Source organism: Trachypithecus francoisi, unplaced genomic scaffold, assembly GCF_009764315.1.
Source record: "Trachypithecus francoisi isolate TF-2019V2 unplaced genomic scaffold, Tfra_2.0 Lachesis_group6, whole genome shotgun sequence".
In the NCBI taxonomy this organism is placed as follows: Eukaryota; Metazoa; Chordata; class Mammalia; order Primates; family Cercopithecidae; genus Trachypithecus; species Trachypithecus francoisi.
This window is the reverse complement of record NW_022681471.1, coordinates 63,577,734-63,721,912: the sequence shown is the minus strand read 5'-3', so window position 1 is coordinate 63,721,912 and position 144,179 is coordinate 63,577,734.

The following is a 144,179-nucleotide window of genomic DNA, read 5'->3' as shown; positions in this document are numbered from 1 at the left end:
AAAAGTTCTTTAGTATAATTGGGTCTTATTTGTCAATTTTTGTTTCTGTTGCAATTACTTTTGAGGATTTAGTCATAGATTATTTGCCAAGGCTAGTGCCTAGAATGGTATTTCTTAGATTTTCTTCTAGGATTTTTATAGTTTTAGGTCTTACATTTAAGACTTAAATCTGTCCTGAGTCAATTTTTGTACATGGTGAGGAGTAGTGATCCAGTTTTGTTCTTCTTCATATGATTAACCAGCTATCTCAGCACTATTTATGGAATATGTAGGTAGCCCTTTTCTTATTGCCTTGTTGTAGGTGTGCAGTTTTATTCCTGGGCTCTGTATTTTGTTCCATTGGTCTATGTTTCTTTTTTGTACAAGGACCATGCTCTTTTGGTTACTGTAGTCTTACGATATAGTTTGAGTTAGAGTAATGCGATGTCTCTGGTTTTGTTCTTTTTCGCTTAGTATTGTTTTGGCCATTTGGGCTCTTTTTGTTTCCATATTAGTTTTAAAATGCTCTTTCTTTTTTTGTCAGAAATGACCTTAGTAGCTTGGTAGGAAGAATGTTAAATCTGTATACTACTTTGGGCAGTATGATCATTTTAACAAGATTAAGTCTTCCAATCCATGGGCATGGAATGTTTTTTGACTTTTTTTGTGTCATCTATGATACGTTTCAGCAGTATTTTGAAGTTCTTGCAGAGATCTTTTACCTCCCTGGTTAGATGTATTTCTAGCTATTTTGATTTTTGTGCCTAATGAAAATGGAGACTCATTCTTTATTGAGCTGTCAGCTAGATAGTAGCTAGTACATAGAACTGCTACTGATTTTCATACATTGATTTTATATCCTTAAGTTTTATTTAAGTGGTTTATCAATTTGAGGAGCCTTTTTGCATAGCCTTTAGGATTTTCTAAGTATAGAATCATATCAACAGTCAAGAGAGATAGTTTAAAATCTTCGATTTAGTTGCCTTTTATTTCTTTCTCTTTCCTGATTTCTCTTGCTAGGACTTGCAGTACTATGTAGAATAAGAGTAGTGACAGTGAGCATACTTTTCTTGTTCCATTTATTAAGGGGTATACTTCCAACATTTGCCCATTCAATCTGAGAGTGCATGTAGGTTGTGATAAACAACTCATGATTTTGTGGCATATTTCTTTGATGGCTAGTTCATTGAGGGGGTTTCATCATGGATAAATGTTGTATTTTTCAAGAGTTTTTTGGGTCCATTGAAATGATTATATTTTTTAAAAAGTCTGTTTATGTGGTGAATTGAATTTATTGATTTGAATATTTTGAAGCAACCCCACATCTCAGGAATAAAATCTGCTCAATCATGATGAATTAACTTTTTAATGTGCTGCTGGATTTAGTTTGCTAGTATTTTATTCAAGAATTTTGTGTCTATGTTCATCAGAGATACTGTCCTGAAGTTTCTTTTTTTCTTGTGTCCTTGCCAGAGATTGGTATCAAAATGAGACTAGCTTTGTAGAATGAGAGAATAATTCCTCCTTTTTAGTTTTTTTGGAATAATTTTAGTAGAATGGTACTAGTTCTTTGCATGTCTGGTAGGATTTGACTGTGAATCCTTGTGGTCCAGAGGTCCTTTTAGTTTATAGGTTTTGTATGACATATTCATTTTGGATTTCCTTAATAGCCTGTACAAGGTTTCTATTTATTCCTGATTCTGTCTTCAGCGGTTTTATTTGTCCCAAGAACTTATGCATCTCTCTATATTTTCAAGTTTGTGTGCACAGAGGTGTTAATAATAGTCTCTGAAGGTCTTTTTTATTTCTGTGGGGTTGATTGCAGTGTCACCTTTTTCATAGCTAATTGCATTTATTTTTATCTTCTTTTTGTTGTTAATCTAGCTATTGTTAATGGTATTTCAATCTTGTTTATCCTTTCAGAGAGTCAGCTTTTTGTTTAGTTGATCTTTTGCATGGATTTTCTGTATTTCATTCAGTTCTTCTCTGATTTTAGTTATTTATTTTCTTCTGTTAGCTTTGAGATTAGTTTGTTCTTGTTTTTGTATTTCCTTTAGGTGCAATGTCAGATTATTAATTTCAGATCTTTCTAATTTTTTTGTGTTGTTGCTTAGTGCTATGAACTTTCATCCTACTGCTGTTTTTGGTACATTGTTTCTCTCTTTTCTTTTATTTCAATTTTTTTTTACATTTCTGCCTTAATTTTGTTGTTTACACAAAAGTCATTCAAAAGTGAATTGTTTTATTTCCATGTAACTGTGTGGTTTTGAGTTATCTTCTTGGTATTGACTTGTATTTTATTCCACTGTAGTTCAAAAGTATGGTTGCTTTGATTCAACATTTTTGAGCTTATTGAGACATGCTTTATGGCAGAATATGTTCTGTGTGCAGATAAGAAGAATGTGTATACTCTAATGGATGGAATTTTCTGTAGGTGTCTATTAGTTCCAATTGTTCACATGTAAAATATAAGTTGATAATTTGTTCATTAGTTTTCTGCCTTGATGATCTATCTAATACTGTCACTGGGATATTAAAGTTCTCCATTATTATTGTATGACTGCCTAAGTATTTTTGTAGATTTAGAAGTACTTGTTTGATTAATCTGGATGCTTGAATGTTGGGTATGAATATATTTAGTAGAATTAAATCATCCCATAAATTGGACCCTTTATCATTCTGTAACATCCTTCTTTGAACAATTTTACTGTTGGTTTAAAAATCAGTTTTGGAAGTGGCTGGCAAGATGGCTGAATAGGAACAGCTCCGGTATGCAGCTCCCAGCTCAATGCAGAAGACAGATGATTTCTGCATTTCCAACTGTGGTACCAGGCTCATCTCACTGGAACTGGTTAAACAGTGGGTGTAGCCCACAGAAGGTAAGCCAAAGCAGGATGGGGCATCGCCTCAGCCCAGAAGTGCAAGGGTTTGGGGAACTCCCTACCTTAGTCAAAGAAAACCATGAGGGACTGTGTAGTGAGGAACAGTGCACTCCTGCCCAAATACTAAGCTTTTCCCATGGTCTTGGCAACATGCAGACCAGGAGATTCCCTCAGGTGCCTACAACACCAGGGCCCTGGGTTTCAAGCACAAAACTGGGTGACCATTTGGGCAGACAACGAGCTAGCTGCAGTTTTCCTTTTTTTTTTTTTTTTTTTCTTTTTTCATACCCCAGTGGCACCTGGAACGCCAGCTAGACAGAACTGTTTACTACCCTGGAAAGGAGGCTGAAGCCAGGGAGCCAAGTGGTATAGCTCAGCAGATCCCACACACCTTGGAACCCAGCAAATTAAGATCCACTGGCTTGTAATTCTTGCCGCCAGCACAGCAGTCTGAAGTCAACCTGGGACGCTTGAGCTTGGTGTGAGAAGGGGCATACACCATTTTTGAGACTTGAGTAGGCGGTTTTCCCCTTACAGTGTAAATAAAGCCACCAGGAAGTCTGAACTGGGTGCAACCCACCACAGCTCTGCAAAGCCACTTTAGACAGACTGGCTCTCTAGATTCCTCCTCTCTGGGCAGGGCATCTCTGAAAGAAAGGCAGCAGCCCCAGTCAGGTGCTATAGATAAAACTCCCATCTACCTGGGACAGAACACCTAAGGGAAGGGGTGGCTGTGGGTGCAGTTTCAGCAGACTTAAATATTGCTGCCTGTTGGCTCTGAAGAGAACCACCTTCTGAAGCTTACTACTGTCAATTCGTCGAACTCTTTCTCCATCCAGTTTTGTTCCCTTGCTGGTGATAAGTTGTGATCCTTGTATCCCTTAGTGCTGGACCTCTACTAAGGGACAGACTGTCTCTTTAACTGGGTCCCTGATGCCCATACCTCCTGACTGGGAGACACCTCCCAGCAAGGGTCGACAGACACCTCATACAGGAGAGCACTGGCTGGCATCTGGCAGATGCTCCTCTGGGACAAAGCTTCTAGAGGAAGGTACAGGCAGCAATCTTTGCTGTTCTGCAGACTCCACTGGTGATACAAACAGGGTCTGGAGTAGACCACCAGAAAATTCCAGCAGATCTCCAGCAGAGAGGATCTGGTTGTCAGAAGAAAAACTAATGAACAGAAAGGAATAGCATCAATATCCACAAAAAGTATGTCCAGACAGAAACCCCATCTGAGGGTCACCAGTATCAAAGATCAAAGGTAGATAAATCCACAAACATGAGGGAAAACTTGAGAAAAAAGGCTGAAAATTCCAAAAACCAGAATGCTTCCTCTCCTGCGAAGGATCACAACTCCTCACCAGCAAGGGAACAAAAGTGGATGGAGAAAGAGTTTGACAAATTGACAGAAGTTGGCTTCAGAAAGTGGGTAATAACAAACTCCTCCAAGCTAAAGGAGCATGTTCTAACCCAATGAAAGGAAGTTAAGAACCTTGAAAAACAGTTAAAGGAATTGCTAACTAGAATAACCAGCTTAGGGAAGAACATAAGTGACTTGATGGAACTAAAAAATCATCACAAGAACTTCGTGAAGTATACACAAGTATCAATAGATGAGTTGATCAAGCAGAAGAAAGGATGTCAGAGATTGAATAGCAACTAATGAAATAAAGTGTGAAGACAAGATTAGAGAAAAAAGAATGGAAAACAAACAAAGTCTCCAAGAAATATGGGATTATGTGAAAAGACCAAACCTATGTTTGATTGGTGTACCTGAAAGTGACAGGGAGAATGGAATCAAGTTGGAAAACACTCTTCAGGATATTATCCAGGAGATCTCCCCCAACCTATCAAGAGAGGCCAATATTCAAATTCAGGAAATACAGAGAAAACCACAAAGATACTCCTTGAGAAGAGCAACCCCAAGACAAATAATCACCAGATTCACCAAGGTTGAAATGAAGGAAAAAATGTTAAGGGCAGTTAGAGAGAAGGGTCGGGTTACCCACAAAGGGAGCCCATCCGACTAACAGTGGATCTGTCTGCAGAAACCCTGCAAGCCAGGACAGAGTGGAGGACAATATTCAACATTTTTAAAGAAAATAATTTTCAACATACAATTTTATAATACAGCCAAACTAAGCTTCATAAGCTAAGGAGAAATAAAATCCTTGACAGACAAGCAAACGCTGAGAGATTTTGTAACCACCAGATCTGCCTTTCAATAGTTCCTGAAGGAAACACTAAATATGGAAAGAAGAAACCAGAATGAGCAACTGCAAAAACATACCAAATTGTGAAGACCATCAACACTATGAAGAAATTGCACCAACTAATCAGAAAAATAAACAGCTAGCATCATAACAGGATCAAATTCACACATAACAATGTTAACCTTAAATTTAAATGGGCTAAATGCCCCAATTAAAAGAGACAGAATGGCAAATTGGATAAAGAGTCATCCTTTGGTGTGCTGTATTCAGAGGATCCATATCACGTGCAAAGACACACATAGGCTCAAAATAATAAGATGGAGGAAGATTTATCAAGCAAGTGGAAAGCAAAAAAAAAAAAAAAAAAAAAAAGCAGGGGTTGCAATCCTATTCTCTGATAAAACAGGCTTTAAACCAACAAAGATCAAAAAAGACAAAGAAGGGCGCTATATAATGGTAAAGGGATCATTGCATCAAGAAGAGCTAACTATCCTAAACATATATGCACCCAACACAGGAGCACCCAGATTCATAAAGCAAGATCTTAGAGACCTACAAAGAGACTAAGACTCCCACAAAATAATAATGGAGGACGTTAACACCCCATTGTCAATATTAGACAGATCAATGTGACAGAAAATTAACAAGGATATTCAGGATTTGAACTAAGCTATAGACTAAGCAGACCTAATAGACAGCTACAGAAGTCTCCACCTAAAATCAACAAAGTATGCATTTTTCTCAGCACCACATTGTACTTTTTCTAAAATTGACCACATGATTGTAAGTAAAACATTCCTCAGCAAATGGAATAGAACAGAAACCATAACAAACAGTCTCTCAGACTACAATGCAATCAAATTAGAACTCAGGATTAAGAAACTCACTCAAAACTGCACAACTACGTGGAAACTGAACAGCTTGCTCCTGAATGACTACTGGGTAAATAACGAAATTAAAGCACAAATAAATAAGTTCTTTGACACAAAAGAGAACAAAGACAAAATGTACCAGAATCTTTGGGATGCAGCTAAAGCAGTGTTTAGAGGGAAATTTATAGCACTAAATGTCCACAAGAGAAAGCGGGAAAGATCTAAAATCGACACCCTAACATCACAATTAAAAGAACCAGAGAAGCAAGAGTAAACAAATTCAAAAGCTTTCATAAGACAAGAAATAAGTAAGATCAGAGCATAACTGAAGGAGAGAGACATGAATAACCATTCAAAACATCCATGAATCCAGGAGCTGCTTTAAAAAAAAAAAAAAAAAAAAATAACAAACTACATAGACTGCTAGCCAGACTAATACAGAGGTAAATAGAGAAGAATCACATAGACACAATAAAATTGATAAAAGAGATATCACCACTGATCCTACAGAAATACAAACTACCATCAGAGAATACTATAAATGCCTCTACGTAAATAAACTAGAAAATCAAGAAGAAATGGATAAATTCCTGGAAACATACACACTCTGAAAACTAAACCAGGAAGAAGTTGAATCCTTGAATAGATCAACAAGTTCTGAAATTGAGGTAGTAATTAATAGCCTACCAACAAAATCAACCCCAGGACCAGACAGATTCACAACTGAGTTCTACCAGAGGTACAAAGAGGAGCTGCTACCATTCGTTCTGAAACTATTCCCAACAATAGAAAAAGAGGGAATCCTCCCTAACTCATTTTATGAGGCCAGCATCATCCTGATACCAAAACCTGGCAGAGACACAACTAAAAAACAAAATTTCAGGCCAATATCCCTGAGCAACATCAAAGCTAAAATCCTCAATAAAATACTGGTAAACCGAATCTAGCAGTATATCAAAAAGCTTGAGTCAAGCAGTACATAAAAAGAGGTTATCTATCAGGAATAACTCAGCTTCTCTCTAGCATGCAACGCTGATTAAACATACACAAATCAATAAATGCAATCCATCACAAAAAGAGAACCGATGACAAGAACCATATGATTATCTCAATAGAGGCAGAAAAGACCTTTGATAAAATTCAACACCCTTCATGCTAAAAACTCTCAATAAACTAGCTATTGAAGGAACGTATGTCAAAATAATAAGAGCTACTTATGACAAAACAACAGCCAATATCATACTGAATGGGCAAAAACTGGAAGCATTCCCTGTGAACACCGGCACAAGACAGGGATGCCCTCTCTCACCACTCCCATTCAACATGGTATTGGAAATTATGGCCAGGGTAATCAGACAAGATAAAGAAATAAAGGGTATTCAGATAGGAAAAGAGGAAATCAAATTGTCCGTGTTTACAGATGACATGATCGTATATTTAGAAAACCCCATTGTCCCAGCCCCAAATTCCTTAAACTGATAAGGAACTTCAGAAAAGTCTCAAGATACAAAATCAATATGTAAAATTCACACGCATTCTTATACGCCAAAAATAGACAAACAGAGAGCCAAATCATGACTGAACTCCCATTCCCAACTGCTCAAAAGAGAATAAAATACCTAGGAATACAACTTACAAGGGATGTGAAGGACCTCTTCAAGGAGAATTACAAACCACTGCTCAAGGAAACAAGAGAGGACACAAACAAATGGACAAACATTCCATGCTTCCATGCTAGTGGATAGGAAGAATCAATATCATGCAAATGGCCATTCTGCCCAAGGTAATTTATAGATTCAATGCTATCCTCATAAAGCTACCATTGACTTTTTTCAGAGTTAGAAAAAAGTACTTTAAATTTCATATAGAGCCACAAAAGAGCCCATACAGCCAAGACAATCCTAAGCAAAAAGAACAAATCTGGAGGCATCATGCTACCTGACTTCAAAATATACTACAAGGCTACAGTAACCAAAATAGCATGGTACTAGCATGAAATCAGATATATGGACCAATGGAACAGAAGAGAGGCCTCAGAAATATTGTCACACATCTACAAACATCTGATCTTTGACAAACCTGACAAAAACAAGCAATGGGGAAAGGATTTCCTATTTAATAAATAGTGTTGGGAAAATGGCTAGCCATATTCTGAAAACTGAATATGGACTCCTTCCTTATACCTTATACAAAAATTAACTCAAGATGGATTTAAGAATTAAACATAAGAACTAAAACCATAAAAACCCTAGAAGAAAACCTAGGCAATACCATTCAGGACATAGGCACGGACAAAGACTTCATAACTAAAACACCAAAAGCAATGGCAACAAAAGTCAAAATTGACAAAAAGGGTCTAAATAAACTAAAGAGATTCTGCACAGCAAAAGGAAACTATCGTCAGAGTGAACAGGCAACCTAGGAAGGGAGAAAAGTTTTGCAATCTTTCCATTTGACAAAGGGCTAATATCCAGAATCTACAAAGAACGTAAACAAATTTACAAGAAAAAAACAGACAACTCCATCAAAAAGTGGGCAAAGGATATGAACAGACACTTCTCAAAAGAAGACATTTATATGGCAAACAAACATATGAAAAAAGCTTATCATCACTGGTCATTAGAGTAATGAAAATCAAAACCACAAGGAGATAGCATCTCACACCAGTTAGAATGGCAATCACTAAAAAGTCAGGAAAGAATACATGCTGGAGAGGATAGGAACACTTTTACACTGTTGGTGGGAGTGTAAATTACTTCAACTATTGTGGAAGACAGTGTGGCAATTCCTCAAGGATCTAGAAATAGAAATACCATTTGACCCAGCAATTCCATTACTGAGTATATACTCAAGGGATTATAAATCATTCTACTGTAAAGACACATGCATATGTACGTTTATTGCAGCACTGTTCACAACAGCAAAGGCTTGGAACCCACCCAAATGCCCATCAATGATAGATTGGGTTAAAACAATGTGGCTCATATACACAATTAAGTACTATGCAGCCATAAAAAAGGATGAGTTCATGTCCTTTGCAAGGACATGGATGAAGCTGGAAACCATCATTCTTAGCAAACTAACACAGGAACAGAAAACCAAATACTGCATGTTCTCACTCATAAGTGTGAGTTAAACAATGATAACCCATGAACACGGAAGGAAATATCACACACTGGGGCCTGTCAGCTGGTGGAGGGTTAGGGGAGGGATAGCTTTAGGAGAAATACCTAGTGTAGATGATGGGTTGATGTGTGCAGCAAACCACCATGACACGTGTATACCTATGTAACTAACCTGCACATTCTGCACATGTATCCCACAACTTAAAGTATTTTTTTAATCAGTTTTATCTGATGTCAGAATAGTGATCATTCCTCTTTTATATTTTCCATTTTTGCGATAGACTTTTCTCCATCCCTTTATTTTTAGCTGATGGGTGTTACTACATTTTAGATGAGTCTCTTGAAGTGAGCAGACAGATGTGTTTTCTTTTTTTAAAATTCAACTTGCCACAATGTGCTTTATCAAGGGAGCATCTATACAATTTACATTACTGTAGGTTAATATTGATATGGGAGGTTTTGATTCTATTGTGAAGTTGTTAGCTGGTTTTTTAGTTTCATTTGTGTATTTGCTTTATAGGTTCTGTGAGCTATGTACCTAAGTGTGATTTTGTGTTATCAGGTATGGTTCATTTGTTTACCTGCTTAGAACTTCTTTAATGACCTTTTGTAGAGATGATCTATCGGTAATGAATTTCTTTAACAATTGTTTGTCAGGAAAATATTTTATTTCTCTTTCATTTATAAATCTTTGTGTGGTGGGACATAAAATTATTGGTTGGAATTTATTTTTAAAATTTTAGTATTTTAACTGTTATTTTAGGTTAAGGGCTACATGTGCAGATTTGTTGCATAGGTAACTTCATGACTCAGGTTTTGTGTATAGATAATTTTATCACCCAGGTACTAAAGCGTAGTACCAGTTCTTTTTTTCTGAACCTCTCCATCCTCTCATCCTTCTCTCTCAAGTTGGCCCCAGTATCTGTTGTCACCCTCTTTCTGTCATTGTGTTCTCAGTATTTAGCTCTGACTTACAAGTGAGAATATGCAATATTTGGTTTTCTGTCCTGCGTTAATTTGCTGAAGATAATGGCCCCCAGTTCCATCCATCCATGTTCCTGCAAAGGACATGATCTTGTTCTTTTTTATGGCTACATAGTATTCCACAGTGTATTCCATGGTGTATACGTATTATACTTTCTTTATCCAGTCTACCATTGATAGGCATTTAAGTTGATTCAATATTGTATTAGTCCGTTTCATGTTGCTGATACAGACATACCAAGACTGGGAAATTTACAAAAGAAAGAGGTTTAATGGAGAACTCACAGTTCCCCGTGGCTGGGGAAGCCTCACAATCATGGCGGAAGGCAAGGAGGAGCAAGTCACATTTTATGTGGATGGTGGCAGGCAAAGAGGGGACTTGTGCAGGCAAACTCTTGTTTTTTGTTTTGTTTTGTTTTGTTTTGTTTTTGCAATATGATCTCGTGAGCCTTATTCACTATCTTGAGAACAGCATGGGAAAGACCCGTTCCCATAATTCAATCATCTCCCACCAGGTTACTCCCGACATTTGGGAATTGCGGGAGTTGCAATTCAAGGTGAGATTTGGATAGGAACATAGGCAAACCAGATCAAATACAGTTGCTACTGTGAATGGTGCTGTAATAAACATATGTGCGCCTGTGTCTTTATGGTATAATGGTTTACATTCCTTTGTGTATATACCCAATAACAAATATTGGGTTGAATGGTAGTTCTTTGAAGAATTGCCAGACTAATTTTCACAATGGTTGAAATAATTCAAACTTCCCCCTGCACTGTATAAGCATTCTCTTTTTTTCTGCAACATTGCCAGCATCTGTTATGTTTTGACATTTTAAATAATAACCATTCTGACTGGTGTGTGATGGTATCTCATTGTGGTTTTTATTTGCATTTCCTTAATAATTAGTGATATGAGTATTTTCTTATATGCTTGCTGGGCATGTGTGTGTTATTGGAAAAGTGTCTCATTGGTTTTTGCTTGATAAGTTTGTTTAAGTTCATTGTAGTTTCTGAATATTAGACTTGTGTCAGATGTATAGTTTGCAAATATTTTCTCCTGTTCTGTAGGTTGCCTGATTACTCTTTTGATAGCTTGTTTTTGTTTTTTTTTTTTTTTTCTATGCAGAAGTTCTTTGGATCCCATATGTCAATGTTTGCTTTTGTCACAATTGCTTTTGGCATTTTCCTTATAAAATTTTTGCCAGTACTTATGTCCAAAATGATATTTTTAAGATTATTTTGCAGGATTTTTATAGTTTTAGGTTTTACATTTTGGTCTTTAATTTACATTGAATTAATTCTTGAATATGGTATAAGAACTGGGTACAGCTTCAATCTTTTGAATATAGCTAGCCAGTTATCCCAGCACTATTTATTGAATAGGTAGTCCTTTCCCTATTGCTTATTATTGTCAAACTTTGTCAAAGATCGGATCATTGTAGGAGCATAACTTTACTTCTGAGCTCTATATTCTGTTAGACTGGTCTATGTGTCTGTTTTTGGTATCAGTACCATGTTGTTTTGGCTACTGTAGCCTCGTAATACATTTTGAAATCCAGCACTGTAATTCCTCCAGCTTTGTTCTTTATGAATGCTGAAAACAGGCTTCCAGATTCTTCTGATTTTTAAGATTTCTTCTGAGGACTCTACTGTTAGCCTGATGAAGTTGCTTTTTGATTTGTTTGTTTGTGTTTTTTTGTCTAGCCTACATTCAATACTGCAAAAAACCCACAAAATTTTTTATATAGTTACTCTCTTAGAATGATAAAGTTTCTTTAGAGTCTGACTTGTACCCCCTTTTTATTTACACTGTTTGTTATTTTTTGGTTTTTAAGTATTATATTTGATTTATTTGTATACTTTTTCCTAAAAATTTACAGAAGTGCCTTGTGTTCACTGTAAAATTGCAAATAAATATATATAAGAAAAAAATTATCTTTTAACATCCTTTCCAATGCTTCTGGCTCCAGTATTCGAAACTGACAGTATTGTCTGTATATCCTATAATGATATTCTCCATGTCTATCTAAGCACATACTTGTATAGGGGCTTTTTAAAAATCTGCTTTTATTATTTAGAGTTCTAAAGAGAAACAGAACCAAAAGTGTGTGTGTGTGTGGGGGGGGTGTGTGTGTGTGTGTATAAAAAGAGACAGAAACAGACAGAGGCATAAATGAAAGGTGAGAGAGAGAGGGTGAAATAAATTTTAAAGAATTGGCTGGTTGGAGGGGTGCAGAGCAAGAGGCTGAATAGGAACAGCTCCAGTCTCCAGCTCCCAGTGCGAGCAACACAGAAGACCGGTGATTTCTGCATTTTCAACTGAGGTACTGGGTTTATCTCACTAGGGAGGGCTGGACAATGGGTGCTGGTCAGCTGTTGCAGCCCAACCAGTGAGAGCTGAAGCAGGGCGAGGCATCACCTCACCTGGGAAGCACAAGGGGAAAGGGAATCCCTTTTCCTAGCCAGGGGAACTGAAACACACAACACCTGGAAAATTGGGTAATTCCCACCCAAATACTGTGCTTTAAGCAAAAGAGCACACCAGGAGATTATATCCCACACCTGGCCAGGAGGGTCTCAAGCCCACGGAGCCTTCCTCATTGCTAGCACAGCAGTCTGCGATCTAACTGCAAGGCAGCAGCAAGGCTGGGGGAGGGGTGCCCACCATTGCTGAGGCTTAAGTAGGTAAACAAAGCCCTGGGAAGATCGAACTGAGTGGAGCCACAGCAGATCAAGGAGGCCTGCCTGTCTCTGTAGACTCCACCTCTGGGGACAGGGCACAGCTCAACAACAACAACAACAACAACAACAAAAAGCAGCAGAAACCTCTGCAGACACAAACGACTCTGTCTGACAGCTTTGAAGAGAGCAGTGGATCTCCCAACATGGAGGGTGAGATCTGAGAACTGACAGACTGCCTGTTCAAGTGGGTCACTGACCCCGGAGTAGCCTAACTGGGAAACATCCTCCACTAGGGGCACACTGACACCCCACACATCATACGGTGGAGTACACCCCTGAGAGAAAGCTTCCAAAGCAAGAATCAGACAGGCACACTCACTGTTCAGCAGTACTCTATCTTCTGCAGTCTCTGCTGTTGACACACAGCAAATAGGGTCTGGAGTGGACCTCAAGCAATCTCCAACAGGCCTACAGCTGAGGGTCCTGACTGTTAGAAGGAAAACTAACAAACAGGAAGGACACCCACAGCAAAACTCCATCAGTACGTCACCATCATCAAAGACCAGAGGCAGATAAAACCACAAAGATGGGGAAAAAGTAGGGCAGAAAAGCTGGAAATTCAAAAAATAAGAGCGCCTCTCCCCATCCAAAGGAACGCAGCTCATGGCCAGCAACGGATCAAAGCTGGACAGAGAATGACTTTGACGAGATGAGACAAGAAGGCTTCAGACCATCACATTTCTCAGAGCTAAAGGAGGAATTACGTACCCAGTGTAAAGAAACTAAAAATCTTGAAAAAGAGTGGAAGAATTGATAACAAGAATAATTAATGCAGAGAAGGCCATAAATGAAATGACAGAGATGAAAACCATGACACGAGAAATACGTGACAAATGCATAAACTTCAGTAACCAACTCGATCTACTGAAAGAAAGAGTGTCAGTGATTGAGGATCAAATGAATGAAATGAAGCCAGAAGAGAAGACAAAAGAAAAAAGAAGAAAAAGAAATGAACAAAGCCTGCAAAAGTATGGGATTATGTAAAAAGACCAAATCTACGTCTGATTGGGGTGCCTGAAAGTGAGGGAGAAAATGGAACAAAGTTGGAAAACACTCTTCAGGATATAATCCAGGAGAACTTCCCCAACCTAGTAGGGCAGGCCAACATTCAAATTCAGGAAATACAGAGAACACCACAAAGGTACTCCTCGAGAAGAGCAATTCCAAGACACATAATTGCCAGATTCACCAAAGTTGAAATGAAGGAAAAAATCTTAAGGGCAGCCAGAGAGAAAGGTCGGGTTACCCACAAAGGGAAGCCCATCAGACTAACAGCAGATCTCTTGGCAGAAACTCTACAAGCCAGAAGAGAGTGAGGGCCAATATTCAACATTCTTAAAGAAAAATTTTCAACCCAGAATTTCATATCCAGCCAAACTAAGTTTCATCAGTGAAGGAGAAATAAAATCCTTTACAGATAAGCAAAGGCTTAGAGATTTTGTCACCACCAGGCCTGCCTTACAAGAGACCCTGAAGGAAGCACTAAACATGGAAAGGAAGAAGCGGTACCAGCTATTGCAAAACATGCCAAAATGTAAAGACTATCGAAGCTAGGAAGAAACTGCATCAACTAACGAGCAAAATAACCAGTTAAAATCATAATGGCAGGATCAAGTTCACACATAACAATATTAACCATAAATGTAAGTGGATTAAATGGTCCAATTAAAAGAAACAGACAGGCAAATTGGATAAAGAGTCAAGACCCATCAGTCTGCTGTATTCAGGAGACCCATCTCACATGCAGAGACATACATAGGCTCAAAATAAAGGGATGGAGGAAGATCTACCAAGCAAATGGAGAACAAAAAAAAGCAGGGGTTGCAATACTGGTCTCTGATAAAACAGATTTTAAGGGATCAATTCAACGGGAGGAACTAACGATCCTAAATATATATGCAACCAGTATAGGAGCACCCAGCTTCATAAAGCAAGTCCTTACAGACTTACAAAGAGACTTAGACTTTGATACAATAATAATGGGAGAGTTCAACACCACACTGTCAACAATAGACAAATGAACGAGACAATAAGTTAACAAGGATATCCAGGAATTGAACTCAACTCTGCAGCAAGCAGACCTAATAGACATCTACAGAACTCTCCACCCCAAATCAAGAGAATATACATTCTTCTCAGCAACACGTCACACTTATTCCAAAATTGACCACGTAATTGGAAGTAAAGCATTCCTCAGCAAATGGAAAAGAACAGAAATTATAACAAACTGTCTCTCAGACCACAGTGCAATCAAACTAGAACTCAGGACTAAGAAACTCAATCAAAACTGTACAACTACATGGAAACTGAATACCTGCTCCTGAATGACTACTGGGTACATAACGAAATGAAGGCAAAAATAAAGAAGTTCTTTGATACCAATGAGAACAAAGATATCACATACCAGAATCTCTGGAACACATTTAAAGCAGTGTGTAGAGGGAAATTTATAGCACTAAATGCCCACAAGAGAAAGCTGGAAAGATTTAAAATTGACACTCTAACATCACAATTAAAAGAACTAGAGAAGCAAGAGCAAACACATTCAAAAGCTAGCAGAAGGCAAGAAATAACTAAGATCAGAGCAGAACTGAAGGAGATAGAGACACAAAAACCTCCAAAAAATCAATGAATCCAGGAGCTGGTTTTTTGAAAAGATCAACAAAATTGACAGACCGCTAGCAAGACTAATAAAGAAGAAAAGAGAGAAGAATCAAATAGACGCAATAAAAAATGATAAAGGGGATATCACCACTGACCCCACAGAAATACAAACTGCCATCAGAGAATACTATAAACACATCTACGCAGATAAACTAGAAAATCTAGAAGAAATGGATAATTTCCTGGACATTTACACTCTCCCAAGGCTCTACCAGGAAGAAGCTGAATTCCTGAATAGACCAATAGCAGGCTCTGAAATTGAGACAATAATAAATAGCCTACCAACCAAAACCAGTCCAGGACCAGATGGATTCACAGCTGAATTCTACCAGAAGTACAAGGAGAGGTGGTACCATTCCTTCTGAAACTATTCCAATCAATAGAAAAAGAAGGAATCCTCCCTAACTCATTTTTTGAGGCCAACATCATCCTGATACGAAAGCCTAGCAGAGACACAACAAAAGAAGAGAATTTTAGACCAATATCCCTGATGAACATCGGTGCAAAAATCCTCAATAAAATACTGGCAAACCAGATCCAGCAGCACATCAAAAAGCTTATCCAACATTATCAAGTGGGCTTCATCCCTGGGATGCAAGGCTGGTTCAACATACGCAAATCAATAAACGTAATCCAGCATAACAACAGAACCAAAGACAAAAAGCACATGATTATCTCCATAGATGCAGAAAAGGATTTTGACAAAATGCAACAGCCCTTCATGCTAAAAACGCTCAATAATTCGGTATTGTTGGAACGTATCTCAAAATAATAAGAGCTATTTTTGACAAACCCACTGCCAATATCATACTGAATGGGCAAAAACTGGAAAAATTCCCTTGAAAACTGGCACAAGACAGGGATGCCTCTCTCACCACTCCTATTCAACATAATGTTGGAAGTTCTGGCTAGGGCAATCAGGCAAGAGAAAGAATCAAGGGTATCGAGTTAGGAAAAGAAGAAGTCAAATGTCCCTGTTTGCACATGACATGATTGTATATTTAGAAAACCCCATTGTCTCAGCCCAAAATCTCCTTAAGGTGATAAGCAACTTCAGGAAAGTCTCAGGATACAAAATTAATGTGCAAAAATCATAAGCATTCTTATACACCAGTAACAGACAAACAGAAAGCCAAATCATGAATGAACTTCCATTCACAATTGCTTCAAAGAGAATAAAATACCTAGGAATCCAACTTACAAGGGATGTAAAGGACCTCTTCAAAGAGAACTACAAACCACTGCTCAGTGAAATAAAAGAGGACAGAAACAAATGGAAGAACATACCATGCTCATGGATAGGAAGAATCAATATCATGAAAATGGCCATATTGCCCAAGGTAATTTATAGATTCAATGCCATCCCCATCAAGCTACCAATAAATTTCTTCACAGAATAGGAAAAAACAGCTTTAAAGTTCATATGGAACCAAAAAAGAGCCCGCATTGCCAAGACAATCCTAAGTCAAAAGAACAAAGCTTGAGGCATCATGATACCTGACTTCAAACTATACTACAAGGCTACAGTAACCAAAACAGCTTGGTACTGGTACCAAAACAGAGATATAGACCAATGGAATAGAACAGAGTCCTCAGAGATAATACCACACATCTACAGCCATCTATATATTTCTCAGATCTTTGATAAACCTGAGAAAAAGAAGAAATGGGAAAGGATTTCCTATTTAATTAATGTTGCTGGGAAAACTGGATAGCCATAAGTAGAAAGCTGAAACTGGATCCTTTCCTTACTCCTTATACAAAAATTAACTCAATATGGTTTAGAGACTTAAATGTTAGACCTAATACCATAGAAACCCTAGAAGAAAACCTAGGTAATACCATTCAGGACATAGGCATGGGCAAGGACTTCATGTCTAAAACACCAAAAGCAATGACAACAAAAGCCAAAATTGACAAATGGGATCTAATTAAACTAAAGAGCTTCTGCACAGACAAAGAAACTACCATCAGAGTGAACAGGCAACCTACAGAATGGGAGAAAATTTTGCAATCTACTCATCTGACAAAGGGCTAATATCCAGAACCTACAAAGAACTCAAACAAATTTACAAGAAAAAAACAAACAACCCCATCAAAAGTGGGCAAAGGATATGAACAGACATTTCTCAAAAGAAGAGATTCATACAACCAACAGACACATGAAACAATGCTCATCATCACTGCCCATCAGAGAAATACAAATCAAAACCACAATGAGATGCCATCTCACACCAGTTAAAATGGCAATCATTAAAAAGTCAGGAAACAACAGGTGCTGGAGAGGATGTGGAGAAATAGGAACACTTTTACACTGTTGGTGGGATTGTAAACTAGCTCAACCATTATGGAAAACAGTATGGCGATTCCTCAAGGATCTAGAACTAGAAGTACCATATGACCCAGCCATCCCATTACTGGGTATATACCCAAAGGACTATAAATCATGTTGCTATAAAGACACATGCACACATATGTTATTGCGACACTATTCACAATAGCAAAGACTTGGAATCAACCCAAATGTCCATCAGTGACAGACTGGATTAAGAAAATGTGACACATATACACCATGGAATACTATGCAGCCATAAAAAAGGATGAGTTTGTGTCCTTTGTAGGGACATAGATGCATCTGGAAACCATCATTCTCAGCAAACTCTCGCAAGAACAAAAAGCCAAACACCGCATGTTCTCACTCATAGGTAAGAACTGAACAATGAGATCACTTGGACTCGGGAAGGGGAACATCACACACTGGGACCTATCACGGAGCGGAGGGGGAGGGATTGCATTGGGAGTTATACCTGATGTAAATGACAAGTTGATGGATGCTGACGAGTTGATGGTTGCAGCACACCAACATGGCACAAGTATACATATGTAACAAACCTGCACGTTATGCACATGTACCTAGAACTTAAAGTATAATAAAACAAATAAAAAAATTAAAAATTAAAAAAAAAAAATAGACTGTCTGGTTTAACAGGACCTACTATAGCCATGGGCAACCTGGCTGTTCTCTCTGAGCTGCCATTTTGTCCTATATATTGAAGGAGACTTTATTTCTAACTCTCTGGAGCCCTTTCAAGCCATACAAAATCATGGGAGAGAGATAAATGGATAAAGAGAACCATTATATCACTGAACGACTACAAGCTCCTCACAGGACAACTGAGACAAAGATGGAAGCTGATGAGCATGATGCATAGGTCTGCATAAATCATGTCACCATTACAAGGTGCTAACACGGATCACACTGCATGCCTCCGAGGGTCAATGAGCAGTTACTGTCAACACCATCCACCCCCATTTTACAGATGATACCCTGAGATTCTGATGCTCTCCAAGGTCACAGGTATTTATCACACTTGGTCACACTCCAGCCCTAGACTCACTCTGCTTCACTATAATTGTGAAATATGCAAATATGGAGACCATTATTTTTTTACAGCATCCTTTGCTTCCTACTTGTCTTTAGGGGAAAAATCATAGCAGAAAAGGTTTAATAAACATTTATAAGAATTTCTAAGTGAATAATCTGAACAACAACAACAAAAAAGAATTGGCTCACATAATCTTCAAAAGCAAGATGGTGAAATTGGAGCCTCCTGACTCGTGCTTCTTCCATTGACAAGCCGAATAAACATCTACACATAGATAAATTTCTTCTGAGCGATATTAGAAACTAGTTAAGAGGCTCCTACAAAACAGGCAACTGAGAAAATATCCACATCAAAATGAGTAAAAGAGTTGAAACACACTCTTACCACAAATCCCATCTCAGGCCCAATAACTTACAATCTGGGGAGAATCCCCAACTCACTGTTTCTCTCTAAGAAACAATCCCCAACTCACTGTTTCTCTCTAAGGGTTTGAACCATACATGTAGCTTTCCAACTTTTATAGTCTCTACCCAAAGTTTAGTTACTAAAAATCACCTAGCTATGAAAGCAGAAAAGATTCATCGTTTATGAGTCTCCTGAAACCACACACACAAAAAAAGAAGTGATTTTTGACAGATGCATAAAAATTTTCAGTGGCTATTCCCCCAAGCTCAGTGTGGAGCAAATATAAAATTGCACCCTGCTCCTATTTCTCCCTGGAAGGGATTTGTCTACACACTTTCCCAGCTGCTGCCTCAGAATCAAACTTTTAATAAAGCTGTGTATGGAAGTCAACAAGACCTACAAACAAGTGACCTGAATGAACATAAATGGCTATGTGGACACTTCCCAAGTCTTCTATCCCTGACTCAGTGCAGAGATAAAACAAGATCTTCAACTTTTGTCTGAAAGACCTTTTTGCACATTTATTCAATGCCAAAACATGTATGGTTCCCAGCCAAAAGACTGGATGTTAAATTGCCTAGTTCTGGGAGCTGAAGATGCTCTGCATTTGTGAGTCACCTTGGATCACAGAAAACAAAGAGCTGGTTTCAAATAGGCACAGAGAGAAGACAAAGCAATATGGTAGAATAGAAAGCTCCAGTGATTGTCCCCATGCCCCTGGCAAGGAACCCCAGTTAACAACTATCTACATAGGGGGGAAAAAAACACCTTTATAAGAAGCAAAAATCAGGAGAGATATTATATCTTACTGAAGAAGGCACTGAAGAGGTAGAAAAAACAGTTTTGTATCCCCAACACTACCCCAACGCAACTTTGGTAGCTATGGTGTGGTGCAGAGAGTGACTCTGGGAGGTAGGGGAGGGAGAACACAGCCAATGTGAGGCATTAAACTCAATGCTGTCCTTTTAGAGCAGAAAGGAAAACTGGGCCAAACTCAGCTGATGCCCATACACAAGACAGTATTTAAAGCTGCCTTTATGGAAATCACCTAGTCCTGGTGACATTCATCACCTGCTAACTGAAGAGCCCATGAGTCCAGAATAATCAGCAGCAATACCCAGGTGTTACAGAGAAGGTCTTAGGAGAGCCTCTGAGACTTGTTGGTTTCAGGTGAGACTCAGTACCTTACCAACTGTGGTGGCTATAATGCAAAATTCCTCCTGCTTGAGAAAAGCACAGAGGAAAGTAAAAGGGACTTTGTCTTGCACCTTCAGTGCCAGCCTGGCCAAAATGGGGTAGGCTCTTGAAGATCCCAATTCCAGGACTTGACTCTGGATAAAATTACTGAACTTGCCCTGGGACAGAGGAGAGCACACTGCCCTAGAAGGTGAATCTAAGACCAGGTAGCATTCACAACAAGTTGACTTCAGAGACACTGGGCCATAAGGGAACATCAGTGGTAGTCTGGCAGTACTACTCATGTCCTCAGATGTCGGTGGCTAAAATGTGAGGCTCCTCTGCCTTTGAAAAAAGAAAGGAACAGTGGGAAGGACTGTATTTGCGATCTGAGTGCCAGCCCAGCCACAATAAAATAGAACATCAGGTCGACTTCTAAGGTTTTTGACCTATCCAGGAGCTTGGGAACCTTGCCGCCGTGAAGGTAAAGACACAAGCGTGACTGTCTTTGTCACTTGCTGATTGTAGAGCCTCAGGGCCTTGCGTGAATGTAGAAAGTAGCCAGGGACTATTTAAAGCAGGTCTTGGGCAAGACCATTGATGTGCTGGCTTCAGGTCCGACCCACTGTAGTCTTAGTGGTGGTGTCCACAAGGATAATTCCTATGTTCATGAACGCAGGTATAGTTTATATCAAAACACTAAAATTCTTTCAAATATCTGGAAAGCCTTCCCAGAAAATAATGGCTACAAACAAGCCCGGACAGTGAAAACTATAATAAATACCTAACTCTTCAATGCATACAGACCGAAGAACATCTACTAGTATTCAAAGAAAACATGACTTCATTAGAAGAACTAAATAAGGCACCAGGAACCAATCCTGGAGAACGGAGATATGTGACCTTGCAGAGAATTCAAAATAACTGTTGAGAAAATGCAAGGAAATGTAAAATAATAGAGAGAATAAATTCAGAATACTATCAGGTACATTTAACAAAGACATTAAAATAATTTAAAAGAATCAAACAGATTCTGGAGCTGAAAAAATGCAATTGGCATACTAAAGAATGCACTAGAGAATTGTAATACCAGAATTAAGAAAGCAGAAGAATTAGTGAATTTCAAAGCAAGCTATTTCAAATTACACAGTCAGAGGAGACAAAAGAAAAGAGAATAAAAACAATAAAGCACACTTATAGGATCTATAAAAATATCCTCCAAAGGCAAATTTAAGAGTTGCTGTCCTTATAGTGGAAGTAAAATAATAGATAGGAGTAGAGAGTTTTTTCAAAGGGATAGGATCAGAGAACTTCTAAAACTTAAAGAAAGGTATCAATATCCAACTACAAGAAGGTTATAGAACACCAAGGAGATTTAACCCAAAGAAGACTACCTCAAGACATTTAATAATCCAACTCCCAAAGCTTAAGGATAAAGAAAGTATCTTAAAAGCAACCTGAAAAAAAAGAAACAATGTACAATGGAGCTCCAATATATCTGGCAGCAGAATTTTCAGTGGAAACCTTAAAGGTGAGGAGAAAGTGGCATGACATATTTAAAGTGCTGAAGCAAACAAATATTTTATCCTAGAATAGTATATCCAATTAAGTTATCCTTCAAACATGAAGGATTAATAAAGACTTTTCCAGAGAAACAAAAGCTGAAAGACTGCATCAATACCAGATTCATCCTACAAGAAATGCTAAAGGGAGTACTTCAACCAGAAAGAAAATGACATTAATGAGTAATAAATAATCATCTGAAGGTATAAAACTCACTGGCAACAGTAACTACACAGAAAAAATCACAGAATATTATAACACTGTAATGGTGGTGTGTAAACTACTCTTATCCTAAGTAGAAAGACTAAATGACAAACCAATAAAAATAATAGCTACAATAACTTTTGAAGATATAGTCAGTACAAAAAGATATCTAAGTAGAAATAAAAAATAGTTAAAAAGTGGAGTGGGAGAAGCAAAGAGAAGGACAGAATTTTTATTAGTTTTTTTGTTTCTTTGTTTGCTTATGTAAATAGTGTGTTATCAGATTAAAATAATGAGTTAAAATATCCACGAGCCTCGTGGTAACCTCAAACGAAAGAAGCATGCAATAGAGACACAAAAAGTAAAAATTAAAAAGAAAAAACTAAATTATATTACCAGAGAAAATCAACCTTACTAGAGGAAGACAGGAAGGGAGAAAAAAAAAATAGAAGACCATAGAACAACCAGAAAAAATAACAAAATTGCAGGAGTAAGTTCTTATTTATGAATAATAATACTGAATGTAAATGAACTAAACTCTCCAATCAAAAGACAATAAATGGCTGAATATACAAAAGAACAAGACCCATTGATCTGTTCCCTGAAAGAAATGCACTTCACTTATAAAGATACACATAGATTTAAAATGAAGAGATGAAAAAAACAGATTTCATGCTAATGGAAACCAAAAAGCAGGAGTAGCCACACTTATATCAGACAAAATAAGTTTCAAGAAAAAAATTTGAGAAAAAAAAAAAAAAAACAAGGAATGACACCATATAATGAAAGAAGTGCCAATTCAGTCAGAAAAACAACAATTTTAAGTATAAATGCACCCAGTACTGGAGCAAAGATACACAAAAAGGAAATACTATTAGAGCTAAAGAGAGATATAGCCTTCAATACAATATAGCTGAAAACTTCAACACTTCAATTTCAGCATTGGGCGTATCTTCCAGACAGAAAATCAACAACAACAACAGAAAAAATCAGGCTTAGTTTGCATAATAAACCAAACAGATCTAACAGATGTTTACAGAACATTTCATTCAAGACCTCTAAAATACACATTGCTTTTCTCAGCACATGGATTATTCTCAAGGATAGACTATATGTTCAGTCACAGAAAAGTCATACAACATACAGAAAGTTGAAATAACATCAAACATCTCCTCTGATCAAAATGGAATAAATTAGAAATTCAAAACAAGAGAATTTTGAAACTATACGAATGCACGGAAATTAAACAATATGCTCCCGAATGGTCAGTGGGTCAATAAAGAAATTAAGAAGGAAATTAAAAAGTTCTTGAAACAAGTGATAATGGAAACACAACATACAAAAACCTACGGGATATAGCAAAAGCAATACTAAGAGGGAAGTTTATACCTATTAGTGCCTAGATCAAGAAATAGGAAAAACCTCAAAAAAAAAAAAAAAAAAAAAAAAAGAAAAATCTAACAGTTAATTTTAAAGAACTAGAAAAGCAAAAGGGAACCAAACCCAACATTCATAGAAAAAAGAAATAATAAATATCAGACAAGAAATAAATGAATTGAAATGAAAATAGTACAAAAGATCAACAAAACAAAAAAGTGTGTTTTGAAGAGTTAAACAAATTTGACAAGTCATTAGTGAGACTAAGACAAAAAGGAAAGAAGATCCAAATAAATAAAATCAGAAATGAAAATGGAGGCATTGATAGTGAAGAAATTCAAAGGATCATTAGTGGCTACTGTGAGAAACTATATTCCAGTAAGTTGGAACATCTAGAATCAATGAACAAATTCCTAGATACATACAACCTACAAAGATTGAACCAGGAAGAAATCCAAAACCTGAATAGACCAATAACGAGTAATGAGATCAAAGGTGTAATAAAATGTCTCCAAGTAAATAAAACCTTGGAACCTGATCACTTCGTTGCTGAATTCTACCAAACGTTGCAAGAAGAATGAATAGTAATCCTACTCAAACAATTCAAAAAACTATAGGAAGAGAAAATACTTGCAGACTCATTTTATGAGGCTAGTATTACCCCAATACCAAACCCAGGTGAGGATATATCTGAAAAAGAGAACCAGAGGACAATATTTGTGATGAATATTGATGCAGCAATTCTCAACAAAATAATAGCAAACAGAATCCAATAATACATTTTAGATATCATTTATCATTACCAAGTGAAATTTATTCTTGGGAAGCAAATATCAATCAAATTATACATATAAATCAAACTGATACAACATATCAAAAGAATGAAGGATAAAATCCATATCTTCATTTAAATTGATGCTGAAAAAGAATTTTATGAAATTAATTATTGATTAATAAAAACCCTAAAAAAAACCGATAGTAAAAGGAACATATCTAAACACAATAAATGCCAAATATGACAAACCCACAACAAGTGTCATACTAAATGGGGAAAATTGAAAGCTTTTTCTCTAAGATCTGAAACATGACAAGGATGCTCACTGCCACCACTGTTATTTAACATAGTACTGGAAGTCCCAGGTAGAGCAATCAGACAAGAGAAAGATATAAAGGGGATCAAAATTAGAAAGAAATAAGTCAAATTATCTTTGTATGCAGATGATATGAACTTATATTTGAAAAAATATACAAAGATTTCACCACAAGCTATTCCAACTGATAAACAAATACAAAGTTGCATGATACAAATTAACATGCAAATTCTGTAGCATTTCTATATGCCAGCAGTAATCAATGTAAAATAGAAATAAAAAAGTAATAGTCACACATAGAATAACAAAAGAAGTAAAAGAGCTCTATAATGAAAACTATAAAACACTGATGAAGGAAATTGAATACGACACATACAAAAAGAAAAATATGAGGGGCGGAGAAAGATAGCTGAATAGGAACAGCTCCAGTCTCCAAATCCCAGCACAAGTGACACAGAAGACCAGTGATTTCTGCATTTTCAACTGAGGTACTGGGGTCATCTCACTAGGGAGTGCTGGACAATCGGTGCTGGTCAGCAGCTGCAGACCGATCAGGGAGATCTGAAGCAGGGCGAGGCATCGCCTCACCTGGGAAGTGAAAGGGGGAAGGGAATCCCTTTTCCTAGACAGGGGAACTGAGACACACAAAACCTGGAAAATCGGGTAACTCCCACCCCAATACTGTGCTTTAAGCAAATGGGCACACCAGGAGATTATATCCCAAAACTGGCCAGGAAGGTCCCACGGCCACGGAGCCTCCCTCATTGCAAGCACAGCAGTCTGCGATCTAAATGCAAGGCAGCAGTGAGGCTGGGGGAGGGGTGCCCGCCATTGCTGGGGCTTAAGTAGGTAAACAAAGCCACTGGGAAGCTCGAACTGGGTGGAGCTCACAGCAGCTCAAGGAAACCTTCCTGTCTCTGTAGACTCCACCTCTGGGGAGAGGGCACAGCTAAACAACAGTCACAAAAAAAGCAGAAGAAACCTCTGCAGACGAAAGGACTCTGTCTGACAGCTTTGAAGAGAGCAGTGGATCTCCCCACACGGAGGCTGAGATCTGAGAAGGGACAGACTGCCTGCTCAAGTGGGTCCCTGACCCCTGAGTAGCCTAAATGGGAGACATCCCCCACTAGGGGCAGTCTGACACCCCACACCTCACAGGGTGGAGTACACCCCTGAGAGGAAGCTTCCAAAGAAAGAATCAGACAAGTACACTCGCTGTTCAGCAATATTCTATCTTCTGCAGCCTCTGCTGCTGACACACAGGCAAACAGGGTCTGGAGTGGACCTCAAGCAATCTCCAACAGACCTGCAGCTGAGGGTCCTCACTGCTAGAAGGAAAACTATCAAACAGGAAGGACACCTATACCAAAACCCCATCAGTACGTCACCATGATCAAAGACCAGAGGCAGATAAAACCACAAAGATGGGGAAAAAGCAGGGCAGAAAAGCTGGAAATTCAAAAAATAAGAGCACATCTATCCCTGCAAAGGAGCGCAGCTCATGGCCAGCAACGGGTCGAAGCTGGTCAGAAAATGACTTTGACGAGATGAGAGAAGAAGGCTTCAGTGCATCAAACTTCTCAGAACTAAAGGAGGAATTACATACCCAGCGAAAAGAAACAAAAAATCTTGAAAAAGAGTGGAAGAATTGGACAACTAGAATAACTAATGCAGAGAAGGTCATAACGAAATGACAGAGATGAAAATCATGACACGAGAAATACGTCACAAACGCACAAGCTTCAGTAACTGACTCAATCAACTGGAAGAAAGAGTGTCAGCGATTGAGGATCAAGGAATGAATGAAGCGAGAAGAGAAACCAAAAGAAAAAAGAAGAAAAAAAATGAACAAAGCCTGCAAGAAGTACGGGATTATGTAAAAAGACCAAATCTACGTCTGATTGGGGTGCCTGAAAGTGAGGGGGAAAATGGAACCAAGTTGGAAAACACTCTTCAGGTATCATTCAGGAGAATTTCCCCAACCTAGTAGGGCAGGCCAACATTCAAATTCAGGAAATACAGAGAATGCCACAAAGATACTCCTCCAGAAGAGCAACTCCAAGACACATAATTGTCAGATTCAGCAAAAGTTGAAATGAAGGAAAAAATCTTAAGGGCAGCCAGAGAGAAAGGTCGGGTTGCCCACAAAGGGAAGCCCATCACTAACAGCAGATCTCTTGGCAGAAACTCTACAAGCCAGAAGAGAGTGGGGGCCAATATTCAACATTCTTAAAGAAAAGAATTTTAAACCCAGAATTTCATATCCAGCCAAACTAAGTTTCATCAGTGAAGGAAAAATATAATTCTTTACAGATAAGCAAATGCTTAGAGATTTTGTCACCACCAGGCCTGCCTTACAAGAGACCCTGAAGGAAGCCGTACACATGGAAAGAAAAAACCAGTACCAGCCATTGCAAAAACATGCCAAAATGTAAAGACCATCGAGGCTAGGAAGAAACTGCATCAACTAACGAGCAAAATAAGCAGTTAATATCATAATGGCAGGATTAAGTTCACACATAACAATATTAACCTTAAATGTAAATGGACTAAATGCTCCAATTAAAAGACAGAGCTGTCAAATTGGATAAAGAGTCAAGACCCATCAGTGTGCTGTATTCAGGAGACCCATCTCACATGCAGAGACATACATAGGCTCAAAATAAAGGGATGGAGGAAGATCTACCAAGCAAATGAAGAACAAAAAAATGCAAGGGTCGCAATACCAGCCTCTGATAAAACAGACTTTAAACCATTAAAGATCAAAAGAGACAAAGAAGGCCATTACATAATGGTAAAGGGATCAATTCAACAGGAAGAGCTAACTATCCTAAATATATATGCACCTAAAACAGGAGCACCCATATTCATAAAGCAAGTCCTTAGAGACTTACAAAGAGACTTCTACTTCCATGTAATAATAATGGAGACTTCAACACTACACTGTCAACATTAGACAGATCAAGGATTCAGAAAGTTAACAAGGATATCCAGGAATTGAACTCATCTCTTCACCAAACAGACCTAATAGACATCTATAGAACTCTCCACCCCAATCAACAGAATATACATTCTTCTCAGCACCACATTGCACTTATTCCAAAATTGACACATAATTGGAAGTAAAGCAGTCCTCAGCAAATGTACAGGAACAGAAATTATAACAAACTGTCTCTCAGACCACGGTGCAATCAAACTAGAAGTCAGGAATAAGAAATTCAATCCAAACCGCTCAACTACATGGAAACTGAACAACCTGCTCCTGAATGACTACTGGGTACATAACAAAATGAAGGCATAAATAAAGATGTTCTTTGAAACCAATGAGAACAAAGATACAACTTACCAGAATCTCTGGGACACATTTAAAGCAGTGTGTAGAGGGAAATTTATAGCACTAAATGCCCACAAGAGAAAGCAGGAAAGATCTAAAATTGACACTCTAACATCACAGTTAAAAGAACAAGAGAGGCAAGAGCAAACACATTCCAAACCTAGCAGAAGGCAAGAAATAACTAAGATGAGAGCAGAACTGAAGAAGATAGAGACACAAAAAACTCCAAAAAATCAATTAATCCAGGAGTTGGTTTTTTTGAAAAGATCAACAAAATTGACAGACTGCTAGCAAGACTAATAAAGAAGAAAAGAGAGAGGAATCAAATAGATGCAATAAAAAAAGATAAAGGGGATATCACCACGACCCCACAGAAATACAAACTACCATCAGAGAATACTATAAACACCTCTACACAAATCAACTAGAAAATCTAGAAGAAATGGATAATTCCTGGACACTTACACTCTCCCAAGACTAAACCAGGAGAAGTTGAATCCCTGAATAGACCAATAGCAGGCTCTGAAATTGAGGCAACAATTATAGCCTACCCATCAAAAAAGTCCGGGACCAGACGGATTGACAGCTGAATTCTACCAGGGTACAAGGAGGAGCTGGTACCATTCCTTCTGAAACTATTCCAATCAGTAGAAAAAAAGGGAATCCTCCCTAAATCATTTTATGAGGCCAACATCATCCTGATACCAAAGCCTGGCAGAGACACAACAAAAAAAGAGAATTTTAGACCAATATCCCTGATGAACATCGATGCAAAAATTCTCAATAAAATACTGGCAAACGGATTCAGCAGCACATCAAAAAGCTTATCCACCATGATCAAGTGGGCTTCATCCCTGGGATGCAAGGCTGGTTCAACATTCGCAAATCAATAAACGTAATCCAGCATATAAACAGAACAAAGACAAGAACCACATGATTATCTCAATAGATGCAGAAAAGGCTTTTGACAAAATTCAACAGCCCTTTATGCTAAAAACGCTCAATTAGTTTGGTATTGATGGAACGTACCTCAAAATAATAAGAGCTATTTATGACAAACCCACAGCTAATAACATATGAATGGGCAAAAACCTGGAAACATTCCCTTTGAAAACTGGCACAAGACAGGGATGCCTCTCTCACCACTCCTATTCAACATAGTGTTGGAAGTTCTGGCTAGGGCAATCAGGCAAGAGAAAGAAATCAAGGGTATTGAGTTAGGAAAAGAAGAAGTCAAATTGTCCCTGTTTGCAGATGACATGATTGCATATTTAGAAAACCCCATCGTGTCAGCCCCAAATCTCCTTAAGCTGATAAGCAACTTCAGCAAACTCGCACGGTAAAAAATTAATGTGCAAAATTCACAAGCATTCTTATACACCAGTAACAGACAAGCAGAGAGCCAAATCAGGAATGAACTTCCATTCACAATTGCTTCCAAGATAATAAAATACCTAGGAATCCAACTTACAACGGATGTCAAGGACCTCTTCAAGGAGAACTACAAACCATGCTCAGTGAAATCAAAGAGGACACACACAAATGGAACAACATCCCATGCTCATGGATAGGAAGAATCACTATCGTGAAAATGGCCATACTGCCCAAGGTTATTATAGATTCCATGCCATCCCATCAGCTACCAATGAGTTTCTTCACAGAATTGGAAAAAAACTGCTTTAAAATGCATATGGAACCAGAAAAGTGCCCGCATTGCCAAGACAATCCTAAGTCAAAAGGACAAAGCTGGAGGCATCACGCTACTGATGTCAAACTATACTACAAGGCTACTGTAACCAAAACAGCATGGTACTGGTACCAAAACAGAGCTATAGACCAATGGAACAGAACAGAGTCCTCAAAAATAATACCACACATCTACAGCCATCTGATCTTTGACAAACCTGAGAGAAACAGGAAATAGGGAAAGGATTCCTATTCAATAAATGGTGAGGGAAAATTGGCTAGCGATAGTAGAAAGCTGAAACTGGATCCTTTCCTTACTCCTTATACGAAAATTAATTCAAGATGGTTTACAGACTTAAATGTTAGACCTAATACCATAAAAACCGTAGAAGAAAATCTAGGTAGTATCATTCAGGACATAGGCATGGGCAAGGACTTCATGTCTAAAGCATCAAAGGCAATGGCAGTAAAAGCCAAAATTGACTAATGGGATCTAATTAAACTAAAGAGCTTCTGCACAGCAAAAGAAACTACCATCAGAGTGAACAGGCAACCTACAGAATGGGAGAACATTTTTGCAATCTACTCATCTGACAAAGGGCTAATATCCAGAACCTACAAAGAACTCAAAAAAATGTACAAGAAAAAAAAAAAAAACAACCCATCAAAAAGTGGGGAAAGGATATGAACAGACATTTCTCAAAAGAAGACATTCATACAGAAAACAGACACATGAAAAAAATGCTCATCATCACTCGCCATCAGAGAAATGCAAATCAAACCACCATGAGATACCATCTCACACCAGTTAGAATGGCAATCATTAAGAAGTCAGGAAACAACAGGTGCTGGAAAGGATGTGGAGAAATAGGAACACTTTTACACTTTTGGTGGGTTTGTAAACTAGTTCAACCATTATGGAAAACAGTATGGCAATTCCTCAAGGATCTAGAACTAGATGTACCATATGACCCAGCCATCCCACTACTGGGTATATACCCAAAGGATTATAAATCATGCTGCTATAAAGACACATGCACACGTATGTTTATTGCGGCACTATTCACAATAGCAAAGACTTGGAGTCAACCCAAATGTCCATCTGTGACAGACTGGATTAAGAAAATGTGGCACATATACACCATGGAATACTATGCAGCCATAAAAAGGATGAGTTTGGTCCTTTGTAGGGACATGGATGCAGCTGGAACCATCATTCTTAGCAAACTATCACAAGAACAGAATACCAAACACCGCATGTTCTCACTCATAGGTGGCAACTGAACAGTGAGATCACTTGGACTCAGGAAGGGGAACATCACACACCAGGCCTATCATGGGGAGGAGTGAGGGGGGGAAGGATTGCACATGGAGTTATACCTGATATAAATGACGAATTGATGGGTGCTGACGAGTTGATGGGTGCAGCACACCAACATGGCACAAGTATACATATGTAACAAACCTGCACATTATGCACATGTACCCTAGAACTTAAAGAATGATAATAATAATAATAAAAAGAAAAATATTTTAAGTTCATGGATTGGAAGAATCAATATTGTTAAAATATTAACACTGCCCAAAGTAGATTCAGTGGAATCTCCATCAATGTTATCAATTACATTCTTCACATAAATAGAAAAAATTCAGAAACTTATATGGAATCACAAAGACCCAGAATAGCTAAAGCTATTTTATGCAAAAATAACAACACCGGATGAATCACATTGCCTGACTGCAAACAATACTACAGAGGTATAGTAATCAAAACAGGATGATACTGGCATAAAAACAGACATATAGACCGTTTGAACAGAATAGAAAATCCAGAAACAAATCCATGCACCTACAGGGAGCTCCTCTTTGAAAAATTTTCCAAGAACACACACTGAGGAAAAGAAAGTCTCTTCAGTAGACGGTGCTGGGAAAAGTGAATATCCAGATGCAGAAGAAGGAAACTAGACACATATCTGCCACCATATACAAAAATCAAATCAAAATGGTTTAAAGACTTAAATCAGGCTCTCAGGTCCCAGATGGCCAAATAGGAACAGTTCCTGTCTACAGCTCCTAATGTGAGCGACACAGAAGACAGATGATTTCTGCATTTCCAACTGAGATACTGGGTTCATCTCACTGGGGCTTGTTGTACAGTGGGTACAGCCCATGGAGTGTGAGCCCAAGGAAGGCAGGGTATTGCCTACTGGGAAGGACAAGGGCTTGGGGAATTCCTTTCCTAGCCAAGAGAAGTCGTGATTGATGGTACCTGGAAAATCGGGATACTCCCACCCTAATACTGTGCTTTTCCAATGGTCTTAGCAAATGGCAGACTAGGTGATTATATCCCGTTCCTGGCTCAGAGGGTCCTATGCCCATGGAGCCTCACTCATTGTTAGCACAGCAGTCTGATATTGAACTGCAAGGTGGCAGTGAGGCTGGGGGTGGGGCATCGGCCATTGCTGAGGCTTGAGTAGGTAGACAAAGTGGCTGGGAAACTCAAACTGGTTGGAGCTCACTACAGCTCACAGAGGCCTGCCTGCCTCTGTAGACTCCACCTCTGGGGGCAGGGCATAGCTGAACAAAAGGCAGCAGAAACTTCTGCAGACTTAAACGTCCTTGTCTGACAGTTTTGAAGAAAGTAGTGTTTCCCCCAGCATGGAGTTTGAGATCTGAGAACGGACAGACAGCCTCCTCAAGTGGGTCACTGACCCCCAGTAGGGACTGACTGACACCTCATACAGCCAGGTGCCCCTCTGAGACAAAGCTTCCAGAGGAAGGATCAGGCAGCAACATTTGCTGTTATACAAATATTGCTGTTCTGCAGCCTCCACTGGGGTGATACCCAGGCAAACAGAGTCTGGAGTGGACCTCCATCAAACTCCAACAGACCTGCAGCTGAGGGTCCTGACGGTTAGAAGGAAAACTACCAAACAGAAAGGAATATCATCAACACCAACAAAAAGGACATCCACACCAAAACCCCATCTGTACATCACCAACATCAAAGACCAAAGGTAGGTAAAACCACAAATATGGGGAGAAACCAGAGCAGAAAAGCTGAAAATTCTAAAAATCAGAGCAACTCTTCTCCTCCAAAGGAACGCAGCTCCTTGTCAGCAACAGAACAAAGCTTGACAGAGAATGACTTTGACGAGTTGATGGAAGTAGGCTTCAGATGGTCGGTAATAACAAACTTCTCTGAGCTAAAGAAGGACGTTCAAACCCATCGCATTGAAGCTAAAAAGTGATTAGACGAATGACTAACTATAATAAGCAGCATAGAGAAGACCTTAAATGACCTGATGGAGATGAAAACTGTGACACAAGAACTACATGATGTATGCACAAGTTTCAGTAGCTGATTCGATCAAGTGGAAGAAAGTGTATCAGTGATTGAAGATCAAATGAATGAAATGAAGCAAGAAGAGAACTTTAGAGTAAAAAGAAACAAACAAAGACTCCAAGAAATATGGGACTATGTGAAAATACCAAATCTACATCTGATTGGTGTACCTAAAAGTCACAAGGAGAATGGAACTAAGTTGGAAAACACTCTTCAGAATATTGTCCAGGAGAACTTCCCCAACCTAGCAAAGCAGGCCAACATTCGAATTCAGGAAATACAGAGAATGCCACAAAGATACTCCTGGAGAAGAGCAACTCCAAGACACATAATTGTCAGATTCATCAAACTTGAAATGAAGGAAAAATTGAAGGCAGTCATAGAGAAGGGTCAGGTTACCCACAAAGGGAAGCTGATCAGACTCACAGTGGATCTTTTGGCAGAAAATGTACAAGCCAGAAGAGAGTGGGGGCCAATATTCAACATTCATAAAGAAAAGAATTTTCAGCCCAGAATTTCATATCCAGCCAAACTAAGCTTCATAAGTGAAGGAAAAATAAATCCTTTTCAGACAAAAAATACTGAGAGATTTTGTCACCACTAGGCCTGCCTTACAAGAGTTCCTGAAGGAAGCACTAAACATGGAAAGGAACAACTGGTACAGCCATTGCAAAAACATGTCAAATTATAAAGACCATTGATGCTAGGAAGAAACTGCATCAACCAACGAGCAAAATAACCAGCTAACTCATAATGACAGGATCAAATTCACACATAACAATATTAACCTTAAATGTAAATGGGCTAAATGCTCCAATTAAAAGACACACACTGGCAAATTGCACAGAGTCAAGATCCATCAGTGTACTGTATTCAGGAGACCCATCTCACATGCAAAGACACACATAGACTCAAAATAAAGGTAAGGAGGAAGATCTATCAAGCAAATGGAATACAACAAAAAGCAGGGGTTGCAATCCTAGTCTCTGATAAAACAGGCTTTCAACCATCAAAGATCAGAAGAGACAAAGAAGGCATTACATAATGGTGAAGGGATCAATTCAACAAGAAGAGCTAATGATTCTAAATATATAGCACCCAATGCAGGAACACCCAGATCCATAAAGCAAGTCCTTAGAGACCTACAAAAATACTTAGACTCCCACACAATAATAATGGGACACTTTAACACTGCACTGTCAACATTAGACAGATCTACAAGACAGAAAGTTAAAAAGGACATCCAGGACTTGAATTCGGCTCTGCACCAAGCAGACCTAATAGACATCTACAGAACTCTCCACCGCAAATCAACAGAATATACATTCTTCTCAGCACCACATCGCACTTATTCCAAAATTGACCACATAGTTGGAAGTAAAGCACTCCTCAGCAAATGTAAAATTACAGAAACTATAACAAACTGTCTCTCAGACCACATTGCAAACAAATTAGAACTCAGGATTAAGAAATTCACTCAAAACCGCTCGGCTACATGGAAACTGAACAACCTGCTCCTGAATCTGCTGGGTACATAATGAAGTGAAAGCAGAAATAAAGATGTTCTTAAACCAATGAAAAAAAGACGAAACATACCAGAATCTTTGGGACACATTTAAAGCCTTGTGAAGAGGGAAATTTATAGCACTAAATGCCCACAAGAGAAAACAGGAAAGATCCAAAATTGATACCCTAACATCACAATTAAAAGAACTAGAGAAGCAAGAGCAAACACATTCATAAGCTAGAGAACACAAGAAATAACTAAGATAAGAGCAGAACTAAAGGAGATAGAGGCACACAAAACTCAAAAAATCAATGAATCCAGGAGCTGGATTTTTGAAAAGACCAACAAAATTGATAGATGGCTAGCAAGACTAATAAAGAAGAAAAGAGAGAAGAAAAAAGTAGACACAATAAAAAATGAGAAAGGGGATATCACCATTGATCCCACAGAAATACAAACTACCATGAGAGAATATTATAAACACCTCTTTGCAAATAAACTAGAAAATCTAGAAGAAATGGACAAATTCCTGTACATGTACACCCTCCCAAGATAAATCAGGAAGAAGGAACACCAGGAAGACTAAACCAGAAATCCATGAATAGACTAAAAACAGGCTCTGAAATTGAGGTAACAATTAATACCCTACCAACCAAAAAAAATCAAGGACCAGAAGGATTCACAGCTGAATTCTACCAGAGGTACAAGCAGGAGCTGGTACCATTCCTTCTGAAAATGTTCCAATCAATAGAAAAAGAGAGAATCCTCCCTAACTCATTTTACGAGGCCAGCATCATCCTGATACCAAAGCCTGGCAGAAACACAACAAAAAAAGAGAATTTTAGACCAATATCACTGATGAACATCGATGCAAGAATCCTCAATAAACTACCCGCAAACCGAATCCAGCAGCATATCGAAAAGCTTATCCACCATGATCAAGTGGGCTTCGTCCCTGGGATGCAAGCCTGGTTCAACATACGCAAATCAATAAATGTAATCCATCATAGAAACAAAACTAAAGACAAAAACCACACAATTATCTCAATCGATGCAGAGAAGTCCTTCAATAAAATTCAGCAGCCCTTCATGCTAAAAACTCTAAGTAAATTCAGTATTGATGAGATGTATCTCAAAATAATAAGAGCTATTTATGACAAACCTACAGCCAATATCATACTGAATGGGCAAAAACCAGAAGCATTCCCTTTGAAAACTGGCAGAAGACATGGATGCCCTCTCTCACCACTCCTATTCAACATAGTGTTGAAAGTTCTGGCCAGGGCAATCAGGCAGTTGAAAGAAGTAAAAGTTATTCAATTAGGAAATGAGGAAGTCAAATTGTCCCTGTTTGCACATGACATGATTGTATATTTAGAAAATGCATCGTCTCAGCCCAAAATCTCCTTAAGCTGATAAGCAACTTCAGCAAAGTCTCAGGATACAAAATCAATGTGCAAAAATCATAAGCATTCTTATACACCAATAACAGACAAACAGAGAGCCAAATCATGAGTAACTTTCATTCACATTGCTTCAAAAACAATAAAATACCTAGGAAACCAACTTACAAGGGATGTGAAGGACCTCTTCAAGGAGAACTACAAACCACTGCTCAGTGAAATAAAAGAGGACACAAACAAATGGAAGGACATACCATGCTCATGGATACGAAGAATTGATATCATGAAAATGGCCATACTGCCCAAGGTAATTTATAGATTCAATGCCATCCCCATCAAGCTACTGACGACTTTCTTCACAGAATTGGAAAAAACTACTTTAAAGTTCACATCGAACCAAAAAAGAGCCAGCATTGCCAAGAAAATCCTAAGCCAAAAGAACAAAGCTGGAGGCATCGAGCTACCTGACTTCAAACTATACTACAAGGCTACAGTAACCAAAACAGCATGGTACTGGTACCAAAACAGAGATGTAGACCAGTGGCACAGAACAGATCCTGAGAATAATACCACATATCTACAACCATCTGATATTTCAAACTGACTAAAACAAGAAATGGGGAAAGGATTCCCTATTTAATAAATGGTGCTGGGAAAACTGGCTGGCCATATGTAGAAAGCTGAAACTGGATCCCTTCCTTACACCTTACACAAAATTAATTCAAGATGGATTAAAGACTTAAATATTAGGCCTGAAACCATAAAAATCCTAGAAGAAAACCTAGGCAATACCATTCAGGACATAGGCATGGGCAAAGACTTCATGACTAAAACACCAAGAGCAATGGCAACAAAAGCCAAAATTAAAAATGGGATCTAATTAAACTAAAAAACTTCTGCACAACAAAAGAAACTACCATCAGAGTGAACAGGCAATGTAAAAAAGGAAGAAAATTTTTTATAATCTACCCATCTGACAAAGGGCTAATATCCAGAAACTACAAAGAACTTAAACAAATTTACAAGAAAAAAATCAAACAACCATATCAAAAAGTGGGTAAAGGATATGAACAGACACTTCTCAAAAGAAGACATTTATGCAGTCAACAGACACATGCAAAAATGCTTATCATCACTGGCCATCAAGACATGCAAATCAAAACCACAATGAGATACCATCTCACATCAGTTAGAAAGGCAATCATTTAAAAGTCAGGAAACAACAGGTGCTGGAGAGGATGTGGAGAAATAGGAACACTTTTACACTGCTGGTGGGACTGTAAACTGGTTCCACCATTGTGGAAGACAGTGTGGTGATTCCTCAAGGATCCAGAACTAGAAATACCAATTGACCCAACCATCCTGTTACTGGGTATATATGCAAAGGATTATAAATCATGCTGCTATAAAGACACATGCACACGTATGTTTATTGTGACACTATTCACAATAGCAAAGACTTGAAACCAACCCAAATAACCAACCAAATGTCCATCAATGGTAGACTGGATTAAGAAAATGTGGCACATATACATAGTGGAATACAATGCAGTCATAAAAATGATGAATCCATGTCCTTTGTAGGGACATGGATGAAGCTGGAAACCATCATTCTGAGCAAACTATTGCAAGGACAGAAAACCAATCACACCGCATGTTCTCACTCATAGGTGGAATTGAACAATGAGAACACTTGGATGCAGGGAGGGGAACACCACAGATGGGGGCCTGTTGTGGGGTGAGGGGAGGGGAGAGGGATAGCATTAGGAGATATACCTAATGCAAATGACAAGTTAATGGGTGTAGCACACCAATGTGGCACATGTACATATGTAACAAACCTGCATGTTGTGCACATGTACCCTAGAACTTAAAGAACATATATATTTAAAAAAGACTTAAATCAGGCCTCAAACAGTGAAACTACTACAAGAAAACGTTAGGGAAAATCTTTACTACATTGGACTGAAAAATATTTATTAATATTTTACAAGCGCAGTCATCCAAAGCAAAAATGGACAAATGGGATCACATGAAGTTTAAAAGCTTCTGCACAGCAAAAGATACAATGAATAAAGTGAAGAGACAATCCACAGAATGGGCAAAAATATTTTCAAACTACCCATCAGACAAGGAATTAGTAACCAGAATATATAAGGAGTTTAAACAACTCTAGAGGAAATAACTAGTAATTTGATAAAAAAAATGAGCAACAGATTTAAACAGACATTTCTCAAAAGAAAACGTACAAATGGCAAACAGCTATATGAAAAGGTGCTCAACCTCATTGATCATCTGAGAAATGCAAATCAAAACTAAAATGTGATATCATCTTATCCTAGTTAAAATGGCTTATCCCCAAATCAGGCAATAGCAAATGCTGGTGAGAGTTTGGAGAAAGGAGTACCTTTGAACACTGTTAGTGGAAATGCAGAGTAGTACAACACAATGAAGAACAGTTTGGAGGTTCTTATAAAAACTAAAAATGTACCTGCCATATGATCTAGCAATTCCACTACTGAGTATATGGTGAAAAGAAAGTCACTCAGTATATCAAAGAGATATCTACATTCTATTTGTTGCAGCACTGTTTACAATAGCTAAGATTTGAACCTGAATGTCTACCAATAGATAAGTGGATAAAGTCAATTTATTACATATATAAAATGGAATACTATTCAGCCATAAAAAAGAATGAGACCCAGTCATTTGCAACATCATGGTTGAAACTGGAGATCATTATGTTAAGTGAAGTAGGCCAGACACAGAAACGTAAACACCACATGTTATCACTTATTTATGAGACCTAAAAATCAAAACAGTTGAACTCATGTGTGTAGAAGGTAGAAAAGTTGCTACCAGAGGCTGGGAAGGGTAGTGGGAGGCAGGTGGTGATGGTTAATGGGTACAAAAATATAGTTAGAAAGAATAAATAGTACCTGATATTTGATAGCACAAGGGTGACAATAATTAATATAACTTAATTGCACATTTTAAGATAACTTAAAGAGTGTAATTGGATCATTTGTAACTCAAAGGATAAATGCTTGAGGGTATGGATGCCCCATTCTCCATGATATGCTTATTTCCTATTGCATACTTGTATCAAAATCTCATGGACCTCATAAATATATACACGTACTATGTACCCACATAAGTTGAAAATAATAAATAAATAAATAATAAATAAATAAATAAATAAATAAAAACAGGAATAGCAGCACTTAAAATGGATATTTTCACTGGCTCAGTGCAGAATGAGCAGACAAAAACACCTAACTCCTGGTTTTCACATAATGTCCCAACATTCTCTGATGCTGCCTTTGGGATGAGTCGTCAAATAGCTGGAACAGGTGATTAGTAGTTCTCTGGGAGCCTCAACAGTCATGTAGGCACTTTCACAACTTCTTTAATGTTCTCAGTCCAGAAATAAAGTCAATCCTCTAGCTAGCCAGCTTGTCTCTGAGAGTAGATGGAGGTTAGTTAGCATTTGCTAGGCCCTGGGGGTAACAAAGAGCAAACCAATGGGTTGAAAAATTGTACTGTCTAAAGAAGTGTGCAGACGTTTGCATAGATTCTGTCTGTGGTTTAGTGCACAGTTAATAGACTCCACTTCCCATCTTCTTCCTAATGATAGAAGAAATTGAAACTCACATGTAACAAATCAAATTTTTCAACTGCATAATGAGGAAATGGCGTCTGTCTCACCTGTCTCAGGGCATGAGATAACTTGGTGCATCCAAATCTCCGAGAGATCACTAAGAACAACAACAACAACAACAACAACAACAAAATGCAGTTTGGACAAGTACAAAGGTTTGAGAGGTGCGTAGAATCACTGGATAGGCTGATTGTTGAAGTCTGTCTTCTACAAAAGGCTTGTCTGTCAAGACAATGAGAGGGGATTGTTTTATCCAATACACAGAGTCAAAATAATGAAGAAACAAAATATGTTCAAAAAAAAAAAAAAAAAAAAAACCCAAGATAAATCTTCCCAAAATCAACCTTAAACAACCAACTGGGTGAAGTTAGACATCCAAAGGAAGTTAAAACAAATCTTGAGATTAAAATATATATATTAAAATGTCTGGCATGCAGCAAAAACAGTTCCAAAAGGGAAGCTTATAGCAATAAATGCCTACACTTAAGAAGAAAATATACATATCAGATAAACAACTTAACTTTCCACCTCAAGAAACTAGAAAAAACACTCAAAGTTAGTAGAAGGAAAAGAACAATAATAATGAGACTATAAATAAATCAAACAGAAAATAGGAAAAACTATGAAATAACACTCATATGTTGGAGCTAAAATAGTTGTTCTCATGAAGGCAGAACAAAATGATGATTATCAGAGTCTGGGAATGGTGGAATGAGAATAAAGAGGGATTAGTTAATGGGTACAAGCATACAGTCAGACAAAAGCACCAAGTTCTAGTGTTTGATAGCACAATAGTGTGACTATAGTTAATGATTCTTTATTACGTATGTCAAAATCTAGAAGATATTTAAAATATTTCTAACACAAATAAATGATAGATGATAGATATCTTAAACTTATTTGATAATTACACATTGTATGCATGCCTTAAAATATTACATATACCCCATAGGTATGTACAATCACTACGTTTCATTTAAAATCTGTAGAAAGAAATTTACAAACTTACAGGGTTTTTGTTGTAAAAATATAAGCAAAAATGACAAACCTTTAGCTATACTATCCAAAAAAAAAAAACTCAAATAACAAAAATCAGATGTGAAAGAGAAGTCATTGCAATGAATGCCTTAGAAATAAAAGACTACTATGAACAATTGTATGCAAACAAATTATATAACCTAGAGAAAATGAATAAATTCCTAGAAACATGCAATCTCCCAAGATCACATCAAGAAGAAACAGAAAGCCTGAACAACCCAGTAACAAAATATGAGACTAAATAAGTAATCAAAACCCTCCTAACAAAGAAAATCCTAGAGCCAAACAAATATTCTATCAAATATTCAATTAATTAATCATCTTTACCAAGTGCTTCTAAAAATATGAGTAGAAAAAATACTTCTGGACTCATAAAATGATAACAAAGACAAAGATATCACAAGTAAAGAAAAGTATAAGCCAATATCATGAATGAATATAAATGCAGAAATTCTCAATAAAATACTAAAAAAACAAATCCAAGAGGGACTTATCATTGAGATGCAAAATTAGTTTAATATATACAAACAGATGTGATATACCATATTAACAAAATAAATGATAAACCACATAATCATTTCATTAGATTCAGATAAAGCAGTTGACAAAGTTTAACACCTTTGTAAGAAAAACGCTTTCAACAAAAATAGACATAGAAGGAAATTTCATCTACACAATTAAGGCCATTGATTAAAAGCCCACATCTAACATAGTTATTTAATAGGGAAAGCAGAAAAGTTTTCTTGTGAGATCCAGTACACTGCAATGATGCAACACTCTTGCTGTTTCTGTTCAACATAATACTGGAGGAACTAGAAAGAACAACTGTATTTAAAAAATGAGTAAAGGCATCCAAATCACAATGGAAGATGTACAATTGTTTCTGTTTGCACATGACCTGATCCCATGTGTAGGAAACTCTAAACCTTCCACTGACAAAATCTGTTAGAGTCAATACATGAATTCAGTGAAGTTGCAGAATGCAACATCAATGTGCAAAAATCAGTTTTGTGTCTTTACAACAATAACTATTTTTTCCAAAAGGAAATTAGAAAAAAATCCTATTTACTATAGCACAGAAAAAATAAAATATTTAAAAATAAATTTAACCAAGGAAGTAAAATATCTATACAATAATGTATAAAAATTATGTGATATGTGTACATTATACATGATGCTTTATACATTGTAAAACATTGGGAAAAGAGATTAAGGAAGGCACCAAAAATGAAAAAAAAAAAAAAGTATCAGGTGCCCATGGATTTTAAGAACTTACATAGTTAAAATGTCCATACTACCCAAATCAATCTCAGATTCAATGCAATTCATATGAAAATTCCAATGACATTTTTCATAGAAATAGAAAATACAATCCTAAAATTTGTATAAAACTGCAAGCCATCCTTAATAACTAAAGCAATCCTGAGAATGAAGAGCAAAGCTGAAGCCATCACAGTTCACAGTAATAAAATATACTACAAAGCTGGCTGAGTGTGGTGCCTCACACCCATAATCCCAACACTTTGGGAGGCTAAAGTAAGAAGATTGCTTGAGTTTGAGACCAGCCTGGGCAACATACTTGGACCCCATTTCTACAAAAATTAAAAAAATAATTAGTCAGACATGGTGGTAAATGCCTGTGGTCCCAGCTATTTGGATGACAGAAGTGTTAGGATCACTTGAGCATAGGAGTTTGAAGCTGCAATTACCTATGATCACAACAGTGCACTCAAGCTTTGTGAAAAAGCAAGATGCCATCTCAAAAATATACTACAAAGTTACAGTAATCAAAATAGTATGGTACTAGAATAAAAACAGACATCTTGACAAGTGGAATAGAATACAGAACCCATAAGTAAATTTCTGCATAAATGATCAACTAATTTTCAACAAGGGAGGCAAAAACTACATGGTGGAGAAATATAGTCTCTTTGATAAATTATCTTGGGAAATTGAATACCCAGAAGCAAAAGAATAAAATTAGACATGATCTTACAACATAACCAAAAATCAATTAAAAATGAATTAAAGATTTAAACATAATAAATAAACAGAAAAACTCCTAGAAGAAAACAGAGGGAAGAACTCCTTGACACTGGCCTTGCCAATTATATTTTGGATATTACATCAAAAGCTCATGCAACAGAAGCAAGGCAAAAGAAAACCAACAAATGGAATTACATCAAACTGAAAGCTTTTGCACAGCAAAGGAAACAATCAACAAAATGAGAAGGCAGTTTATGAATGTAGAAAAAAATGTTTATAAGCCATATATCTGATAAGGGGTAATTATATAAAATATATAAGAAATTCACCCAGCTTAACTTGTTCACCTCTGCCTGAACATTTTACTCTGCTCAGTGCCCTTCTGAAAATTCAATTCCCACAGGCCTATGATATTTCTTTGGCCTTTACCACCTAAGACTTCTGTCTTCCCTAGTGTGAGAGTTCAGTTGGTGACACAGAGACCAGCCCATCCCTCCCCATCACAGCCAGCATCTGAACACTGGGATAGCCTGACCCTAGTCCAGCCTCTTCAAGACTCATAAGCACTGTACAGTTGGCCATCTCATGTCCTGGAAAGGAAGGACATATCCATCCCATTTCAACTCTGCTGGCACCTAATCATGGCCTGAGGTCAGGCTAACCCCACCAACTGACTCTGCCACAATCAACACTCACTTACACTGGCACAAAGAGACCCCCTGTACAAGAAGCAATAAGACAACCAAATGACTAAGCAGATGAAAAGGGGTTCTTGGATAATCTCTGACCCACCCCGCAAGTGTTTACATCAAATACTTTTGTGCAGATGAGAAAACCTGTCCAGGGCTTGTCTAGGTATGCTCACATTGGACTGGAGCCCGACATGCATAATGGGGGAAATGGGTAGAGCCATGGGGAATGTGTGCCTTATGCAGGGGAGGAGCCTGATCTCTTCAGCTCCTGTGGAGATGTGAGAATAAATTGGTGAGGTGGAGAACCTGTTAGCAGGACTCCATCTCACTTTGTTGACTTGTTTTTCCTTTTTCCTTTTTGCACAAAAAAATTCCACTTCTCACCCTTCTATGTGTCCATAAGCCTAATCCTTCCTGGTCATGTGATAAGAACCCAGTTGTAGCTGAACTAAGAAGAAAGTTCTGCCACATTTTTTGTTGTCTAGTCATAGGGCTTGAGGAACCGTGAGTAAGATGTGAATCAAAAAATATTGCTCTTTTCCTTTCTAAGCCTTTTTCTCCTCGGACTTCTTCCAAGGGTAGAGGAAACTACACACTACCCCATCCCAATGGCTTCAGGTGTGCATGAGATGGACGGACAAATGGTGGCTCCCCTGCTTTCCTCCAGGCCAGAGCTAGGGCGCATGGCCCATGGCCCAGGGGACAGTAATTAGGTTTCTCTCTCTTTTGGAGGAAATAATTTGTATAAGAATAAGAGGTTCTTCTCCCAGGCATCTTTCTAATCCTGCACTTTAAATTTCTCCTTTTCTCTACCCTGTCAGCAGTTAACTTTAAAGCGAGTTATTTTTTTTTTTTTTTGATTTTATAAGACATTTTAGTGAGCCAGGAATTATAAGGATCACTGTTTATAGTCTCCTTAAAGTTTTAATTATGAAAAGGGATTTGCAAGATTGGTCTTGAGCTGTAGTCAACCTAGTGTGCTTTGCATTATCTTCTGTATTGTCAGTAGCAAATTTTGTTGTAGGCCTCCATCTTGTTTTATCTAGTTGGGAGCATGACTTGTAACCAAGTGGCAATGTTTTATCTTAGCCTCCATCATTTTACAATGACAGCTGGGTTTGTACCTGACTTAGGGAATGAGTCCTTTATGGTTTGATATCTGCATGACCTTTTGCTGATTCTCTTCTCCTCCATGAACAACTTCCAGCCTTTTTCTTAAATGTTCCTTTCTCTGAGTTACTTTTAAAGGTCCTAAATTTTGTAAGAACTACTTACCCCCTTTGAAAATACCTCATACACTCACGGTTAAATTATAACCTTAATTGAGGCTTGTTGATTTCACCTGTGAGGATACTTTTAGGAAAGTTTGAAAGCCAGAAATATTGTCTGTTTGGCGTGGTTAAAGTTGAGTCATAAGGGAGTTAAAAGAATTTTCTTAGAGAGTGTTCGGCCTAATTAAAAGTGGATATCCAAGTTATATGTATATTTTAAAGGCCTTTATGTTTTTTTTTTTTCTTTTCTGGGACCCTACTTCACTGGAAAAGGGTTTTTCTCAGTTGACTGAATTATTTTTCTCCATTTTGCCTTGCCACTCTTAATGCATGGCTGAGAGTCCCTAAAATAACTGCTGGGGACATGGGACTCCTTGACAAAAACAGACGAGGTGCCATTAACCCTGTTTTGGGAAGAAACCTGGTTTTCTCACGGAGCTCCAGGAATTAAAAGCAGGTAGATCCTTCTCAAAATCTATTTTTGCCTCTCAGTCATGCCTGTTTATTAGGCCTTAAAAGATGCTTGCTTCCCTAACCCTGTTTCTTAAAGGGCTACACTCAGAAACTAATCCAATTAGGAGATTGGCAAACAAAAAATCTATGTCTGGTGGGTTTTCTTCTGCCTGTGTAGTTATATATATGCTGTGTGTATAATGTCTATTTTAAAAAGCTCAAATTTATTGGCCTAAAGGAAGATAACGGCTTGAATAAAATATATTTAAAAGGGAAGATAAAAGCTGTGGTATCTCTCAGTTCAAGTGACTTTAGTCTTTGAAAAATAAAAACACCCTTAAAAACTGTTGGTAAAATGCAGACGTCATCAAAATGTAAATAGATGGACTAAATTATGCAGGTTAGATAATAAGTTGGCTAAATATTTACAGGTTATAAACTACTTTTTTGGTTTTTGAAAACTGTTCAACTTGGCAAGACCTGGGGACATATTGAATTAACCACACCCTCAGTTATGCTGCAAGGAGTCAAACCTTGGCTCCACCTAGCACATAATTAAAACAACTTGCCAGGCTTTACATTAAAGTCAAAAATTGCCATTGAGACTATTGGACATAGATTTACATGTGAGGTATGTAAGAACAGTAAAATATATTTTTAATAAAAGATTACAAAAAGGTATAGAAATGTAAATTCATGCCTAGGGTTAAAGGATTGTTTTGAATGAAATAAAATAAATCTAAAAGTTCAAACATAACATGGAAGGAGTGTAAAAATTAATCTTGCAAACATTCCATATGTGAACATATTGACTAAATTCAAAAGGGTATTATACAGTTTTTCTGTAAATTGAGCATTGAAATAAAAGCACAACAATGTATTCTTAAGGCATTAAACTGCTTTTTGGCAAAAAATGTAAAGTATTATAAAAGGTTGTTTTAAATTTCTGAGTCATTTTGGCAAAATAATTTATTTTAATCTGGAATTCTATTTCGTAATATAATGTATTTTAAATCTCTAACATATTTAATAGACTTTCCCAAATCAAATTTCAGTTTCAAAATTCCATTTCCTCACTGGGCACTGTAGCTCACACCTGAATTCCCAGCACTTTGGAGGCCGAGGCAGGTGGATCATCTCAGATCATCTGAGGTGTTTGAGATCAGCCTGTCCAACATGGCGAAACCTCATCTCTATTAAAAACACAAAAATTAGCTGGGCATGGTGACAGTCACCTGTAATGCCAGCTACTTGGGAAGCTGAATTAGGGAATCATCTGAACCTGAGAGGTGGAGGTTGCAGTGAGTTTAGATTGTAGCACTGCACTCCAGCCTGGGTAACAGAGCAAGACTCCATCTCAAAAAAAAAAAAAAAAAAAAAAAAAAATTGCTCTTCCTGACTGACACATGGATTTTGGAATCTACAGAGGGCCACTGGAGTATCCAAAAGAGAGGTAAATGGGATTATTTGACATGTTTAGGTATATGGGATTGCCAAAATGATGTTTAATCTTCTTCAGGTTATTTGGTGAATAATACTAATATAAGTTCCAAAATTGTATGGGATGTCTACAATTACAATGTCTGAGTATATGTTATCAATCATAATTCAGGTTGTTATGTTAAGTTATTTTAAGCCATGGAGATAATCAAACTTCTTTGTCAATTGCATTTCTCACTGTAACTACCCTGGATATTTTGTTATTCACAGACAATTGTTGTCTTGTTTTGATCTTCTTCAAAAATGGTTTATAATTAGCTATAGAATTTTGACAGGCTATCTCAAATGCAGGTTTCTGATAAATTTGGAGATTGTGACATTGGAATGTAGGAAAAATGTACAGGAGTCACGAAGAGCTGAAATGTTCACGAGTATCAAGCAAAACAACAGTTAAGTAAATGGACTGAACTCATACACAACTGAAGTAACCTTTTTGACTTTTGCTTGGAATAACGCTGATCCTTGTCTTGTTTTTCAGAGTCAAGGAAGCTTATTTTGAACTATTTATGACCTTTAACAATTGAGTAATATATACTCCTCTGAACAAAATTTGGAGCGTATTTGTCCCTCTCTCTCTGCCTGGCTTCTCCAGAATTTGGAAACTAGTTGTGAGTATTCTTAACTTATGGCAGCATAGTTGTTTGTATCAGTGCAATAAAAATCAATTTTCTTTTGCAACGCGATGCAATTGGGGAAACTGAGCATTTTGCCAATGCTTTGACTGGAAGGGTATCCTTTCCTTTAAGGGGTCAAGCTTGACTTGCTGAGACGATAAAAGCTCCCTGGGAAAACTGGCCTCATACTCTTGCCTATGCAGTCCCTGTGAAGGGTTCCTGACCTGTGGTAAGTAAGGAATATCACTTCTGACAGGTCAAGGAGCTCCAAGTTTATCTTGGGACTATAAGAGAAAAGGATTACCCAACTAACAGGTATTTGGGGATACAAACCAATGGCTGGGTTCAGCTTTAAAAGGTCTTATCTGAGATTCTTCGTGGAACAGAGTTCCATCAAAGCCAATCTAAGGGCCTATGTAGAAATAATTATTCTTGTTGCAGTTTATGCAAATATTAGGGTCAAGTATAAGACTAAAGTCTATTTTGCAAACAACTCAGCCCTATCATGATTTTTTTTTAACATAAACAAGGACTGCAGAGAGATAAATTATGTTTCAAAAGTTATACATTTGTCATTAAATTTTAAACTCATTAGTTGTTTTCAAGATTTTGCCTAGATTTTAGACTAACCCTGCTTTTTCCTGTGAACCAACCCGCAATCTCTGGCTGCAGATCAGAAAGAACAAAAGGGATGGGTGATGTAAAAATCTGGATCAATATTCTAGTTCTGAGCAATTATCTTGCAAATCCTGCCAGGTGATGGGAATAAATAGGGTGCCCACCACCCAGAATTTTCCTTTTTGGGAAAGTAAGACCAATGAGCTAAACAAAGCCAAATCCTATGCACCCAAATCTTAGTTAGCATAACTATAGTCACTAGTTATCTGGGCATGTCACAAGACATCATTTTCTCTCCCTTGTTGAAGGAGGACTCAATTTCACATCTTCACCTTAGTATTCAGCTTATGATAAGGAGTCCATGCAACCCAGCCAAGTTATATTTTTGTCTTAAATTCAATTCCGAACTTCAGGTCAAAGCCCTAGGAATAAAAATTAGATCTGAGGAATCCAGACGCAGATGATAACTAAAGTTAAAAGGCACATCATAAGTAGGCATGACTGATTCCTGCTGATTAAACCAAGCTTCCCATTTCATGAATAAAGGTCATGTTAGTATCCATGGCATAAATGAAGTCTAGGGAATTCCAAGGCAGGGGAAATTGGACATACAAGGGTAAGAACAGATACTGCCATCCCCTAGGCCCCTCTGTTAACATGGGTGAAAGCCACAGTGACACTTATGGGTGGCACTCTCTCATGGTCACTGGGACTAAGTGATACAAGAACAGAGAAAAGAAAGAAGAACGTCTCACTTTCCCTTCCTCATGTACCCCAAGTATTTGCTAGGAAGAGAAAGGAACCAGGGATCATTGCTCTCCTCTTTCTAGATGTGCAGCCATTCATCTTCAATCTGTACCCATTTTGAATGCATCCTGAACCCTGGGACTCCTTTGGGGGAAAAAAATGCCTTCTTTTTTCTTCTTTCCTTCTCTGTCCTCTCTTCTCTGATAGGTAATTGTGTCTCTGTACTATGGATACTCCTCTCAGATGCATTCCCCAAACTAGGAAAAGTTAATTTTCCAAACCTTAAACTGGTGGACTTAGGATTGGGCTTGGGGAATGGGAATCCAAAGGCCTGACATGCCAACAAAAGAGTAAAAGGGTTTTTTTTTTTTTTTTTTTTTTTTTTTTGCCAGCCAGGCTTTTGGCTTTGCTCTCCCTGTGAAAACCAGGAAAAGTCCTCCGGATTTTCGAGTTATCCTTACCACCTTTATTTCATGTTGATGCTTGTTTCTTAATAACCTGGTTTCTCACTTCTCGCCTTCAGGTCATCAAACTTGAGTCATGCAACCAGAGACACGGATGATGACCCCCTTTGCCAGGAACCCTTAGATAGGTCTCTGAAAAAGAACTGACTGCCCTTTTCCCAAAACAGCGCCTCCTGTCAGCAGGAAGCGATTAAGATTGGTCTTTGTCCTTATCCTTATCCTTATCCTTATCCTTATCCTTATCCTCATCCTTATCCTTATCCTTCTTGTAATGGCAGTTAGATGTACTTCTTTGGAGGGGAAATGAGACAGCCAAATTCCTAGGCAGATAAAAAGGCGTCCCTGGAGAATCTCCGATCTGCCCCAGAAGTGTTTACATCACACATGTGCAGATGAGGGAACCTGACCCAGGCTTTTCTGTGCATGCCCACAGCAGACTGGAAGCAAACATGCTTACTGGGGAAACTGGAGCCGCCAGGAATTCGTATTTTACACAGGGGAGGAGTCTGCTCTCTTCAGCTTGTGTGGAAATGTGAGAATCAATTGGTGAGGTGGAGAGCCTATTAGCAGGACTCCATCTCACTTTGCTGAGTTGTGTTTCCTTTTCCCTTTTCACCCAATAAATTCTACTTCTCACCCTTCTATGTGTTTGTGAGCCTCATCTTTCCTGATCTTGTGACAAGAACTCAGTTTTAGCTTAACTAAGGAGAGAGTTCTGCAACAGCAACAGCATTGCCACATTGAACAGATGAGTCATAAAAAGTCTGTATCAGGTTGAATAATAAGGTTATGCCCTGCAACCGCTTTCATGGAGTTGTAAAACTGATGTTTCCCATGGCTACCAACCAAATTGTGCTCTTGAGAAAGACTGCAGTGTGTGTCTGAACTAGTGGTCATGAGCCCTGGGACAGAGGTGTGAGACAGAAACCAATCAAGTTGGTTGTCTATCACAGACAGGGAGCCAGTGAAGCCTCTTCTCTTGCTCACGGAGACCTCATTGCACTTCAGTAGGGGTGCCACTCAGCCACACTCATCATGGCTGGTGCCTGCAGTCACCATTCGGGTATTTTGGGGAAAGTCATGGATTCCAGCTCTGTCCACTCTGTCTCCTCACTTCTGCAGAATGGAGTGCCCAATGCACCAGGAACTGTACCATCTAGCCCTTCACCTGAAAGAACAGAGCACACCTCACAGTAAGTGGTTATCATGTATATACTCACCTGCTTGTGCCACAAGTGACTCTTATCCTCAAGCACCATCTACTGGCCTGTAGATAAAAACACACAGCCCAATATAAAGCCTTCTGACAGAAGTGTCATGAATGGCACTTTAGAAGCAAAGACTAAAGGCCCCAAGAAGCTTACTTTGCAGTGGAAGGAAAAGAATTGTAAGATAAATTGAGAAGAAGGGAGGAAGGAAGGGAAGGAGGCAGGGAGGAAGGGAGGAAGGGAGGGAGGCAGGGAAGGTGGGGAGAGAGAGAGAGAGGAGAGAGAGAGAGAGAATATCCTATTTGGAAAAAAATAATTATGAAAATCAGCAGTGCCAGCCTCTCCAGATGAGAAGGAACCAGATGGTAAGAATTTTAGCACCATGAAAAATCTGAATGTTGCAACACCACCAAAGGATTACCAAAATGGAAACTCAGAAATAACAGATAAATAATTAAAAGCATAAATTGTGATGAATCTCAGTGAGATCAAGACAATGCTGAAAATCAAAACAAAGTAACTTTGAAAGTAATCCAGAAAATTAAGAAACAGATAAACATCTTTAAAACATTTAAAGACAATCAGAGCATCCGGAATTGAAAAACTCACTTAAGGAATTTTCATATACAATTAAATATTTTATCAATAGACTAGACAAAGTAGGAGAATTTCAGAGCTGGAAGACAAATCTTTGAACTAACTCCACCAGACAAAAACAAAGAAAAAATTATTTAAAATGAACAAAGTTTCAGAGAAATATAAAATTATTTAAAGAAACCAAACCTATGCATTATTGGAATTCCTAAGAGAGAGAAAGAGAGAAATGTAAATAACCTGGAAAACATATTTGAGGACAGAATCCAAGACAATTTCCCTAATCTTGCTTGAGAGGTAGACATTTAGATACAAGAAATTCAGAGAACACCTGTCAGATACTATAGATAATGAATATCATAAAGGCATGTAGGCATTGCTGCTGCTGCCCTGATCCTGCCTGCACACAGATGTATGCTCCCAGTTCCCCTGCTCCAACCATCATTCATACACTGCATTATGCTGCTGCTGCATGTGTGAACATGACAGAACCACCCCTGCAGGTGCGTGTGCAACATACCATGCGGCTGCTGCCACTCTAATGTGGGGAAAAGTGTGAACCCTACTGCCATCACCCAGGTGAAGCACTAAGGCTGACACCTCCCATTAGAGTGTTGTTTCCAGTAGACCTGAAATAGCATGGCCCTTCCAGCACATCAAGCGCTTAATCTTGAAGGACCATAGAACAAAGCCTTGTGTCTGGTAGCACATCTCAGGGTTAAAACACACAGCTCAAAAGTGGTGGGTTGAACCTTGCCTTTTGAAATCTTCTGGAAATGAAGCCAGTCGACTAAATCCAACATATGCCACAGTTAAACTCTCAAGGACATCAAAGAATCCAAAAACAACAAACCCCATTCAAAGGACAGCAACTTGACAGATTAAAGAAACACTAGTTGACAAAGATAAAAAAAAAAAAAAAAAAAAAAAAAAAAAAAAAAAAAAAAAAAACAGCACAAGAACTCTGGAAACTCGAAAAGACAAAGTGTATTTTTACCTTCAAATGACTGAACTAGCTCCCCTGAAATGTTTCTTAAGCAGGCTGAAATGGCTGAAATGACAGACATAGAATTAAGAATCTTGATAAGAATAAAGATCATTGAGATTCAGAAGAAAGTTGAAACCCAGGCCAAGGATTCTAAGGAATTTTAAAAAGTGATACAGAGTTTAAAAATAATATAGTAATTTTAGGAAAGAATCAAATTATTAACAACAGAAAATAGATCAAGCTGAGAAAAGAATCTCAGAGCTCAAAGACTTTCTTTGTATCAACTCAGCCAGGAAATAATAAAAATGAAGAATAAAAAGGAATGAACAAAACTGTCAAGAAAGATGGGATTATGTAAAAAGACTAAACCTATAACTCAATGGCTTTCCTTAAAGAGAGAGACCTATGAGGGGCCTTAAAGAGACTAAAGCTGTGATTCATTGGCATCCCTTACAAAGAGGAAGAAAGAGAAAGCAACTTGGAAAATATATTTGAGGATATAGCCCACGAAACCCTTCCCAACCTCACAAGAGATGTAGACAATCAAATTTTGGAAATGCTGAGAACCCCTGAGAGATACTATACAAGGCAACTATCCCTAAGACACATAGTCATCAGATTCTCTAAGGTTAACATGAAATAAATAAAAATGATTAGTGTAGGTAAGAAGAAGAGGGAAATCATCTTCAAATGGAACCCCATCGGCTAACAGTGGACTTTTCAGCAGAAACCCTACAAGTCAGAAAGGAATTGGGGCCTATATTCAACATTATTAAGAAACTTATTCTTTTTTTTTTTTTTTTTTTTTTTTTTTGTTAGCCTCCCACCTCAGCCTCCTGAGTAGCTAGAACCACAGATGATCACCGCCGTGCCCAGCTAACTTATTTTTTATTTATTTATTTATTTATTTATTTATTTATTTATTTATTTTATTTTTTATTATACTTTAAGTTCTAGGGTACATGTGCATAACGTTTATATCATGTATAACTCCCCAAAGCAATCCCTCCCTCCTCCCCCCTCCCCATGATAGGCTCCAGTGTGTGATGTTCCCCTTCCCGAGTCCAAGTGATCTCATTGTTCAGTTCCCACCTATGAGTGAGAACATGCGGTGTTTGGTTTTCTCTTCTTGTGATAGTTTGCTAAGAATGATGGTTTCCAGCTGCATCCATGTCCCTACAAAGGACGCAAACTCATCCTTTTTTATGGCTGCATAGTATTCCATGGTGTATATGTGCCACATTTTCTTAATCCAGTCTGTCACAGATGGACATTTGGGTTGATTCCAAGTCTTTGCTATTGTGAATAGTGCCGCATCGTCTCAGCCCAAAATCTCCTTAAGCTGATAAGCAACTTCAGCAAAGTCTCAGGATACAAAATTAATGTGCAAAAATCACAAGCATTCTTATACACCAGTAACAGACAAGCAGAGATCCAAGTCAGGAATGAACTTCCATTCACAATTGCTTCAAAGAGAATAAAATACCTAGGAATCCAGCTTACAAGGGATGTAAAGGACCTCTTCAAGGAGAACTACAAACCACTGCTCAGTGAAATCAAAGAGGACACAAACAAATGGAAGAACATACCATGCTCATGGATAGGAAGAATCAATATCGTGAAAATGGCCATACTGCCCAAGGTTATTTATAGATTCCATGCCATCCCCATCAAGCTACCAATGAGTTTCTTCACAGAATTGGAAAATACTGCTTTAAAGTTCATATGGAACCAAAAAAGAGCCCGCATTGCCAAGACAATCCTAGGTCAAAAGGACAAAGCTGGAGGCGTCACGCTACCTGACTTCAAACTATACTACAAGGCTACAGTAACCAAAACAGCATGGTACTGGTACCACAACAGAGAAATAGACCAGTGGAACAGAACAGAGTCCTCAGAAATAATACCACACATCTACAGCCATCTGATCTTTGACAAACCTGACAAAAACAAGAAATGGGGAAAGGGTTCCCTATTTAATAAATGGTGCTGGGAAAATTGGCTAGCCACAAGTAGAAAGCTGAAACTGGATCCTTTCCTTACCCCTTATAAGAAACTTAATTCTAACCAAGAATTTTATATCCAGCCAAACCAAGCTTCATAAGCAAAGGAGAAATAAGATCCTTTTCAGGCAAGCAAATGCCAAGAGAATTCATTACCACCAGAGCTAACTTATGAGAAGTACTTAAGGGAGTGTTAAACATGTAAACAAATGACCATTGTTGACCACACAGAAAACACACATAATTAAATACATATGTTACTGAGACTGTAAAGCAACTATACAATCAAGTCTGAATAACAACCAACTAACAACACAATGACAGAATTAAATCTGTGAGTATCATTAACCTCGAATGTAATTTGACTCAATGTCCCACTTATAAGGCACAGAATAGCAAATTGGAAAAAGATGCTAGGCTCAACTGCTTGCTTTTATCAAGAGACCCATCTCACATGCAATGATATCCATAGGACCAAAGTAAAGAGATGAAGAAAAATCTAGCAGGCAAATGGAAAAGGAAAAAGAGCAGGGATTACTATCTTAATTTCAGACAAAATATACTATAAATCAAAAAAGAGTTATAGTATGTTTTGTAGGGCATTAAATAATGACAAAGGAGGGCATTACATAATGATAAAAGGTTCAAGTCAAAAAGAAGACTTAACTATCCTAAATATATATCCACCCAACACTGATGCACCTGAGTTCATAAAACAAGTACTTAGAGACTTACAAGGAGGTTTAGATAACCACACAAAAACAAGGGCAGAATTCCATACCCCACTGAAAATATTAGACAGATCATTGAGACATTAATCAAACCCAAATATTCAGAACCTGATGTTGATGCTTGACCAAAGGGACCTAACAAATATCTTCAGAACACTCCACCCAACAACAATAGAAAATTTAATCTTCTCATCTGCACATGTCACATAATCTAAAAATGATGACACAATCAGCTATAGAGCAATTCTGAACAAATTTTTAAAGAATAAAATCTAACCATCCACATTCTCATACCAATAAAAATAAAAATCTATATAAAGAACATATCTGAAAACCATACAATTACATGGAAATTAAACAATCTTCTCCTGATTGACTTTTGAGTAAATAATGAAATTAAAGCAGAAATCAAGCAATTATATTAAAATAATGAAAACAAAGATACAATACACCAGAATCTCTGGGAAACAGCAAAGCAGTGTTAAGAGGAAAGTTTATAGCACTAAACACTCACATCAAAAGGTTAGAACAATCTCAGATTTACAACCGAACATCACAATAGATGTTAAGAACTAGAGAAACAAAAGGAAACCAAACCAAAAGCTAGCAGAAAATAAATAACCCAAATCAGAGCTGATCTGAATAAAATAGAGACACAAAAACGTAAAAAGTTCATTATTTAAAAGAACAAATAAGATTGATATGGAGCTAGATAGACTAACAGAGAAAAAAAGAGAGGAGAGCTAAATAAAAACAGGCAGAAATGAAAAAGAGGACATTACCAGTGACCTCACAAAAATGCAAAAACCCTCCAAGACTACTAAAAACACCTCTATGAACACAAATTAGAAAACCTAGAAGAAATGGATAAATTCCTGGAAACATACAATGTCCCAAGATTGAACCAGGAAGAATTTGAAACTATAAACAGAACAAAAACGAGTTCTGAAATTGAATGAGTAACAAAAAACTTACAAAGTAGAAAGACTCTGTACTCAAAAAAGGGATAAGGGACTGGGTGCAGTGGCTCATGTCTATAATCCTAGCACTTTGAGAGGCTGAGGTGGGAGGATCACGAAGTCAAGAGATCAAGACCATCCTAGCCAACATGGTGAAACACTGTATCTAGTAAAAATACAAAAATTAGCTGGGCATGGTGACATGTACCTGTAGTCTCAGGTACTCAGGAGGCTGAGGCAGGAGAATCACTTGAACCCAGGAGGCAGAGGTTGCAGTGAACCAAGACTGTGTGATTGCACTCCAGCCTGGTGAACAACGAGACTCCGTCTAAAAAATAAAAAATAAGCAAATAAATAAATAAATCACAACGAAATTCTACCAGATATACAAGGAAAAGCTGGGTCAATCATACTGAAACTGTTCCCGAAATCTAGAGGGGAGAGATTGCTTTCTAACTCAGTATATTAAGCCAGCAACATTCTGATACCAAAACCTGACAGAGACAAAACAACAACAACATAAAGTTTCAGGCCAATATCTTTGATGAACATCAATGCAAAAATTCTCAACAAAGTACTGCCAAACCAAATTCAGCAGCACATCAAAAAGCTTATCCAAGATAATCAAATAGGCTTATTCCTGGGATTCAAGGTTGGTTCACCATATTCAAATCAATAAATATGATTCATAACATAAACAAAACTAAAAACAATAACCACACAATCATCTCAATAACTGTGGAAAAGGTTGTCGATAAAATTTAATATCCCTTTATGTTAAAAGCCTTCAATAAATTAGGTATTGAAGAAACATACCTCAAAATAATAAGAGCCATCTATGATAAACCCACAGACAACATTATACTGAATAGGCACAACCTGGAAACGTTTCATTTGAGAACCAAAATGAGACAAGGATCCCCACTCTCACACTCCTATTTAATGTAATTTTGAAAGTCCTAGCCAGACCAATCAAGGAAGAGAAAGAAATACAAGGCATAAAAAAAAGAAAGAAAGAAAGAAAGAAAGAAAGAAAGAAAGAAAGAAAGAAAGAAAATAAAAGAAAAAAAGAGAAAGTCACAGTATCTCTCTTCACAGAGAGCATGATTATATACCCAGAAAGCCCCACGGACTCTGGACGAAAGCTCCAAGATCTGGAAAACAACATCAGTGATGTTTTAGGATATAAAATCAATGTACAAAAATAACTGGCATTTGTACGCACCAAGAACATCCAAGTTGAGAGCCAAATCAAGGATGCAGTTCCACTCAGAATAGCCACAAAAAGAATGATTAAGCTAAGATTACAGCTAACCAGAGAGGTGAAAGATCTCTACAATAAAAAAAAATAAAACATTGCTGAAATAAATCAGAGATGACACAAAAAATTTAAAAAAAAAGACGCTTATGCACATGGATAGAATCAATATTGTTAAAATGGTCATACTGACTGAAACAATTATAGATTCAAAGTTATTTTTATCAAACTACCAATGATATTTTTATACAATTTTAAAAATAAATAAATTTCATATGGAGCCAAAGAAAAGCCACAACAAAACAAACAAACAAACAAACAAACAAACACCAGGGGCATAACACTATGCAACTTCAAATTATGTTACAAGGTTACAGTAAGAAAAACAGCATGGTATTGGTAAAACAACAAATACATAGACCAATGGAACAGTATAAGAATCCAGAAATAAATTTGCACACCTGCAGTTGTCTGGTCTTTGACAATGTCTACAAGAAAAGCAATGGGGAAAGTACTTTCTATTCAATACCTGGTGCTGGGATAATTTGCTAGCCATATGCAGAAGACTGAAACTAGATCCCTCCATTTCAGCATGTGCAAAAATCAACTCAGGATTAAAGACTTAAAACCCAGCACTACAAAAATTCTAGAAGAAATCTTGGAAAATGCCATTGTGGTTATACACACTAGCAAAGATTTCATGAAGAAGTTGCCAAAAGCAATTGCAACAAAAACAAAATTGACATATGGGACCTAATTTAAATTTAAATTTAAAAAATTTAATTCAACAGAAGACTTAACTGCCCTAAATATATATGTATCCAACACTGGAACACACGGATTCATAAAACAATTACTTTGAGACCCACAAGGACACTTAGATAAATACACAACAATAGGGGAAGAATTCAATGCCCCACTGAAAATATTAGACACATTATTGAGACACCAAGAAAAGCTTCCATACAGCAAAAGTAACTATGAACAGCATAAACAGGCAACCTAGAGAATGAGAGAGAATATTTGCAAGCTATGCATCTGACAAATGTCTAATATCCAGAATCTATAAGGAACTTAAATTAACAACCAAAGCAAGAAAAAAATAACTTCATTAAAAATGGGCAGAAGATATTAACAGACACTTCTGAAAAGGGGATATACATGCATGTGAAAAAATGCTCAACATCACTAATCATTAGAGAAGTGCAAATAAAAACAACAATGAGATATTATCTCACATAAATCAGAATGGCTGTTATTAAAATGTCAAAAAATAACAGATACTTGTTAGGTTGTGGAGAAAAAGGAAGTTTTTCCCATTGCCAGTGGGAATATAAATTACATCAGCTAATGTGGAAAGCAGTTTGGAGATTTCTCAAATAACTTAGAACTACCATTTGACCCAGCAATTCTATTACTGCGTATATGCTCAAGGGAATATAAGTCATTCTACCATAAAGGCACATGTACGTATATGTTAATCTTAGCACTATTCACAATAACAAAGACATAGAGTCAACCTAAATGCCCATCAACAGTGGACCAAATAAAGAAAATATGGTACATATACACAATGGAATATTATGCAGCCATAAAAGAGAGTTAGATCATGTCCTTTGAAACAACATGGATGGAGCTGGAGGCCATTATCCTAAGTAAATTAATGCAGGAACAGAAAACCAAATAGTGCATGTTCTCACTTATAACTGGGAAATAATCATTAAGTACACATGGACACAAAGAAAGGAACAGTACATACCAGGTCCTACTTGAGAGTGGAGGGCAGGAGAAGGGTGAGGGTTAACAAACTACCTTATTGGGCACTATGCTTATTACCTGGGTGCTAAAAAATCTGTACACCAAATTGTTGTGAGACTCATTCTACCTATGTAACAAACTGACACATGGATTCCCTGAACCTAAGATAAAAGTAGAAAAGAAAAATATTTAAATACAAAAACAACAATTAAAAATTCCTCTTAAAAAAACACACACACACAAAAGAAGTTTTAGAACTCTTAGATATAACTCAAAAGTCAAAAGCTTTAGCCTTAAAAAAGATCATGACTATAAAACATAAAGAAGCTAGAGTCAAACATTTTGCAGACCAGGTAGCTAAAGCAGCTGTCTTAACTAAAAAACTTAGTTCTCTAAATTCTTGTTTAATCCAAATTTTAAAATTAACTCCCTCAGTACTAAGAAAAGCTCAAGAGACTCCCTCAGATGCAAAAAAGAGAAGGTTTGCAAAACAAAAGGGGGAAACTATTCTTTTGAAAATAGTATATGGTATGGCCCAGATCTGGATAACAAACCCAGAATACCCACCAGATTACAATTTCCATTTTTAGAGTACATGCATAAATTGACCCAGTGGGATCCCAAAATTGATTAAATGAAAAAAAATACTTTTATAAACCATCATTTACTATAACAGAAAACGTGGCATCTGGATATACAGTCTGTCCTAAATATAACAGAGGAAAATACTTTTATAGCACTCCTGAGCATTTTCCCTTATACCTTATACAATACATATGGAGGTCTCACGATTGGAGTTTAGCAGCTCCTTCCCCTGTGTGTGGAACTCAGGGCATTTAACCAGGATCTCCCCTTACCATTTCCATCACGGTTTGCTGTGCTCATCACAGAGGTATTCATGGATGAGCTTGGGGGTCCAGTTACACCTAGAATTGTCTCCCTTTGGGCTGAACAGGAAACTCAGTGCATCAGACTCTCCACAGACCAGCAAATCACCTGAAACAGCAGAAAACACCTCCCAGTGGACAAAGATCAAGATAAGAGTCATACTCATCTGTTTTTGCCAAAGCCAGTTATTACCTATAGGCACCATCTACTGGACAAGACGCTAAACTGCACAACCCAATACAAAATCTTTTGGAAGAAGTGCACAATGCTGGGGAACCAGATAAGCTTTATGAAACCTCTGCAATCAGGGTCTTGCAAAAGGAAGTGAGCCTGCTCATATGCTCAGTACATCACTATTGCAACCAGCACTTGAGAAAGCAACCAAACAAAGGATATTTATAACCAAAAAACTCATAAAAAGTCCTGGTTCCTTGAAAGCACATAGAATCAAAGCCACACAATCATACACAGCAAACATTAAGTCACATCCTCAAAGGAAAAGATTAGTTTTACCTCAACAGAAGTCAATCCAAAAAAAATAGTGACAACTTCTTCTGACCAGAAGGAATTAGCATGAAAACTCTGGCTATATAAAAAAGAGCATTAGGACACCTCCAAAGGATCACAACAACTCTCCAGCAATGAACCCTAATAAAAATAAAAATTCTGAAATGACAGATAAAGAACTCTAAATATGGATTGTAATGAAATCCAATGAGAGCTAAAGGAAACTTGAAAAACAAAACAAATAAATCAGGAAAATAATTCAGGATAGGAAGGAAGATACGGATATTTTAAAAACCTAGAACATCTGGAAATAAAAACTTCATTGAAAAAATTTCAAAATACAGTTGAAAACTTTAACAATACGTTATACCAAGCAGAAGAAAACACTCAGAGATGTAAGATATGTATTTTAAATTAACTCAGTTAGACAAAATAAAAAACTAAAAACATCAACAAAGAGTTTGTGAAATGTGAGACTGCATAAAGCTTCTAAAAAACAAAAGTGACAAGATAGAAGGGTCTAATCATCTGGAAGGAAATCCTAGCAGAGTAGCAGTAGATTTCTCAGGAAAAATCCTACAAGACAGAAGAAATTAAAGTCCTGTTTTTATTCTTCTTGAAACAAAAAAGTCAGTCAAAGTTTTGTATTCTGCTAAACTAGGCTTCAGAAAAAAAAAAAAAGAGCTATAAAGTCTTTCTTAGGTAAACACTAAGGAAACTCATCACGACTAGACTGGACATATAAGAAATGCTCAAAGGAGTTCTAAACACAGAAATAAAGAGCAACACTAATCATCATGAAAAGATAAAATTATGAAACTTGCAGGATTTTTAAGGCTATTACATAATTGCGATTCCAAAGGTGCTAGATAATAATTAACATTATGACAGGAACAAAGCCTCACTCATCAATAATAACCTTGAAGATAAATGAACTGAATACTCCACTTAAAAAATATGGGGCGGATCACTAGGTCAGGAGATCGAGACCATCCTGGCTAACATGGTGAAACCCCATCTCTACTAAAAAATACAAAAAACTAGTCGGACGAGGTGGCGGGCGCCTGTAGTCCCAGCTACTCGGGAGGCGGAGGAAGGAGAATGAGAATGGCATCAACCTGGGAGGCGGAGCTTGCAGTGAGCTGAGATCCGGCCACTGCACTCCAGCCTGGGCGACAGAGTGAGACTCCGTCTCAAAAAAAAAAAAAAAAAAAAAAAAAATAGACTGGTGGAATGATTTTTTAAAAGATCCAATAATATGCTGCTTTACAAGAAACCACCTAACTGGTAAAGACATTTACAGCATAAAGAGGTGAAATTTATTTTTACAAAAACAGAAGCCAAAAGCAAGCAGGAGTAGTTATGTTTATGTCAGATAAAACAGACTTTAAATCAATAGTAAAAATGGACAAAGAAATATCTTACATAATAAAAATGGATCAATGCAACAGAAACATATAAACAAACTTGAATATATATGCACCTAACACCAGAACACATGATAATCGTGGGTGATCTCAATCCCCCACTGACAGCTCTAGACAAATTATCAAAGCAAAGAAATCAACAAACTCTGGATTTAAATTGAATCGTAGACCAACTAAACCCAAAAGACATTTACATAAAATTCTACCCTACAATTATACAGTATATATTCTCCTCTTCGCACATGAAGCATTCTCAAAAATAGACCATATCTTAGGCCACATGGCAAGTCTCAATAAATGTTAAAAAATTGAAATCATATCAAGTATCTTCTCAGACCACAGCAGACTAAAACTAGAAATTAATACCAAGAGAAACTCTCAAAACTATACAAATATATGGAAATGAAACAAGCTACTTCTGAATAATTGGTCAAAATATGAAAATAAGGCTGAAATTAAAAAAAAATACACACATAACATATCCAAACCCGTGGAATACAGTAAAATAAGTGCTAACAAGAAAGTGTATAGCATTCAATGCCTACATAAAAATGAAGCTCAAAAATTAAAAACCTAATGTCTAAACTAAAGTACCAGAAAGAAACAAGAGGAAAGTACACTCAAAGCTACAAGACGAGAAATAATGAAGATCAAGGAAGAACAAAACAAAATTGAAACAAACAAAATATACAGTTAATGACAAGAAAAGTCAGTTCCTTTAAATAAGCACAATCAGAAATGTTAAATGTGACATAACTGATGTCACAGATTAAAAAACTTTAACAGAGACTACCAAGATTGTCTCCACACATAAACCAGAAAACCTAAAGGAAAAGAATAAGTTCCTGGAGACATGTAACTTCTCAATATTGAACCAGGAAATAAATAGAAATTCTAAAAAGGCCAATAATGAATAGTGAGATTGAATCACAATAAAATAGACAGATTCACAGCTGAATTCTACCAAAATACAAGAAATAACTAATACTAATCCTACCGAAACTGATCCAAAAATGTTACAAGGAAGAAATCCCTCCAACTCATTCAACAAAGCCAGCATCACCCTGATACCAAAGCCAGGCAAAGACACACACATAAAATAAGAAAACTACAGGCCATTATATCTGATAAACATAGATGTCAAAATCCTCAGCAAATGCTATTAAACTGAATCTAACAACGTGTCAAAAACACAACACACCATAATCAAATGGTTTTATTTCAAGGATGCAAGAATAGTTCAATATGTTCAGTTTGATAAATGTGATTTAACACAAAAAGAATTGAAAACAAAACCATATGATTATCTCAATTGATGCAGAAAAATCACTGCATAAAATCCAGCATCCATTCAAAATAAAATCTGTCAACAAACTACACATAGATAGGACATATCTCAAAATAATAAAGCCATCTATGACAAATCTACAGTCAATATAATATTAAACAGGGAAAAGTTGAAAGTATTTTCTATAAGAACTGGAACAACACAAGGATGCCTAGTTTCACCCCTCCTATTCAACATAGTGCTGGAAGTCCTAGCTAGAGTGATCAGGTAGGAGAAAGAAAGAAAAGGCATCTACATTGGAAAAGAGGAAGTCTCTGTTCACTGATGACATAATTGTATACCTAAAAAACCCTCAAAAAGACTCCTAGATTTTGTACATAAATTCAGAATAGTTTCAGACCACAATTCTTCTTTTTTGTGTTTTCCACTTGCTTTGTAAATTTTTCTCCATCCCTTTATTTTGAGCCTGTGTGTTTCTTTGCACATGAGATGTGCCTCTGAAAGTCAGCATAACAATGGGTATTTACTCTTTATTCAACTTCCCATTCTGTTTGTTTTAATTGGGCAATTTAGCCTTTTTACATTTATGATTAATATTGTTATCTCTGGATTTGATCCTGTCATCCTGATGCTAGCTGGTTATTTTGCAGACTTGTTTTTTGTGGTTGCTTCATAATGTCACTGGTTTGTGTACTTCAGTGTGTTTTGTAGTGGCTGGCAGTAGATTTTTCTTCTCTTATTTAGTGCTTCTTTCAGGAGCTCTTGCATGGCAGGCCTGATGGTGGTAAATTCCCTCAGCATTTTCTTGTTTGAAAAGTATCTTGGCCGGGCGCAGTGGCTCAAGCCTGTAATCCCAGCACTTTGGGAGGCCGAGACGGGCGGATCAAGAGGTCAGGAGATCGAGACTATCCTGGCTAACACGGTGAAACCCCGTCTCTACTAAAAAATACAAAAAACTAGCCGGGCGAGGTGGCGGGCGCCTGTAGTCCCAGCTACTTGGGAGGCTGAGGCAGGAGAAGGGCGTAAACCCGGGAGGCAGAGCATGCAGTGAGCTGAGATCCGGCCACTGCACTGCAGCCTGGGTGACAGAGCAAGACTCCGTCTCAAAAAAAAAAAAAAAAAAAAAAAAAAAAAAAAAAAAAGAAAAGAAAAGTATCTTATTTCTCCTTCACTTATGAAGTTTAGTTTGGCTGTATATGAAATTCTGGGATAGAAATCCTTTTTTTTAAAAAAAAGAAGTCGCATATTGGCCCCCAATCTCTTCCTGCATGTAGGGTTTCTGCTAAGAAGTCCCACTAGTAGTCTGATGGATTTCCTTTTGTAAGTGACCTGATCTTTCTCTCTGCCTGCCCTTAGCTTTTTTTTTCTTTCATTTTTATCTTGAAGAATCTGATCATTATGTGTCTTAGGGTTGGTCTTCTTGTATAATATGTTGCTGTGGTTCTCTGAATTTCTAGAATTTGAATGTTGGCCTGCCTTGTTAGGTTGGGGAAGTTCTCCTGGATGACAGCATAAAGTATGTGTTCCAACTTGGTTTTATTTTTTCCATCTCTTTTAGGTACCTCAATTACTCATAGGTTTGGTCTCTACATAATTATACATTTCTCTGAGGTTTTGTTCCTTCCTTTTTATTCTTTTTTAAAATATATTCTTGTCTATCTGTCTTATTTCAGAAAAAAATAGTCTTCCGGCTCTAATATTCCATCTTCTTGTTGCTCTATTCTGCTATTAATACTTGTGATTTCATCGTGAAACTCTCATGCGTTTTTCAGCTCCATTAGGTCAGTTATGTTCATCTTTAAACTAGCTATTTTGGCTGTCAGCTCCTGTATTGTTTTATTATGATTCTTAGCTTCTTTTCATTGGGTTACAGCATGTCCCTTTAGCTGAGCAAAGTTTGTTATTACCCACCTTCTGAAGCCTACTTCTGTCAATTCAGCCATCTCAGCCTCAGACCAATTATGTGCCCTTGCTGGAGAGGTATTGCAGTCATTTGGAGAAAAGGAGACACTCTGGCTTTTGGAGTTGCAGCACTTTTATGTTTATTCTTTATTATCTTTGAGGGCTTATCTAGCTTTAACCTTTGAGGTTGCTGATCTTTGAACGGGTTTTGGGGGGTCTTTTATGTTGATGTTGTTCCTGTAAATTTTTGTTTGTTTGTTTGTTTTCTTTTAACAGACAGTCCGCTCTACTATAGGGCTTCTGCAGTTTGCTGGGGTTCTGCTTCAGACCCTAGTTGTCTCGGCCTCTCCTAAACCTAGAGATATTACCAGTGAACGCTGCAAAAATAGCAAAGATGGCAGCCAGTTTCCCTCTCTGGAAGCTGGATCCCAAGGGTCACTGACCTGCCACCAGTCATGCACCACTAGGAGGCAGGTGGGTTCTCTTTTGGGAAATCTCACCTAGTTAAGAGGGATGGTATCAGATACTGACCCAATAAAAGAATCTTGCTGCTTCTTTGTAGAGCAGGTGTGTTTTACTGGGTTGAGGTGGAACCCTACTTCATCTAGACCCCCTATATTCTTCACAGCTAGCAGTCTGGAATAGCTGAGTTTAGGAATTTGCAGATATGACAGCCACCCCTCTCTCTGGGAGCTCCCTCCCACAGAAAGATCAGATTTCTGTCTACATAATAGAATACCTGCCCAGAGATGAGAGGTGGGTTTAAACCCTGGTTAAAGAAGCAGTCTGGCCATGATTTGACAAGGCAGCTGTGCTGCACCTTGGCAAGGGGACTCTCCTCACCTGGGTGTCTGTATTCTCCATAGCCAGTAGTCTGGGAAGGCTGAGTCCTCCCAATGGCAGAGATGGAGTCTGCTCCTCCCTCTGGGAATGTGGTCCTGTCTCCAGCGGACTTCAGACCTCTGTCATTGTCTGACTAGGGCTCCATTAGAGTGGGTCTTAACCTCTGAGGTGCTATGGACATTGGGCCTACAGAGAAGATGCTCCTTGGCTCCCTGTGTTCAGCTGCCTTTCTAGGAATACGTACAGACAAATTTTCCACCTTGGCAGAGATCCAGGGTATGGACTATGCAAATCTCCTGGATCTCTAGTTGGACCTGAGTGGCTGTTTTGCCGAGACTCCACACAGCTCTGTGTATCGGACCCAAGGCCCTGGTGGTATGGGCTCACAAGGGGATCTGATCCACAGATTGCAAAGATCTGTGGGAAAAGCATGGCTTTCCAGGTGGATTGCACAATCACTCACCACCTCCCCTGGCTGGAGGTGGGTATTCCTTTGGCTCCACTGTACACCTGGTGAGCCATTAAAACTCCCTGTTTCTCCTTGCTCTCCATGGATCTACACTGCTTTTCTATCCAGTTACAATGTAGGAACTTAGATATTTCAGTTGAGGTTGCTGAATTTTCTTTCCCCTTTTCATTTCTTTTCATGAGCACCACAGACTGAAGCTGCTTCTAACTGGCCATCTTGCCCCTCCCTCTATTCACTTTTTTAAACAATTTATTTTTTAATTGGAAAATTAAAATAGCATATATTTATTATGTCCAATGTAGTTTTAAGGTATGAATATATTATGGAATGGCTAAATAAAGCAAATTAATATACACATTATTTAAAATACTTATTTTTGTGATGAGAACACTTATAATCTATTTCTTTGCAGCTTTCAAGAATACAGTAAGTTGTTATTAACTATAGTCACTATGTAGTACAATAGATCTCTTGAACTGATTTCTTCTATCTAACTAAGATTTTGTACCTTTTGAGAAAAATCTCCAATCTTCTCTCTTCCTACACTTCCTATGCTTAGCTCCTGGTAACCATCTCTGCTTCTACTCTCCACTTTAATGAGTTCAACTTTTTAAGATTCAACATATAAGTGAAATCATACAGTACTTGTCTCTCGGTGCCTTGCTTACTTTACTTAACATATTGTATTTTTGTTTTGTCCATGATTTCACAAATAACAAGATTTTCTTTTATTTAAAGGTAGAATAGTATTTCATTGTGTATATACACCACATTTTTAATCCATTTATTTCTTGATGAAAACTCAGATTGAGTCTATAACTTTGCTAGTGTGAATAATACTTCAATGAACATACTAGCTCAGATATCTCTTCAACATACTAATTTTATTTCCTTGGATTTATACCCAAAAATAGAATTAATGAACCATATGGTAGTTCTGTTTTTATATTTTTTAGGAAAATCCATGCTGTCCATACTAGTTTCCACAATGAGTGTGCTAATTTATTTTTGAAAAATAGTGCACAAGGGTTCACTTTTTTCCACAATGTAAGTAAGTAGCACATGTTATCTTTCACCTTTTGAATAATTGCAATCCTAATACGTGTCAGATGGTATCTCATTGTCATTTTAATTTGCATTTCTTTAATAATTTGTGATTTTGAACATTTTCTCATGTACATGTTATTGTGTGTCTTCTTTTCAGAAATGTTTATTCAGATTCTTTGCCAATTATTAAATTTTTGTTTTAATTATTGAGTTTCTGAGTTTTTTAATACATTTGGACTATGAATGTTTTATTACATAAATGGTCTCCAATACTTCCTCTTCCATACGTTTTCTCTTTGCTCTGTTGTTTGTTTTTGCGGCTGTGCAGAAGCCTTTTAGTTTGATGGACTTCCCATTTGTCTGTTTCCTTTTGTTGTCTGTGCTTTTGGGAAACATATTCCAAAAGTACAGCCAAAAAACAATTGCCCACACCAAAGTCATGAAGCTCTCCCCATATGTTTTTTATTAGTCCATTCCTGTATTTCTATTTTTTAAAAAACCTTAAAACTGGATAATTTATAAAGAAAAGAGATTTGGTTGACTCACAGTTCTGCAGCCTATACAGAAAGCATCATGCCAGTATCTGCTCCTGGAGAGGCCTCAGGAAGCTTAAAATTATGGCAAAAAGCAAAGGAAGAGCAAGCATGTTACATGGTGAAAACAGAAGCAAGAGCAAGAGAGAAAGCGAGTAGGGAGGTGCCACACACTTTTAAATAACCAGATCTTGTGAGAACTCACTATTTTGAAGACAGCACCAAGCCATGAGGGATCTGTCCCCGTGATCCAGACACCTTCCATCAGGCCTGACCTTTAGCATTGGAGATTACAATTCAACATGAGATTTGGGTAGAGACAAATATCCAAACTATATCATTCTTTCCTGACCCTTCCCAAATCTTGTATCATTCTCGCATTGAAAAATAGAATAATGATCATCCAACACTAACCCCCAAATCTTAACTCATTCCAAAATTAATTCCAAAGTTTAAAGTTTCACCTGAGACAAGGCAAGTAGCTTCCAGCTATAAGCCTGTAAAATAAAAAAACAAGTAGTTACTTCCAAGATATGATGTGAATATGGGTATTGCGTAAACATGACTATTCCAAAAGGGTGCAATCTACTAAAAGAAAGGAGCTACATGCCCCAAACAAGTCTAAATCCCAGCAGACATATAGGCATTAAATCTTAAAGCTCCAATATAGTCATGTTTGACTTTCTGTTCCACTTCCAGGGAACCTGTTATGAGAGTTGGGCTCCCAAGTTCTTTCACAACTTTGTCTCTGTGGCTTTGCACAGTTCAGCACTCATGGCTGTTCTAACAATGTGTTGAGTGCCTATACCTTCTTCAGGTGCAGAGTAAAAGTTGCCAGCAGATCTACCATTCTGGGGTCTGAAGGATGGCGACCCTCTTCTCACAGCTCCACTAGGCAGTGCCCCACTGAGGACTCTGTTTGGGGGTTCTAATGCTACATTTACCCTTGGCACCACCGTGGTGGAGGTTCCCTATGAGGGCTCTGCCCTCCAGCATGCTTCTGCCTGAGCACTGAGGCTTTTTCATGCATCCTCTGCAATTTAAGTGGAGATTGCCAAGGCTTTTTTACTCTTGCATTCTGTGTGCCCACAGGCTTAACACCACATGGAAGCTACCAAGGCTTATAGCTTGTACCCTCTGGAACTGAGCCTGAGCTGTACCTATGCTCCTTTGAGTCACAGCTGGAGCTGGAGTGGCTGGAATGTGGGGAGCGGTGTCTTGAGGATGTACAGGACTAGAGGGCCCTGGGTCTGGCCTACAAAATCATTCAGTCCTCCAAGGCATCTGCTCCTGTTGTGGGAGAAGCTGCCACAAATTTTTCTGAATTGACTTCTGTGTCTTTTCCCCAATTTTCTTGGATACTTGCATTTGGATCCCTTTAAGTTATGTAAATATGTCTAGTAATTTGTTGCCCCACAGATTGCTTGAATTATTCCCCTTAAAAGAGGCTTTCTGTTCCACCACATGGTCAGGCTGAAAATTTTCCAAACACTTACATTCTGCTTCTATTGTAAATATAAGTTCCAGCTTTTATAAGTCATTCATTTGCTCCCACAGCTTAGTGTAGGCTGATAGAGATAGCCAGGCCACATCTTGAACAATTTGCTGCTTAGATACTTCTTCTGTCAGATACCCAACATCATCGTTCTCAAGCTCAAACTTCTACAGAGCCCTAAGGCATAAACAGAATGTAGCCAAGTTTTTTAAAGGCATTACATGCATAATATTTGCTCCAGTTTCCAACAGGTTTATCATTCCATTTGATACCTCATCAACCTGGACCTCACTGTCTCTATTACCATCAGAATTTCTGTCACAATTATTTTACCAGTCTGTAAAAAATTGCAAATTTCCCTCATGTTTCTGTATTCTTCTTAGCCCTCCAAACTCTTCCATCCTCTGCCCATTACTAAGTACTAAATACACTTTCATATAATCAGGTACCTTTATAGCAAAGCCCTTCTTCTTGGTACAAATTTTCTGTATTAGTCTGTTTTGCATTGCTATGAAAAATACCTGAGGCTGAAATTTTTTTTTTTTTTTTTGAAGCTTAATTGGCTCACTGCTCTGCAGGCTGTATAGGAAGCATAGTGTTGGCATCTGCTTCTGGAGAGACCTCAGACAGTTTACAATCATGGCAGATGTTGAAGGAGGAGCAAGAGCATTACATGACAAAAGTAGGGGCAATAGCAAGAAGAGGGGAGGTGCCACATACTTTTAAATGACCAGATCTCACTAGAATTGTATTATAAAGACAACATCAAGCAATGAGGGATCCAACTTCATGACTCAACCACCTCCCAGAAGGCCTCATCTCCAGTATTGAGGATTACAATTCAACATGAGATTTGGCTAGGGACTGATATGGTTTGGCTGTATCCCCACTCAAATCTCATCTTGAATTGTAACTCTCATAATTTCTACATGTCGTGGGAGGAAACTGGTGGGACATAATTGAATCACGAAGGAGGGTCTTTCCCATGCTGTTCTTGTGATTGTAATAAGTCTCAAAAGATCTTTAAAAATCACAAGATTTTAAAATGTATAATGTAATTAAGTTTAAATTGGAATAATATGGTTTAAATTAATACATTTTAACTTAGTTTAAGTTAAAATTAAAATTTAAAATTTACAAATCACAAGATTTTTAAAGGTGGTTTTAAAAATGAGAGTTTCTCTACACAAGCTCTCTCTTTGCCTGCTGCCATTCACCTAAGATGTGATTTGCTCCTCCTTGCCTTCTGCAATAATCGTGAGGCCTCTCCAGCCACGTGGAACTGTAAGGCCATCAAACATTTTTCTTTTGTAAATTGCCAAGTCTAAGATATGTCTTTATCAGCACCATAAAAACTGACTAATATGGTAAATTGGTAAAAGTAGAGTGGGACACTGCTCTAGACACCCAAAAATATGGAAGTGACTTTGGAACTGGGTAACAGACAGGGCTGCAACAGTTTGGAGGGCTCAGAAGAAGACTGGAAAATGTGAAAAAGTGTGGAACTTCCTAGAGACTTGTTAAATGGCTTTGACCAAAATGCTGATAGTGATATGGACAATGGAATTCAGGCTGAGGTGGTCTCAGATAGAAATGAGAAACTTGTTGGGAAGTGGAGTAAAGGTGACTCTTGTTATGTTTTAGCAAGGAGACTGGCAGCATTTTGCCTCTACCCTAGAGATTTGTGGAACATTGAACTTGAGGAAATTGACTTAGGGTACCCGGTGGAAGAAATTTCTAAGCAGCAAAGCATTCAAGAAGTGAGCTGGGTGCTGCTAAAAGCGTTCAGTTTTAAAAGGAAAGGAAAACGGCATAAAAGTTCAGATAATTTGCAGCCTGATCATGCAATAGAAAAAAAAAAAAAAAAAACAAAACCTATTTTCTGAGGAGAAATTCAAGCCTGCTAAAGAAATTTGGATAACTAACAAGGAGCCAAATGTTAATTGCCAAGACAATGGGGAAAATGTCTCCAGGGCATGTCACATCAACCCTTCCCATCACAGATCTGGAGCCTAGGAGTAAATAACGTTTTTGTGGGCTGGACTCAGAGCACCTCCTGCTCTGTGTATCCTGGGGACTTGGTGCCCTACGTCCTAGCCACTTCAGTCATGGCCAAAAGGGGCCAACAGATCTCGAGCCATGGCTTCAGAGAGTTCAGGCCTCAAGCCTTGGCAGCTTCCATGTGGTGTTGAGCCTGTGAGTGCACAGAAGTCAAGAACTGGGAGCCAGCCACAGTGGCTCAGACCTGTAATCCCAGCACTTTGGGAGACAGAGGTGTGTGAATCATCTGAGTTCAAGAGTTTGAGACCAGCCTGGTCAACATGATGAAAGCCCGTTTCTACCAAAAATACAAAAAATTAGCTGGGTGTGGTGGTGCACACCTATAACCTCAGCTACTCAGGAGGCTGAGGCAGGAGAATTGCTTGAACCTGTGAAGTAGAGGTTGCAGTGAGCTGAGATTGTGCCACTGCACATCAGCCTGGGTGACAGAGCAAGACTCCATCTCAAAAAAAAAAAAAAGAATTAGGGTTTGGGAACCTCCTAAATTTCAGAGGATGTATGGAAATGCCTGAATGTCCAGGAAGAAATTTGATGCAGAGGTGGGGCCCTCATGGAGAACCTATGCTAGGACAGTGTGGAAGGGAAATGTGGCATTGGTGCCCACACATAGAGTCCCTACTGGGGCACTGCCTAGTGTAGCTGTGAGAAGAGGGCCACCATGCTCCAGATCCCAGAATACTAGATCCACTGACAACTTGCACCGTGCACCTGGAAAAGCTGCAGACACTCAAAGCCAGCCCATGAAAGCAGCAAGGAGGAAGGCTGTGCCCTGCAAAGCAACAGGGGCAGAGCTGCCCAAGACCATGGGAACCCATTTCTTGAAAGGATATCATTTTGGAGTTTTAACATTTGACTGACTCGCTGGATTTTGGACTTGTATGGGGCCAGTAGCCCCTTTGTTTTGGCCAATTTATTTCATTTAGAATGACTGTATTTACCCAATGCCTGTATGCTGCATTGTATCTAGGAAGTAACCTACTTGATTTTGATTTCCCAGGCTCACAGGCGGAAGGGACTTGCCTTGTCTCAGATAGAACTTTGGACTGTGGACTTTTGCATTAATGCTGAAATGAGTTAAGACTTTGGGGAATTCTTGGGAAGGCATGTTCAGTTTTGAAATGTGAGGACATGAGATTTGGGAGGGTCCAGGGACAGAATAATATGGTTTGGCTGTGTCCCCACCCAAATCTCATCTTAAATTGTAACTCTCACAATTCCCACATGATATGGGAGAAACCCAGTGGGACGTAATTGAATCATGAAGGTGGGTCTTCCCTGTGCTGTTCTCGTGATAGTGAATAAGTCTCCCAAGATCTGATGGCTTTAAAAACGGGAGTTTTCCTGCACAAACTCTCTCCTTGCCTGATGCCAACCATGTAAGACATGACTTGCTCCTCCTTGCCTTCTGCCATTATTGTGAGGCCTCCTCAACCACGTGGAACTATAAGTCCATTGAACCTCTTCATTTTGTAAATTGCCCAGTCTTGGGCATGTGTTTATCAGCAGTGTGAAAACAGACTAATACAGGGTGGAGACAAATACACATATGATATCAGTTTTCTTCCAGTAATTTTATAGTTTCAGATCTTCTTTAAGTCTTATATCCACTTTGATTTAATTGTTTGTATGGTGTGAAATAAGAGTGTAATTTCATTCTTCTGCAGTTGGATATCCAATTTTCTCAGCATTATTCATTAAAGAGACTGATTTCTCCTCATTGTGTGACCTTGGCAATCTTGTTGAAAATCAACTGACCTTAACTATGTAAATTTATTTCTGGGTTCTCTATTTTATTCCATTAAGTTATGTGCCTGATTTTATGAGTATCATCCTTGTTTGATTCCTATGGCTTTACATTAGTTTTTGAAGTGGTAATGTGATGCTTTGAGGTTCTTCTTTTGGCTAAAATTGCTTTGCATATTTGCTACCTATTGTGATTCCATATGAATTTTAAATGGTGTTCCTATTTCCATGTAAAAAGACCACAGTGCAATCAAACTAGAACTCAGGAGTAAGAAACCCAATCAAAACCACTCAACTACATGGAAACTGAACAACCTGCTCCTGAATGGCTACTGGGTACATAATGAAATGAAGGCAGAAATAAAGAGGTTCTTTGAAACCAATGAAAACAAAGGCACAACATACCAGACTCTCTGGGACACATATAAAGCAGTGTGTAGAGGGAAATGTATAGCACTAAATGCCCACAAGAGAAAGCAGGAAAGATCTAAAATTGACACTGATTTGCTTTAATGCGGCCCCCAGAGCAAATGCCAGAGAAAAGGCAAGTAGGCAAGGCAAAAAATCTTTATTTACAAGACAATGTAAGGGAGGGAGCGAGGTTCACCGGCCTCCGGTGGTGGAGGCTGACGAAGTGCTCCAGCGTTCTCGGGCGAGGTTCCCAGGTCCGCACAGGAGCAGGGGCCAAGGAAGTTCGCTCCGGCGCTTCTCGGGTGAGGTTCCTGGGTCCCGTGCAGGAGGAGGGGCCGAGGAAGTTCACTCCAGCGTTCTCGGGCGAGGTTCCTGGGTCCCGTGCAGGAGGAGGGGCCAAGGAAGTTCGCATTGTGTTCTCGGATGAGGTTCCGGGTCCCGCATACGAGGAGGGGCCAAGGAAGTTCGCACCGGCGTTCTCGGATGAGGTTCCTAGGTCCGCACAGGAGCAGGGGCCAAGGAAGTTCGCACCAGCATTCTCAGATGAGGTTCCTGTGTCCCGTGTACGAGGAGGGGCCAAGGAAGTTTGCACCGGCGTTCTCAGACGAGTTTCCTGAGTCCCGTGCAGGAGGAGGGGCCAAGGAAGTTCGCACCGCGCACCAGCGGGAGCGGCTTTTATGTCCTGGGCCCGGGAGTGGGAGGGCAGTGGGCGGGACATAGGCGGGTCGGGGGCGGGGCGGTAGGCGTGGCTAGGCGGGTTCCGGTTCTTCTCTGTCGGAGGTCGGGTTGTGCCTGTGCAGTCGACCCGTGTCTTTCCCGGGTGCGGGAAAGTTGATGGTGAAGAACCCGGAACTGCGCCATCTTGCCTCCATTTGTCCAAACAGTCCAATCTTTTATTGATAATAGTGATAAGGGGCGCTGTGGTCTGTCTGGCTACTTCCTGCTGTTAAGGGACGTCGTTAAGGTTGGGGTCTATGGTTGGTATTTGGACGTACGGATGAAGAAGCATCTGGTTGAAGGTGACGCGCGTGATCTGTTGAACTTTGGCTCGGAGAAATTTGATTAAAACAGGAGCGAGACATAAGACAAAACAGAGGATTAGTATGGGAATTAGGAACGGGAGCATCTGCTGTATTACAGGCAGCAGCCATACCGGTGGTCCGGGGTGAAGGGGGTATTGTAGTTTTTAGTTCTGCTCTAATCCTGTTTAGGGTTTGGATGTTAGTGTCTACTAGGCCTGACTTGTTTATGTAATAGCAGCATTCTTCTCCTAAGAAGAGACATGTTCCTCCTTTTTGGCAGTAAGTAAATCTAATGCTCACCTATTTTGTTCTGCTACCTGGGCCACTGAGGTAATTTGACGCTGCAGAGAGGCCAGGCTTTCAGCTGAAGCCTCTATGGCCTCTCAGGATTTGAGCTGCTAGAGATTGGTAGACTGTACCGAGTGGGCAAGTGCCCCAGTTCCAAGCCCTGACACCACTACTAAGGAGGTGGCCAGGGAGACTCCGATGACTAGGGGAAGGAAGACAGCCCGTTTTTGGAGATCATTAGGAGGAGGGTTAAATTGTATGACGAGTTCAGGTACCTCTGCTTTGCTACATAAGGTTAAACTAGGTACTAGGGACACTGGGACACAAAGGGATTGACCAATGGATGTGTGATTAAGGACCTTGAAGAGGGTTTTGTTGCACCAGAAATAACCTCTGATGGGAGCCGTCTGGGTCTTAGCGGGTGGCTGGGTATAGTTACACCAGGAGGTGTTTGGGGTAGAGTAGCAGAAAGGAAGGATTGGACTTTCTGGGCTTTGGTATAGTGGGACTTGGAGTAAGAATGGTTTTTGGGAGGTGCCTATGGAGTTAGTTGTAGCCTGAAAGCAGTAGGTAAGGAGACTGCCACTAAGGGGGCTCTTTCAAGGGCCGCACAGAAGAAACAGTGGGAGAGATTTGTTAGCTTGGCTGCCCATGTTAGGTTTAACCCTTGACGGACTAGTTTTAACCGTGAGAAGGGGTCCTTATTGGAGGAGTGTAATTGATCTTGTAAAGCCTGTTCTTGTGCTTGTATGGCTAAGGTTAATTCTGTAGGGCTTGTATGTTTTGAGGAAGGGATTTTTGCTGGACAAGTGTTCTTTTTATCAGGAGAGTAGCCATGGGATATGAACTAAGGATTGTGTAGCCTGTGTAGAGTCCACCTTTGACTCCGTCTGCCCATCGGGCCCATGGGTCTTTGATATTAATTGGTATTGAAGGGGGTTCGCAGATTCACAGTGGTGAAGAGAGCAGTGGGTTTCTCTGTCTCAAGGTTGCATAATGGATCTTACAATAAATATAAGGGCATCCTAGATTCTTTTGTTTCCAGTAAGTCTTACAATTGTAATGTGTCTGATCGTGCAGGAAGCAGAGAGCCTTAGCTCCGGCCGCACTGCAACATGATAGGGTGAAATTTATAGTAAGAGGGGGTTGGCAGCCTGAAGGGGGGCAGTCAGCAGTGCCTTGTAGCTGTGAGTGCTGTTTATTTTTGTGTGACCAAGTTTCAACTATAGAGAATCTCCATATGAAAGTTGGGTTAGTAATAGAGATTGAAATGCAAGAAAAAGATCAATATAAGTATGAAATAGTACTTCATCTTCAGTGTAATCACAGGGTACACCTTGTCACTGAAGATGTTCTATAAAGGTAAGCGGGAGAACCACTGTGATGGGCTATTATCTGGAGGCAAGTAGGGATCTGGGGTAAGATATTGGAATTCTGTTATGTTTATATAGAGTATGGTGAGAAATCGGGATAAGCACAAGGGTCAGGGAACATGTGTGGTTTGGAGAGTTTGGTGAATTTGAAACGGGTAGGGGTAAGTCTAGTAGATGTCCACTGATTGTCTTCTGTGGGGCCTTTTTAAATTGTGATATATGGGCCCAGTGCGTGTGTCCTAGAAGTTTGGCTGCTGTGTATGTGGATAGGAGGACAGTATAGGGCCTTTCCCCTAGGCTGAAGATCTTTGGCTTGGATATCTTTTAAGTACACTTGGTCTCCTGGGCTGAGAGAGAGATGTGGGCTATAGGTGTCTGTTGGAGAGGGGTGTGCTAGTTCTGCATGTTGTCTCAGGAGTTGTCTCAAGAGGTGAGGTATGGGAGATAAGTTGCCAGCGGGGAAGAAAGGGTGGGTAACTGCTGGAGGGTGAGGGCCAGCCGTAAACTAATTCAAATGGACTGAGGCCTGTTGGACTCCATGGGGCTGCTCGCATCTGGGTTAGGGCCAGGGGAAGGAGAGTTACCCATGATTGTCGAGTCTCGAGGGAGAGTTTGGTGAGTTGCTGCTTAATGAGCCCGTTGGCCTTCTCTACTTTACCAGAAGACTGAGGTCTATAAGGGATGTGGAGTTTCCAGGTGATGTGTAGGAGGGCTGCCACCTGTTGGACTACCTTGGAGATGAATGCTGGGCCGTTGTCAGACTGAAGAGTTGAGCGAGAGGCCAAACCTAGGAATAATGTGTTCAGTGAGTATGGAGGCAACTATATTGGTGGTTTCTCCTGTAGTAGGATAGGCTTCTATCCATCCTGAAAAAGTATCAACGGGTTAAGAGATATTTGAATTTTTTATGCCTTGGCATGTGGTAAAGTCAATTTGCCAATCTTCGCCTGGTTGGTGCCCTCTGAGTTGATGGCTCGGATGGGGTTGCGCAATGCACCTTGAGGGTTTGACTTGAGACATGTGGAACACTGTCGGTTGATTATAATTAGGTGTTTCATGAGTGTGGGGCAGTGAATGAGGGGGCTTAGGAGGTTATAATAGCTTTGGGTCCTATGTGTAGGGAATTATGTATGTCTTTTAGAATGGTGTGGAGTTGAGTTTCAGGAATAACTAATTTATTATTGAGGTAAATCCAATTGTCTGCGGCTAGTTTGGCTGTTGAATCTTGTAATAGTTTGGTCTTTTCCTCTTGGTATAAGTAGGGTATATTGAGGAGAGAGAAAACAAATAGAGGGAAGCGTGGGAGTGGAGAATCCGCTACTGACTTGGCAGTGGTGTCGGCAAAGTTATTGCCAGCCGCCACCGAGTTAGATGGGTCTGATGACTTTACAGTGTATGATGGCTGCTCTGGAAGGCGCTGATAAAGCGTCTAGCAGTTTGAGTATCTTTTTTTGTTGACTATAGGGGTACCACTGGTGGTTAGGAACCCTCTCTCTTTCCAGATGACAGAGGGGTGTGTGCAATCAAGAAGGCATACTTGGAGTCTGTGTATATGTTTACCATTTTTCCTCTGGATAGGAGGAGAGCCCTAGTTAGTGCGATAAGTTCTGCCTGCTGTGATGTTGTTCCTTGTGGTAAAGGCTTAGCATCTAGGAGAGCAGAAGATGTAACTACCGCGTATCCTGCCTGTCTGTTTCCTAGAGAATTTATAAAAGAACTGCCATCTACAAATAGGGTTAACTGTGAGCCTTCCAATGGCTGGTCATGTAAATGTAAGTGACTAGGTGGTTGGGCCTCTAAAAGTTCTGGACAGGAGTGTTCAGTACTAGGTTGCTTGAGAGGGTCAGGAAGTAGGTTGCTGGATTCAGAGAGGAACAGACTCCTAGGGCAATGGTGGAGTCTTCTATGAATAAGAGGTGAAAGAGTTGGAGTCTGGACAGGGTTAGATGGCTAATACTTCTGTGGGCAATAAGATCTTGAAGGCGGTGAGTAGAGAAGACTGTTAGGTTACCACCCCTAATGAGTTTTTTTGCTTCTTGGGTTAGACAGGCTGCTGCTGCTAGGGCCTGAAGACAGGGCTGCCACCCTTGTACGGTGGGGTCTAATTGTTTAGATAGATATGCCACGGGGCAGTAGGTGGTGCCTATAGATTGAGCTAAAAGACCCACTGCAACTTTTTGTCTTTCATCTGTGAAAAGCTGGAAGGGGTGTTGAAAGTCTGGGAGTGAGAGAGTAGGATGTGAGAGAAGGCAGTTTTTCAGGTGAGTGAAATGTTTATAGATTAACTTTGGATTAGACAAAGTCCTTGGGGAGTCTCCTTGACAGCTGCATATAGAGGCTTAGCCAAGATTCCGAAATTAGGAATCCAGTGTCTGAAAAATCCTACTAGGCCTAGGAAGGATTGAATTTCCTTAGCGTCTTGAGGAGGAGAAGATTTTGTATTAGAGTTAAGCAGTCTGTAGTAAGTGAGCGCGTCGTAGGAGTGATCTCAATACCTAAATATATGACACATGTTGTGCGAGTTGAGCTTTGTGTTTGGATATTCGGTAACCTTTGGATCCTAGATGATTAAGGAGGATCGCAGTGTCTAAAAGAGAGTCCTGTCCCGTGGGACTACAGAGTAAAAGGTCATCTACATATTGGAGAATTTTACTATTGGTAGAGGACAGGAGGCTAAGTCTTTTGCTAGGGCCTGCCCAAAGAAATGGGGGCTGTCTCGGAACCCTTGGGGAAGCACTGTCCATGTCATTTGGGTGGAGGTATGGGTGGGTCTGGTCTTCCCATGTAAAAGCAAAAAGAAACTGACAATCTGGGTGCAGGGGAATAGTGAAAAAGGCATCTTTTAGATCCAGTACAGTAAAGTGTGTTGTATTAGGTGGAATGAGAGAAAGAAGGGTATAGGGATTGGGAACTACCGGATGGGTGGGCACAAACAGCTTCGTTGATAAGACGAAGATCCTGCACTAACTGAAAAGTTCCATCTGCTTCTTTACAGGTAGGATTGGGGTGTTACAGGGAGAATGAATGGGGATGAGGATGTGTTGGCTGAGTAACCTAGTATGATTGGTTTTAGTCCTCGTAAGTGCTGTGGAGAGAGAGAGAACTGTGGGCGGTTGGAAACTGAGATGGTTTCTTAAGTTTTATAAGTATTGGTGTGATGGTCCGCCACGACAGAGTGGAGGTGTCCCACACTTGGGGGTCGATAGAATGGGGAAATCGGGGAAAGGTTAGTAGATTGTTGGAGTCATTTGAGTTAGTCAATACTAGAAGCAGATGGCGGGTAGGGTGGGGGGCGCTAGTAGGGATGGAGATACAGGCTTTCAGTTGACTTAAAACATCTCGGCCCAGTAGGGGAGTGGGGCATGAGGGGATAATGAGGAACGAGTGTGCAAAAGTTTGTTGGCCAGGCAGCAATTAAGGGGTGGGGTTTTTTTGAGGGCTGGACGGGGAGCCATGACTCCTACAACAAAATATTGGAGGGAAGGCTAGGCCCTTAAAGATGGCAAAACAGAGTAGGTAGCCCCGCTGTCGATTAAAAAATTAATTGTCTTACCCGCTACCAGGAGAGTTACCCGTGGCTCGGCGAGGTGATGGGGGTCCCTGAGTCCCGGCACCTTCAGTCGTCATCCAGATGTAAGAGCTGAAGGAGCTCCCAGGGTCCTGAGAAGGACATCACGTTGAGGCACCATGCCTGTTTTCAGGTGGGGCAGTCAGACTTCCAGTGCCCTTCTTCATGGCATGCTGGACAAGGAGTTGTTGGCAGAAGAGGGTTAGGACACTTTTTAGCCCAGTGTCCAGCTACTCCACACTTGTAGCACGGCTGCACTGGCTCAGGCAGTTGGGGACTCTGGGGACATCTATTAGCCCAATGCCCTGGGTTACCATTTATAGCAAGCCCCTTTTATTGTCTTTGAGCCTCCGGGGGTTTGCTCTCCAGTTTTGGGTTACGGCTAGGCTGCAAAGCAGCAACTAAGGCTTGAGTCTGGAGCTGTACCTTCTGCTTTAGGCGGCCTGTCGTTGGGCTCAGCCGTTTCCTCCCTTGAATTATAGACCTTGAAGGCTGACTTGACTAGGTCTTGAATAGGACTTTGAGGTCCATCCTCTGCCTTTTGGAGTTTTTTTCCGAATATCCGAGGCCGATTGTGAAATAAAATATGATGCTAGAATAGTGGCCCTGGCTGGGGAAGCTGGTCTAACCGAGTGTATTGAATTAAAGCCTCAGTTAGCCTGTTTAAAAATGTGGCCGGGTTCTCATCTGGACCTTGAATAATTTCTTTTAGTTTATTGAAATTTACTACCTTATTTGAGGCTCCTGCATACCAGCCAGAAGACATTGAGTCATCATATCTCGTCTTCGGCGGCCTGGCTGGCCTACTTGATAGTTCCAGTCTGGGTCTATAGAGGGGACTGCTTGTTCCCCTAGTGGGAACGCAGGGTCTGTTAAGTGTAATTGGTTGGCATGCTGCCTGGCGGCCACTAGGATGCGCTCTTGCTCCTCAGGGTTTAGAGTAGAGGTAAGAATAACCTGGAGATCATGCCAGGTTAAATCGTAGCCCTGGCAAGGTATCTAAATTCTTTGGTATAATTGTAGGGTTGGCAGAAAAATCTCCTAGGCGTCTTTCAATCTTTGAAAGATCTGCTAATGAAAAGGGAACATGAACTCTAACTATGCCCTCTGCTCCGGCCACCTCACAAGGTGCTAAGACCGCAGGGGGTTGGATAGGGTGGGAGTACGAGCGGGGCAGTTAGGCAATCTTTAAGAGCGGGTATGGCAGAGATAGGCGAACTAAGATGACCAGTGGGAAGTGCCGAGGTCGGAGGGAAGTGTAGCCTCAACAATGGTGGGAGGGGCTGAGGAGAGAGGCGGAACAACCGCCAGAGCAGGAGGGGGAGGTGGAGCCGAAAGAGGAGTGGGGCCGAAGGGGAGGGGAGGTGGGGTATACGGTTGGAGTGGAAGGGAGGGAGGGGAAGTAAGGTCTTTGGGCAACTCAGACAGGAAAGATGACTCCTCTTTTTCGGAGTTTGTTAGGCCTGCGTCCTTAGCCAACATGACTTGAGCCAAGGAACACTGGCTACACAGGTCTGGATGAGAACGCAAGGCCCAAAATCCTTGTATATAATTAATTTTGGACCACTTGCCTAATCGTTGACAAAAACTACTGAGGTCGGTTAAAGTGTTACGGTCTAGAGTGCCCTCAGGTGGCCATTGAGACTGATTGTCTAATTTATATTGTGGCCACGCCACAGTGGAGAGGAACACCAGTCGCTTTCACCTAGATCTTGTTCTAATTGCAAAGTTTTGAGGTTTTTTAGAAGACACCCTAAAGGGGAGTCTCTAGGTATTTTGGATTGGGGGTTTCCCATTGCCTTCCTCTCGCCAATAGGCGAAATGGAAACCGAACTCTACCTGGCTACAAAGCATCCTTTGGAGCCACCAGAGACCAGTGAGAGGCTCCTGGAGCCGGAATCGAGATTACCTCCAGGCGGACGTCTCCGTCCTGGACGGGTCTCCCACGGAATGGAATGGAGATTACCTCCAGGCGGATGTCTCCGTCCTGGACGGGTCTCCCATGGAACGGAATGGAGTTCCTTTGGGCAGACGTCTCTGCCTTTGGGAACTTCCCTGGGTCACCTGGTGACCGGAAAAAAAAAGCCTTGGGCCTGCGCAGGACTTCTGGCCAAGTAATATGAGAGAGAGGCAAAAGGTACTCACCCCTAGGAGACTTGGAGGTGGGGAAAGCGATGTCCAGGTCCTGGTCCGTCTGGGGCGTGGAAGGAGGAGGCTCCTCGGACCTTGGGGGGCCCTGAGGAGGGGTCTCCTCTCGGTTTCGGCAGCAGCTGATTTGCTTTAATGCGGCCCCAGAGCAAATGCCAGAGAAAAGGCAAGTAGGCAAGCAAAAAAACTTTATTTACAAGCCAATGCGAGGGAGGGAGTGAGGTTCACCGGCCTCCGGCGGTGAAGGCCGACGAAGTCACTCCAGCGTTCTCGGGCGAGGTTCCCAGGTCCGCACAGGAGCAGGGGCCAAGGAAGTTCGCTCTGGCGTTCTCGGGTGAGGTTCCTGGCTCCCGCGCAGGAGGAGGGCCCGAGGAAGTTCCCTCTGGCGTTCTCGGATGAGGTTCCTGGGTCCCGTGCAGGAGGAGGGGCCGAGGAAGTTCGCTCCAACGTTCTCGGGCGAGGTTCCTGGGTCCCGTGCAGGAGGAGGGGCCAAGGAAGTTCGCACCGGCGTTCTCAGACGAGGTTCCTGGGTCCTGCATATGAGGAGGGGCCAAGGAAGTTCGTACCGTCGTTCTCAGACGAGGTTCCTGGGTCCCGCGTACGAGGAGGGGCCAAGGAAGTTCGCACCAGCGTTCTCGGACGAGGTTCCTGGGTCCCACGTACGAGGAGGGGCCAAGGAAGTTCGCACCGGCGTTCTCGGACGAGGTTCCTAGGTCCACACAGGAGCAGGGGCCAAGGAAGTTCGCACCGGCATTCTCGGATGAGGTTCCTGGGTCCCGTGTACGTGGAGGGACTAAGGAAGTTTGCACCGGCATTCTCCGATGAGGTTCCTGGGTCCCGCATACAAGGAGGGGCCAAGGAGTTCGCACTGCACGCCCAGCGGGAGCGGCTTTTATGTCCTGGGCCTGGGAGTGGGAGGGCAGTGGGTGGGACATAGGTGGGTCGGGGGCGGGGCGGTAGGCGTGGCTAGGCGGGTTCCGGTTCTTCTCTGTCGGAGGTCGGGTTGCGCCTGCGCAGTCGACCCGTGTCTTTCCCGGGTGCGGGAAAGTTGACGGTGAAGAACCCAGAACTGCGCCATCTTGCCTCCGTTTGTCCAAACAGACACCATAACATCATGATTAAAAGAACTAGAGAAACAAGGGCAAACACATTCAAAAGCTAGCAGAAGACAAGAAATAATTAAGATCAGAGCAGAACTGAAGGAAATAGAGACACAAAAAACCCTTAAAAAAAAAACAATGAATCCAGGAGCTGATTTTTTGAAAAGATCAACAAAATTGATAGACTGCTAGCAAGACTAATAAAGAAGAAAAGAGAGAAGAATCAAAAAGATGCAATAAAAAATGATAAAGGGGATATCACCACCGATCCCACAGACATACAAATTACCATCAGAGAATACTATGCACACCTCTATGCAAATAAACTAGAAAATCTAGAAGAAATGGATAAATTCACAGACACATACACCCTCCCAAGACTAAACCAGGAAGAATTTGAATCCTTGAATAGACCAATAACAGGCTCTGAAATTGAGACAATAATTAATAGCTTACCAACCAAAAAAAAAAAAATTAAGGACCAGACAGATTCACAGCCAAATTCTACCAGAGGTACAAGGAGGAGTTAGTACCATTCCTTCTGAAACTATTCCAATCAATAGAAAAAGAGGGAATCCTCCCTAACTCACTTTATGAGGCCAGCATCATCCTGATACCAAAGCCTGGCAGAGAGACAAAGAAAAGAGAAAATTTTAGACCAATATCCCTGATGAACATCGATGCAAAAATCCTCAATAAAATACTGGCAGCAGAATCCAGCAGCACATCAAAAAGCTTATCCAGCATGATCAAGTGGGCTTCATCCCTGGGATGCAAGGCTGGTTCAACATATGCAAATCAATAAACGTGATCCAGCGTATAAACAGAACTAAAGACCAAAACCACATGATTATCTCAATAGATGCAGAAAAGGCCTTTGACAAAATTCAACACCCTTCATGCTAAAAACTGTCCTTGAAATTTTGATAGTGATTTCATTGAATCTGTGTATCACATTGGATAGCATGAACATTTTAACAACATTAATTATCCCAATCCATGAAAGTGTGATATCTTTCCATTTATTCGTGTCTTCTTCAACTTCATTTATCAAAGTTCGATTATATTCAATGTACAGATCTATCAACTCCATGGTTAAATGTATTCATAAGTATTTTACTGTTTGTAGCTACTTTAAATTGAATTTTTTCTTGATTTCTTTTTTAGATAGCTTGTTATTAGTTTTTCAAAACACTGCTGAATTCTGTTTGCTGATTTTCACAGTCTAAATTTTACTGAATTTATTTATTAGTTCTCACAATTTTGGGTAGAATTTGTACAATGTTCTATAGATAAAATTAGGTAAACAAGAACAATTTAACTTTTTTTTTTCTATTTGGAAGCCTTTAATATCTCCCTCTTGTCTATTTGCTCTGGCTAGTACTTCTAGTACCACATTGAACAGAATGGCAATAGCAATTATTCTTGTCTTGTCCTGATCTTAGAGACAAACTCTTACACTTCTCACCATTGAATATGATAGATATAAAATTCTCATGTAAAGCCTTTATTGTTTTCAGGCTAATTAATTGTATGCCTTATATCTTGATACTTTTTTATTCACAAATTGACGTTGAGTTTTGTCAAACGATTGTTATGTATCTGTTTACATGCTCATATGAATTTTGTCCATTTTGTTAAGCTGCTGTTTCGAAATTATCAATTTGTGTGTGCTGAAACATTACTGCATTCCTGGGATAAATCCCATGTGAGATGGTGAAATATTATTTTAACTTGCTGTTAAATTTGGTTTGCTCATATTTTTAAATCTCTGTTTATCAGGGATATTAGCCTAGAGTGTTTCCTTTTTTTCTTTCTTTCTTTCTTTTTTTTTTTTTTCCTAGCAGCATCTATGTCTGACTTTGTTATCTGGATCACACTGGGCTTGGAAAATGAGTTTGCAAGTATTTTCTTTTTTTATTTTTTAGAACAGTTAGATAAGAATTGGTATTGGTTATTCAATGTTTGGTCAAAATTAACAGAGTAGTCAGCAGGTCTTAGATTTTTCTTTCATGAGAAATATATTATTAATGTTTCAATCCCTTTATGCATTATTGTTATTTTCACAATTTCTGTTTCTTTGTGATTCATTCTTCTTGTCTGTGTCTAGGAATGCATCTATTTCTTCTAGGTTACCTAGTTTGCTAGCATATGATTTTTAATACTTTTGTATTATTCATTGCATTTCTGCTATATCAATTGTAATGTATCTTCTTTCATTGCTGATTTTACTTGAGAATTTTCTATTGGTTTCTTAGTCTAGCTAAAGTCTTGTCAATTTGTTTAAATTTTCTAAAGGGAACAATTCAGTTTTGTTGATTTCTTTCTATTCTTTCAGCAGTGTCTATTTCACTTATTTCTGTTCCAATTTTTATTAGTTATTTCTTTCTGCTAACTTTGGCCTTATGTGGTTCTTTGTTTTCTAGTTTACTGAGATATAACATTAGGTTGTTCATTTTATATGTTTTTGCTTTTTTGATATAGATGGTAATTGCTATAAACTTCCATCTTGGAATTGCATTTGTTGCATTCCATGTGTCTTGATATGTTGTCTTGTATTTTGTTTCCTACAGATACTTTTACTTTTTCACATTTTATTTTACATTCAGAAGGTGCATGTGTGAATTCATTACCTGGGTATATCGTGTAATGGTGAGGTTTGGGATATAAATGATTTTGTTATTTAAATACTGAAAATAGTACCCAACAGTTTGTTTTTCAACCATTGAACCTCTCCCTTCCTTCCACCCTCCCTCCCTCCTCTAGCAGTCCTCTGTGTTTATTGTTGCCATCTGTATGTCCATGGGTTCTTGATGTTTATATTCCACTTATAAGTGAGATAATGTGGTATTTGGTTTTCTGTTCCTGCATTAATTCACTTAGAATAATGCCTCCACCTCCATCCATGTTGCTGCAAACAACATAATTTTATTCTTTTTATCACTGAATAATATTCCAAGGTGTATATATACCATATTTTCTATCCAATCCACCACTGATGGACACCTAATTTGAGTTCATTTCTTTGCTATTGTGAATAGTGTGGAGATGAACAAACAAGTGCATGTGTCTCTGGTAGTATAATTTATTTTCTTTTGGATACATATCCAGTAATAGGATTGCTGAGTCAAACAATAATTCAGTTTTAAGTTCTTCGAGAAATCTCCAAACTGCTTTCCACAGTGGCTGAACTCATTTACATTCTCACCAACAATGTAGACGCATCTCCGTTTCTCTGAAGACTCACCAGTATCTGTTGCTTTCTGACTTTTTAATAATAGGCAATCTGGCTGGCATGATTGTATCTCTTTGTAGTTTTGACTTGCATTTATCTGATGATTAGTGATGATGAGCGTTTTTTTCATACTTTTGTGGGCTACTTGTATGTCTTCTTTTGAGAAATATCTGTTTCTGTCCTTTGCCCACTTTTTAACAGGGTTGTTTGCTTTTTCCTTGTTGATTTAAGTTTCTTATAGATGCTGATATTAGTTTTTCGTTGTATGCATAGATTGAAAATATTTTCTCTCATCCTGTAAGTTGTCTATTTACTCTGTTGAGCATTTCTTTTGCTGTGCAGATGCTTTTTATTTTAATTAGGTCTCACTGGTCAATTTTTGTTTTTGTTGCAATTGCTTTTGAGGACTTAGTCATAAAACCTTTCTCAAGGCCCATGTCTGGAATGGTGTTTCTAAGGCTTTTCTCTAATATTCTTATACTTTGAGGTTTTAGATTTAATATTTCATCTTGAATTAACTTTTGCAAATGGTGAAAGGTAGGTGTTCAGTTTCATTCTTCTGTATCTGGCTAGCCAGCTATCCCAGCACCATTTACTGAATGGAGAATCTTTTACTTGTTTCTTATTTTTGACTTTGTTGAAGATTAAGTGGCTGTAGGTGTTTGACTGTATTTTGAAGTTCTCTCTTCTGTTCCATTGGTTTTTAACCAGAACAATGCTGTTTTGGTGACTGTAGGCTTAGAGCATAGTTGGAGGTCAGGTAATGCGATGCCCTTGACTTTGTTGTCTTGGCTTAGGACTGCTTTTCTCTCCAGGTATCTTTAAATTTCCTTTTTAATTTCTTAATTGATTCATTGGTTGTTTAGAAGCATGTTGTTCAATTTCAGTGAATTTGTAAATTTTCCAAATGTATAATTTTTCAAATTTATCATGTTATTGATTTCTATTTTTATTTCATTGTTATCAGAAATGTTACTTGACACAGTTTCAATCATTTAAAATTTGCTGATTTTTTTCATGGACTAAAATTTGATCCAACATGGAGAATATTCCATGTGCACTTAGGAAGAATGTGTATTTTGATACCATTGAGTGGAATGTTATGTATATGTCAGATTCATTTGATTTAAAGTGCAGCTTAATTCCAATGTTTCCTTTTTGATTTTCTGCCTCTATGACATATCCATTTTTGATAGTGGTGTACTAAGCTTGTGATTTTGTTTTTTGTATTATTCAGCTTTAGATTTTATTTGACTTTTTAAAATAATTTCATTCTCTGTTAAATTTCTGGTTGTGTTCATTTATTATTCTCCTAACTTTATTATTGTTTCTCTGTATTTTCTTGAAGTTTTGAGATATTTCTGAACTATTCATATTATTTTTCAGGCAGTTTGTATGACTCCATTTTGGGGCATCAGCTAGGGGAGATTACTTTGTCCTTTTGGTGATGTCTTAGTGTGTTTGTATTGCCCTTACAAAATACTTGATCTGCATAATTCATAAAGAATATATTTGTTACCATTCTGGGAGCTGGAAACAAAAAAATTAGGACACTGGTAGGTTTCACTGTCTGGTAAGAGCTGTTCTCTGCATACTTCAAAGGGGTGGAATGATGTGTCCTCACATGGTGGAAGGCACAAGAGCAAGCTAGTCAAGTACTAAGTGAATTCTCTTTTATAATAACCTTAATAAAATTTAAAAGGAGAGAACCCTCCTGACCCTAATCACCTATGAAAAGCCCTATCTTTTAATATTATCACATTGGCTATAACTTTCAACACCTGAATTTTAAAGGGGACATACTCAAACTATAGCATTTGCCCCGGTTACCCGAAATTCATGTTCTTCTCACATGGAAAATGCATTTATTCCACTTTAGCGCCCCAAAAGTCTTGGTTTGTTCCAGCAAAAACTCAAAAGTGTGAAGTTCAGAGTCTCATTTATCAAATTTGAGTGAGACTCAAGGCATGATTCACCATGAGAAAAATTCCTCTATTGGTGAGCCTGTGAAATTAAAACAGTTATGTACTTGCCAAAGAAAATTCTGGGACAGTTTTAGAATACACATTTCAATTCCAAAGGTGAGAAATAGGTTAAAAAAAACATTGTAACAGGTCTCAAGCAATTCCTAACACAAGGTAAATAACAAGATATAGTGAAGCCTAAGAATAGACCTCCCTGACACCATGTCTTTTCTTTTGCACAAACTAAGATGGGAGTTGAGTACCCAGACTTTTGGTGACCACACCCTCATGGATATTCTAGGAACAGCCCGTGCTGCAACTTTTATGGGTTGAAGCCTTAGCCTATGGCTCTCCAATGCTAATGCTGCATATTGACCACTTTACAGATCTAGGGTCTTGGGAATGGTCCTGCCAGGACTGCTTCACTAACTATTGCCCTAGTGGGGAATCTCTGCAGTGCCCCAACCCCAGAGTTCCACTGGTCATTGCTCTGGTGAAGGCTCTCAGCACTGCCTCCAATCCCACAGCTCTACTGGACATTTTCTAAATGCGGACTGTCTCTTGCATTCCCACCCCTGAAATAGTAATCTGCCTGGGACTCAAGACTCTCTTTGGCATCCTGTAAAATCTAGGTAGAGTTAGTCGTGCCTCTGCAGTTCATGCACTCTGTACATCTGCAGAATTAGGACCACATTAACACTGCCAAGGGCCCTAGATTGCACCCTAGGAAAGCAATGGCCTGAGGCTCACCTGTGCCTGCTTGAACTACAGCTGGGGCAGCTCAAGAGCATTGTGCCAGAATGTGGGGAACAGAGATGAGACAGCCCTGGGCAGCAAGCCCTGATGTTTCATGAGCAACTCAATTTTGGAGGGAACACATTCAAATCATTTTATTTTCTCCTGGACCCCCAAATTTGTGTCCTTCTCACATGCAAAATAAATTTGTTCCCCCTCAATAGCCCCAGAAATATTAACTTTTTCAAACATCAACTTTAAAATCTATATCCAAAGTTTCATCTAAATATTGTCTGAATCAGATATGAGTGAGAATCAATGTATGATTCATTCTGAGAAAAATTACCCTCCAACTGTCACCCTGTGATATCAAACAAATTATGTGCTTCCAAAATCCAACGGTGAGATACACACACGATAGATATTCTCATTTTCAAAGAGATAAATAGAAAAGAAGAGTAGTCTAATAAGTCCCCAAAGAGCTCAAAATCTTAAGGCTGGAGAAAAATATTTGTTTACCTCGTGTCACACATTCCAGTTACAATGAAAACAAATTGGGCCCCTAAGGCTTCAGGTAACTCAGTCCCCATGTTTAGCATAGCTCATGCTGTGGCCCTCAGAGACTGGAGTCTCGTTCTTTGGTTTCTCCCAGGCCGTAGTTGCACACTGGGGCTCTATTGTTTTGTGGTCTCCAGGTGGCTTTATTTATTTCCTTTTGTTTTCTTTTTCTCTTTCTTTCTTTCTTTTTTTTTTTTTTTTCTTTTTGGAGACAGAGTCTCTGTTGCCCAGGCTGGAGTGCAGTGGTGTGATCTCCGCTCACTGCAACCTCCACCCCCCAGGTTCAAGCGATTCTCCTGCCTCAGCCTCCGGAGTAGCTGGTACTACAGGCGCCTGCCACAACTCCCGGCTACTTTTTGTATTTTCAGTAGAGGGGTGTTTTGCTGTGTTAGCCAGGATGGTCGCGATCTCCTGACCTCGTGATCCATCTGCCTCGCCCTTACAAAGTGCTGGGATTACAGGTATGAGCCACCGCTCCCCGCCGGGTGGCTTTATTTCTATGGCTCGCTGAACATTGCCTTAACAAGGACTCTCTACCATTTCCTGGTTGCCATGGTTCCAATGGATAGTGCCATAGTAGGTTTCTCTGTGGCAACCCCACTCTCAAGGCAACCCTCTTTTGGGGTTGCATGTTCTAAGCTTTAGGAAGCTCCATTCTTCCAAATGCAGGTTAAGACTGCCATCTTCCCATAGCTTGTGCACTCTGGTCCAGGAAAGATTGCACCATGTGGATGCCTCCAAGGTTTTGTTACCTGTGCACTCTGGAGGGGTGGCCACTGTGAATCACATTGCACTTAGGCACACTGGAGTCACACCTAGGATATCTGAGGATCAATGGCTCAGAATTCAGGAAGCAGAGACTTAAGGCAGTGCCAGGCAGCAAGTGCTGAGACCTCAAGGATGACCAAGGCCCTTGTTTTTTTTTCCCAGGGCCTAGAACTTTTGTTTTTTTCTGTGAGTGAAGCTATGATGATATTGTAAATGCCTTCAGAGTCATTTTTCCATCCTCATGATGAATAGCACAAGGCTTCCACTCATTCGTACTAATCCCCTGATCAAACGGTGTTTTGGCCACATCCTTTGTGGTCATTCTTGTACATACTTTTTCACTGGGTACAACATGACCAGGCTGGGACTTTTCCAAATCATGAAGTTCTACTTCTCTTTATATTATAAATTCTCTCTTTAATTTGATTCTTTTTTGCTTTTTACTGTAAGCCATGACCCACCCTCAACACTTTGCTTAGAATTATTTTTTCTGCAAAAAAAATTCTAGTTCTTTGTTCTTAAATTTTTTTCACAAAGGACCAGGACACAAATAAAATTCAGCCACATTTATTGCCACTTTATAACAAGGATGACCTTTCCTCCAGTTTCTAATACCTTGTTCTTAATTTCTATCTTATATCTCATCAGAATTGCCTCCAACCCCTACCCATTACCCTGCTCCAAAGCCACTATCATATTCTCAGTTATTTATTATAACAATACTCCATTTTTTCAGTATGAATCTCTGTCTTAGTATATTGATGTTTCCATAGCAGAATACTGCAAATTGGGTAATTTATAAACAATATAAATTTATTTTTCACAGCTCTGGAGGCTGGACGTTTCAAGTTCAATGTGCCAGCAGATTTTGTGTCTGACGAAGGCTTTCTCTGCGCTTCCAATATGGTACCTTCTTGCTGAATCCTCATATGCAGAAAGCAGAAGGGCAAAAAGGGACTAGAACATTCCTCTCAATCCCTTTTATGTGAGCCATAATCCCATTCATGAGGTGGAGTACTTATAATTTAATTATTTTCTGAGGCCCCACTTCTCAATATTATCACATAAAGTATAATGTTTTAACATGTTAATTTTGGAGGAACACATGCATTTAAACCATAGCATCCTGGGAACAAGATGGCCAAATAGGAACAGCTCCAGTATCCAACTCCCAGCACGAGCAACACAGAAGACCGGTGATTTCTGCATTTTCAACTGAGGTACTGGGGTCATCTCACTAGGGAATGCCGGACAATCGGTGCTGGTCAGCTGATGCAGCCTGACCAGTGAGAGCTGAAGCAGGCCGAGACATCACCTCACCTGGAAGTGCAAGGGGGAAGGGAATCCGTTTTCCTAGCCAGGGGAACTGAGACACACAACACCTGGAAAATCGGGTAACTCCCACCCCAATACTGCGCTTTAAGGAAACAGGCACACCAGGAGAATATATCCCACACCTGGCCAGTAGGGGCCCACGCTCACGGAGCCTCCCTCACTGCTAACACAGCCCTCTGCGGCGATCTATCCGCAAGGCAGCAGCGAGGCTGGGGGAGGGGCGCCCGCCATTGCTGAGGCTTAAGTAGGTAAACAAAGCCGCTGGGAAGCTCGAATTGGGTGGAGCTCACAGCAGCTCAAGGAAGCCTGCCTGTCTCTGTAGATTCTACCTCTACGGACAGCGCACAGCTGCAGTCCATTAGGGGAAGAGCGGGGCTGGTGCAGACACGAAGGACTCTGTCTGACAGCTTTGGGGAGAGCCGCGGATCTCCCAACGCGGAGGTTGAGATCTGAGAACGGACAGACTGCCTGCTCAGGTGGGTCCCTGACCCCTGAGTAGCCTAAATGGGAGACATCCCCCACTAGGGGCAGTCTGACACCCCACACCTCACAGGGTGGAGTACATCCCTAAGAGGAAGCTTCCAAAGGAAGAATCAGACAGGTATACTCGCTGTTCAGCAATATTCTATCGTCGGCAATCTCTGCTGCTGATACCCAGGCAAACAGGGTCTGGAGTGGACCTCAAGCAATCTCCAACAGACCAACAGACAGTCCTTCTGACTGTCACACGGAAAACGATCAAACAGGAAGGACACCTATACCAAAACCCCATCAGTACGTCACCATCATCAAAGACCAGAAACAGATAAAACCACAAATATGGGGAAAAAGCAGGGCAGAAAAGCTGGAAATTCAAAAAATAAGAGCTCATCTCCTCCTGCAAAGGAGCGCAGCCCATCGCCAGCAACGGATCAAATCTGGACAGAGAATGACTTTGACGAGATGAGAGAAGAAGGCTTTAGTCCATCAAACTTCTCAGAGCTAAAGGAGGAATTACGTACCCAGCGCAAAGAAACTAAAAATCTTGAAAAAAGAGTGGAAGAATTGAAAGCTAGACTAATTAATGCAGAGAAGATCATAAACGAAATGACAGAGATGAAAACCATGACACGAAATACGTGACAAATGCACAAGCTTCAGTAACCGACTCGATCAACTGGAAGAAAGAGTATCAGCGATTGAGGATCAAATGAATGAAATGAAGCGAGAAGAGGAACCAAAAGAAAAGCGAAGAAAAAGAAATGACCAAAGCCTGCAAGAAGTATGGGATTATGTAAAAAGACCAAATCTACGTCTGATTGGGGTGCCTGAAAGTGAGGGGGAAAATGGAACCAAGTTGGAAAACACTCTTCAGGATATCATCCAGGAGAACTTCCCCAACCTAGTAGGGCAGGCCAACATTCAAATTCAGGAAATACAGAGAACACCACAAAGATACTCCTCCAGAAGAGCAACTCCAAGACACATAATTGCCAGATTCACCAAAGTTGAAATGAAGGAAAAAATCTTAAGGGCAGCCAGAGAGAAAGTTCGGGTTACCACAAAAGGAAGTCCATCAGACTAACAGTAGATCTCTAGGCAGAAACTCTACAAGCCAGAAGAGAGTGGGGGCCAATATTCAACGTTCTTAAAGAAAAGATTTTCAACCCAGAATTTCATATCCAGCCAAACTAAGCTTCATCAGTGAAGGAGAAATAAAATCCTTACAGATAAGCAAATGCTTAGAGATTTTGTCACCACCAGGCCTGCCTTACAAGAGACCCTGAAGGAAGCCCTAAACATGGAAAGGAACAACCGGTACCAGCCATTGCAAAAACATGCCAAAATGTAAAGACCATCGAGGCTAGGAAGAAACTGCATCAACTAACGAGCAAAATAACCAGTTAATATCATAATGACAGGATCAAGTTCACACATAACAATATTAACCTTAAATGTCAATGGACTAAATGCTCCAATTAAAAGACACAGACTGGCAAACTGGATAAAGAGTCAAGACCCATCAGTCTGCTGTATTCAGGAGACCCATCTCACATGCAGAGACATACATAGGCTCAGAATAAAGGGATGGAGGAAGATCTACCAAGCAAATGGAGAACAAAAAAAAAGCAGGGGTTGCAATCCTAGTCTCTGATAAAACAGACTTTAAACCATCAAAGATCAAAAGAGACAAAGAAGGCCATTACATAATGGTAAAGGGATCAATTCAACAGGAAGAGCTAACTCTCCAAAATATACAAGCACCCAATACAGGAGCACCCAGATTCATAAAGCAAGTCCTTAGAGACTTACAAAGAGGCTTAGACTCCCATACAATAATAATGGGAGATTTCAACACTCCACTGTCAAAATTAGACAGATCAACGAGACAGAAAGTTAACAAGGATATCCAGGAATTGAACTCATCTCTGCACCAAGCGGATCTAATAGACATCTATAGAACTCTCCACCCCAAATCAACAGAATATACATTCTTCTCAGCACCACATTGCACTTATTCCAAAATTCACCACATAATTGGAAGTAAAGCACTCCTCAGCAAATGTACAAGAACAGAAATTATAACAAACTGTCTCTCAGACCACAGTGCAATCAAACTAGAACTCAGGACTAAGAAACTCAATCCAAAACGCTCAACTACATGGAAACTGAACAACCTGCTCCAGAAAGACTACTGGGTACATAACGAAATGAAAGCAGAAATAAAGATGTTCTTTGAAACCAATGAGAACAAAGATACAACACACCAGAATCTCTGGGACACATTTAAAGCAGTGTGTAGAGGGAAATTTATAGCACTAAATGCCCACAAAAGAAAGCTGGAAAGTTCTAAAATTGACACTCTAACATCACAGTTAAAAGAACTAGAGAGGCAAGAGCAAACACATTCAAAAGCTAGCAGAAGGCAAGAAATAATTAAGATGAGAGCAGAACTGAAGGAGATAGAGACACAAAAAACCCTCCAAAAAATCAATGAATCCAGGAGTTGGTTTTTTGAAAAAATCAACAAAATTGACAGACTGCTAGCAAGACTAATAAAGAAGAAAAGAGAGAGGAATCAAATAGATGAATAAAAAATGATAAAGGGGATATGACCACTGACCCCACAGAAATACAAACAACCATCAGAGAATACTATAAACGCCTCTACGCAAATCAACTAGAAAATCTAGAAGAAATGGATAATTTCCTGGACATTTACACTCTCCCAAGACTAAACCAGGAAGAAGTTGAATCCCTGAATAGACCAATGGCAGGCTCTGAAATTGAGGCAATAATTCATAGCCTACTCTCCAAAAAAGTCCAGGACCAGATGGATTCACAGCTGAATTCTACCAGAGGTACAAGGAGGAGCTGGTACCATTCCTTCTGAAACTATTCCAATCAATAGAAAAAGAGGGAATCCTCCCTAACTCATTTTGTGAGGCCAACATCATCCTGATACCAAAGCCTGGCAGAGACACAACAAAAAAAGAGAATTTTAGACTAATATCCCTGATGAACATTGATGCAAAAATTCTCAATAAAATACTGCTAAATAGGATTCAGCAGCACATCAAAAAGCTTATCCACCATGATCAAGTGGGCTTCATCCCTGGGATGCAAGGCTGGTTCAACATTCGCAAATCAGTAAACGTAATCCAGCATATAAACAGAACCAAAGACAAGAACCACATGATTATCTCAATAGATGCAGAAAAGGCTTTTGACAAAATTCAACAGCCCTTCATGCTAAAAACGCTTAATTAATTCGGTATTGATGGAACTTACCTCAAAATAATAAGAGCTATTTATGACAAACCCACAGCTAATATCATACTGAATGGGCAAAAACTGGAAACATTCCCTTTGAAAACTGGCACAAGACAGGAATTCCCTCTCTTACCACTCCTATTCAACATAGTGTTGGAAGTTCTGGCTAGGGCAATCAGGCAAGAGCAAGAAATCAAGGGTATCGAGTTAGGAAAAGAAGAAGTCAAATTGTCCCTGTTTGCAGATGACATGATTGTATATTTAGAAAACCCCATCGTCTCAGCCAAAATCTCCTTAAGCTGATAAGCAACTTCAGCAAAGTTTCAGGATACAAAATTAATGTGCAAAAGTCACAAGCATTCTTATACACCAGTAACAGACAAGCAGAGAGCCAAATCAGAATGAACTTCCATTCACAATTGCTTCCAAGAAATAAAATACCTAGGAATCCAGCTTACAAGGAATGTAAAGGACCTCTTCAAGGAGAACTACAAACCACTGCTCAGTGAAATCAAAGAGGACACAAACAAATGGAAGAACATACCATGCTCATGGATAGGAAGAATCAATATCGTGAAAATGGCCATACTGCCCAAGGTCATTTATAGATTCAATGCCATTCCCATCAAGCTACCAATGAGTTTCTTCACAGAATTGGAAAAAACTGCTTTAAAGTTCATATGGAACCAAAAAAGAGCCCGAATTGCCAAGACAATCGTAAGTCAAAAGGACAAAGCTGGAGGCATCACGCTACCTGACTTCAAACTATACTACAAGGCTACAGTAACCAAAACAGCATGGTACTGGTACCGCACAGAGATATAGACCAATGGAGCAGAACAGAGTCCTCAGAATAATAACCACACATCTACAGCCATCTGATCTTTGACAAACCTGAGAGAAACAAGAAATGGGGAAAGGATTCCCTATTCAATAAATGGTGCTGGGAAAATTGGCTAGCCATAAGTAGAAAGCTGAAACTGGATCCTTTCCTTACCCCTTATACGAAGATTAATTCAAGATGGATTAGAGACTTAAATGTTAGACCTAATACCATAAAAACCCTAGAAGAAAATATAGGTAGTACCATTCAGGACATAGGCATGGGCAAGAACTTCATGTTTAAAACACCAAAAGCAACGGCAGCAAAAGCCAAAATTGACAAATGGGATCTAATTGAACTAAAGAGCTTCTGCACAGCAAAAGAAACTACCATCAGAGTGAACAGGCAGCCTACAGAATGGGAGAACATTTTTGCAACCTACTCATCTGACAAAGGGCTAATATCCAGAATCTACAAAGAACTCAAACAAATATGCAAGAAAAAAACAACCCCATCGAAAAGTGGGGAAAGGATATGAACAGACATTTCTCAAAAGAACATTCATACAGCCAACAGACACATGAAAAAAATGCATCATCACTCGCCACCAGAGAAATGCAAATCAAAACTACAATGAGATACCATCTCACACCAGTTAGAATGGCAATCATTAAGAAGTCAGAAAACAACAGGTGTTGGAGAGGATGTGGAGAAATAGGAACACTTTTACACTGTTGGTGGGATTGTAAACTAGTTCAACCATTATGGAAAACAGTAAGGCAATTCCTCAAGGATCTAGAACTAGATGTACCATATGACCCAGCCATCCCACTACTGGGTATATACCCAAAGGATTATAAATTTCTACTACAAAGACACATGCACACGTATGTTTATTGCGGCACTATTCACGATAGCAAAGACTTGGAATCAACCCAAATGTCCATCTGTGACAGACTGGATTAAGAAAATGTGGCACATATACCCATGGAATACTATGCAGCCATCAAAAAGGATGAGTTTGTGTCCTTTGTAGGGACATGGATGCAGCTGGAAACCATCATTCTTAGCAAACTATCACAAGAAGAGAAAACCAAACACCGCATGTTCTCACTCATAGGTGGGAACTGACATTGAGATCACTCGGACTCGGGAAGGGGAACATCACACACTTTGGCCTATCATGAGGAGGGGGGAGGAGGGAGGGATTGCATTGGGGAGGTATACATGATATAAATGATCAATTGATGGTGCTGACGAGTTGATGGGTGCAGCACACCAACATGGCATAAGTATACATATGTAATAACCTGCACGTTATGCCCATGTCCCTAGAACTTAAAGTATGAAAAAAAAAAAAATCCAAACTCATGAAAAAAAAAAAAAAAAACAAAAAAAAACCATAACATCCTGCTAATTTTCTGGTTAGTCCTCCTTTATTGGTTTTACACTTAGCTGTTAGATTCCACCAGTTACTAGTTGATTGAAGTCTTGCTTTTGGCCTTTCAAATTTATGCTCTTTAGCATAAATTTCTCTGCACTCTGATCCAATTGATTTCAGGCCCTTTGTCAGGGTCATGGTATTGCCAGTCTTAGAAGCTTGTTTTGACCCACCAATAGGCAGAAAGAACTTGTGTGTTACAAAGCATCAACTGGCATGTGGGGGGAAATGAACTGCTCATCAGTAGCTTTTCCAACAAGATCTGCCCTACATGGCAAGTGCTGTGTGGTTTTGTGTGTGTGTGTGTGTGTGTGTGTGTGTGCACGCACCCACGCCTGCACATGCATGCATCCATGTGTGGAGACAGAGAACAGGCACCAGTGTTACTGCCACCATCACTCAGTATAGGCCTTCTGAAGCATGGATTTGTGAAAAATATGATCTGTAGATGTTAACTTGTTTCCAATCCACCCAGAACAGGTTTTCTACCTTAATAAGCTATGAGAAAGAAGAATTGCCACTTGGCTGTCAGGATAGCTAAAGTAGCTCCTCCACAAGGCAGAACTGTTGGGGACAGGTATAATCCCCAGCTTGAATACCACAGGATCCCATTTTTCTTACCAAGTTTCTATAGATATTTTTGAGTAGACGCTTCCCAATTTTTTATAAGTACTTTCATCCCAAGCACTTTGAATGATTATCTTTGTTAGTTTTGACAAGCTTAAAACATATCTTTGTGGGGCAGAGGTTTCCACGAGCTCCTCACATTGCCATTCCATAACTTCTGCCTCCAAGTGTTTGTGATTTCTTTAGTAGACATATTTTAGTTATTAACTGTAGTTATTACAAAATAATGAAAAATGACACTTGTGTGTTTATCACTGCATTATTCACAATAGCAAAGTCATGGAATCAACCTAAATGTCCACAAATAGATGACTGGATAAAGAAAATATGGCATGTATATATTTGCAACCATAAAAACAAATGAAACTATGTCCTTTGCTGCAGCATGGATGGAACATGAGGACATTGTCCTAGGTAAAATAACTCAGAAACAGCAAAACAAATACCACATATTCTCACTTATAAGTATGAGCTGAACAATGGGTACACATGGACATAAAGATGACAATAATAGAAATGGGGGACTCCAAAATGGTGGAGGTTAGGAGAAGGCCAAGTGACAAAAATTGTCTGTTGGGTACAATGTTCACTATTTGGGTGATGGGTATATGAGAAACCCAAACTTCACCCTTATGCAATGTATCCATGTAACAAACCTGTACATATACCGCCTGAATACATAATACAAAGGAAACTTCCACCATAGAAGGCAGAAAACAAAATGCTGTATTATGTGTAGTGATATTTAAATAAGCCTGAAACATATGATATGCAGCTTTGGAAGGGAACATATTATGAGTGAGCTTAGAAATACAGATGGAGGTTGATACCAGTGAGATATTCTAGGAACCTGCTAGAGTTATAGACTTCCTGTAGCCTCATCTATAGAAGAGATTCCAGAATTACTAGGAAATATGGATGTAGGTTTGCAGATGGAGAGTGGATTGAAGGTAGATGAGGATTACATACATTTTTGATGACGTTGTCTAATGCTGAGATAGAAACTGGTGTTAATAATTAGATTTTAGTTGACCTGTCAGCTCTCAGGAATATGAATTATTTTTTAATACACAGGTAAAGAAAAGTCTTGTATTAATGGAGAGCCCTGGAGCTAATACAAAATGTGTCATTTTTTAGGGCATTTATAATGACAAAGATAGTGTCATGGCTATAGGCAATAGACAAATCAGATGTCAATCTAATATGACACACTTCTGTGGGAAAAGGAAAGAGGAACATGTCTTTGAATTGCTTGAGTCGTCCTTTGACCTGCTTAAAAATATTCCAAATGATGGTGTTTGTTACATTTGATGCAGTGTCTAGATGGGGTGATCTCTTGGAGATGTAGACATGAAGAGAAGTCGACATCTCTCTTGATCCTGAGTGACAGTTGATGTAATAAGAGATTATGAGAATTCCAATCAAGGATAAATAGCCTTGAATGGATCATAGTTGCCAGGTGAGGGATGAGGTTTATTAATACAGATGAAATATTTGGGTGTGATCCTTCGCTGGCAAGATGTTCAGTCAATTACCTTCACAGAGTAGGTTATCTAGGCATCCTTCTACTCTCGGTGTAGTCTCACAGAGCCTTTAGGTCTCTGGTACTTGTCTACATAGGCATTCACTATGCAGGATCATGCAGACATGAGTGAATTTCTCAGATGTAAGAATTTCCCAACGGACAAGAATGGAGTAAATAATTTTATAACACACTTAACCTGACTGTAAAGTATATGCAAGGCTATCTCCTACTTAGTATTAATTTGGTACTTGCTCTGAAGGTATAATTTTATAAAAATCTGTGATTATTAGAGCAAATAGAGAAGGTTGGAGAATCAATTAACGGATGAACTTCTTGTATAATGGCTATGTGGAGACTTGTGGTTATCTTGGTAGATTCTTTTTTTTTTTTTTTTTTCCTCATAGCACCTTGACCTTCATGGAGAAGACATATGGGCAAAGAATCTCTGTCTGTGAAGTAATTTGTGTTCTTGATTTTGAACTTTATGTTCTTGATTTTGAGAAGTGGCTTCATTTATCTGTTTCCCATGACTGCTGACATGAACATATTATTTGAATTTAAAGGGGTCATAATGAACTAGGAACTGAGATAGGACTTGAAACATGAATAATGCTTTATTAGTTGAGCAAGGGAGCAATAGGGATTCCATCCAGGGGACCAATATTATACAAAGGCTTGAGATGACTGAACGTGTCTTTGGAACATCAAGGGCTGGGGTCAGGAACATGGGATAAGGCCAGGGAGGTAAACAGAAGATAAATCATAAAAGCATTTTGAAACTTGTGTGAGAGATTTGGACATCATTCTCTATATTAGTGGTTTCTGATCTACTCTGGAGAGTTTTGGGAGTTTCATGGATGTCTCCAAATGCTACCATGGGGATGCCAGGGAGGGGCAGACTTTAGACAAACCACTTCTACTTTAATAGCAATAATAATTAAAACTTTTAAAATCATTTTTTTGTAGTGGGCTTCCAAATGAGAATCCATTTGCTAAGAGAGGTCTATGACAAAAAAAAAAACAAAAAAACAAAAACATAAACAAAAACAGAAACAACATGTGGAAGCTACTGTCATGAGGAACCATGAGAAAGTTTTAAGCAAGACAGTGTCTATTTCATTTCCGTTTTATAAAAGTTATTCTGTCTGTTATGTAAATAATAGATTAGTGTAGGGCCATGAGCAAAGATAGGAAGGATGGTTAGGAGGCTGATAATCAAGTTAGGAAGAGGATAGAGCCAATTATGAGGTATAATTGATGCAAGTTGATAGCATATCTTCATTTATATTTTTTTTTCCTGGGGACAATATTGTCCTTTCTATTCACTACCAGCTTACAGTAAAAATACATAAAATGCAGAAAAATGAAAAAGAAGAAAGTAAAACACAATCACTCACAATCTTCTATTTTAGCCTCTTCCAGGCCCTTTTCTTTCTTCCCATTCCCATTCCCTTCCCTACACACACACACACACACACACACACACACGCATGCACATGCACACAGTCAAGTCCTGTATTTGGAATGTGCTTAGCTCCAGTATTCCTTTGTGTAGAGCGGAGGATGCTTTTAACTAGTGTTTGATAGATATAACTATACACAGACAAACAAATGTAGTAAGTCTAATAGGAACATCACCTTGCTACAAACTGACTAAACATGAATGCTCATTTTTATTAACAATCACTCTTGTGGTTTATTACCTCCAGAGAGTTGACTGTAAAATTAATCTCTTGGTATCACTGAAATGTGACTAATACTACAATAAGACTTCCTGAACACACATACATAAAAATTCATGCATCAAAAATTTAGGGTTTATGATAAGTTCTGAAATTCAGAAGATGGTCTAAAACATTAAAATTTTATGACCACCTTTTACATTCTGAGATTATATATGAAGAATAATGTTTAAAATTACTAGGAATAATGTATAACTATGTTAATAAAAGGTCTAAATACATGATGAATGGGATAATAATATCAAAACAAGAAAATGAAAATATATTATATTCTTTTGTTCAGTGCTTCAATTTAACAGTATTTGAAAATCATCCCTAATAGAAAGTATTAGAAAATAATTGTCATATAAAATGAGGGCTATAAGGAACCTTATACATCATCTAATATAAATCTTCATTTTATAGATAATAAAATTGGGATCCAGAGAAATGAAGTGCTCAAAACTGCTATTAGCAGAGCTAGGACCAGAACTTAGTTCTATTATTTTACTGCTTTTTTACACTTCTACAAACACACATACCCACACACATGGCCCCCATAGACTTTTCTAATACAGTTCTCTGTATTTATCTCAGTTTCGACAATTGCCCTCTCCTTATGCTTACCAATATAGGATTTTGTTTCCTGCTTTTTCCTGTTTGGGCCAATAGCTATGCCTACTCCGTTGTACCATACTTCATTCGTTCCAGTTGGAAGGAAAGTGATTTCATTCACTAGGTTATCATAACTATTGTTCTTTAAAACATACAATATCTGATAACAAAGGGCAGAGCACCTCTTTGAAATAGAACACAATTTCAACTAACATGAATGTCTGATGTAGGCATTTCTGTGTAACAAAATGATCTGGTTAGATGGAGCTTTACAATTAAAAAAATGTTTTGAAGATTTTAACAAATTACTGGAGCCCCATTTCTGGATATCATGTAGTTTAATGATCATAACTGAATGTCTTTTTAAAACTTTTTTTTTGACTGAGGATATTGCAAGTCTTGAGTTTCAGCTGGCTGAAAAGTATTTATCAAGGACTAGAGATATGAACAATACACAAGAGGTTAAGTTTTATGTGTACCATACACCAGAAAACGAATCTGGAAATTTTATTAAAAATGTATCAATATCAATGTGTTTTTCTGTGACTTATTTGTTTTGTTTAAACACAAGAAAACAATACAACAACAACAACAAAATCTGTGCATTAAAGCTGTGTTCTAACTTGTTGAGGGTTGACAGTACCCAAAATAGATTATACTAATCACCACTTCTATGAATATAAGGGTTCAGGAAAGACCTTTTAGTGTATTATTTTGCCACAAATACTTCAATTTTTTTGTTTCTTTCCAAATGTATTTCTTATGTCTAACTCTCTCCAAGTCAAATCTCTCCATCATTTTATTTCTGTCTCTATTATAACATAGGTCACATTAGCCCTCCTCTGCATCTAATTATATGTGTGTGTCTGTTTCTCACTGGTTTTTTGTTCCTAAGTATATTAGTTTAGCATATCAATTTTTACAAATTGTTTTACAAACATCATTATTTTTAATTTCTGTGCTTTAGTAAGTAGCCCAAGTTGCTAGACAGTGGCATTAAGGGACTTGAACCTAGGTTTTCTAATTTCCACTACATGACTCTTTTCCACTAACCACACGGCCTCTCATCATATTGTTAATGGCAGATGCTGTATTTTAAAATTTATTTTATATATTTCTTACAGCTCAAATAGAAAACTTTGTAAAAATAAATAATTGCACAAATGAATGTTCATTAAATTTTAATTTGAATGCTAGAACAATCATTCAAGAATGAAGGAGACTGATAATCAATTGCTTAGAAGCAATTATGCACCCTAAGATGTTAACACCCTATCTGTGCCTCTTAACAGAAAATTTGCCATTTTTGGGGGTGTCAAATATTGCTACTTCAAAGAAAAATTATTTGGCATTTGGGATAATTTCTCTGGAGCTATATTGTCTATAGAAAATGAAGTGAGTTTTAAGCAGAGTGATAGTGCAAAAAAGAGAGCTTTTAGCCAAATGGTTTCAAAACCTTTTAGACATCTCTCTTTTACATATAACTGCTATAGTTGTAACATAAGTCAAAGCCCAGCACTACTCACACAAATCCTTTAAGTATAGGAGTTGTATCTTCTCCAGTATTGAACTGAACTGCCATTGTTAATCACACATATTTTTATTCATTCTAAAAGCCAGGAATTTTAGTGCAGAGATTCCCAAGTAGCATGCCAAAAATGGGTTACAAAAGTACTAAGTCACTGATCACCTCAGCACTCAACGTGGTGCTGCAGAGCCAGGGTAGACTAGCACTATATTCTCTGACAATGAACAATGATACCGTTTGGCTGTGTCTTCGCCAAAATTGCATCTTGAATTGTAGTTCCCATAATCCTCATGTGTCATGGGAGGGACCAAGTGAGACATAATTGAATCATGGGGGTGGTTACCTCCATGCTATTCTCATAATAGTGAGTGAGTCAGTTCTTATGAGATCTGATGGTTTTATAAGGGGCTTTTCCCTTTTTTGCTCAGCACTTCTCCTTGTTGTCACCATGTGAAGAAGGACGTGTTTGCTTCCACTTCTGCTATGATTGCAAGTTTTCTGAGGCCTCTTCAGCCACGCTGAACTATGAGTTAATTAAACCTCTTTCTTTTATAAATTACCTAGTCTTGGCTGTGTCTTTATAGCAGTATAAGAGTGGACTAATACAGTAAATTTGTTCCACAGAGAGTGGGGTGCTGCTATAAGGATACCTGAAAATGTGTAAACAACTTTGGAACTGGAAAACAGGCAAAGGATGGAAAGGTTTGGGGGGCTCAAAAGAAGACAAGAAAATGTGGGAAAGTTTGGAACTTCCTAGAGACTTACTGAATGGTTTGGACCAAAATGCTGATAGTGATAAGGGCAGTGAAGTCCAGGTTGTATTGGTCTCAGATGGAGATGAGGAACTTGTTGAGAACTGGAATTCCAACTTAATAACCTTCTGAAATATAAGATATAAAGGTGACTCTTGCTATGCTTTAGCAAAGAGACTGGCAGCATTTTGACACTGCCCTAGGGATCTGTGGAACTTTAAACTTGAGAGGGATGATTTAGTCTATCTGGTGGAAGAAATTTCTAAGCAGCAAAGCATACATGAGGAAGCAGTGTATAAAAATTTGGAAAATTCGCAGCCTGACAATGCACTAAAAAAGAAAAACTCATTTTCTAAGAAGAAATTCAAGCCTGCTGCAGAAATTTGCATAAGTAACAAAGAACTGAATGTTAATCACCATGGCAATAGGGAAAATGTCTCCAGGGCATGTTAGAGAACTTTGTGGCAGCACCTCTCATCACAGGCCCAGAGAGGCCTATGAGAAAAAAAGATGATTTAGTGGGCCAGGCTCAAGTTCCCCCTGCTGTGTGCATCCTAGGGCGTTTGTGCCCTGCATCCCAGCTGCTCCAGCTCTGGCTAAAAGGGGCCAAGGTACAGCTCAGGCTGTGGTTTCAGAGGGTACAAGTCCCAAGCCTTGGCAGCTTCCATGTGGTGTTAAGCCTGTGGGTGCACAGGAGTCAGCAAGTCAGGTTTCGGAACCTCTGCCTAGATCTCAGAGGATGTATGGAAATGCCTAGATGTTCAGGCAGAAATTTGCTGCCAGAGAAGAGCCCTCATGGAGAACCTCTTATAGGGCAATGTGAAAAGGTAATGTGGGGTTGGAGTCCCCACACAGTGTCCACACTGGGGAACTGCCTAGTGGAGCCGTGCGAAGAGAGTTACCATCCTCCAGACCCCAGAATGGGAGATCCACTGACAGCTTGCTCCATGAGCCTGGAAAAGCTGCAGACACTCAACACTAGTTCATGAAAGCAGCAGGGAGGAGGGCTGTATCCTGCCAAGCCACAGTTGCAGAGCTGCTCAAGGTCATGGAAGCCCATCTCTTACATCATGTGACCTGGATGTGAGACATAGAGTCAAAGAATATTATTTTTGAGCCTTAAGATTTAATTACTGCCCTGTTGGATTTTGGACTTGCATAGGGCCTGTAGCCCCTTCATTTGGGCTTATTTCTTCCATTTGGAATGGGTGTATTAAAACTATGCCTGTACTCCCATTGTATCTAAGAGGTAACTAACTTGCTTTTGATTTTACAGGCTTATAGGCAGAAGGAACTTGCCTTATCTCAGATGAGACTTTGGACTTGGATTTTTTAGTTAATGCTGGAATGAGTTAAGACTTTGTTGGGAAGGCATGATTGTATTTTGAAATGTGAGGACAAAAGATTTGGGAGAAGCCAGGGGTGGAATGATGTGATTTGACTGTGTCCCCACCCAAATCTCATTTGAATTACAGTTCCCATAAGTTTCTTGTGTCATGGTAGGGACTTGGTGGGAGATAATTGAGTCATCAAGGGCAGTTACCTCCATGCTATTCTCATGATAGTGAGTTAGTTCTCATGAGATCTGATGATTTTATAAAGGGGTTCTCCCTGTTTTGTTCAGCACCTCTCCTTGCTACCACCCTGTGAAGAAGGATGTGCTTGCTTCCCCTTCCACCATGATTGCAAGTTTCCTGAGGCCTCCTCAGCCATGCTGAACTGTGAGTCAGTTAAACCTCTTTCCTTTATAAATTACCCAGTCTTGGGAATGTCTTTATTAACAGTGTGAGAATGAACTAATACAAATAGCCTGATCTGTTTCCCCCAATGTGATGGTCAAATACTATTATTTTATATGTATCACACAGACATAAAAATTTGAGAATCAGTGCACTAGAAGGAAACACTTGGTTAATACAGCTTTCTAAATATAATGCAAAATATTTGAAAATTCAGACGTATTAGTATTTTTTCTTCTGGTTTGAATTACTGGGGTTTGACAAACAAACATGAAAATGTGGAATGTAATAATTTTATCTATTTTAAAAGGTGCATTTAATCTATATAAAATGGTTGTTTTATGGCAATATAGTTTTTATTACATTTATATGTTTAGATAAATCTCATACCATCAAGATCTGACCAATATCACTATATGCTTGTTTTCTCTATTCATTTTTTAATTTTAAACAATTTTCTCCATAATTTTTTACATCTCAGAATCACATTACTATTAATCATATTAATATTCATTTCTGCTAAAGTATGTTTATTCAGGGATATTATGCATGAATACCTCACTAGAAATCAATTTTGTAGAGGCCGCAAATCAAGATATTTTATTCCATCAGGATTATGGCTCTTTGGAAACTACCAGGGGCACAGGATCTTTAATCCATGCTCAAGAGAATCAGTCTAACATCCATCTAGATAATCCATTGAGTACGTTTGCCTCACAGTTACTTGATTTTCAACCACTGTTCACTTCAGCCACTTACTTTCATGCACTCACTATGAACTCCACAGTAATTTAGAACTGCTCCATCTCTGAAATAATAATTTTAAAACATCTCTAGTATGTCCTTCTCTGAACCACAACTTCCTGTAGTTCCAGAACACTTTCATTTATTCAAAACTATTTATTGGGTACTTTCTAAGTAAAAGCTGTTTTTCTAGACCTTGGAGGCACAGTGAATAATAGTTAAACTTTCCTACATGCTATTTAAAAAGTACAGAACGTAATCAAATCAGGCTGGTTACAGAATATAACTACGTTCTGATGAGAACACATTCTGAACAACTGCCAAATCTATTCCTTCCTTTTTTGTCCAAAAGCCATTTCCTTAGATAAGTCTCTCATTCATTCTTGCCTAGTTACGGCTTTAATCCCCAACCTGGCTTCCTGCCCTGAATTATCTCACTCCGTCTTCTTTCATGTTAATTCTAAATTGATCTATTTCAAACACAAATTTGATTCAGCCATGTTTTTGCTTAACATCCTTAAAATTGCTGTTCATACTTTCCAGAATACAGTTCAACTTTCTTAATTTAGCATATAAAATATTCCATATTTTGACTGATATCTATTTCTGTGCTCTCATCCCCTGACATACTCCACATACACTCTCTCTTAAATCAAACACATAGCTTCTAGACAGCATCTTGATTCCTGATGTCATTGTGCTTTTATGTGTGACCTTTTTACTCCTCACAGTGCCTTTCATTCCTCATTTATATATCTTATGTCTGTTTTTAAAAATCTATAATAAGTATCAACATTTCTGAAAAGTCTTCCTAATTGCTTCTTCCAATCTGATTTATATGTCCATTATCTGCATTCTTACAGCACTTAGAAGATATTTTTGTTATAGCACTTACTGTATAGGGTTTCTTTTTGTGTGGTATTATAGCACTTTCTCTATATTATACTTTTTGATTTCATGTTAATTTCTCTCTCCAAGTTGTGACTTCCATGAGGGCTGGAAGTTTGTTTCACTTGACACTGTATTTTCAATACCTGGTACAAAGTAGGTGCTTAAGAAATGTTCATGGGTATGTAGAGGAGGAGATGAAGAGAATAAATAAAGGGAGAGAGAGAGAAAGCAAGTAAGCTGAAGAGTAGAAAAATGTAGATGAAGGTAGGGAGGAAAGAAGGCAGGAAGAGAAGCTGGCAAGAAGAAGGAAGGAGGAGAGGAAAAAAAGAAGGAAGGAAGGAAGGGAAAGAGAAAGGAACAAATAAAGAAATTCCTGAGAAAGCATAGTTTCTGCTGGAATCTTCAAAAAATAAAGAGACAAAATAAAAATTTATTACATGATTATTTATCATCTAGGTAGATAATCTGTAAGAAACTCTTATAGTAAAATATGATTATTGCTTATATCTGTTTACTTGTTCCTTGTAGTGGCTTGTTTTATTATTATTTTTTTTTACATGTATGCTAAAGTTCCTCCAGTTAAGTCTTCATTTGCTTGTGAGTGAATGTGTAGAACATAATCACACTCTTCAATTAGAACAGACTTTATAAAAACAGTATTATTTTTTCCTTGTTGTGAGTAAATTGTAACTTAATGCAAAAGGCTCTGCTGTTTTACATTTTCCAGAGCTTTCATTCATTCTTGCTTAGTAATTACAAATGGCTTGTAAATAAACACTTGCAATGATTTTCAAAATGTTCTGTATTTACTTATGAGTCTAGTATTTCTATCACTGTATCACTTAAGAGGTTTTGATTCATTGTATATAGGTTCATTTTTCAATGTATTTGAAGTTTGTAATTCTACTTAAATATGAAAAAGTAGAAAGAATTAACAAACTGCTGTTGCAGGCCAAGGGAAGACAGAGCTAAGGGAAATCAAGATAGAATGTATCAGAAACATGTAATCAATGACAAAAGGTGGAAGACTGTCAACCAAAATAATATGTTATGGACCCTCAAGGCTTTCTGTTTATGCTAGAGGAAGCCTAAAATAATCTGTGGTTTTTGATGCTTGATTTAGTTTTCTACAAGCCTAATTAACAACAGATTAAGCTTGCTGCCACTATAGCTTATTACTGAGACTAACACATACTTGCTGTTTATTTTTCTCCAGTACAGAAAGACTGGTGGCAGTAATCTTAAGAAAGTCAATTTCTAATGAACAAAATATTTCTTGGAAACAACTGAGTTATATCATGTTCTATCGAGGTATAACTGTTTTGTTTGGTTATAAAATGCAATAAAAACATCCCCTGTTACAAGATGAAACTCCTTTGCTTTACTACAATTGAATGTGATGTAAACTTTTTTGAATTCATAGCCAAGGGTCAGTAATCTCTTCTTTATGGAGAATGCATGGGGAAGTTTAATTCAGGGATCTGTGTTCACAACAATTCTGCATGTGCATTGTGATACTCCCGCCTTACCAACTTCCACTTATTTTAGGTTTCACTTTTCCAAAACTACAAAAGACTCTTCAATTCCATCCCCAAAGTTTTTGATATAGATTACAATTCAAGGTAAAGTTGGAATTGTAGTACTTTTTTGCTTTGCTTTGGATCTTTCTATTCTAAGCAAGATTTTACAGGGAAACAATAAAACAGAAGATATTTGTTTATATGTACAAACAGACTGGCAGCCAGATTTTCATCTTATTTCCTGAATGCTCTCTCTTGACTTCAAAGAGAGCTTGATTTACATAAAATTATGCAGGAGGGTAAAGCTGGATAAGAAATCAGTATAAAAGAACAGAATACGTTATTCATAGAATAAGGTATGACATATGCCAGGAGTCTACTCTCAGATACCAACCTTAATAAAGAGATAAAGTTTGAATAGTAAAAATTTAAAATGAATTATTTTATGCTTATGACTTGTAATTTATAAAAAGGAATGGACAATTATGTCTTTATTTCTGGCTTATCTTGGCCCAACCTTTCCAGTGGCCATGGCTTAAGAACTCTTCAAATAATTACAGGAGAAGAGAGAGGGTATTTTCTTTTACTACCATATATTTGGATATTCAACTCTTTGCTTTTGATAGCATGATACATTGAAAGAACAAATTTTTTCTATTCCTTCCCAAATGAGTTTCTAGAAATGTCAGAACATGCAGATTTCATTATTTCAGACATCTATACTTCAAATACCTCAAGACACAGTATGGTCAATCAAGAAAATCATGACCAGAAGAGGTCTGCAAGGCTTTTTAACTCCTTCTCCTGTCTTTATGATATGCTGCCTAATGCATGTATAGTTATCTAATCAGTTTTTAAGCAATTTTTATGTAGAAGGGAATAGGAGCCTCAGTGTCCTGCTCAACATTGCAAAGTGTGTCTCTGTGCTCCAAAATTCCATTCAAGTTAAACTGCAGTCATCCATGGATGCTATTGTTTAGGTTTATTATAAAAACATATATTGGAGTAGCAATAAAGAAACATAAATGAGTAGTTATTTAAGAGCTGTGGAGTTGACCCTAACTGAAATTATTGCAATATAGTACTAAAATGACTCCAAAATAATAAGTACACTATATACTGTACAACACCACTCTTTGGTTTATATATCACTTCCTTTACTACTTTACTCCTAGATAATAGTTTCCTTAAAATTTTTTGAGATATGACATACAAAAGTAAATGTAGACAGATCTCAGATTTATAGCTCAATGAACATTTATAAATGCAACCACCAAGATGAAGGCAGAAAGGATTTCAAGCTCCTCAAAGGCTCCCTTATGCCTTCTTCTAGTAAGTACTCACAAAACAATTATTCTGACATCCGTGGCCATAGATACATTATTTTTACAATGATTTTCATATGTATGGAATCATATGGTATATAGTCTTTTGTCTCTCACTTCTTTTACTTAACGTGATGTTTATAAAATATACCCATGTTTTTGTATTTCATTCTTTTCTATGACTTTCTTGACAGTAGTCTAAATTTGTTGCTAAATAGTTCATAAATCACATAATTTCAATACATTATGCATCTAATTGAAAAACGAAAAATTTGAAATCATAATTTTAATCATCCTTTGTAGGCCTGTTATATAAATACTGGTGTTATTACACAATTGACACAGTCTCAAAAGGGATGTCTATATTATGAGTATACTAGAATAATTAACTGTTTTCTAAGCAGAAAGAACATCCCATTTTTGAGGCTGCCTCAATTGTGTAATTACAGTATTATTGATATGGCAGGATAAGCAAGGTATTGCTGAAATTCTGATGTCATATTTTCCATTTTTCAATTAGATTTCTGATGTATTAAAATAACTTCATGATTTATGAACTCAACCTTGGCATTTTCTGAAAATCCCATTATCAGCAAGTAAGAATATTATATCCTGTCTGCATTACAAGAAAGTATATTCTCACTGAAAAGTTCTGGGAGCTTCCAAATTCTGACAGCAAAAAATTTAACTCACAATGCTAAATATTGAATGATATTTTCTGGGTCTCTGTATTAGAATCACCCACAGAGAATGACTAGCATATTTGGGAAAAACAAAGAAAACAATGTCCTCAAATAAAGAGTAGTTTTCCAGACTGGGGAGAAGAAGAAAGAGATTGCAAATAACTAAAGTTGTGCCTATTGCAAAAGATTGGGTTAGAGATAGAATTTGAAGTTTGTATTACATACGTGCAAATAATTTGGTATCAGGTTTAGTTCACAATCAAGAAGGTCCTTATTAATTTGTAGAATATATGAACATCTTAAAGGCTGATACTATATTTCATTAATCTTCTATAAGTCTAGTAAGGTTTCTGGTACATAGACACAAAATAACCCTCAATAATTGTTGGTTCAATTGAATTACCTTGAATACTGCCTGCAATTCCTGTAAAAGGGCAAATGATATGTTTAATACTCTCTCAGGGGAAGACCTAAGGGCCACCATCTATGTAGACAGATCAACAAAAATAATCCAGAATTACACTGACATTATTGAATGAAATGTATCTATGTCACCTTGTTAGAGAATCAATGTTTATATATGTGTGTCCCCTCACGTTCCCAACTCAGCTTCATTTCAGGAATTTTGATTACTGATTTGCATGGATCTCATTATAAATTCTTGTCATTAACCTTTTTTACCAACTCCTGGTGTTAGTTCAAAAAACTGACTTCTCAATTGTGTTTAAAACTGAGACCAAAGACTTTCTAAGTTGCTATAACATTTCAATACACCAGAAATTTATGTAAAAAATGAGAAATATGACATCAGAATTCCAAGCATATTCCAAATATGATAAGCAGAATTCCCTGCTTAGCCCATCATATAAACACTAGGGTTATTGTACCAGTTGAGACAACCTCAAAATTGATGTTGCTTTTCTAATTAGAAAGCTGCAATTGTGTATGACAGTTATAAAACACAGTAATAAATTATATGACATTATTCATGGAATAAGCAAAGTTCTGTGGGAACACAGAGAAGAGAGTAATTTTTCCGGCCCACTGGGTTGTGTTGTGGGCAAAGATTGCTGTTTATTTTCTTTATTCACATTGTACTTGAAGACTCAACAGTTTCATATTTTTATGTTTCCCTTTCAGCTTTTTATAAATTCTTTTGCAAGTACTATATTTTCCAGATATAGTTTGTCTTGTAATCTCTGAGTAAGCTACAGTAATACTGGTTTAACATCGTAGGGATAATAACATTACTTGATAGAAGATGTGAATTCCAACAATTCTTGGCCTATATTTGGATAGATTTTAAGGAACATATCTCTGAAAGTGATACTTTCCCTTGAAGAATATAGCCCTCAAGCCATTGAAATAACTACTATACCTTTTTATAGTGTAGGTATGGCTAATGTGTCTAAAACTCTCTATATGCTTTGTCTTACCTTTCCCGTGTTCTACTCTTCTCGTTAGCAAGAACCCTCTGCGTGATAAGAATGACATTTGCATATACAACTCTCAAGAGGTGCTATGAAACAGTTTCTTGATGATATCTGAATATAAAGCAATTCTGTTATATATCATCAAATATTATCCTAATTGCAATATTATGACACATGAGGTTCTCTAAAGTATCATCAGTAAAGCAGTCAAAAGTGTTACTCTATACTCTTAATAATAATACATTTTTTCAAGTGTTCTAGTCTTAGAATATTTGTTCACATTCCCAGGAATGTTAGAGGCACACCTCATGTCAGTCAAGAATTTCCTATTTTCTTGACCCTAAGATAGAATGAAGCATCGTCATCATATGAATTGTAAGAAGAAAGATGACTGACATGAAACTACATAAAATGCTCTGATTGACTTTTAAAACTGAATATGTAGCAGTTAGAAAGCTTTAGATTTCCAGTAAACCAATTCAAACTTGCTTAAAAATATAACAATTTATTGATTCACATATTTGAAAAGGAAGACTGATGGTAAGGCTCAGTGATATCTTTAAGTGAAAATACCTAATCTCTGCTCTGTATTTCAAAGTATTGGACCAAGGCTCCATGCTTTCTCATTCAAGTCTAGTAGGAGGGAGAAATCACCCCTTCCTTAAACTCATCAAGAGTCCTGAACTACATGATGATTGGATTCCTAGTGTTGAATCCCTTTTTTGAATAAGATAGGATTAATATAATTGACCTAGACTCATCATGGTCTACCCTTGGAGCTGAGGATGGAACAATTGCATTCAAATCTCATGGCAGCTAACCCATGGGGGAAGAATAAGATAATATTAGAAAAATGATAAAATTCCCACTACAGAAAATATGTTTCAAATGCCTTTCATCCTACAGCTTCTTTTGGAAATGGTTTCCATTGTTGTTAGCAGAAGGTGTTTTTCTTTGATGGAAGTGAAGAGATAAGGATAAGCAGGCTTTCAGGGAAAATCCTTTCCTGGGGCAAAAATTATAGGGTGCACTCTACTTAAATTTTGTCACTGAAAAAGGGAAAAAGATGTTGATCATAAATTAAAAAAAAAAAAAAAAAAACAATAAAACACACATAATAGAATGGTAGTCTGCTGACATAGCAGTAAGGTATGTTTAACTCTCTACCACATTTCCAGAATTATTACAACGAAGTGGCAACAGCAAAACCACTCAGGAAGTGAAAATCATGGCACAGCAAAGAAAAAGACAAGGATGGGGTTGGGGAGAAGAATCAATGCAGAACTCTCAAACATTTTTAAACTGATTAAGCCTAAAACCAGCCCTACTACTCAACTATTACTATTCCTCAATTAAAACAAGTATCAGCAAACAAAATCTTCCAGTTTCTTTTAGCATAAGCAGAAAAATCCTAGCAGTAGAGGGATCAGGTGAGCTTAATCTACCAAATCATTACCTTCAAATCAAAGCAAGAAATAGGCTGAGAGAAAATCAGTAGGTAAAGCCTCCCTTGTTATATAAAAAACTATGACTGAATATAGTCAACCAAGAACCAATATATGATTAGATGTTGACTCATATGTCACAACAATGCACACTCATTTGCTTGAACATTGATATTTATATATTGATGTGGACAGAAAAATATGCCCAAAATTTATAGTTAATAACCTACTTTCATGAAATAGCCTCAATAGAAAAACCAACTTTGCTTGTTTTTTTTTACTTTTAAGTTCAGGGGTGCATTGCAGGACGTGCAGGTTTGTTACATAGGTAAACATGTGTCATGGGGATTAATTGGAGCCATTACTTATATTACTTGCTTCTCTCCCTCTTCCCACCCTCCAAGCCCCTGCTAAGCTCCAGTGCATGTTGTTCCCTTCTGTGTGTCCATGTGTTCTCATCATTTAGTTCCCACTTATAAGTGAGAACCTGCTGTATTTGGTTTTCTGTTCCTGCATTAGTTTGCTAAGGATAATGCCCTCCAGCTCCATCCACGTTCCTGCAAAGGGCACAATCATGTTCATTTTTTATGGCTGCAAAGTATTCCATGGTGTATACATACCACATTTTCTTTATCCAGTATATCATTGATGGGAATTTGGGTTAATTCCATGTCTTTGCTATTGTGAATAGTGCTACAGTGAAGGTAAGCATGCATACATCTTTATGATAGAATGCTTTATGTTCCACTGGGTATATACCGAGTAATAGGATTGCTGGGTCCTACAGTAGTTCTGCTTCCAGCTCTTTGAGGAATCACCATACTGTTTTCCACAAAGTTGGAACTAAGTTGTGCTCTTACCAACAGTGTAAAATGGTTCCTTTTTCTCCACATCCTAACCAGCATCTGTTATTTTTTTGACTTTTTAATAATTGCTATTCTGACTGGTGTGAGATGGTATCTCACTGTAGTTTTGATTTGCATTTCTCTAATAATCAGTGCCTTTGAGAATTTTTTTATATGATTGTTGGCCACGTGTATGTCTTATTTTGAGGAGTGTCTGTTCATGTCCTTTGCCCACTTTTTAATGTTTTCTTTTTTCTTTTTCTTGTAAATTTGTTTCAGTTCCTTATATATGCTGGATAATAGACCTTTGACAGATGCATGACTTGCAAATTTTTTTCCCCATTCTCTAGGTTGTCTGTTTATTCTGTTGATAGTTTCTGTTGCTATGCAGAAGGTTTTTAGTTTAATTAGATTCCATTTGTCAATTTTTGCTTTTGTTGCAATTTCTTTTAGCATCTGGGACATGAAATATTTTCCTGGACCTATGTCCTGAATGGTATTGCCTAGGTTGTCTTCCAGGGTTTTTATAGTTTTCTGAATTACATTTATGTCTTTAATCCATCTTGAGTTAATTTTTGTATATGGTGTAAGGAATAGGTCTAGTTTCAATTTTCTGCAACTAGCTAGTCAGTTATCCCAGCACCATTTATTGACTAGGAATGCTTTCATCATTGCCTGTTTTTTTCAGGTTTGTCAAAGATCAAAAATTGGTAGGGGTGCAAACTCTTATTTCTGAGGTTTCTATTCTGTTCCATTGGTCTATGTGTCTGTTCTCCTACTGGTACCATGCTGTTTTGTTTACTGTAGCCCTGTAGTATAATTTGATGTTGAGTAGCATGCTGCGCTCAGCTTTGTTCTTTTTGCTAAGGATTGTCTTGGCTATTTGGCCACTTTTTTGGGTTTCATATTAATTTCAAAATAAATGTTTTAGTTCTGCAAAGAATGTCAGTGGTAGTTTAATGGGAAGCCTTATTTGGGCAGTAAACACATTTTAACAATTTTGAATAGTTTTATCTATGAGTATGGAATGTTTTCCTATTTGTGTTATCTCTGATTTCTTTGAGTAGGGGTTTGTAGTTCTCCTTGTAAAGATCTTTTATTTTGCTTGTAATCTGTATTCTTATTTATTTTATTTTTTTTGTGGCAATTGTGAATGGGAGTTCATTGGTGATATGGTTCTTATCTTGACTGTTGTTGGTGTATAAAAAACGCTAGTAATTTTTTGACATTGATTTTGTATCCTGAGACTTGCTGAAGTTGCTTCTAAGCTTAAGAAGCTTTTGAGCTGAGACAATGGGGTTTTCTAGATATAGGATTATCTCCTCTGCAAACAGGGATAATTTGACTTCCTCTCTTCCTATTCAAATGCTCTTTATTTCTTTCTCTTGTCTGATTGCTCTGGCCAGAACTTTCAATATTGTGTTGAATAGAAATAGTGAGAGAGGGCATCCCTATCTGTACCAGTTTTTAAGGGGAATGATTTCAGCTTTAGCCCATTCAGTATGATGCTAGCTGTGGGTTTGTCATACATGGATATCATTATTTTGAGATATATTACTTTAATACATACTTTATTGAGAATTTTAACATGAAGGAATGTTGAATTTTATCAAAAGTTTTTTTTTCTGCATCTATTGAGATAATTGTGTGGTTTTCCCTTTACATATATTTATGTGGTTAACTGTATTTATTGATTTGCATATGTTGAACCAACCTTGCATACTGGAGATGAGGCCAACTTGATCATGATGGGCAAGCTTTTTGATGTACTGTTGAATTTGTTTTGATGGTATTTTGTTGATTTTTGCATCAATGTTCATCAAGGAAATTGGCTTGAAGTTTTATTTTTTTCTTGTGTCTCTGCCAGGTTTTGGTATCAGGATAATGTTGGCCTCATAGAATGAATTACAAAGAAGTAACTTTTCTATTTTAAAAAATAGTTTCAGTAGGAATGGTGCCAGTCCAGCTGTTAATATATCTGGTCCTGAGCTTTTCTTGGTTGGTAGGCTATTTATTACTGCCTCAATTTCCAAACTTGTTGGTTTGTTCAGGGATTCAATTTCTTCTTGTTTCAGTCTTGGGGGTTGTATCTGTACAGGAATTTATCAATTTATTCTACATTTTCTAGCTGATGTGCATAGTGATGTTTTATTTTAAAATTCTCTGATGTTTGGTTGTATTTCTGTCAAGTCAGTAGTAATATTTCTCTTATTTTTTCCTGATTGTGTTTATTTGAATATTCTCCCTTTTCTTCTTTATTAAAGTAGCTAGTGGTCTATCTATTTTTTATTTGAAAAACCAGCTTCTAGTTATGTCAATCTTTTGAATGATTTTTCATGTCTCAATCTCCTTTAGTTCAGCTCTGACTTTGGTTATTTCTTGTCTACTGCTTGCTTTGAGATTTGTTTGCTCTTGGTTCTCTAGTTCTTTTAGTTGAGATCTCTGCTTGTAAACTTCAGATTTTTCTAGCTCTTCGATGTGGGCATTTAGTGATATAAACTTCTAGGTCAACACTGTCTTAGGTGTGTCCCAGAGATTCCTGTATGTCATATCTTTCCTCTTATCAGGTTCTAAGAACTTCTTGGCTTATGCCTTAAATTCATTATTTACCCAAAAGTCATTCTGGAGCAGGTTATTCAATTTCCATGTAATTGTATGGTTTGGAGTGAATTTCATAGTCTTGAGTTCTAATTTAAATGTGCTGTGGTCCAGGAGACTGCTTGTTGTGATTTCAGTTCTTCTCTATTTGTTGAGGAGTGTTTTACGTCTAATTATATAATCTATTTTACAGTAAGCACTATATGGCAATGAGAATAATACATATTCTGTTGGTTGTTAGTGGAGAGTTCTGTGGATGTGTGTCAAGTCCATTTGATTCAGAGCTGAGTTCAGGTCCTGAATATCTTTGTTAATTTTCTGTCTTGATGATCTGTCTAATTTGTCAGTGGGGTGTTAAAGTTTCCCACTATTATTATGTGCGAGTCTAACTCTCTTTGAAGGTCTCTAAAAATTTGCTTTATGAATCTAGGTGCTCCTGTGTTGGGTGCAATGTATGTTTAGGATAGTTAGCTCTTCTTATTGAATTGAACCTTTTACCATTGTGTAATGCCCTTCTTTGTCTTTTTTTATCTTTGTTAGTTAAAAGTCAGTTTTATCAGAAAGCAGGATTGCAACCCCTACTATTTTAAGTTTTCCATTTGCTTGGTAAATTTTTCTCCATCCCTTTATTTCGAGCCTGTGTGTGTCTTTGCGCATTACTATATCTCTTGAAGTCAGCATAGCAATGGGCCTTGGCTCTTTATCCAGCTTACTACTACTATTCTGTGTCTTTTAATTGGGGCATTTAATCCATTTATATTAAGGTTAGTATTCTTATCTCTGGATTTGATTCTGTCATCATGATGCTAGTTGGTTACTTTGCAGACTTGTTTTTGTGGTTGCTTTACAGTGTCACTGGACTGTGTACTTCAGTGTGTGTTTGTAGTGTCTGGTACCGTGTTGTTGTTGTTGTTGTTGTTGTTTTTCCGTATTTAGTGCTTCCTTCATGATGCAAAAAAGATCTGGTGGTAATGAATTACCTCAGAAGTTGCTTATCTGGAAAGGCTCTTATTTCTCCTTCATTTATGAAGCTTAGTTTGGTTGGATATAATATTCTGGGTTAGAATTGCTTTTCTTTAAGAATGTTAAATTTTGGCCTCAATCTTTTCTGGCTTGTGGGGTTTCCACTGAAAAGTCCACTGTTGGTCTGATGGGCTTCCCTTTGTATGTGACCTAACCTTTCTCTCTGGATGCCCTTACCATTTTTTCTTTTACTTCAGCCTTAAAGAATGTGATGATTATGTTTCTTGGGGATGATCTTGTGGAGTGTTTTACTGGGGTTCACTGCATTTCCTTAATTTGAATGCTGGCCTGTCTAGCAAGGTTGAGGAAATTCTCAGGCATGATATCCTGACATATGCATTCTAAATTGGTTCAGTTTTCCCCAGATGTTACGGGTACACCAATCAGGCACTGATTTGGTCTCTTTACAAAATTCCATGTTTCTCAGAGGTTTTGTTCATTCCTATTCATTTTTAAAACGATTTTTGTCTGCCTGTCTTATTTCAGAAACACAGTCTTCCAGATCTGTTATTATTTCCTCCCCCTGGTCTATCCCACCACTAATATTTGCAATTGCATTACGAAATTCTTGTATTGTGTTTTTCAGCTCTATCAGGTCAGTTTATGTTCTTCTCTATCCTGGCTATTTTGTCTGTCAGCTCCTGCAATGTTTTATTGTGATTTTTAGTTTCCTTTCATTGAGTAAGTATGTGATCCTTTAGCTCAGTGAAGTTCGTTTTTATCCACATTCTGATTTCAGCCATCCCAGCCTCAGTCCCATTCTGAACGCTTGCTGGGAGAGGTGATGCTGTCATTTGAAGGAGAGAGGGCACTCTGACATTTTGAGTTTTCAGTGTTCCTGTGCTGATTTTCTCATCTTTGTGGGCTTATGTAACTTCAGTCTTTGACATTGCTGACCTCTCAATGAAGTTTTGAGGGTTTTTTGTGTGTTTGTTTCTTTTAACAGTTTGGCCACTTTTCTGTAGAGCTGCTATGGTTTGCTGGGTGTCCACTCCAGTCATTAGCCACCTTGGATTTTCCAGCACCTGAAGGTATCACCAGTGAAGGCTGAAAAACAACAAAGGTGGCAGCCTGCTCCTTCCTCTGTGAGCTCCATTCCTGGGGGGTACAAACCTGTTGCCACCCCAATTGCACCTGTAGGAGGAGGAATGAGACTTTGGATGGGAGATCTCACCCAGCCAGGAGGAATGGGATCAGGGACCCACTTAAAGAAGCAGTCTAGCCCCTCTTTCACAGAGCAGTGGTGCTGTGCTGGAGTATCATTTGCACCACTCATCAGGTTGGGCTCTCCAAAGCCTGGAGGCTGGAACATCTAAGTTGCTAAAATAACAAAGATGGCAGCCCACCCTTCTTTCTAGGAGCTCTGTCCTAGGCAGTTTTCAAACTACTGTTGGCCAGAGAACATCAGTGGTAAAGGCTGCAGGCCCTACGTGGGAAGTCCTGCCCAGTGAGGAGGAACAGATGAGGGACCCACTTAAGGAAGCAGTCTAGCCATGCTTTTGTAGAACAGATGTGCTGTGCAAGGGTACCACTTCTGCCCTAGTCAGCTTGGGCTCTCCAAAGCCCACAGGCTGAAAGGGCTAAGTCAACCAAACAGCAAAGATGACAACTTGTCCCTCATCTTGGGAACTAATTCCCAGGGAGAATTCAAATATTTGTAGGGCCTGGTTGGGAAGTGCCCCTAGAGATGAGGAGTGGGTCAGGGTCCTGCTTAAAGAAGCAGTCTGGCTGCATTCTGGTAGAGCAGCTGTGCTTTGCTGAGTAATCCCTTCTACTAAGGCCAGGTCGCTGTCTTTGCTGTTTTGGCAATTTAACCTTTCCAGCCTCCTGGCTTTGGATTCGTGCCTTGGACTCTCCTAAGTCCTCAGGCTGAAAGGGCAGAGTTATTCAAACAGCCAAGATGGCAGCCCACTTCTATCCCCAGGCTCTTCATTCCAGGGAGAAATAAAAACTCTACTGGAGAATATGGGTGGGGAGGGCCGGATCTACCAGCTGGGAGGTCTCGCCCAGAGATAAAGAACACATCAGAGTCCAGCTTAAATAAGCAGTCTGGCCCTGTTTTGGTAGAACAGCTGTGCTCTGCTGGGGGATCCCTTCCACCCCTGAATATTTTGTTTTGGACTCTCCTAAACCCACAAGCTGCAACAGATGACATCCAAACTGCAAAGATGGCAGCCAGGCCCTCTCCCAGGGAACTCTGTTCCATCCCAGGTAGGTGGAACATTGTTGCGGGGGCCTGGCTGAATTCCAAGCCTGTGGGTTTCATCCTGTGAGGTAACGGGGAAGTGGAACCCACAGGCTGATGCTGCTCGGCCCCTGGTTTCAGCTCCCTTCCTACGGGTATGTATGGAGGTCCAACCTCCTACCTTGCTTGAGTTACAGTCACCTTTGCCGGGGATCCTGGAGGCAGAGTGTGTAAAGCTCCTGGGACTCTGTGGGTGCCTGAACAGCTGCTCTGCTGAGACTTCACGCAGTTGTGTGTGTCAGACAGAAGGCCCTGGTGGACGAGGTTTGCCAGGGTATCTCCTGACCCAAGGATTGCAAAGATCCGTGGGAGAAGCGTGGTTTCCCAGGGTTGCACATTCACTTACCACCTACCTGGTCAGGGGGAGGTTCCCTTGACTCCGTGTTGCACTCAGGTGGGTGATCACCCTGATTTACCTTTCTCTGTTCTCCGAGGATTGAGCTGTTTCCCTGATGAATCCTAATGTGAATACCTGGATATTTCACTTGAAGATGCTGTGTTTACTCATCCCTTTTGTTCTTTTCTGTGAGAGTCACACACTGTAGCTGCTTCTAGTTGGCCATTCTGCCCCCCTCTCCAACTTTATTTTTAAGTATAGGCTCACTTTCATTTCATCGCAACATTGTATTTGCAATTTCTCACCCAGTATTTTGTATGGAATATTTTTTTATATTTTATGACATGAAAAAATAGCAATATTAAATAGAGAATATGACTTGTTTCTTATAAAAAGGAGAAAGCCAATTTTTGCTTTTTTAATTTTTTTAATTATTTATTTATTTTCTTATATATTTTTTGTTATTATTATACTTTAAGTTCCAGGGTACATGTACATAATGTGCAGGTTTGTTACAAATGTATACTTGTGCCGTATTGGTGTGCTGCACCCATCAACTCGTCATTTACATCAGGTATAACTCCCAATGCAATCCCTCCCCCCTCCCTCTTCCCCATGATAGGCCCCGGTGTGTGATGTTCCCCTTCCCGAGTCCAAGTGATCTCATTGTTCAGTTCCCACCTATGAGTGAGAACATGTGGTGTTTGGTTTCCAGTTCTTGCGATAGTTTGCTGAGAATGATGGTTTCCAGCTGCATCCATGTCCCTAAAAAGGACACAAACTCATCCTTTTTATGGCTGCATAGTATTGCATGGTGTATATGTGCCACATTTTCTTAATCCAGCCTGTCACTGATGGACATTTGGGTTGATTCCAAGTCTTTGCTATTGTGAATAGTGTCACAACAAACATATGTGTGCATGTGTCTTTATAGCAGCATGATTTATAATCCTTTGGGTATATACCCAGTAATGGGATGGCTGGGTCATATGGTACTTCTAGTTCTAGATCCTTGAGGAATCACCATACTGTTTTCCATAATGGTTGAACTAGCTTACAGTCCGACCAACAGTGTAAAAGTGTCCCTATTTCTCCACATCCTCTCCAACACCTGTTGTTTCCTGACTTCTTAATGATTGCCATTCTAACTGGTGTGAGATGGTATCTCATTGTGGTTTTGATTTGTATTTCTCTGATGGCCAGTGATGATGAGCATTTTTTCATGTGTCTGTTGGCTGTATGAATGTCTTCTTTTGAGAAATGTCTATTCATATCCTTTGCCCACTTTTTGATGGGGTTGTTTGTTTTTTTCTTGTAAATTTGTTTGAGTTCTTTGTAGGTTCTGGATATTAGCCCTTTGTCAGATGAGTAGATTGCAATAATGTTCTCCCATTCTGTAGGTTGCCTGTTCACTCTGATGGTAGTTTCTTTTGCTGTGCAGAAGCTCTTTAGTTTAATTAGATCGAATTTCTCAATTTCAGCTTTTGTTGCCGTTGTTTTTGGTGCTTTAGACGTGAAGTCCTTGCCCATGCCTATGCCCTGAATGGTATTACCTAGGTTTTCTTCTAGGGTTTTTATGGTATTAGGTCTAACATTTAAGAGTCTAATCCATCTTGAATTAATTTTCGTATAAGGAGTAAGGAAAGGATCCAGTTTCAGCTTTCTACTTATGGCTAGCCAATTTTCCCAGCACCATTTATTGAATAGGGAATCCTTTCCCCATTTCTTGTTTCTCTCAGGTTTGTCAAAGATCTGATGGCTGTAGATGTGTGGTATTCTTTCTGAGGACTCTGTTCTGTTCCATTGGTCTATATCTCTGTTGTGGTACCAGTACCATGCTGTTTTGGTTATTGTAGCCTTGTAGAATAGTTTGAAGTCAGGTAGCGTGACGCCTCCAGCTTTGTCCTTTTGACTTAGGATTGTCTTGGCAATGTGGGCACTTTTCTGATTCCATATGAACTTTAAAGCAGTTTTTTCCAATTCTGTGAAGAAACTCATTGGTAGCTTGATGGGGATGGCACTGAATCTATAAATAACCTTGGGCAGTATGACCATTTTCACGATATTGATTCTTCCTATCCATGAGCATGGGATGTTCTTCCATTTGTTTGTGTCCTCTTTGATTTCACTGAGCAGTGGTTGTAGTTCTCCTTGAAGAGGTCCTTGACATCCCTTGTAAGCTGGATTCCTAGGTATTTTATTCTCTTGGAAGCTATTGTGAATGGAAGTTCATTCATGATTTGGCTCTCTGCATGTCTGTTACTGGTGTATAAGAATGTTTGTGATTTATGCACATTAATTTTGTATCCTGAGACTTTGCTGAAGTTGCTTATCAGCTTAAGGAGATTTTGGGCTGAGATGATGGGGTTTTCTAAATATACAGTCATGTCATCTGCAAACAGGGACAATTTGACTTCTTCTTTTCCTAACTCAATACCCTTGATTTGTTTCTCTTGCCTGATTGCCCTAGCCAGAACTTCCAACACTATGTTGAATAGGAGTGGTGAGAGAGGGCATCCCTGTCTTGTGCCAGTTTTCAAAGGAAATTTTTCCAGTTTTTGCCCATTCAGTATGATATTGGCTGTAGGTTTGTCCTAAATAGCTCTTATTATTTTGAGAAACTTTCCATCAATACCGAATTTATTGAGCGTTTTTAGCATGAAAGGCTGTTGAATTTTGTCAAAGGTCTTTGCTGTCTCTATTGAGATCATCATGTGGTTTTTCTCTTTGATTCTGTTTATATGGTGGATTAGGTTTATTGATTTGCGAATGTTGAACCTGTCTTACATCCCAGGGATGAAGCCCACTTGATCATGGTGGATAAGCTTTTTGATGTGCTGCTGCATCCAGTTTGCCAGTATTTTATTGAGGATTTTTACATCGATATTCATCAGGGATGTTGGTCTAAAATTCTCTTTTTTTGTTGTGTCTCTGCCAGGCTTTGATATCAAGATGATATTGGCCTCATAAAATGAGTTAGCGAGGATGCCCTCTTTTTATATTGATTGGAATAGTTTCAGAAGGAATGGTACCAGCTCCTCCTTGTACCTCTGGTAGAATTCAGCTGTGAATCCATCTGGTCCTGGACTTTTTTGGTTGGCAGGCTATTAATTATTGCCTCAATTTCAGAGCCTGCTATTGGTTTATTCAGGAATTCAGCTTCTTCCTGGTTTAGTCTTGGGAGAGTGTAAGCGTCCAGGAAATTATCCATTTCTTCTAGATTTTCTACTTGATTTGCGTAGAGGAGTTTAAAGTATTCTCTGATGGTAGTTTGTATTTCTGTGGGGTCGGTGGTGATATCCTCTTTATCATTTTTATTATTATTATTATACTTTAAGTTCTAGGGTACATGTGCATAACGTGCAGGTTTGTTACATATGTATACTTGTGCCATCTTGGTGTGCTGCCCCCATCAACTCGTCAGAACCCATCAATTCATCATTTATATCATGTATAACTCCCCAATGCAATGCCTCCCCCCTCCCCCCTCCACATGATAGACCCCAGTGTGTGATGTTCCCCTTCCCCAGTCCAAGTTTCCTCATGTTCAGTTCCCACCTATGAGTGAGAACATGCGGTGTTTGGTTTTCTCTTCTTGTGATAGTTTGCTAAGAATGATGGTTTCCAGCTGCATCCATGTCCCTACAAAGGACGTAAACTCATCCTTTTTTGGCTGCATAGTATTCCATGGTGTATATGTGCCACATTTTCTTAATCCAGTCTGTCACAGATGGACATTTGGTTGATTCCAAGTCTTTGCTATTGTGAATAGTGCCACAATAAACATACGTGTGCATGTGTCTTTGTAGTAGAATAATTTATAATCCTTTGGGTATATACCCAGTAGTGGGATGGCTGGGTCATATGGTACATCTAGTTCTAGATCCTTGAGAAATTGCCTTACTGTTTTCCATAATGGTTGAACTAGTTTACAATCCCACCAACATTGTAACAGTGTTCCTGTTTCTCCACATCCTCTCCAACACCTGTTGTTTCCTGATTTCTTAATGATTGTCATTCTAACTGGTGTGAGATGGTATCCCATGGTGGTTTTGATTTGCATTTCTCTGATGGCCAGTGATAATGAGCATTTTTTCATGTGTCTGTTGGCTGTATGAATGTCTTCTTTTGAGAAATGTCTGTTCATATCCTTTGCCCACTTTTTGATGGGGTTGTTTGTTTTTTTCTTGTATATTTGTTTGAGTTCTTTGTAGATTCTGGATATTAGCCCTTTGTCAGATGAGTAGGTTGCAAGAATTTTCTCCCATTCTGTAGGTTGCCTGTTCACTCTGATGGTAGTTTCTTTTGCTGTGCAGAAGCTCTTTAGTTCAATTAGATCCCAGTTGTCAATTTTGGCTTTTGCTGCCGTTGCTTTTGGTGTTTTAGACGTGAAGTCCTTGCCCATGCCTATGTCTGAATGGTACTACCTAGATTTTCTTCTAGGGTTTTTATGGTATTAGATCTAACATTTAAGTCTCTAATCCATCTTTATTAATCTTCATATAAGGAGTAAGGAAAGGATCCAGTTTCAGCTTTCTACTTATGGCTAGCCAATTTTCCCAGCACCATTTATTGAATAGGGAATCCTTTCCCCATTTCTTGTTTCTCTCAGGTTTGTCAAAGATCAGATGGCTGTAGATGTGTGGTATTATTTTTGAGGACTCTGTTCTGTTCCATTGGTCTATAGCTCTGTTTTGGTACCAGTACCATGCTGTTTTGGTTACAGTAGCCTTGTAGTATTGTTTGAAATCAGGTAGCGTGATGCCTCCAGCTTTGTCCTTTTGACTTAGGATTGTCTTGGCAATGCGGGCACTTTTCTGGTTCCATATGCATTTTAAAGCAGTTTTTTCCAATTCTGTGAAGAAACTCATTGGTAGCTTGATGGGGATGGCATGGAATCTATAAATAACCTTGGGCAGTATGGCCATTTTCACGATAGTGATTCTTCCTATCCATGAGCATGGGATGTTGTTCCATTTGTTTGTGTCCTCTTTGATTTCACTGAGCAGTGGTTTGTAGTTCTCCTTGAAGAGGTCCTTGACATCCCTTGTAAGTTGGATTCCTAGGTATTTTATTCTCTTGGAAGCAATTGTGAATGGAAGTTCATTCCTCATTTGGCTCTCTGCTTGTTTGTTACTGGTGTATAAGAATGCTTGTGATTTTTGCACATTAATTTTTTACCGTGCGAGTTTGCTGAAGTTGCTTATCAGCTTAAGGAGATTTTGGGCTGACACAATGGGGTTTTCTAAATATGCAATCATGTCATCTGCAAACAGGGACATTTGACTTCTTCTTTTCCTAACTGGATACCCTTGATTTCTTTCTCTTGCCTGATTGCCTAGCCAGAACTTCCAACACTATGTTGAATAGGAGTGGTGAGAGAGGGCATCCCTGTCTTGTGCCAGTTTTCAAAGGGAATGTTTCCAGTTTTTGCCCATTCATATGTTATTAGCTGTGGGTTTGTCCTAAATAGCTCTTATTATTTTGAGGTACGTTCCATCAATACCAAATTAATTGAGCGTTTTTAGCATGAAGGGCTGTTGAATTTTGTCAAAAGCCTTTTCTGCATCTATTGAGATAATCATGTGGTTCTTGTCTTTGGTTCTGTTTATATGCTGGATTACGTTTATTGATTTGCGAATGTTGAACCAGCCTTGCATCCCAGGGATGAAGCCCACTTGATCATGGTGGATAAGCTTTTTGATGTGCTGCTGAATCCGGTTTGCCAGTATTTTATTGAGGATTTTTGCATCGATGTTCATCAGGGATATTGGTCTAAAATTCTCTTTTTGTTGTGTCTCTGCCAGGCTTTGGTATCAGATGATGTTGGCCTCATAAAATGAGTTAGGGAGGATTCCCTTTTTTCTACTGATTGGAATAGTTTCAGAAGGAATGGTACCAGCTCCTCCTGTACCTCTGGTAGAATTCAGCTGTCAATCCGTCTGGTCCTGGACTTTTTTTGATGGCTAGGCTATTAATTGTTGCCTCAATTTCAGAGCCTGCTATTTGTCTATTCAGGGATTCAACTTCTTCCTGGTTTAGCCTTGGGAGAGTGTAAGTGTCCAGGAAATTATCCATTTCTTCTAGATTTTCTAGTTGATTTGTGTAGAGGTGTTTATAGTATTCTCTGATGGTAGTTTGTATTTCTGTGGGGTCAGTGGTGATATCCCCTTTATCATTTTTTATTGCATCTATTTGATTCCTCTCTCTTTTCTTCTTTATTAGTCTTGCTAGCAGTCTGTCAATTTTGTTGATCTTTTCAAAAACCAACTCCTGGATTCATTGATTTTTTGGAGGGTTTTTTTGTCTCTATCTCCTTCAGTTCTGCTCTGATCTTAGTTATTTCTTGCCTTCTGCTAGCTTTTGAATGTGTTTGCTCTTGCCTCTCTAGTTCTTTGAATTGTGATGTTAGAGTGTCAATTTTAGATCTTTCCTGCTTTCTCTTGTGGTCATTTAGTGCTATAAATTTCCCTCTACACACTGCTTTAAATGTGTCCCAGAGATTCTGGTATGTTGTATCTTTGTTCTCATTGGTTTCAAAGAACATCTTTATTTCTGCTTTCATTTCGTTATGTACCCAGTAGTCATTCAGGAGCAGGTTATTCAGTTTCCATATAGTTGAGTGGTTTTGATTGAGTTTCTTAATCCTGAGTTCTAGTTTGATTGCACTGTGGTCTAAGAGACAGTTTGTTATAATTTCTGTTCTTGTACATTTGCTGAGGAATTCTTTACTTCCAACTATGTGGTTAATTTTGGAATAAGCGCAATGTGGTGCTGAGAAGAATGTATATTCTGTTGATTTGGGGTGGAGAGTTCTATAGATGTCTATTATGTCTGCTTGATGCAGAGATGAGTTCAATTCCTGGATATCCTTGTTAACGTTCTGTCTCGTTGATCTGTCTAATGTTGACAGTGGAGTGTTGAAGTCTCCCATTATTATTGTATGGGAGTCTAAGTCTCTTTGTAAGTCTCTAAGGACTTGCTTTATGAATCTGGGTGCTCCTGTATTGGGTGCATATATATTTAGGACAGTTAGTTCTTCCTGTTGAGTTTATCCCTTTACAATTATGTAATGGTCTTCTTTGTCTCTTTTGATCTTTGATGGTTTAAAGTCTGTTTTATCAGAGACTAGGATTGCAACCCCTGCTTTTTTTTTGTTCTCCATTTGCTTGGTAGGTCTTCCTCCATCCCTTTATTTTGAGCCTATGTATGTCTCTGCATGTGAGATGGGTCTCCTGATTACCGCAGACTGATGGGTCTTGACTCTTTATCCAGTTTGCCAGTCTGTGTCTTTTAATTGGAGCATTTATTCCATTTAAATTTAAGGTTAACATTGTTATGTGTGAACTTGATCCTGCCATTATGATATTAATTGGTTATTTTGCTCGTTAGTTGATGCAATTTCTTCCTAGCCTCGATGGTCTTTACATTTTGGCATGTTTTTGCAATGGCTGGTACCGGTTGTTCATTTCCGTGTTTAGGGCTTCCTTCAGGGTCTCTTTTTTTTTGTTTGTTTTTAGGCGGAGTCTCTCTCTGTCGCCTGGACTGGAGTGGCCAGATCTCAGCTCACTGCAAGCTCCGCCTCCTGGGTTTACGCCATTCCCCTGCCTCAGCCTCCCAAGTAGCTGGGACTACAGGCGCCCGCCACCTCGCCGGCTAGTTTGTATTTTTAATAGAGACGGGGCTTCACCGTGTTAGCCAGGATGGTCTTGATCTCCTGACCTCATGATCCACCCGTGTCGGCCTTCCAAAGTGCTGGAATTACAGACTTGAGCCACTGCGCCTGGCCCATGATCTCTTGTAAGGCAGGCCTGGTGGTGACAAAATCTCTAAGCATTTGCTTATCTGTAAAGGATTTTATTTCTCCTTCACTTATGAAACTTAGTTTAGCTGGATATGAAATTCTGGGTTTAAAATTCTTTTCTTTAAGAACGTTGAATATTGGCCCCCACTCTCTTCTGGCTTGTAGAGTTTCTGCCTAGAGATCTGCTGTTAGTCTGATGGACTTCCTTTTGTGGGTAACCCGGCCTTTCTCTCTGGCTGCCCTTAAGATTTTTTCCTTCATTTCAACTTTGGTGAATCTGGCAATTATGTGTCTTGGAGTTGCTCTTCTGGAGGAGTATCTTTGTGGTGTTCTCTGTATTTCCTGAATTTGAATGTTGGCCTGCCCTACTAGGTTGGGGAAGTTCTCCTGGATGATATCCTGCAGAGTGTTTTCCAACTTAGTTCCATTTTCCCCCTCACTTTCAGGCACCCCAATCAGATGTAGATTTGGTCTTTTTACATCATCCCATACTTCTTGCAGGCTTTGTTCATTTCTTTTTCCTCTTTTATCTTTTGGTTTCTCTTCTCGCTTCATTTCATTCATTTGATCCTCAATTGCTGATACTGTTTCTTCCAATTGATCGAGTCCGTTACTGAAGCTTGTGCATTTGTCATGTATTTCTCATGTCATGGTTTTCATCTCTGTCATTTCATTTATGACCTTCTCTACATTAATTAGTCTAGCTGTCAATTCTTCCACTCTTTTATCAAGATTTTTAGTTTCTTTGCACTGGGTATGTAATTCCTCCTTTAGCTCTGAGAAGTTTAATGGACTGAAGCCTTCTTCTCTCATCTAGTCAAAGTCATTCTCTGACCAGCTTTGATCCGTTGCTGGTGATGGGCTGCGCTCCCTTGCAGGAGGAGATGCGCTCTTATTTTTTGAATTTGCAGCTTTTCTGCCCTGCTTTTTCCCCATCTTTGTGGTTTTATCTGTCTCTGGTCTTTGATGATGGTGACTTACTGATGGGGTTTTGGTATAGGTGTCCTTCCTGTTTGATAGTTTTCCTTCTGACAGTCAGGACCCTCAGCTGTAGATCTGTTGGAGATTGCTTGAGGTCCACTCCAGACCCTGTTTGCCTGGGTATCAGCAGCAGAGGTTGCAGAAGATAGAATATTGCTGAACAGCGAGTGTACCTGTCTGATTCTTACTTTGGAAGCTTCCTCTCAGGGGTGTACTCCACCGTTTAAGCTGTGGGGTGTCAGACTGACCCTAGTGGGTGATGTCTTCCAGTTAGGCTACTCAGGGGTCAGAGACCCACTTGGGTAGGCAGTCTGTCCGTTCTCAGATCTCAACCTCCATGTTGGGAGATCCACTGCTCTCTTCAAAGCTGTCAGACAGAGTCGTTCGCATCAGCACAGGCCTCTGCTGCTTCCCCTGTTGTTTTTTTAGCTGTGCCCCGTCCCGGGAGGTGGAGTCTACAGAGACAGGCAGGTTTCCTTGAGCTGCTGTGAGCTCCACCCAGTTCAAGTTTCCCAGCGGCTTTGTTTACCTCCTTAAGCCTCAGCAATGGCGGGCGCCCCTCCCCCAGCCTCTCTGCTGCCTTGTGGATAGATCGCTGCAGACTGCTGTGTTAGCAATGAGGGAGGCTCCGTGGGCATGGGACCCTCCCAGCCAGGTGTGGGATATATTCTCCTGATGTGCCCGTTTCCTTAAAGCGCATTATTGGGGTGGGAGTTACCCGAATTTCCAGGTGTTGTGTGTCTCAGTTCGCCTGGCTAGGAAAAGGGATTCCCTTCCCCCTTGCACTTCCCAGGTGAGGCGATGCCGCGCCCTGCTTCAGCTCTCGCTGGTCAGGCTGCAGCAGCTGACCAGCACCGATTGTCCGGCACTCCCCAGTGAGATGACCCCAGTACCTCAGTTGAAAATGCAGAAATCACCGGTCTTCTGTGTCGCTCGTGCTGGGAGTTGGAGACTGGAGCTGTTCCTATTCGGCCATCTTGCTCCGCCCCTCCCCTTTATCATTTTTTATTGAGTCTATGTTATTCTTCTCTCTTTTCTTCTGTATTAGACTTTCTAGTGGTCTATCAATTGTGTTGATCTTTTCAAAAAACCAACTTCTGGATTCACTGATTTTTTGGAGGTTTTTTTGTGTCTGTATCTCCTTCAGTTCTGCTCTGATCTTAGGTATTTCTTGCCTTCTGCTAGCTTTTGAATGTGTTTGCTCTTGTTTCTCTAGTTCTCTTAATTGTGATGTTAGAGTGTCCATTTTAGATCTTTCCAGCTTTCTCTTGTGGGCATTTAGTGATATAAATTTCTCTCTACACACTATTTTAAACATGTCCCAGAGATTCTGGTATGTTATAACTTTGTTCTCATTGGTTTCAAAGAACATCTTTATTTCTGCCTTCATTTCGTTATGTACCCAGTAGTCATTCAGCAGCAGGTTATTCAGTTTCCATGTAGTTGAGCGGTTTTGATTGAGTTTCTTGGTCCTGAGTTCTAGTTTGATTGCAATGTGGTCTGAGACACAGTTTGTTATAACTTCTGTTCTTGTACATTTGCTGAGGAGTGCTTTACTTCCAATTATGTGGTCAATTTTGGAAAAAGTGTGATGTGGTGCTGAGAAGAATGTATATTCTGTTGATTTGGGGTGGAGAGTTCTGTAGATGTCTATTAGGTCTGCTTGCTGCAGAGATGAGTTCAATTCCTGGATATCCTTGTTAACTTTCTGTCTCGTTGATCTCTGTAATGTTGACAGTGGGGTGTTGAAGTCTCCCATTATTATTGTATGGGAGTTGAGGTCTCTTTGTAGGTCTCTAAGGACTTGCTTTATGAATCTGGGTGCTCCTGTATTGGGTGCATATATATTTAGTATAGTTAGCTCTTCGTGTTGAATTGATGCCTTTACCATTATGTAATGGCCTTCTTTGCCTCTTTTGATCTTTGATGGTTTAAAGTCTGTTTTATCAGAGACTAGGATTGCAACCCCTGATTTTTTTTGTTCTCCATTTGCTTCGTAGATCTTCCTCCATCCCTTTATTTTGAGCCTATATTTGTCTCTGCATGTGAGATGGGTCTCCTGAATACAGCATACTGATAGGTCCTGACTCTTTATCCAGTTTGCCAGTCTGTGTCTTTTAATTGGACCATTCAGTCCATTTACATTTAAGGTTAATATTGTTATGTATGAACTTGATCCTGCCATTATGATGTTAACTGGTTATTTTGCTCGTTAGTTGATGCATTTTCTTCCTAGCCTCGATGGTCTTTACATTTTGGCATGTTTTTGCAATGGCTGGTACCGGTTATTCCTTTCCATGTTTAGTGCTTCCTTCAGGGTCTTTTGTAAGGCAGGCCTGGTGGTGACAAAATCTCTAAGCATTTGCTTATCTGTAAAGGATTTTATTTCTCCTTCACTTATTAAACTTAGTTTGGCTGGATATGAAATTCTGGGTTTAAAATTCTTCTCTTTAAGAATGTTGAATATTGGCCCCCACTCTCTTCTGGCTTGTAGAGTTTCTGCTGAGAGATCTGCTGTTAGCCTGATGGCCTTCCCTTTGTGGGTAATCGAACCTTTCTCTCTGGCTGCCCATAAGATTTTTTCCTTCATTTCAACTTTGATGAATCTGACAATTATGTGTGTTGGAGTTGCTCTTCTGGAGGAGTATCTTTGTGGCATTCTCTGTATTTCCTGAATTTGAATGTTGGCCTGCCCTACTAGGTTGGGGAAGTTCTCCTGGATGATATCCTGAAGAGTGTTTTCCAACTTGGTTCCATTTTCTCCCTCACCTTCAGGCACCCCAATCAGATGTGGATTTGTCTTTTTACATCATCCCATACTTCTTGCAGCCTTTGTTCATTTATTTTTCTTCTTTTTTCTTTAGATTTCTCTTCTCACTTCATTTCAGTCATTTGATCCTCAATCACTGATACTCTTTCTTCCAGTTGATCCAGTCGGTTACTGAAGGTCGTGCATTTTTCACGTATTTCTTGTGTCATGGTTTTCATCTCTGTCAGTTCGTTTATGGCCTTCTCTTCATTAATTATTCTAGTTATCAATTCTTCCACTCTTTTCTCAAGATTTTTGGTTTCTTTGTGCTGGGTACGTAATTCCTCCTTTAGCTCTGAGAAGTTTGATGGACTGAAGCCTTCTTCTCTCGTCTCGTCAAAGTCATTCTCCATCCAGCTTTGATCTGTTGCTGGCGATGAACTGTGTTCCTTTGTTGGGGCAGATGCACTCTTATTTTTTGGATTTCCAGCTTTTCTGCCCTGCTTTTTCCCCATCTTTGTGGTTTTATCTGCCTCTAGTCTTTGATGATGGTGACAAACTGATGGGGTTTTGGTGTGGGTGTCCTCCCTGTTTGTTAGTTTTCCTTCTATCAGTCAGGACCTTCAGCTGTAGGTCTGTTGGAGATGGCTTGAGGTCCACTCCAGACCCTGTTTGCCTGAGTATCAGCAGTAGAGGCTGCAGAAGATAGAATATTGCTGAACAGCGAGTGTACCTGTTTGATTATTGCTTTGGAAGCTTCCTCTCAGGGGTGTACTCCATCCTGTGAGGTGTGGGGTGTCGGTCTGCCCCTAGTGGGGAATGTCTCCCAGTTAGTCTACTCAGGGGTCAGGGACCCACTTGAGCAGGTAGTCTGTCAGTTCTCAGATCTCACCCTCCATGTTGGGAGATCCACTGCTCTCTTCAAAGTTGTCAGACAGAGTCATTTGCGTCTGTAGAAGTTTCTGCTTCTTTGTTGTTGTTGTTGTTGTTGATTAGCTGTGCCCTGTCCCCAGAGGTAGAGTCTACAGAGACAGGCAGGACTCCTTCAGCTGCTGTGAGCTCCACCCAGTTCAAGCTTCCCAGCGGCTTTGTTTACCTACTTAAGCCTCAGCAATGGTGGGCACCCCTCCCCCAGCCTTGCTGCTCCCTTGCAGTTAGATAGCAGACTGCTGTGCTAGCAATGAGGGAGGCTCCGTGGGTGGGCGTGGGACCCTCCCCGCCACGTGTGGAATATAATCTCCTGGTGTGCCCTTTTGCTAAGTCCCTTGGTACAGCGCAGTATTGGGGTGGGTGTTGCCCGATTTTCCAGGTGTTGTGTGTCTCAGTTCCCCTGGCTAGGAAAAGGGATTCCCTTCCCTCTTGTGCTTCCAAGGTGAGGTGATGCCTCGCCCTGCTTCAGCTCCTGCTGGTTGGGCAGCAGCATCTGACCAGCACTGATTTTCTGGCACTCCCTAGTGAGATGAACCCAGTACCTCAGTGAAAATGCAGAAATCACCTGTCTTCTTTTTTTTTTTTTTTTTTTTTTTTTTTTGTTGAGACGGAGTCTCGCTCTGTCGCCCGGGCTGGAGTGCAGTGGCCGGATCTCAGCTCACTGCAAGCTCCGCCTCCCGGGTTTACGCCATTCTCTCGCCTCAGCCTCCCGAGTAGCTGGGACTACAGGCGCCCGCCATCTCGCCCGGCTAATTTTTTTTGTATTTTTTTTAGTAGAGACGGGGTTTCACCGTGTTAGCCAGGATGGTCTCGATCTCCTGACCTCGTGATCCGCCCGTCTCGGCCTCCCAAAGTGCTGGGATTACAGGCTTGAGCCACCGCGCCCGGCCTGAAATCACCTGTCTTCTGTGTTGCTCGCGCTGAGAGCTGGAGACTGGAGCTGTTCCTGTTCGGCCATCTTGCTCCACCCCTCGAGAAAGCCCATTTTTTCAAACTGTTTTTTCCTTTCATAAGGCCTACCTTTCCCATTTTAAATTATTTTAATATTTATTCGTATTTATTTTCTATCAATTGTAAGAAATGCTATCATTAGATTGTGAATTTATGAGAATAGAATAACAAAATATTAAGGCTAGAGGAAACCTGGAAATTATTTTATCCAATATGCTTACTTACCAATGAACAAAATGAGGAATGGGAAGGTAAAATTATGTACTCAACGTCTACACAGATAATTGGTGATCACAGATAATTAGACTGCCAAAACCTTTGCAGCATTTCTGAAATCAAAAACTCTGCTTGTGAAGAAAAGATAAATCAAATTCAGCTGGAACTATCACAAAATATCTTAGAAGGATATGGAAATATTTGCTAAAGAATACCAAATTATCCTGATATGATCACTATATATTATATGCATATGTTCTCGGACACACACACACACACAGTATACAAATTGGTATAAGCACTACAACTATAATTCAGGTCATCTTATTCCAGATGCAGAATTTTTCTACTCCAGCACATTATCACACAGTTGATAACTATTTAGATGAATTTTACATCTAGAAAACGGGTAAAAGTTGTTCCTATATTTATGGAGATAAGAAAGACTTATAAAGTGACTAAAGGAATAAACAACACAACTTAAAATTGGAATTATAAATTTTACAATTCTCAATTTCTCAAAAGTAGTTTATCTACTTCTCTTTTTGGCTACACTCTTAATACAAGATCTCACTTCATATTTAGTCTTTTGCTCTAACTGCCACAACAGTCTCTCACTAAAATAGAAGTACCTTGTAAACATTGTATAGTGTTTTCACGTTCATTATCTAATTAAATTATTATACCAATCACAAGAATTACAGGAAATATTGTATTTCAAAGGTGGCAAACTAAGGCCTATATAAAATTATTTATTCATTTGGAGACAAAGGCAAGACAGCAGTTTCCTGGCTCCTGAAACCAGTGCCATTTCTGTTGCATTTGAATCTAAAAACTGGGTGAGTGGGGCGGCCCATGTCTTTAATACCAGCCCTTTGTGAAGCCAGGGTGAGTGGATCACTTGAGACCAGCCTGGGTAACAAGAAGAAAGCTGGTCGCTACAGATAACACAAAAATTAGCTAGGTGTGGTGGCACATACCTGTAGTTCCAGCTACTTGGGAGGTCGAGGATGCAGTCAGCTGCGATTGCACCACCGCACTTCAGCGTGGGTGGTAGAGCAAAAATCTAAAAACTTCATGAAATGCCTATTATGCATTTTCTACTATGCTACAAAATGATTAAAAGAAACCCTATTTACGTAACAGGTTCTCTAGTTATACTTTATTATTTATTATCAGAAAAGTTATACACCACAATAAAATTTATACATTTAGAGGTTCATTACAGTCTCATGACAATTGTGAATGTCAGGTGTTATTTATATTTGTTGTAACAAATACTTTAAAAATGTAGATCTGGCTTTGGAATTGGGTAATGAGTGGAGGCTGGGAAAAATTTTAGGAGTGCATTAGCAAAAGCCTAATGTTTTTTAACACAGTGTTAGTATACATATGAATGTTAAAGACTGCTGTCAAGGTTTCAAATGGAAAGGAAGAACATAGTAGAAAAGAAAAACCTTAGAGAATGCATACATAGTCATAAACAGACTGTTGATAATAGTACAGTTGTTAAAGATGCTGATGACGCATGCTCAAAAGAAAGTGAGGAAGACAGTAAAAAGGTCTCTGTGCTGCTGGTGTTTGAAGATGAAGGGGCCACATGCCAAGTAAAGTAGGTGACCTCTAGAAGCTGGAAGAAGAAAGAAAGATTCTAGACAAAAGCTTTCAAAAGTAATGCAGCAGTGGGGACACATTTTAGAAATACAGTCTCCAAAATTGTGATATAATAAATTTCTGCATTTTCTTAAGCTGTAAAATTTGGGGCAATTTGTTACAGGAGCAGTGGGAAACAAATACGGATTTGAGGAATACCTTCTGTCTATTTAATCTGATTTTTCAAAAAGATGTAACCTTTCATTTGTGACCTGAATTGTATGTAGAGCAAATAAATCAGGTCACTTAAGCTCATCCCTCTTTTATTAAATACTTTTTATAACTACTCTGGAGAGAGGTCTTTTATAAAGATTCCAGAGGTAGTTTTTTTTTAAAGATCAGATTCTGATTTAAAGGGCCTGGAGTTGCAATTGAAATTCTGCTTTTCTAACGAATTCTTAGGTGATGTCAATACTGCTGCTCCTTATGTAACACTTTTGATTAGCAAAATGTTAGAATAAATCATTAATTACAGTTCATCTTAATCATTAATTACTTATTGCTGAATTAGTAATTTTAGTCATATTCCAACTTGGCCTTTATCCCTATAGCCACTGAAGAGAGTCACTTAAAGTGGCAGACATTAAATTAAACCACAATTTTTTTTTCAGAAGGAATGAAACAGTTTTATATAAATCCTCTCATTGATTGTTACATAAATATGGAAGTGAAACATACTCATTCTTGTTGGCTATCTGGTAGAAAATGAGACCTTATGGTCATAGCCAGCCACAGCCAGTATCCTCAGCTATGGATATTAATGCAATGAAATATTTTCACGAATGATTATTCTGCTTAAAATAATAGGAGATATAGAAAGCTAGGTCTCAGTATGTGAACACATTCAGTGGAATTTCCACTCAGTTTAAAATGGGAGACATATATGTGTGGCATAGCTCTGCTACTTTGTATCTCTTAGGCAAGGCCCTTTTCTATGCTAAGCCTCAATTTCTCCATTTATAATATGAAAGAGCTGGACTTTTTAAGTTCTTTAATGAGCATTACTAGTCTAAGCAGTAATGATGGCAATATATCTGAGATGCAGTGACTGTCTACGTTTTATAAAGTCTATATAAGAAGGTAACTTAAAAATTTGCTCATGTGGTTAACTTGAAATGGAGGATAGCCCCACCAACACAGGCAGCAATCTTTTTTAACTTCTGAATAAAATGTTCATAGGGTCATCCATTTCTATTCAACAACACTTTACTTCCTATAATCACAACCCCTCCAACACACACACACACACCACACACACACACACACTTCAGCTTTATAAAGTGTAAACAAAACTACTTAAAATCCTCCAAGTAAGATAAACTTGCCATATCCTTAAACCTGGAAACTATCTTTCTACTCAAGTTTCTCAACATTTTGTTGGCAAGGAATTAACTTCTCCAATTAAATGTGAACTCACCAAAAGCAACGGCAGCAAAAGCCAAAATTGACAAATGGGATCTAATTAAACTAAAGAGCTTTTGCACAGCAAAAGAAACTACCATCAGAGTGAACAGGCAACCTACAGAATGGGAGAAAATTTTTGCAATCTACTCATCTGACAAAGGCTAATATCCAGAATCTACAAAGAACTCAAACAAATATACAAGAAAAAAACAAACAACCCCATCAAAAAGTGGGGAAAGGATATGAACAGACATTTCTCAAAAGAAGACATCCATACAGCCAACAGACACATGAAAAAATGCTCATCATCACTCGCCATCAGAGAAATGCAATCAAAACCACAATGAGATACCATCTCACACCAGTTAGAATGGCAATCATTAAGAAGTCAGGAAACAATAGATGTTGGAGAGGATGTGGAGAAATAGGAACACTTTTACACTGTTGGTGGGATTGTAAACTAGTTCAACCATTATGGAAAACAGTATGGCGATTCCTCAAGGATCTAGAACTAGATGTACCATATGACCCAGCCATCCCACTACTGGGTATATACCCAAAGGATTATAAATTACTTACTACAAAGACACATGCACACGTATGTTTATTGCAGCACTATTCACAATAGCAAAGACTTGGAATCAACCAAATGTCCATCTGTGACAGACTGGATTAAGAAAATGTGGCATATATACACCATGGAATACTATGCAGCCATAAAAAAGGATGAGTTTGCGTCCTTTGTAGGGACATGGATGCAGCTGGAAACCATCATTCTTAGCAAACTATCACAAGAAGAGAAAACCAAACACCGCATGTTCTCACTCATAGGTGGGAACTGAACAATGAGATCACTTGGACTCGGGAAGGGGAACATCACACACTGGGGCCTATCAGGGGGAGGGGGGAGGAGGGAGGGATTGCATTGGGGTGTTATACATGATATAAACGTTATGCACATGTACCCTAGAACTTAAAGTATAATAAAAAATAAAAAATAAAAAATAAATTAAAAAAAAAAAAAATGTGAACTCAATTTCTTCTCCTAAAATTGTTCACTGTCCCCAGAGAGTCATATTAGAGGCCTACTCTGGATTAAATTGTAACCCGTTTTCAATTTTGATAAATAATTTTTCAGAAGTCTAAGTGTACCTTTCAGAGATATGCCACAGGCTTCCTTTTATGCAATGTTTACTATTTATTAAGCAGCCAGCATTCTACTTTTTGTTTGGCACTTACTAGTACAGTTAAGATTAAATAAACAAGTAAATTTTGTGTGTGAAACCTTTTGCTAATTTTTATGCAGATAGATCAAGGAAAAGTGTTAAATTCTTAACTTTTAGTAGCTAAAAGTCACATAAATATATGAAAGTGACTTAGAAACAGTTACCCAGTAGCATGGAAATACATACTAATAAACAAAACAAAATTGGAATCCCTGTGTAGAATCGGGTCCCAGAATAATGGTATGATGAGAGTATATTTGAATTAAGGAAAACTATTCTTCTCTTTTTACAGCTAAGGTTTATTGAATGCCTAGTATGTCCTAGACAGTATATAAATCACACACATGCATTATTTTATTTTACTCTCAAAAAAACCTTACGAGGTCAGGACTATTATTAGTATCATTTTAAAGATGAGGTAATTGAAGCCTGGATAATAAACTAACTGAAAGTCACACAGGTAGAAAATGGCAGAACAAGCATTAGAATCCAAGTCGCTCTGACTTCAAAATTTGTTATTTTAACCATAATTTTTTTTTGAGATGGAGTCTCTCTCTGTGGCCCAGGCTGGAGTGCAGTGGGACAATCTCCGCTCACTGGAAACTCTGCCCCCCGGGGCCAAGCATTTTTCCTGCCTTAGCCTTCTGAGTAGCTGGGACTACAGTCGTGTGCCACCATGCCCGCTTAATATGTGTATTTTTAGTAGAAACAGGGTTTCACCATGTTGGCTATGCTAGTCTCAAACTCCTGACCTCAAGTGATCCACCTGCCTCGGCCTCCCAAAGTGTTGGGATTACAGGCATGAGCCACCAAGCATGGTCTTTAACCACAATTTATTGGTACGGGGTACACACTAATTCAAATCAAAGTAAGGAAAGCCTGGTAGACACATTACATACTAAAAAATCAGGTTGGCCGGGCGCGGTGGCTCAAGCCTGTAATCCCAGCACTTTGGGAGGCCGAGACGGGCGGATCACGAGGTCAGGAGATCGAGACCATCCTGGCTAACCTGGTGAAACCCCGTCTCTACTAAAAAATAAAAATAAAAAATTAGCCGGGGGAGGTGGCGGGTGCCTGTAGTCTCAGCTACTCGGGAGGCTAGGGCAGGAGAATGGCGTAAACCCGGGAGGCGGAGCTTGCAGTGAGCTGAGATCCGGCCACTGCACTCCAGCCTGGGCGACAGAGCGAGACTCCCTCTCAAAAAAAAAAAAAAAAAAAAAAAAAAAAAAAAAAAAAAAAAAAAAAAAAAAAAAAAAATCAGGTTTACTAATATTAACTTAGATGAATAAGATCTGATAATTTTGAAGTTAAAAGCAGTTTCTTATATTACTGTTGAGAAAACTGATAATCAGAGAAGAGAATGACTTGCTCAAGCCACAATACTAGTGACTTGCAAAGTTGTGACTAGAAACCAGGTTTTTTGACTCCTCATAACTGTTTTCCACTACTACACAAATAAAGCCTTGGTCTAATGTAATTTTTATATACACTGTTTTTTTGTCTGGTGGAGTCCCAGCTTAGTTATGTCAGTCACATATAAACAAATGTAAATGATTTGGCATATTACCTTCACAGCTCCGATTTATTCTTAAAATGATTGGTGGCTTTCTTATGGAGACTAAGGCATGAAATATAAAAGCATGTCATTTAAAGTTATGTCCAGAGGCAAGTAGAAGTCATCAAGCAAACGGCATATGTTCTTCTGGTTCCCATGAATGCTAGCCTGATTTGCATTTGGTTCTCCCAAAAGTCTGAATTCCTGGTTCTTGTTAAAAAACTTTTTAGCACATAATTATGGCAGTTTATCAATACTGTAAACAAATGTTCTGTCTCTTAACAAATTGTATTGAGATTGCCACTGAGCCTGACAAAGACTGCTGAATAAAAAAATGATTCAAATAATAGTCTTGATTCCTTTTAGCCAAATATCACACCAATAATTTACCCAGAACTCTCAGTAACATCTACTTTTGCCCACTTTCTCACTTTTTGAGTACTCAAGGTATATCAGGGTATTAGTTGAAATGGTTGTAATTAGAAAGGCAGTTGTCTTGGTGTATGCTTTGGTTTGTTGAGTAAGGCTGTATCTATTAAAATATGACCTTAAAATAAAATATTTTCACAATTTTTCTAAGGATATTAACTAGTCTTGTAAAATAAGCATTCAAAATATTTATTGAAAGTCTATTTATGTGGGAAATAGTTATAGTTAATGAAAATATAGATATGAACAAGACAAATAAAGCTTTTTCCATTATGAAGCTTACAGTCTAGTTATGGGGTCAGGAGAAAGGCAATAGAAAGAGAATGGATGATGGCAGGTTGTTAGCAAAAACAAATAACAAACATGATCACTTCTCATAATTATGAATGCAATGAAGATAAAAATACAGAGTGATGCAACAAAGTGATTTGTAGTTAGAAAAGACTGTTTTTGGTAATATAGTAAAAGACAGACTTTCTGAGGTTAAAGCTCAGAACTAAACCCTAAGTTTTACAAAGTTCTACTGAAAATCTAAAACAAAACCCTGAAGTTAGAATGAAGCTTATTGTTATAGAGGCCAACGTGGCTGGCACAAAGTAAGCAAAATAAACACAGGGAAATTTTCATGGATGAGATATGTAGGAGACAGGTCACACAAGATTCTTAGGATTCTTTAGTTAAGGGCAAGTATATTTGATAATATTGATTACAGAGTTGAGATTATTTTTCTATATCCTGACTATCTCTTTTAAACAGCTCTATCAGGATTCTATTTCCAAACAGCACATTTCATATGATGAAAGTGTACAATTTGATGGATTTTAGTATATTTACAGAGTTGTGGAATCAAAACCACTATATCAGAACATTTTAATTATTACAGAAAGAAATGCCATACTCATTAGTAGTTACTTCTCTTTCCATGTCAACATCCCAGCTTCACACTACCACTAATCTACTCTCCACTTCTACATAGTTGCCTGTTGTGGCCATCACATATAAGTGATATACATCATATGCAATCTTTTGTAACTGTTTCATTTTACTTAGTATAATGGTTTCAAGCTTCATCCATATTGTAGCATGTATAAACATGAATGCTATACTTTATTTACTTTTTATTGTCAAATAATATTCCATTTTTAGTATATGCCACATTTTATTTACCCATTCTTCAGTTGATTAAAAATTGTATTGTTTCCTTTTTGCTATTATGAATCACACTTCCAGGAACAATAATGTAATAATACGTTTTTAATTTTTTTTTTTTTTTTTTTTTTTTTTTTTGAGACAGAGTCTCTCTATGTCACCCAGGCTGGATCTTGGCTCACTGCAAGCCCGGCCTCCCAGATTCACACCATTCTCCTGCCTCAGCCTCCTGAGTAACTGGGACTACAGGCGTCGGCTACCACGCCTGGCTTTTTTTTTTTTTTTTTTTTTTTTTTTGTATTTTCAGTAGAGACGGGGTTTCACCGTGTTAGCCAGGATGATCTTGATCTCTTGACCTCGTGATCCGCCCGCCTCGGCCTCCCATAGTGCTGGGATTACAGGCGTGAGCCACCACGCCTGGCCCCTTTTAATTCTTTTGGACGTATACTTAGGAGTGGAATTATTGGGTCATATAATAAATCTATGGTTAACTTTCGAGGAGCTGTTTTCCAAAGTCACTATATAAAATTTTATTCAGTTGATAATTATAGTAATTATGTGTTTGATTCCAATAATGTAATTACAGTGACATTAGTAATTCTGTACAGATATTTGGACATTTCAAAATTACTTCTATAAATTTCTACTTTCATACTTTTACCCTGTAGCTATAAAATGGCAACATAGAGAACATATGGGATATTGTTAATAGTTTTTTTAGTGCTGTATATTAAATTTTTTTAGACATGATTTGTATGGTCAAACTTTTCAGAGTTATTTCTGAGCTTTTAAGATGTTTTAATAAATTTTATAGGACTGTTTACTTCTCTGTTGTGAGTGTTTTGACAGGAACCAGAAGAAAGGTAGTTATTGAGAATTTTCAATACAATTATAATGTTGAAGTGATGGAAATCCCATTTCAAAGACAGTTTTCTTGAAGCTTCCTAAACAATTTTGGTCTCCAGAGGTGAGTCTCCTTTTGATTAGTTGAACATAATCAAGTCATCTTAGAGATAGGGTTGCCAACATTTCCTCTTCCCAACCACTTCCTAAGAACAGAAAAACTAACAAGCAAGAAACAGCAAGGCCTTTATCAATCTTCTTGCACAGACAGTGCTCATTGCCTCACACCTGGTTTGGCTCTTGGTCTTCACCCTTTTTGAGTCTTTATTATTATATTCTTCCTTATTAAACCCAATTTAAATCATGCTTTCAAGTTCAACATAGTTCAAATTTTATGCCTCATTTTCCTTTTGATGTTTCTATATCTGAAATCTTACAATGTGGATTTTGAACTACACAATCTTGCATTTGAATATATGCCTCATGTTGTGCTTTAATAAAATCATGAACCCTTTCAAAGCAAGAACCACCCATTCCTCCTTTTCTGTCTCTTAGAGTACCTTCATGTCAATTAGGAGGATCATAAATATACATTGACTGATTGATTTATTTTTGTCATTTTAAAAATAGTTTCTCTAGCCAGAATAACTTATTTAAGACTTAATAAATGCCCTGCTGAGTTTCAGACTTGTATGGGGACTGTAGCCTCTTTTTTGGCTTATTTCTCCCTTTTGAAATGAGAGTATATATTGCTTAATGCCTGTATCCCCATTGTATCTTGGAATTCACTAATCTGTTATTTTTTATTTTATAGGCCTATAGGTGGAAGAGACTAGCCTTTTCTCAGATGTAACTTTGAACTGTGGACTTTCGAGTTAATGTTAGAATCTTATATCTGTTGTATAGGCATGATTGTATCTTGCCATGTTAGGAGGACATGAGATTTTGGAAAAGCCAGGGTCAGAAGGATATATTCAAATCTGTGTCCCTACCCCAATCTCGTGTTTAATTGAAATCCCCAATGTTAGAGGTGGGGACTGGTGGGAGGTCATTGGATCATGAGTGCAATTTCCCCCTTGGTACTGTTGTTATAATGGTGCGTGAGTTATCATGATATACGGTTGTTTAAAAGTGTTTAGCACCTCCTACTTCTTTCTCTTTCTTCTATTCCAGCCATGTAAAGATGCCTGCTTACACTTTGCCTTCTGTCATAATTGTAAGTTTCCTGAGGCCTCCACAGGAGCTGCTATGATTTATTCACAACCTGCAGAACCGTGAGCTAATTAAACCTGTTTTCTCATTAAATTACCCAGCCTCAGGTATTTCTTTATTAGCAATTTGAGAACAGATTAATACAATGTGGGTAAATCCTTCATTAATGATTTAACATCATCCATTTGGTGCTGTTTTTGTGTTAGAGTTTTCATGAGATCTGGTTGTTTAAAAGTTTGTGGCACCTTTCCCCTCTTTCTTGGTCCTG